Source organism: Polyodon spathula, unplaced genomic scaffold (assembly GCF_017654505.1).
Source record: "Polyodon spathula isolate WHYD16114869_AA unplaced genomic scaffold, ASM1765450v1 scaffolds_764, whole genome shotgun sequence".
NCBI lineage: Eukaryota > Metazoa > Chordata > Actinopteri > Acipenseriformes > Polyodontidae > Polyodon > Polyodon spathula.
The window spans coordinates 1,320,543-1,463,135 of record NW_024472252.1 but is presented as its reverse complement, the minus strand read 5'-3'; the positions used below and the strand labels follow the sequence as shown (position 1 = coordinate 1,463,135).

The following is a 142,593-nucleotide window of genomic DNA, read 5'->3' as shown; positions in this document are numbered from 1 at the left end:
TTTTTTTTTTTTATCGTTCTGGTTCCGTTTTGGAATCCCTGTTTCTAGCTGCAGATGAACTCTCACTCATAAAAACAAGCCGCTGCCCTCAGCCCTCCCTTTGCCCCTCTGCCCGCACCCTGGTGACTGTCTGCTTGCTCAGAGAGATCGATTTGGTGCGCTGTGTGCTCTCCAGACCCGCACCGTGTTCTTTAATTATTCCGTTAATTGTGGAGGCAATGTGCTCCCCAGCATTAGTGCTAATTGGATTGCTGTTTATTGATTCTCTTTAGTGTTTCGGTCCCTTTTTGGAAAGGATCAGTCCTTGTGTGTTTTCAGTTTCCTGCGTGGTGCCGATCCACAGGGACACGGGATCGCGATGGGAATAATCGTGCAAGGCCCGTTTGTGGACCCAATAAAAGAGAAGAATGACACTTTCACAGCGGTAAAGAAAAAAAATCGAAATAAATTCCTCTCCGCCCCCACGCAGGTCTCCCCCCGAGGGGCTGTTAAAACCAGGGCGCGTTACAGCACAGTGCAAAACGAAAAAGCTACAGGCCAATCAGTCCAGCTCAGACAAGCTCTCTCAAACACAGTCACACCGGGTGACCTACAGCACAGGTACCAGGATGTAGCCGCAGCATTGTGTTTGAAATATTTTCTGAATTTGCAAAACAAAACTAAAGACCCACAGATTCTTAGCTCTGCAGCCAGTAACAATCCTAATAAAGCGAATAAGGGGAATGGATTTCGAAGCGTTGCTTATGACAGGGGTGCTGATTTGGGCAGGGAATTGAAGGGTTAAGAAAATTGATTTTAAAGTATTGGTCGACACTCCTTTAAAGAAAGTGTTTTTTTTTTTTTTAAATGTTGACTTTCCTGGTTACTGGTGGACTAGGAGAGTGAGGATCTCTCCACCCCAGTCTAGCCTGTCCAGACCTGATTATCCATGTGCCATTGTCCTCATGCACCACTGTCCTCATTGTCCTCAGGAAATTGTTTGGAGCATTTTTAACTGGCATCTACCTTGAATGTTCTCTTAAACAATAATGCCGTCTCTCTCTCTCTCTCTCTGTCTCCCCCAGTCCCGATCGACTCCACCTCTGGTATTAAGATGCTCTACGTGTTCGTGGATATCCAGATAGACGCCTCTCACTTCATCGAGACTCTGAAATTCAACTTCGATCCCGGGGCCTCCATCGCTCTCGTTAGCACCATCCAGTTCGTGGCTGCTCTGCAGGTAACCCCTCACCTCTCCCACCTGACCTCTCGCCCCCTCATAGGAATTGGAATTCATTACAGATTGGAGTTGACCGCGGGTCTAGTGGTCTGTTTGTAACTAATTGTAGCTGAACCCTGGAACACTTGTAAATGTAATTATACTGTAATTGATAGATTTCAATTACACACCTTTCCAGGCTTACTCATTCGCAGTTACGTGATGTGTTTTACACGGAGCGGGCATTATTCTCCACTTGTCGATCACTTTTGGTGACCGCATTTTGTTTGAAAAAAAGTTCTGTAGTATTTTTGCGTAATTTTGAGCCTGTGATTATTGCTGGGCTATTTTGAATAAGTAAAGATGTTACTGCAGCATGATTGTAATTGAAATAAACAGCATTGGAACTGGAATCTCATCAAACCGTGCTGCTGTATTTGGAATTGGAACTGGAATCTCATCAAACCGTGCTGCTGTATTTGGAATGGAATCTCATCAAACCGTGCTGCTGTATTTGGAATTGGAACTGGAATCTCATCAAACCGTGCTGCTGTATTTGGAATTGGAACTGGAATCTCATCAAACCGTGCTGCTGTATTTGGAATTGGAACTGGAATCTCATCAAACCGTGCTGCTGTATTTGGAATTGGAATTGGAACTGACCCCAGGGGTGCTGTGAGAGCGCGGAGTGGAAAATGACATCGCCTCGCTAGACGCAGCCCTTCCTTTATGGGAGAGGGGCTTTTGTTATTGAGTTCCGGAAATTGAAAAGCATATTTTTAATAAAGCATTTGGCACGTTGGTCTGATAATCGGGTCAGCGTTGTGTTTCAAACAAAGCCGTGAGCTGCAGGGCTGTAGAATAATGAAGAGGGGCTGAGCGCTTTGCTGTTTGATTAGCGACGGGGGCCCCAGCTTCAAAAAGCTTTTTAAACACGCCTCCCAGCACCTTCACAACAGCGCCGATCGCACGAGGGCCATTAGTAGAAACAACAGTCCCAGCATTTTGAAAAAAACTTCTCTTTTTGATAGCTCATGAATACAGATGATTTGTCCGTCTCTCCCTCCTTCTCTCACCCACATCCTTCACTCTCTCCCTCTCTCTCTCTCTCTCCCCCCCCCTCGCAGTCGGCCTGTGCAGAGTTGCGCCCCCATTTCGATGTCCTGGTCCCACAGTGCCGCCCCCTGTCCCCTGGGGAGATCCTGGGCTGCACCTCCCCCAAACTGGAACGCCCCGTCAGCGCCATTGTGTGAGTACCAGTGCCTGGGGATCTTGGGGTTACTAACAGTGTTTTGTTTGGGCTGGGGGGGGGGGTATATTATATTTCTATATTTGTAGCTGAGATTATTGCTGGGTGATGCAGAATAAACATGTTAATGTGAACAATTCTAATTCTAATTGTACTTGAGTCCAGGTCTGGTTGAAATGGGGGGGGGGTTCAGTGCTGTGCCAGACAGGATCAGTACTGTACTGTGGGTTCAGCGCTGTGCCAGACAGGATCAGTACTGTACTGTGGGTTCAGCGCTGTGCCAGACAGGATCAGTACTGTACTGTGGGTTCAGCGCTGTGCCAGACAGGATCAGTACTGTACTGTGGGTTCAGCGCTGTGCCAGACAGGATCAGTACTGTACTGTGGGTTCAGCGCTGTGCCAGACAGGATCAGTACTGTACTGTGGGTTCAGCGCTGTGCCAGACAGGATCAGTACTGTACTGTGGGTTCAGCGCTGTGCCAAACTGCTCACATGGTTCCCATTTTAAGCAGTTGAAATGACTAACCAGCCAGCGAATTGAAACCTTGAGGAAGTATGACTGTTTTCAGTGAAAGCATGTGTTTAATGAAGTGAGAGCCTGTTCTCTCCCAGTGGTAATCCTGCTGTTTGTTTATTTAACTCTGTTTGTACACAGACTAGCAAGGCCTTTTTGTATTTTACTTATCTCTTTGTTTTTCTACCAAAACATTCCCAGCTGTTACGAACGCTTTGTAGCACTTAAGCATGTAAAAATGAAAATATTAGACCAAGATAATCCCTTCCTTAACATTCAAACGATGCATGTATGGAAATGAAATTCCCGAGAAATCAGATATAAAACAAAAATAAAGGGCCTGACTTCCAAGTGTCTAACAAGATCACAGTGCTGTTCTTCAGTCCATTGGCTTTCCTATAGGGGAGAATCAATACCCTCACGTCACGATGTGATATGTATCACGATATGATATGTATCGCGATGTGCAGGTCGCGATACATGTGGGCTACTGGTATGGTGCTTTGTAATAAGTTCAAATGGTAATTTTAATGTTGGACCATTTTGTTAAAAGACAAAAATGAAATGAGATCGGGAGAGTATATATCCGTACCAATAATAAAACCCACTGGCTCCCTGGATACTGAACCGCAGTGTGGGGAGGATGCGCTGGCTCCCTGGATACTGAACCGCAGTGTGGGGAGGACGCGCTGGCTCCCTGGATACTGAACCGCAGTGTGGGGAGGACGCGCTGGCTCCCTGGATACTGAACCGCAGTGTGGGGAGGATGCGCTGGCTCCCTGGATACTGAACCGCAGTGTGGGGAGGAAGCGCTGGCTCCCTGGATACTGAACCGCAGTGTGGGGAGGACGCGCTGGCTCCCTGGATACTGAACCGCAGTGTGGGGAGGACGCGCTGGCTCCCTGGATACTGAACCGCAGTGTGGGGAGGACGCGCTGGCTCCCTGGATACTGAACCGCAGTGTGGGGAGGGGGCGCTGGCTCCCTGGATACTGAACCGCAGTGTGGGGAGGGGGCGCTGGCTCCCTGGATACTGAACCGCAGTGTGGGGAGGACGCGCTGGCTCCCTGGATACTGAACCGCAGTGTGGGGAGGACGCGCTGGCTCCCTGGATACTGAACCGCAGTGTGGGGAGGACGCGCTGGCTCCCTGGATACTGAACCGCAGTGTGGGGAGGACGCGCTGGCTCCCTGGATACTGAACCGCAGTGTGGGGAGGGTGCGCTGGCTCCCTGGATACTGAACCGCAGTGTGGGGAGGACGCGCTGGCTCCCTGGATACTGAACCGCAGTGTGGGGAGGACGCGCTGGCTCCCTGGATACTGAACCGCAGTGTGGGGAGGACGCGCTGGCTCCCTGGATACTGAACCGCAGTGTGGGGAGGACGCGCTGGCTCCCTGGATACTGAACCGCAGTGTGGGGAGGACGCGCTGGCTCCCTGGATACTGAACCGCAGTGTGGGGAGGACGCGCTGGCTCCCTGGATACTGAACCGCAGTGTGGGGAGGACGCGCTGGCTCCCTGGATACTGAACCGCAGTGTGGGGAGGACGCGCTGGCTCCCTGGATACTGAACCGCAGTGTGGGGAGGGGGCGCTGGCTCCCTGGATACTGAACCGCAGTGTGGGGAGGACGCGCTGGCTCCCTGGATACTGAACCGCAGTGTGGGGAGGATGCGCTGGCTCCCTGCATCTCTTCTGAAGCTGAGGGAGGTTTGCTTGTGCGCTGTTTTCAGTGACTCCCCTTTCAATATGATTAGAGGCAGTCAAGGAGCGCATACAAACACATAGTAAATCGTGCAGTTACAAATCAGGATTTAATTGGTACTTAATAACTCTTAATCGCTCACAGTGAGCAGGGCAGATAGCCTGTCTCCCAGTGGGGTCATGCTGCTTTCACCCCGGGGGGTAGTTGTGTAACACGGGGACATTTGGGCTAATCCTTCCACCTTTGATGGCAGAGCTGCCCAGGAGAGATTAATCCGTCAAGGTGGCTACTTAGCAGCAACACTGGCAGCGTGGCGTTGCCCGACCCCACTCGATGGACCTGGCTAAGACTCTCTCGCGGCGTGTTCCTGTGGTTAGTGCAGGGTTGTGGGACAGGGTATCCAAGCATGGTAAAGTGTGCACTGCACAGCATGGTGAAAACCCAGACAAACCCTGGGAAAGCAGAGTGCGATGCACAGCAGAATGCTTTTTATTAAAAACCGTGCGTGTCTGGTGTCTGGGGTGGACCGTCCTCACTTTAGCGCGAGTTTACCGTGCCGCTGCTCTGGCGTACCGCAGTCGGCTGTAGGAAGGGGATTGCATGCGTGATAAAAAGGGAAATAGAAAACGGATATTTATATAATATCTTGGAAGCGTCCCTTATATGCACAGGTATGCATAAAGAATAGCGAGCTATGAGAAAGCATATTAATACGTTTTGGTAACTGCACAGTATAGCCATGCGAAACAGCAAAAATACTGTAGTAAATTGTTACAAGAAATGTGAGTGGCGTTATTGTGCATCATGTGGCAGCCTGATCAATGCAGCTGGATCTTGTTGAGAGCGACTGTCCAGGTTAATTATATACTGTCCAGGGGACCGGCCCCGTCCTTCGTGTCAGATACAGTGCTTGTGAATTGCTGTAGTCTTTCAAGGGCAGATTAAATCTATAACCCTGAGCTGCGAAAGGGCCAGATTGACATTCTGATCAAACGCACGGCGGAGATCAAAAAAGGGGACATTGACTTTCTTCACAGCAGCGAGAGCTTAAGAGGCAACTGACCAGATTCAAGTGCTGCGTCCTCCAAAGAAGCCCCTGTCTGGGTTGTGGTGCGGACCAATGAGCACGGCGCCTGCAGCCTTCGCCAAGTTCACTTTTCAATGACTCAGAGGCCCTCCGCTTGTTAAACTGAAGAATAATAAAATAAATGAAGTGCTTTGTGGGAGGAGCATCTCTCTCGCCTGAGCAAATCATGAGGTGAATGTCCAGCTGAAAGATGAAAGCAGGCTGCAGTCATTCCATTGTGATGTCATACAGCACAGCACTATGACATCACAATTGGTCTGATTTCCAGGTTCAGGCAGCTTTCAGAACTTAGAACTGGAAGCTTGAATCAAGCTTGTTCTACACAAGTGTGCTCTTGCAAAAGCATTAGCCATCAAACCAGTACACTGAGCAGGTGTGCTGGTGTGCAGTCCTTATCCGCGATGGGTCTGAGCAATGGATCACACACAGGGCGGCCAGTATAACTAGCTCTCGAGACTCGTTCATTACCAGGCACTCCCTCGTCTGTGATGGAAACCCTGTCCTGTCACTGACACCCTGTGTTTGTATCAATAAACTGCGTGTTTGCTCACCGAGCTCCTCTGGGTCTAGTGTCTGTTGCACTGCTGAGCCGTGTTCAAACAAAGGGTTAGCATGAGCGCAAGTTCCTGGGAAAAAGCTGTTTGAATGTGTGTGTGTGCTGTGCAGTGTGTGTGTGTGAGCGATGTGCGCAGGGCTAGTCAGACCCACATCAATATCCCAGCCTCTTAATAGCCTGGCAATTGCAGACCCTTTTGTCTGTGATTTGTGGCGTTAGTATAACAAAGACAATACAGACGTTCAGTGATCTATACATTTTAATTAAGAGTGTTCGAGACTGCCTGCCTGACAGCTGCAAGCTTCAATCCGTCGCGCCTTGTGATCGTTCGGTTGTCATGGATCTACGAGAGGGGGGCAGTGGGATTTGCGAACAGTGAATTGTGAAAAGAACGGACCTTGACTTGGATTATAGGCAGATTTTCCTGTGTATGTGTGAGGTGTTTGTGTGGGTTTCTGTGTGGTGAGCATTGCGTTGGCAGCAGTGAAATGCAGCCCTGGTGTTTGTGTGGGTTTCTGTGTGGTGAGCATTGCGTTGGCAGCAGTGAAATGCAGCCCTGGTGTTTGTGTGGGTTTCTGTGTGGTGAGCATTGCGTTGGCAGCAGTGAAATGCAGCCCTGGTGTTTGTGTGGGTTTCTGTGTGGTGAGCATTGCGTTGGCAGCAGTGAAATGCAGCCCTGGTGTTTGTGTGGGTTTCTGTGTGGTGAGCATTGCGTTGGCAGCAGTGAAATGCAGCCCTGGTGTTTGTGTGGGTTTCTGTGTGGTGAGCATTGCGTTGGCAGCAGTGAAATGCAGCCTGGTGTTTGTGTGGGTTTCTGGTGTTTGTGCAGCCCTGGTGTTTGTGTGGGTTTCTGTGTGGTGAGCATTGCGTTGGCAGCAGTGAAATGCAGCCCTGGTGTTTGTGTGGGTTTCTGTGTGGTGAGCATTGCGTTGGCAGCAGTGAAATGCAGCCCTGGTGTTTGTGTGGGTTTCTGTGTGGTGAGCATTGCGTTGGCAGCAGTGAAATGCAGCCCTGGTGTTTGTGTGGGTTTCTGTGTGGTGAGCATTGCGTTGGCAGCAGTGAAATGCAGCCCTGGTGTTTGTGTGGGTTTCTGTGTGGTGAGCATTGCGTTGGCAGCAGTGAAATGCAGCCCTGGTGTTTGACACCCTGTCGTGTTTCCTCAGGTACCTTGGAGACGGGCGCTTTCATCTGGAGTCGATAATGATCGCTAACCCTGACACTCCAGCTTACAGGTGAGAATAAACTTCCCCTCAGCCGCACTAATTCTAACGCTCTCCCTCCCAGTCTCTCAGCTCTGAGCACTAGAGCCACACTGCCTCCCTCTCTCCTTCCCAGTCTCTCAGCTCTGAGCACTAGAGCCACACTGCCTCCCTCTCTCCCTCCCAGTCTCTCAGCTCTGAGCACTGGAGCCACACTGCCTCCCTCTCTCCCTCCCAGTCTCTGTTTTCACATCACTAGGACACACTGCCTCTCTCCCTGTCTCGCAGCCTCTCTGTTCCTGGCAGTGGCACAGTACAGCACAATGCAATGCCCTGCATGTTCCAGTACTGTCAGTGGTAAGCCTGTAGATCACTTAGCAAGGCTATTAGTCCCTGCAGCGTGACAGTCTGTCTCAGCCGGCCTCTGCAGTCTGAGAGCAGGTGGATCTCTGTCTCAGAGTCTCTCGCTGCACACACACGCCACCTGCTGGAGACCTGAGGGAATTACAGTGCCAAGAAGCCTGCCTGACAGTTTCTGTTGCAGTACTGTTGTCCCTTGACACGTGCATGTGTTGCCCCTTGACAGTGACAGCGTCCCCCCCGTCCCCGTCCCCCCTCTCTCTCAGGTATGATCCGTACAGCAAGGTGTTCTCGCGGGAGCACTACGACCACGAGGCAATGCGGGGCACCAGGAAGCAAGCCATCGAGACGGCTCGGAGGGCACAGAGCTGGGGGCTGATACTGGGGACGCTGGGCAGGCAAGGGAGCCCCAAGATCCTGGAGGTGAGACATAGAGGGGGGGACCCCCCAACTCATACACTCGTACACCACTACAGCCCAGTGTAATCTGGAGAAGAGCTCGTCCGATTTTGACAAAGCTCGGCAAGGCTGTTCCTTCCTTCCTGGGGGCGTCATGATCAAGACGTCTTGAGAGCGGATCTCTGCGCGGTCATCTGTCTCGCAGTCGCTGACCTGGAGTGCTTTATTTTTATCTGCGACAGGCGTTGTGTTTTCAATCTGTAACTCTCCCCCTCGGTCTGACAGGCAGACTGACACCAGAGAGCGAGAGGCTCAGAGCTTAATGAGCTGCACCTGGGCTGGTGACCTACATACAGCGCGGCTTGGAACACGTGTGGGTCTTGTGCCGTCTTCAATGCTGTTTTGTTCAGCTTGTCAAGAGGGAGGCTTTCTGTTTCTGTTAATATTCTTCCTGACTGTAGAGAAAATAGATTTTCAGTCGTAAGAAACCTGTCATGCTAAACTAGCAACCTGGTTTCTGGTGTATTTTGCAACAAAATAAAATATGAAGGAGAGACTGGCATTCTATTAAAGAATGCAGAATCGCCTATCAGAGGAAATAAAAAAGCAAATGATACAATTAGATCACGTGCAATATAGAAAAATAAATACATTGACTCCATAGCACAAGGTTTAAATAAAGTAATTGTTACATTGCAGTAAATGGCATTACAAGAACATTAATAGATTTCAGTAGAACTAAGTGAGAGTCGTTAGCATGGCATCAAAAGCCTCTAAGTTCCTCCACTGTTAGTTTTCAAGCACACTTTCCTTGACAGCGCTATGTTAAGCATACCGAAACATTGGGAAGTTGTCTCTCTTGAGCAGAAACTTCATTTCTTGTGTATCATGTATCACATTGCTAGGCAGGTGTGAATGTAGTATATTGAAAGGGGCGAGAGAGAGAGACCTGCATTAATCTGTCACCGCTGGCTCTGAAGAGTTGTGTCTGCGCTAGACAGGTAACGGCTTATTCAAGGTGCCTCTGCCTTTCACGTCTATGAAATCTCTCTCTCTCTCTCTCTCTCTCTCTCTCTCTCTCTATATATATATATATATATATACACCCCCCCACGGTATATAACCATGCCTGCTGGGGTGAGCTGGTTGGCAGTAGCAGGTGAGCGCTCAGGATGTATGATATGCTTATAAATAAATGAGTAAAGTTTTGTCATTGGGGCTGTGGCTGTCCTTCTGTCCTGTATGACTCTCCTCACCTCTCAACCAGCCCGGCTACAGAGCCACGGAGGCTGACTAGGGGAAGGGGGCTGGCAGGTGGATAACGGATGAGGGCTGGCAGGCGAGAGCGTGCTCCCTGCTGCGAGGGAGCCTCTGTAATGAATGGCCCGTCGCTGTGGATCAGCCTCACGCTCGCCGGCAGCTCCCCCTGGTGCCAGGCTCCCAGCTCCTCTGCTTTGCTGTGCCATATGCTATCCTGTAGGGGTCTCTCTCTCTCTCTCTCTCTCTGCGTGCAGGGAGCGAGTGCAGACTGTATATTAGGAAGCTCATTCTGTCCTGATTTATCCCCCCCTCCCTCTCTGTGCTGCGGCCCCCTGCTGCTCTTGTCTCTGTTTTCCGTGCTTTGTGTGAAATGACTGATTCAACCTTCTCTCCCCCTTCTACTCCACTGCACTGCACTGCACTCTCAGAAAACAGATACATCTTCCTAACCCAGAGAGGCTCTGTGGTCAGTTGTCCGCAGTTTATCGTCCTGTCAGGGATTTGGGTTGGCAGGACTGGGTCGAGGTCTGCTTCCAGCTCTGAAGGGCAGAGTGTATTGACCAAAGACCTTCAAAAACTACAGCAAAGACCAAAGCATTTCCTTACTTCTGCGAGGGAAGCCTCTCATGCAAAGAGTAGAGGAGAAAGTGCGCTCAGCTGGATCAGAGGCAGAACACTTCAAACCATATTGTAAGGTGTGAAATTTAAACTGATGAAAAGCTGATATTAACGTATTTAATGTGTTTATATCGAGCCTGTGCTGGTGCAGACGTTGCGAATGCTTTGTCGTTGGCATCCTGAGAGCGAGATTTACACTCAGCATTAAATGTGTTTATTTCCTGGCCAGGTTGACTGTAAACAGTACAGGTGCTGTACATTGACACCTTGTCTCCTCTCTCTCTCTCTCTCTCTCTCTCTGCAGCACCTGGAGTCCCGTCTGCAGGCCCTCGGTCTCCCGTTCGTTCGAGTGCTGCTCTCTGAAATCTTCCCCAGCAAACTGGACCTGCTGCAAGACATCGACGCGTAAGACACCTGGAACCCTCTCCCTCCGAATCTCGGTGCCGCTGATCCGCTAGCGAGGGACTTGTCTTATCATAGCTTGGACGTCTTGTGAGATAGTGCCACGCAGGACACCTTAAATCCTGTCCCTCTGCTTCAGCCCGGCTAGTAAAGGATTTGTCTCATGACAGTCCAGATGTCTTATGAGGCATTGGCCAGCGTTTTAATGCGTCTTGCGTGTCGCTTCACGGAATTTCAGCTCGTGATTTTATTTAAAAAGCATTCTATGAATAACTTTACCCCTCTCCGAGAGCTCTGGAGTGGAATGGTTAGCCTGTTCACAGACCGGACAGAGACATTGATGCTTGGGGCGGGTCTGTGGACTCGGCTCCTAAAGACTGGCGTTTTTATCCAGACAGCCAGTAGCAGCAAAAGGCTGGAGTACAGATCGGGAGAGGCGAGGCTGCTGCTGTAGAAGTGCTGGGACCCGGGTCGCGGGACCGCCAGTTGTGCTGAGCCCGGGTTCTGATGGTGTAGTCAGTGAGCCTGCCTCCCGGCTGGGCACAGAGGGAAATGAATTCACAAACTAAGCAAGTCCTGCCCTGCTCTGTCAGGCAGGAGACATGAGAAATACTGCACTGTGCCAGCATCCTAGCTTACTCTGCTTTAACCAGACGGTCGTGCTGCTTCCCTCCCTCCCAGACCCCTCAGCTGTAACCACTGTGCCACACTGGATCACCCCCCTATCCCCTGTTCCCAGTCTTCCAGCTCTAATCACTCAGCTACACTGGATTCTCCACCCCCCTGTCCCCTCTCTCTTTCTCTCTCCCATGTCTTCCTCTCTCTTCTGCCTTCTCTCCCCTTTCCTCTCTGTCTTTCTCTCCCTGTAAACCATGTTATTGTCAAAACAAGTCACCCATGTATTGCCAACTGTCTAATTTTAAGATGCTTGCCTCCCCCGCACTCTCTCCCTCTCCCGTTCTCTCTCTGATTTCTCCCCCCTCTCATTCCTTCACTACAGTACCAGCTCTTCATCATTAAACAAGCCTTGCTGAAACTGGGACATGTAACATTAAGTTTACAAACATGCAATGAGGCTCAATTACGTATCGCTGGAGGGAGGAAGCATTAGAGATGCACGGCTAGAGCAGATCCCATTCAAACCAGCACTGGGGTGTGTGTACACAGTGTTATCTATTTATCCATTAATAAATGGATGTGTGTATGTGTGCTGGAGCTGCATATTTTGGGAAGCTTGTCTCCAGTCCTCCATTCATGCTCTCTGTTACAGTCTGTCTGTGCCTGAACTCTGCAACTGGACTTCCAAGCAGACCACACTGTGATCGCACACTCCCAGCCTCCCCGTGCGCTTTGGATTGACTGTAACCCGATAACTTCTCAGTTTTTGTACAAGTGTGCGTAACCTTTCAGGGTTCCCGAAAACACACTTCTGCATTCAGCACGTCTGCGTGTTAGAGCTGGCCAGCAGCCACTTACTGGGAAAATTACCTAGCGGCAGCATGCAATCGCTCAACAAAATGACATTGAAATTGCAGTGTGCCTTCCCTGTGCTGAGTATTGCCTCTTGATTTGTCACAATATTTCCATACAGCACAGTGTAGTTACCCAGCAGCTTGCTTGCATGCAGACTGTCTGATCTCGTGCCTGTCGGGATGGAGGGGGTGGTGGAATTCAGCAGGGCAGTAAGTGGGATTGATATTATTAACCAGCGTGTCGTCATAAAAATGGTTTGCCAGTGAGTTTGATTTCAGTTTCTTTTAGCGTTTCTAAGTATACAAAGTGCACACTGACTCTCACTGTAAACTGAAACAGATCAGTTAGACCTGTCTGGAGAGGAAAGGGTGCTCTCTTCTCACTCTCTGTCTCCCACTCTCCATTTCCCTCTCCTCCGCCCTCTCTCTCCGGTCCTCTGTCCTCCCCTTATGCCTTTGACCCCTCTTCCCTTCTCTCTCTCTCTCGCTCTCTCTCCTCTCTCCTCTCTGTCTCTCGCTCTCTCTCTCTCTCTCTCCAGTGCTTCTGTCTCTCAGCACATCTTCAGGTTGGCGTTTCAGTAAATTCCCTTATGCAATTTTACCTTTTTAAGCCTCTTAATTGTAATCTAGAATTCCTGTCTCTGAGCCATAGATAGATAGATAGATAGATGGATAGGTGGATGGATAGATGGATAGATGGATAGCCCCAACTAGGGGAAAGATTTTTTTCTTTATTTTTTCTTATTATTTCTGCTTGATTACTAAGCTGACTGGGAGCTTCCCCACTCCCTGCAGGTTTTTTTTTTTTTTTTTTTGCAGTAATTTGCCTTTTTAGTAAGTGTGACCAATTCAACGCAATCACGTACGAACTAACCCATATCCGCTGAAGCACCAATCCTGTTCTTAACCCAGTCCCTTCTTAATAATATTCAGCCCTGAATTCTTATTGAACTGGCCTCCCGCGCTCTCGCTCTGATACGCACTCGCGCCCTCGTCGCACCTCTTTCTAGATGAGCTGTGCCATGCATGTGGAGCGATGATAAAGCACCCTGCTCTGAAAGATAGAAATTGCACTGCAAGTGGACCACCGGAGATCATTTTAACTGCCAACTGAAGCCTTGTAGCCTCTTCAGCAAATTAATATTAAATAAAACTCGGCAAAGAGGTGTTCAAAAAAAAAAAGTGTTTTAATCTTTCCGATGAGTCCAGAGGCCGTTGAAGCGTGGCAATCAATCACCCCCATTGAGGAGCTCCGTCCCAGCCCCCTGTCCTCATAACCAAGTAACCCCTGACGCCCTGCCCAGCACAGACAGGCGTGCTCAGTACTGTAGTGGGGCTCTAGGGAAGAAAACACTGCTGTAGAGGTCTCTGGTAGAGAACTCAACACTGCTGTAGAGGTCTGAGAGAGAACTCAACACTGCTGTAGAGGTCTGATAGAGAACTCAACACTGCTGTAGAGGTCTCTGATAGAGAACTCAACACTGCTGTAGAGGTCTCTGATAGAGAACTCAACACTGCTGTAGAGGTCTCTGATAGAGAACTCAACACTGCTGTAGAGGTCTGATAGAGAACTCAACACTGCTGTAGAGGTCTCTGATAGAGAACTCAACACTGCTGTAGAGGTCTGATAGAGAACTCAACACTGCTGTAGAGGTCTCTGATAGAGAACTCAACACTGCTGTAGAGGTCTCTGATAGAGAACTCAACACTGCTGTAGAGGTCTCTGATAGAGAACTCAACACTGCTGTAGAGGTCTCTGATAGAGAACTCAACACTGCTGTAGAGGTCTCTGATAGAGAACTCAACACTGCTGTAGAGGTCTCTGATAGAGAACTCAACACTGCTGTAGAGGTCTCTGATAGAGAACTCAACACTGCTGTAGAGGTCTCTGATAGAGAACTCAACACTGCTGTAGAGGTCTCTGATAGAGAACTCAACACTGCTGTAGAGGTCTGATAGAGAACAAAGCAATTACCATGAGGATATTATTAGCACAGCAGGCTTTAAAGAGATTGTTATTCGTACACAGAGAGGCGTCGGGAGTATGTGAAACATTGGGAAAAGTAAATGGTTACAGCTGTAATACAAAATGAGCATTACAAAAATTAAAAAGCAAAATCTTACAACAAAAAAAAACACTACAGGTCGGTTTCACACAAGTCCTGGGGTAAAGTAATTCTGTTCTGTGAAACCAGCTCTCTGACTAACGCAGATGAGCAGAGATTAGCTTTTACTTTTTTTATTTAAAGATACACATTTTTTTTAAAAGAAAGACATGAAAAAGAAAGAAAAGGAGGAAGGGAGAAGGGAAGAACGGAAGCCAGCAGCAGGAGTGGAGGTCGCCCCGCAGTTCAGTACAAGAGAAATCCATTGGGTGTCTAGTAAAGTCAGGACAGGTCTGGCTGGATGCTGCCTGCCTGCCTCTTATCTGGCTGCCACAGAGATCTGGTTTTGCATTTGGTTTTAGTTCTTCACAGGAGAAAGGCAAAGCCGTCGGCCCGTGTGATTTAAATGCAGTTCGTGGATTCAGGGGCCTCTAAGATGTTGTATGACAGAATCACTTCAAAGAAACCACTAGACTCGCTCTTTTGATATGCCTTGCAATCCACTTCTTTCTGTTTTTCAATTGCAATTTTTTCTTTTCTTCGAATCCATTGCATTATTAGATTACTAAGGGGGGGGGGGGGGGATTGGATTTTCAGTTCATGGCTCCCCTTACAGACAGAAGCGCGGTACTGCAAGTGCATTTTTGCACAGTGAAATCTCAATGAATAATGCGCTCAAGCCCTGACAGCAATTCTCCAGGAATGTGTGTGTGTTTTTAAACAGTAATGCGCAAACCTCAGAGCATCCCATACTTATATAAAAAGAAAAGGGGGGCACAGTTCTGGAATCTTGGGATTAGCGAGCGGAAGCGTTCTAAGGTCAGCGGGATGGCGGGGGTGGACTCTGCTCTCGCTCTCTGTGCTGTTCGCACGAACCGTTGATGAAGGCGTGCTGGTTTTTATAATGACAGTCTGTAAAAGAAAAATCAGCAGGCCGTGAAGATGCTGCTGTCGAACCGCTCACTGTGTCCTCTGGCTATACCAGGGCTTTCCCAGTATTTTATATTCAAGTGTCCTTTTTATTTCAGAAAACCCAAAGTGTGTCCGACTTCTGCCGAATCAGCAGTTCAGCTTGGCGGCGGGCTGTCGTCTTGTGCATGGGTACCTCTGTGACGTTTGTTTGTTGAAATGTGTCACGACGCAGCTTGCCCTGTCGGCTCTCAGTTTTGAGTGATTGCTCGTATTGATCCTGGCTATCGCATTGCTCTTTGCACTCCGTTCACGAACAACAAGCAGCTAAATCGATAAATCCACGTGCGTGTGAATAACGGGCTGACCTCTAACTCAGCCCTGCTCTAACGCTGCTCGGCTCGCAGGGTGCTCTGCTAGTTGCTGTTTAATGTTATGGGAGATCCCTGGCGGAGGGGCTGTTTGAGCTGAATTGATGTGGCTGGTGGACAGCGTGACCCGGTGACCGTGGTAGGGCTCTGTGCCTGACCCGGCATTCGTTACAGTGTTCTGGGGGGTCATGCCTTATTCATGACGCTCCCGATTCCTGCTCCTCCAGGCTGCCACGACATGGCCTCAGTGTGCAAAGCTGCCTGCCTTCAAGCTGTCTTGTTGGTATTGTGTCCTGTGTCGTCGAGGTTTGAAGAAGCAGGTTCATTTGTGCTGTAATTCAGATAATAATATTAGAAGACAGGGCTGTTCTGTTGGTCGGTGTTCTTGTAGTGCTGCTGTCAGTCGGATGGTTTGGGTTCCGCACTGCAGCCCCTGCTTGGCAGTGCGTGTGTGGAGCCGTGGCTGCCAGCCACGCTGCCCTGGGTTTATTGTAACGGGTGTGGATTAGTATTGGAAGGCTGGCTCTGGGTCTGTGCTGCGTGCCCTGATTGCAGAGCGCTTGCTGCTAGTAGCTCCCTCATTAGAACCACACACTCAGACTGACTCCCGGAGGAAGCTGCACGTGCACAGAGACTCCCCGCCGCTCACAGCGTCAAACTCCTCGGACTGGGCTGAACCCCTCCACCGGTCCGATTACCTGTGGAGTTAACGACTGATCTGTCACTGTGCCATTTACACTGAGTGCTACAGTCCACAGTACTTGCCTTGCTGCTTTGTGTGTGCAGTCAGGCTGCCTCTAGTCTAGGTTCCTATATGTACTAGGTCCCGCCTGTGTTACAGGTTTCCATGTGTAGAAAAGCTGCCTGAATCTGATTGGCTACAGTATGTGCAATTCTATGGCTTGTTGCGACGCTGTCTTTGGGGAGTCTGGGGGAGTAATTAATTAGCGGATTCGCTTCGGGAGCTCCTGGGATTAGCTTGCGGAGCCACAGGTTGGGACCCTCGGCAGCTCAGGGATACGGAGTTCCATTTCACTGCGCTGCCGCGGCACCCAGGGGGTGTGAGCGAGCGTGGCTGGAATGAGCCCGGGCTCATTAGCAAGCTTTATTACAGCTCTCGTCAGTCTGTGAATCGCTGAAGATCCGTATCTAGGGTAGCCCCTGAGAGACGCAGCTTCTGCTTTCAAGGGGGCTGCTGGGAGGGAAAAAAAAAACGGAACTATTACACCGTGTAACAATTTTTTTTTTTTTTTTTTTGTTCCTGGGTAGTAAGTGTTATTTCCTAATTGCTTATGTCTCAGAAGTACAGAAAATGGCTATTATTCCCCACAAACTTTGCTTTTGTGACCAGGACAGTGATATTTCAAAATATCACTATTTCCAATGGGAAAACGGGCAAATGTGTGTCTTTTCGTTCACATAAAGTCAGAAAAAAACAACATATGAATCCAAATTAACATGTATTTATACTAAAGTAATACAAAAATGACTACAAAAGATTTAGAAGTGAGTAGTACTGTAAATACAGTATAATCGTAAATCTCGAAAAACTACTCACTTCTAAATCTTTTGTAGTCATTCTGTTTCCAGCTTATCAGCCGTTCGCAGTCCTTTGATGCTTCTGTTTAAATTTGTTTTTGATTAAATGCGTCTGTCCTTCTACACTGTTGCCTCCTCGTTAGAATACAGCTCCAGCTGCAGTGCCATTCCTGTGTTTGCGCGCGCAGGGAATCGTTCCTTTTGTAATTGATCGTTTAGAAAACATTTTTGGAGTCTTCTCGCATGATATCGTTTGCATGAATCCATGCCTGTAACCCTGTGCATTCGAATCCCGTTGAAAACCCGATCTGCTCCAAAATGGTTAACATGCAGTGGGTTTTGGAAATGGATTCCATTAGACTGTGAATAGGAACACGAGGCAAGTGTGCATTCTGATCGGTTTGCAGAGAGGTTAGGAAGCTTTGTAAGCCAAATTCCTAGCCATTTCCATTTTCTTTAGCCCCTGCTTTGAAAAATGTGCTGCAAATGCTATTGAAGGAGGCCATCGCTGCTGCAGATGAGATCAGAAATAATAATAATAATAATATTTATTTTTATATAGCACCTTTCATAGTGGACCACCATCACAAAGCGCTTTACAGAGGCAGGCTGTGAACTGTGTATTATATGCAGAGTCACTTCCAATAGGACATTGATTTAACATCTCATCCGCAGGACAGAGCACAGGGAGGTGAAGTGACTTGCTCAGGGTCTCACACAGCGAGTCAGTCAGTGGCAGAGCTGGGATTTGAACCCGTGACTTTCTGGTTACAAGCCCTGGACTTTAACGACTGGACCACACTGCCTCCTTAACACAGAGGCTCCAGAATGGGCAAGCTGGTGTAGTAACAGGACCCCATGCGAAACAGGGTTTGGAAGCTCTGCTACAAGATAACCCTGTGAATGAATTGCTGTTCTGTCTTGTTTTTCTAGCTGGGTTCAGATTGCATGTCCAAGACTCTCCATTGACTGGGGGACAGCCTTCTCCAAACCCCTTCTCACCCCCTACGAGGTAAGAGCTGGCCTTCCCAGACATGGCCGGGTGGGGGCGGGGAATCATGCGCTATGATTGGCTAGGGGAAGGTGGGAGGAGGGTTGGGGTTGAGGGGAATCGTGCACTCTGATTGGCTGGGGGGAGGTGGGAGGTGGGTTAGGAGTACAGGCATTTTAAGGTCTTATTTTTAAAAGTCCAGTTAAAGGTCGTGAATCAGCCGCATCAGTCATTGTGTTCAATGGCAGGCTGCTGTCTCTACGTGACGTTTGCTTATCCAGACTGCACTGTCCCATGCCTGGATAACAGGATCTGGAATCGCAAGGAGAATAGCAGAGAGATATGTGACTTTAACACCTGGGAGGATTGAGTTACACGGGGGCTCCATGAGTCTGGTCAGCCTCGCTAGGAAGCCATCGCAGCATCTCCGCTTCTCCGAGTCCTGGCAGTGCAGAGCTTCAGTGTCAGCAAGGGGGCCCGTCAGAACAAGAACCTGCGAGTCTCAGCTGCTCTGAAACCTTTCCTTCATGTCAGTACAAAGTACAACTTTATACTTGCATTTAAATCCCATCTTAGCTCTGCACATCATCTGAGATTGGAGGACAGCTTCCTCCTCTTGACAGACCTGTGCAGGGATGCCAAGATCCTTCGCAGGGAGAGGGGTGTGAGAGAGTAAAGGGTCCCTGTGCTTGTATTGAGGGGCTGCAGCTAGGAGCTGTACCGCTGTGGCCAAAAGTTTAGCATCACTTACAATTAAGATTTGAGACACAGTTACAAAAAAATAACTATATGAACATAATTTAGATCTTTTATTTAACGTCATGTCATCAAAGAAACTACAAAATGATATCGCAAAAGTACCGGAAGCCTGAACAGTAGTACAGTATTTCACGTTAAGATTTTGAAATGTCACGTTTTTCAGTATATGGAAAGCTACAAAGCCGGCAGTGTGCAATTCAATGTGTTAAGGTAACATTATTCAGCGGGCTGCATTCGTCTTTGTGAAGCGGAATGAGTTGATTTCTGTAGGGAAACGTTTGCCCGTAGCTGGGCAGTGCAGTTTGTTTCTCCCCAGCTTGCTGTATCGTTATGTAATTTGCAGAACGGAGATCATGAATAATTCAACCTCTCCCTCCAGTCAAGGTCTCAGAACAGCCGCACGTTCCTGAGGTCGGGGGCTCAAAAGAGCTCTTTCCTCTCTCTGACACCCTGCCCTGCCCTGTGCTCGCCCCCTTAACCTCTCCCTTCATTAGACACCTAATTAGCCTGTTGGAAAAACTTGCTTCCGGTGAACTCAAAAACAGAGAAACAAACTTCAATATTTCTAGCGTGATTGGCATTCACAGGGAGCTTTGTGTTTAGTAGCTGGAGCTGAGGGTCAGGGAGGTAGAGAAGAGGGGAGAGCTGAGGAGAGGGCAGTGTGGACCAGTGGTTAGAGCTGAGGGACTGGGAGGGAGGGGAGGGAGTGTGGCCTGGTGGCTGGATCACACCGTCTTGCAGTCATTTTGTTCACGTACGGCTCTCTTGTAAGGCAGAAGAAGCTCTGTCAAGCTCTGTCTGTTCAGCATTGCATTTCTAAACGGCTCTGCTTTGTTAGGGCTCCACTCATCCCGCATCTCTGTGCCGAAGGAGGTGGAGTGCGTTTTTAGCTATTTTCCGTAATGCGTAAAAAGCTTAAGGAGATATAAAAATAGATATTAAATCAGGTGTTCTTATTAAATTATAATGAGGCAACCACTTTCAGCAGCAGCTTAGAGTCCCGTACGAAGCAGCCTGTGTCTCAAAGCTGACTGGCATCCCCTGCTGGTTAGAGTACGCAGTTACAGCAACATTTAAACGGGTCTACCTACATTTAACGAGAGAGAGAGACACAGTTAGCCCCTTCCCTGTCTCATTAAAATGAATAAATGTATACACATGAATAATTAAAACCTCCAGTCATTCGTTACTTGTCATGCAGTTTCCATGGTACCAGCCACGTAGCCCTGGGACGAGTTTTGTTGAGTCGTCTTTTTCTGAATGTTTTATTAAATTCCCGGGATGAATGAAGTCTAATGAGGAATCCGGAGCAGTGAACACAGCCAGCTAAACTGGGAGAGAGAGGAGGGGGGAGCAGAGAGGGAAAGATAATTAGAGACTGGAAGGGCAGAGGAGAGTCAAGGATAGGCTAAACTGAGAGTGATGGAGGAGAAGGGAGGGAGGGGTTGAGAGCAGACCTGGGGTCAGTTATAATTACAATTACAATGCTTTTACAATGACACTAAACAGTAACACAGACAGCTCTGCACATTAACACGCCTACTCTGTTTTTTCCAAATAACCAGCAATAATAATCACAGCTACAAATACAGAGACACACACACACATCATACAAGATTAACGATTGAATAACAAATAAATGCATGGCTGAACTGTGATCGGTCAATTACAAAATACCAATATTTGCTCTCGGAACGACTCTCATTTTCCCAAGAGAGCGTTGCTCTGCGAGGACCCTGGAGGAACAGCGTGCTGTTCAGGAAACGCTCAAGGATTGCGAGAAATGACTGCACGTCCTGAGTGGGTGAGCGCTCTCGCTGAGCGCTGGTGATTTGCGGTGCAGTGTTGCAGTAAGAAAATGCACTCCGACTCTAGACCTGAACCAGCCTGCCATTAGGAACAGCGGGGGCTCCATTAGAAGCCATTACAACAGCTTCCTGGATGATAAATGATTCTGCAGTAACACCACCGCGGATGGCTCGTCCTTCCTGCGCTTCGTTCACAAGTTCCTGCGCTGAGCACGCTGCTGTAGCTCCAATTCCCCAGCCACTGTCTTCCCGAAGCTCCGCGGAGCAAAGCCGGATCTGGCAAAGTGCTCTGAACGTGTGTTCCCTGCAAAGCATTGTTAGCAGAGAAATACAGCGCTGTGAAACTAAGAGGCTAATAATAATAACACCAGCAACAGTGAGGCCAATTCTATTCAACTGGAAGAGCAGAGGTGCTTGTTTGCTTCATTTACTGAGCACAAGATGGCCTATTTGTGGATGCTGTGTTAGTCGGTGGGGTCCAGTCTGTGTGTGGATGCTGTGTTAGTGGGTGGGGTCCAGTCTGCTGTTAGTCGGTGGGGTCCAGTCTGTGTGTGGATGCTGTGTTAGTGGGTGGGGTCCAGTCTGTGTGTGGATGCTGTGTTAGTGGGTGGGGTCCAGTCTGTGTGTGGATGCTGTGTTAGTGGGTGGGGTCCAGTCTGTGTGTGGATGCTGTGTTAGTGGGTGGGGTCCAGTCTGTGTGTGGATGCTGTGTTAGTGGGTGGGGTCCAGTCTGTGTGTGGATGCTGTGTTAGTGGGTGGGGTCCAGTCTGTGTGTGGATGCTGTGTTAGTGGGTGGGGTCCAGTCTGTGTGTGGATGCTGTGTTAGTGGGTGGGGTCCAGTCTGTGTGTGGATGCTGTGTTAGTGGGTGGGGTCCAGTCTGTGTGTGGATGCTGTGTTAGTGGGTGGGGTCCAGTCTGTGTGTGGATGCTGTGTTAGTGGGTGGGGTCCAGTCTGTGTGTGGATGCTGTGTTAGTGGGTGGGGTCCAGTCTGTGTGTGGATGCTGTGTTAGTGGGTGGGGTCCAGTCTGTGTGTGGATGCTGTGTTAGTGGGTGGGGTCCAGTCTGTGTGTGGATGCTGTGTTAGTGGGTGGGGTCCAGTCTGTGTGTGGATGCTGTGTTGGTGGGTGGGGTCCAGTGTGTGGATGCTGTGTTAGTGGGTGGGGTCCCAGTGGGTGGGGTCCAGTCTGTGTGTGGATGCTGTGATCCAGTCTGTGTGTGGATGCTGTGTTAGTGGGTGGGGTCCAGTCTGTGTGTGGATGCTGTGTTAGTGGGTGGGGTCCAGTCTGTGTGTCCAGTCTGTGTGTGGATGCTGTGTTAGTGGGTGGGGTCCAGTCTGTGTGTGGATGCTGTGTTAGTGGGTGGGGTCCAGTCTGTGTGTGGATGCTGTGTTAGTGGGTGGGGTCCAGTCTGTGGATGTGTGAGTGGGTGGGGTCCAGTCTGTGTGTGGATGCTGTGTTAGTGGGTGGGGTCCAGTCTGTGTGTGGATGCTGTGTTAGTGGGTGGGGTCCAGTCTGTGTGTGGATGCTGTGTTAGTGGGTGGGGTCCAGTCTGTGTGTGGATGCTGTGTTAGTGGGTGGGGTCCAGTCTGTGTGTGGATGCTGTGTTAGTCGGTGGGGTCCAGTCTGTGTGTGGATGCTGTGTTAGTGGGTGGGGTCCAGTCTGTGTGTGGATGCTGTGTTAGTGGGTGGGGTCCAGTCTGTGTGTGGATGCTGTGTTAGTGGGTGGGGTCCAGTCTGTGTGTGGATGCTGTGTTAGTGGGTGGGGTCCAGTCTGTGTGTGGATGCTGTGTTAGTGGGTGGGGTCCAGTCTGTGTGTGGATGCTGTGTTAGTGGGTGGGGTCCAGTCTGTGTGTGGATGCTGTGTTAGTGGGTGGGGTCCAGTCTGTGTGTGGATGCTGTGTTATTCGGTGGGGTCGCAGGGTCCAGTCTGTTTAGCACAGTGACGGCTTTTCCTAGTTCTGCGACAGTCAGACATTCCCAGCCATTGTTTTCTATGGAGGTGGGCCGCTGTGTTTGTAACGGAAAAGGTGACCCACACGACACACACACACAGCCAGGCAATCAGATTGCTAAGCACACCAACACTTGGGGTTTGTTGGACAACGCTTTGCTCGAAAATCGATTAGTCCGTTCCAACACACGTGATTCTTTAGTTGAAAGGCCCCTGTGCGAAAAGTGACGTAGTGATGTGGGTCCTGTCTCACACTCTCCCTCATCAAGCACTTTGCACTTTGAAGTCCTCGAGTTAAAACTAAAGAATATTGACGAGCCCAGCTTTGATCTGCTGAGTAGAGTGCTGTTCAGAGAGCCGGGGTGTGCAGGTGTGGAGAGACAGCTGACAGAACTCTGTGTCTCACCCAATCTCTCTCCCTTCCCCTCACCCTCTCACCCTCTCCTAGGCTGCAGTTGCCCTGAAGGAGGTGGAGTGGCAGCAGACCTACCCGATGGATTTCTACTCCAATCAGAGCCTGGGACCGTGGGCTGTCAATCACCCAACCAACCAACCCGTGCGACCGAGCAGAAAATCAGCCCAGGTGTGTGCAGTGGGGAGGCGGGACACGCACACACACACACACACACAGACAGCAACGGTGGATCCATTTCAAGTGTAAGAGTTGTCCGCTTGTGAGTGTGGTCCTCAGTGTGCACCACTGGAAAACAGTGCAGATTTAATAGTTGTGTTCTGGTCTTGGTTGAAATAGAAAGCTGTACTCTGGGGTATGGGGTGAGGGCTGGAGTGAGAGTGTTAGTTTGTGCTTTTACCACCACCTTGGGGTGAAAGGGCGGTACTACAGGCTTGGTGCTGCCTTGAGGCTGTGTCCTTTCTTGCTCTGTGCTCTTGGTACTTGGTGACAGGCTGGACCCACGCTTTGAGTGCGTGTCGGGGTCTCTGTGTTAGTGGATCATCTGAACCTGCCCCATCTACCTGGAGGTTTGTTCCTCTTTCAAATCCCGAAAGTGGCACAGGTGGCATGCTGTGTGTGTCTCACTGACCTGTAATTCTCCACTTCTGTTTCCCAGCAGGGTAAGCAGGGTGCAGCCCAGTCCACAGAGTCCACAGGCAAGTCAGAGGAGTGCGCCACCTGCAGGTGCAAAGAGGAATCGACACAACCGCCAACCAGCCCCCCTGTCACAGCAAGCAGCCAATGAGAAACAAGACGCCAGACGGACAGCGTCGGCCAGCGAGACTTCAACAGCCGCCCTTTGAACCTTGATCCATTAGGACCGCTCCAGTTCTGAGCTGGTTCTTTGAGCCTTGATCCATTAGGACCATTCAAAGGAACCGCAAGTCTTGATACATTGCAGAGCTGTGAATAAGGCTCCCGTTGCATAGCAGTTTGATCCAGTGCGGGTTTTGCTCTGAGTTTAGTAAGACACATGTGAGCTTGCTACCTGTACACTGTAGCTAATCGAACCTGGGATGGATGAAAGTGCTATGCAGGAGGAGTCTTAATTTCACCCCTGCATGCTGGGTTGTTTTCTGTAGGTGTGTTATTTAAAGCTGCAGGTGCTGGTCCCACGATCATGTTTAAACCTGGCGTGCGTGCGTGCGTGTATATATATATATATATAATAATCAAGTGCTTCTGACAAATAAATAAATACATTTTCAGAAATTTTTTTCATCAGTTTTCATCTGTTTCTGCAGCGCATGATAAGAATGCTGCTCTTTCCATTTGCTGAATGTTTGGTTGTCTCTGCGGCGGGGTAGAGTCCGCAGATTGCAATCTTTAAAAACTAATAGCCTCGCAATGCTTGGCATTACAGAATAAGCTGGAGCAGCAAGTCACCGCTCTATCTCTGTTGCGACTTGCAGTTTTATTAAAGTGCATTTCCTTAGGGATCTTTATTTTAAAAAAGAAAGAGAAACCATGAACTTTTTCACTGTAATCTGCGCTATTGCGGATGAGAGAGGGATGTTTCATCTTGCTTTTGAAAGGAAATCGCAAGTGTCTGAGGGAAACAGCCTCGCAAGCGCAGACTGTCGGATGGAGAAAAAGACGGATTTGATTCATCAGAGTGTTACAGTGTTTGCAAAGGACAGGAACTCTTGCTATGCGATGACACCACGCTTTATAAGAGATGGGGCTAATCTTGTTTTCCGTGTTTTAAAATCTGAAGGAATATTAAATTATATATTAACACAGACAAAACGACACACGCTGGAATTATATATATATATATATATATATATATATATATATATATATATATATATATATATATATATATATATATGAATGAATAGAATGAATGATCCCCTCTAGTATGTAATACACACTTGTGTAAATGGCCTGCTCTTAGCGTGATTGATTGATTACCGTTATCAAAACAAAATCTCAGCCTCTTCCTGTTTTTAAGTCCGTTTCAGCTTTATATACGGAGCTCAGATAGAATTGAAAACTGTGTTTCCCCATTGACAACGTTATGGCAGGTGGTTGTTGTTGTTGTTATTATTATTATTATATTATTATTATTATTATTTTATATGATTTTTTTCTTGCAATAAAGCGGTACGCTGTCGGGTTCAATTAAAGCATTCGCATCAGTTACAAATCTGAAGGGTCACTGAATCTTGTGCTCCTGGTACAATTCAAACAATTTAGATCTGTAAAAAAAAAACGTAATGCATTTGTTTATCAATAAGCTGTGTGAACACTTCGGGGAAGTGCAGATACACTGTGCTTGTAACCCAGGCGTGCACTGCTGCTCTGATTTCTGTCTCCTACAGGGGGAACCGTTCGCGCTCAGGAGAATTGTTTCTCGTCGGCGGCCCCGTGTTGGCGGAGCTGGAAGTGCTGTATTTCAGTACATTGAAGGTTTGGTTGCGTTTAGCAGGGTTGTTAGCGGTTTAGCAGGGTTAGCAGGGTTAGCACGGTTTTTGTTTAGCAGGGTTAGCACGGTTTAGGTTTTTCAGTACACGGTTTAGCAGGTTTGGTTAGCGGTTTAGCAGGGTTTAGCAGGTTTAGCACGGTTAGCAGGTTTAGCACGGTTTAGCAGGTTTAGCAGGGTTAGCACGGTTTAGCACGGTTTAGCAGGGTTAGCAGGGTTTAGCACGGTTTAGCAGGTTTAGCGGTTTAGCAGGGTTAGCACGGTTTAGCACGGTTTAGCAGGTTTAGCAGGGTTAGCACGGTTTAGCACGGTTTAGCAGGTTTAGCAGGTTTGCATTGCCCGTAGCAATGGCCTCCTCCCCGGGCCCGCTCCGGATCCTCTGTGTCCATGGTTACCGGCAGCACGGCAGCGCGTTCCGGGAGCGGACCGGAGCGCTCAGGAAGGCTCTGAAAAAGCACGCGGAGCTGGTCTATATAACCGCCCCGCTGCGGGTGAGCGAGCCCGCACCGCAGCAAGAAGCCACGGCGGGTAAGACTGCCTGTATTGGGAGCCCGTCAATGAACACCCCTCACCTGCTGGCAGATCATTTCAGATATTTCACAGTATAATAATGCACATGCGCGCAGTTCAGGACGGGTCGCAGTTTACACACTGAAACGGGTTGTCGGTGCTGCTGTTCTTGCACGGGCAAAGTATCGCCCTTAATTCTGAGAGATTACAGAAAAACCAGCAGTTTGAAACGCGGAGACCAGCCAAGGCTGAATGGGGCCCGTTCTAACCCCCCCTCTGTTTTGTGTATTGCTAAATTAGCCTCACTAGCAAGTCGGTGGTAGATAGTTCGTACAGTACAATAAGTATCGGCACTAGTACTGCAGTATTACAACAACCACTGCGTAGAGCCAGCCTGCTGGCACAGCCCTCTGCAGTGGATTCTTGAAAGCTGCTTCTATTGAAAGCCGTTTTGGAAAAATATTTGCAAAGCACGTTTTTGCACAGACCTCATCTTTTGAAACATCAGCTTTTTCAGTACTGTATAAAACAGCATGTGTGTGAGGAAGGAACTCAAGGAAGTAATTTAAAACGTGTTAGTGTGCCTGCTGAACCTGCCTCTACTGTGTACTGTGCATCGCAATTGCTGCTGCAGAGTCCCTTCCAGTAGGACCTACGTTAGCGTATCGCTACAGACCTAATATTTATTTTGCCACCCTTTTCTCTGGTTGCATTTGCAGGCTTGCAAGCTGTGGAGCCCGACAGCCAGACGGAAGACCCAAGGGGCTGGTGGTTCTCTAACGCCCAGGAGCGGAGCTTCCACGCTGGGGAGAGCTGCCAGTCCTCCCTGGGCCTGGAGGAGAGCCTGGAGGCAGTGAGCCGAGTCGTGAGGGAGCAGGGCCCTTTCGATGGGATCCTGGGCTTCAGTCAGGGCGCTGCCCTGGTGGCGATGATCTGTGCCCTGCAGGGGCAGGCAGGGGGCGCTCAGGGCCAGTTCTCTTTCAGATTCGCTGTCCTGATCGCGGGGTTCCGGAGCGCATGCGAGGAACATGCCCGCTTTTACACCACGCCGGTCTCCATGCCAACGCTGCACGTGTTCGGAGAAACGGACCGGGTCATTCCGGACCACATGAGCAGAGAGCTAGCCGCGGGTTTTGAGAACCCCCAAGTACTGACCCACACGGGGGGGCACTTTGTACCGGCCGCAGCGCCACAGAAAAAAGTCTATTGCCAATTCCTGGACACTTTTATCAGTAAATGAACTAAATACAAAACATCTGTACAAGTTATTCCACATGGTGATTAACCCCTGATGTACAGGCAGGGGGTGCTCGGGGGCAGTTCTCTAATCATAATTATTATTTGAATATATAAAAAGGTATCTTTTTGAATGAGATCTTTTGTCCTGTATATTTATTTCTGTGTTTGTATAGTAGTGTGCAGAGTGTCACGAGACGCATTACAACACACAGTAAACTTGGAGCAGAAACAAGTGTGCTGTGCATAACTGGGGTCCTAGCAGGAATACCCTTTGCACAGACTCCTTACTCATTTATTTGCCCCTGTAACCAGCAGGCCGAGTCTGCAGTTGTTCTTGCCAGGTGGTCTCGAATTCACAAACGTATAAATTCATGAATTAAAAGGGAATTGCAATGGACCCCCAACCATGGAAGAACACAATGTATTGAAATGACAAGGTAAACAGGAAGAGGACTTTGTTTTGTTTGTTTTTTTAAGCACTACTGTGAAAGAAAATACCTTCTGCAGAGCAGGATGCTTCCACTAGGTTGTGCTCTTACTCTATTTGTGCAGCACTGTCTCCCAGGCAGGTACCTGTAACAGCATGATGATGCATTGTGAGCGCAGGAGATATCAGGGTGCTGAATACTATCTGCAGTAGGTACAGATATGGAAATAAGATTCTAGTTGCACAGCAGTTAAATCCGTTCCTCATTTTATATATATATATATGTGTGTGTGTGTGTGTGTGCGTGTGCTGGGAGAGAGGGAGGGGAGAACCCTGTGTTCTTTCTGAGTCTTTGGAAGTCTTTTTTAATCTGATGGTCATTGCTTCCAGATGTGTGCAGAATGAACAGCCTCTCTCCCTCCCTCCTGGATTGCTTTTGCCTGCCAGTGTTTGGAATCTCATTTCCGCTGGCTTTCTGCTTGCCAGGGATGGGCTGAGAGGGAGAGTATGTGGGTGCGTGCCGCCTCCATCCTGGCTTCCATTCACCCCTGACTCCCGAAGAGACACCCTGAGCTTGTGAATCATGACGCCTCACTGACTGGGTCAGAAGAGCTGGATGTGAGTGCTTGGCCAGGGACTGTCCATACCAGGTCTGCCCACAGCACTTAGTTTGACGGTTTGCGGTTTGCGGCATATGAAAAACGTCTTGCAAATTTCATAAGATCCTGAATGCAAAATATACCCTCGGGAAGTAATGATAAGGATTGGACATAGCTGGATGAGCTATTCTCAAGATACAGCTTAAATTGTCGGTCTGCCTCTCCCCCTTCTCTCATCTCTTCTCAGTCTCCTCTCTTTTCTCTCTATTCCCTTCTCTCTCCTATCTCTCCCCTTCTTGCTGTCTCTCCCTCTCCCTCCCTTTTCCAGACTCTTGTGTCAGGGCTCATTTGAATGATATTTATATATATCTCCGCCTGTGTTTAAACGGTCACACTCATACTTTCCCACTCTGATTATGCGCCTGTCTCTCTGCACACGTCACCCTGCTCAGTGCTTCCGGTAAATGTCCTCATTGCAGCCCTGCTGTCGTTCTCGTTTACTGGACCGCAGTTCCCTCTGTGCAGACCAACTGCAAAAACAAACCACAGCAGCTTACAGGGCTTGTCTGTCAAGTGGCTATGCTGGGCCATTCCCTAGCACTGTCCTCGGCGTCCGCTCCAAGCTGTAAAGCAGCATGCAGTCAGGTTACCCCTTAGCTCTGTTTCTAATTTTTTTTTCAGCGCCCTGATTTCTGTGCCACTATTTAGTTTTGGTAAACCTATTTTAGATGCTTGCTGTGGTTTCTCGTAAATGTTTTGTTTTTGATTTTTCTGTGTCGGCCCCGGGTCATCGATCTGGACCCCTTTTTAAACAAACAGGAAAGCGTTTTGCTGTAGACTTTACCCTGGGCTGATCAACAGCAGCCGATACTCACAGTGCTGTCCTGGCCAGCCTCCAGCCCTCAGTCCCCTGCTTTCTGAGGAAAGCGCCCAGCTCCCTTTGATGTGGTTCCAGGGAGAGAAATGTGTTTATTTTCCAGAGATTGAGAGGGAGAGAGAGAGAGGGGAAGTGCTGAGTCACAGAGGCTGTCTCCCCCCCCCTCCTCCCTCCCTCCCAGCACAGACAACACAGCAGCCTGAACTCTGCAATAGTTCTTGTGAGTTTCAAAGGGACACCCTCTCAGCAATGCACCTCCTCTGAGATTCTCCATGAGTTACAGGTGCGTGTGCTCTATAGGCTTCCAGTACCAGCTCTGTCCACATGCTGGTGAGATTCTCCTTTAGAATGAAGAGACGGATGCACAGTCCAGGGTCTGAGATCTCAGACAGGGACACTAAGCAGTGTGACCAGAGCTACTTTTAACCTCCTCAACAGAGACTCCTACTCCATCGCACTTTCACCCATTCCAGGTTTTACTGCCAGCTTGATGAGCCACAGTGTGCTGGTAACAAGCTCAGGAGTGTCTTATTGAGCTCTATAAAACCAGGAATGGATCACACTGCTGTGCAATGGGAGTTTTATTTCCATCCCGAGAAGTATGTGGTCAGGAAATGGGAGGCAGAATCAGGCTGAAAACCACCGGACGCCCTGTGAGTCATCGAGGAGTAGGAGAAGGGTCAGAGTGCAACCCGAACAACCCCACCCAAAATACACAGGCCCCTCCTAAAGAGACACCACAGACTCAACGCCTTCCACACTGCGGCCCAGCACTAACCACTGAGCTCCTCAAACACACTGCAGCCCAGCACTCTAACCACTGAGCTCCTCAAACACACTGCCTTCCACACTGCAGCCCAGCACTAACCACTGAGCTCCTCAAACACACTGCAGCCCAGCACTCTAACCACTGACTCAAACACACTGCCTTCCACACTGCAGCCCAGCACTCTAACCACTGAGCTCCTCAAACACACTGCAGCCCAGCACTCTAACCACTGAGCTCCTCAAACACACTGCCTTCCACACTGCAGCCCAGCACTCTAACCACTGAGCTCCTCAAACACACTGCCTTCCACACTGCAGCCCAGCACTCTAACCACTGAGCTCCTCAAACACACTGCAGCCCAGCACTCTAACCACTGAGCTCCTCAAACACACTGCCTTCCACACTGCAGCCCAGCACTAACCACTGAGCTCCTCAAACACACTGCAGCCCAGCACTCTAACCACTGAGCTCCTCAAACACACTGCAGCCCAGCACTCTAACCACTGAGCTCCTCAAACACACTGCACTGCCCAGCACTCTAACCACTGAGCTACTCAAACAACACACTGCAGCCCAGCACTCTAACCACTGAGCTCCTCAAACACACTGCCTTCCACACTCCAGCCACACTCTAACCACTGACTGCAGCCCCTCAAAACCACTGAGCTCCTCAAACACACTGCCTTCCACACTGCAGCCCAGCACTAACCACTGAGCTCCTCAAACACACTGCAGCCCAGCACTCTAACCACTGAGCTCCTCAAACACACTGCCTTCCACACTGCAGCCCAGCACTCTAACCACTGAGCTCCTCAAACACACTGCCTTCCACACTGCAGCCCAGCACTTTCTTTATCTAACCACTGAGCTCCTCAAACACACTGCCTTCCACACTGCAGCCCAGCACTAACCACTGAGCTCCTCAAACACACTGCCTTCCACACTGCAGCCCAGCACTATAACCACTGAGCTCCTCAAACACACTGCCTTCCACACTGCAGCCCAGCACTCTAACCACTGAGCTCCTCAAACACACTGCCTTCCACACTGCAGCCCAGCACTATAACCACTGAGCTCCTCAAACACACTGCCTTCCACACTGCAGCCCAGCACTATAACCACTGAGCTCCTCAAACACACTGCCTTCCACACTGCAGCCCAGCACTATAACCACTGAGCTCCTCAATCACACTGCCTTCCACACTGCAGCCCAGCACTATAACCACTGAGCTCCTCAAACCCACTGCAGCCCAGCACTCTAACCACTGAGCTCCTCAAACACACTGCAGCCCAGCACTCTAACTACTGAGCTACTCAAACACACTGCCTTCCACACTGTATTAAATCTGAGGTACCCTGTTACATCTCTGAGTTGCCCTGCTACAGCTAATTTCCAGCTTGAAGGATAATTTAGCAAGAAGAGATTCTGAATATATTTTCCTTGCTGTTTCTCTCTGTATCTCTGGCAAGGAACAGCACACATGGTTTTAATAACGACAGCGAGCTCCAGAAATTTCCTGTGCAGTTTAAAGTTGGATTCTTGACTCCCAGACAAAGGAATTTAGATGTTTGTGTGTTTTTTTTTTTAACTTTTTGTTGCACAACCTCTTTCCGTGTTGTGCAACCTGTTCTGGGCAGCGCAGTGAGGATCTTCGTTCAGCTCCTCTCCACTGCAAACCCATTGGTCTAGGAAGCTGTGTCACGGGGGGGGGGGGCTTACTGAAGATGGGAGTTACCTTACGCACTGGAGTTCTGTATATCTATAAATATACATGCAATCACTCACACTCGCGCGCACACACACACACACACACACACACACACACACAGAGCCTGCATGTGCACCATGAAGAGGAAGGAAGTCTCCTGGGGCTGGGGAGTTGAAGAATCTGCACATGAGACTTGAATGTGTTAAACTTGATCTCATATCTTTTTGTTTTTGGTTAAATTAAAACTATATTGTCCTGGATTATATTATTATCCATGCAATCAGCTGGCTGGCACAAGCGATTTAAAAACCAGTAATAATAATGATGGTGGCAATGTGATTAAGTTTGGTTAAAGTAAATCTAGATGTATTTTACAGAGAGGGAGAAGTAAGAACAGGCAGCACCATGTCAAGCTAGTTTCTCGGGATGAGTTCGGGATAATCTTTCAAACTGGCTAACTGGAGGAATGCTGTCTGGAGCGCTGGGAATGCTTTTGGAAAACCGGTTTGTTTGGGACCTGCTGGATGGAGGAGAGGTGAGGTGAGGTACACTGCAGAAGCCAGACCAACAGCATCAAGCTTTCCTGTGTATGTATGCATTAATGGTGAAGCCTATAAGTTACTTAGTAAAGCAGACAAAAATTTCAGCTGAAGTCTTCATCAGTTTATGTATATGTGGGTGGACATTTTAGACTCCCACTGCACTGCAGCTTGTGCCACGCCAGGTTTTACGCCAAGCCAAATTACACACCTGTTACCTATAAACTGTGATTAATCAGGCTTATGGTAAAATCTGGAATGGATCAAAATGCTATGCAATGGGAGTCCCATCCCTGATGCATGCATTTATGTATTTATTTGATTTATAGTTTTACTAATAATACATTTCTCTATAACTGTATATAGCTCTCACCAGTGCTTTGCTACAGCATCACACTGCCTCTCTCCCATCACTCAGCTCTAATCACTAAGCCACACTGCCTCGCCCTGTCCCTCAGCTCTAACCATTAAGCCACACTGCCTCTCCCTGTCCCTCAGCTCTAACCACTAAGCCACACTGCCTCTCCCTGTCCCTCAGCTCTAACCACTAAGCCACACTGCCTCTCCCTGTCCCTCAGCTCTAACCACTAAGCCACACTGCCTCTCCCTGTCCCTCAGCTCTAACCACTAAGCCACACTGCCTCTCCCTGTCCCTCAGCTCTAACCGCTAAGCCACACTGCCTCGCCCTGTCCCTCAGCTCTAACCACTAAGCCACACTGCCTCTCCCTGTCCCTCAGCTCTAACCACTAAGCCACACTGCCTCTCCCTGTCCCTCAGCTCTAACCCTAAGTCCCTCAGCTCTAACCACTAAGCCACACTGCCTCTCCCTGTCCCTCAGCTCTAACCACTAAGCCACACTGCCCTCCCTGTCCCTCTCCCAGTCACTGCCTCTCCCTGTCTCTCAGCTCTAACCACTAAGCCACACTGCCTCTCCCTGTCCCTCAGCTCTAACCACTAAGCCACACTGCCTCTCCCTGTCTCTCAGCTCTAACCACTAAGCCACACTGCCTCTCCCTGTCTCTCAGCTCTAACCACTAAGCCACACTGCCTCTCCCTGTCTCTCAGCTCTAACCACTAAGCCACAGTCTCTCAGCTCTAACCACTAAGCCACACTGCCTCCCTCCCTGATTGACGTCATGTATTAATGGGAAGCAGAGGGGTGTTTGTAAACAGAATTAACCGCACACTAACAGATTCCTTTGGGTTTGCAGAGAGAGGGAGGGAGGTGGAGAGGGCTAGGTGGGGTGTGGAAAGAGAGGAGGAGAAAACAGGAGGAAGAGGGGGTTGGGAAAGAGAGAGAGAGGGAGGAGGGAGGCCCTGAGGTGCCAGCGAGCCCACTGGAGTGCTAGTGCCTGCTAGTGAGGGGAGGCACAGACTGTCAGGCTCAGACGCTCTTATTAACCCACACTCTCAGAGCGCCCCAGTTCTGGACTCTGTGACACGAGTTCAGTCTCTCTGCTGTTCATTTTCACTGGGATATCAAATCCTCTGATAACACAACGCGGTACAGCTTGGACAAGGAAACGTCACCATGGGTCCCATTGACAGCCCAGCGACACCGGTCTGTTGCTCTGTATTCAGTCTGCCTCTGTCGCTCTCACTCTCTCGCTCTTTCTCTATCTCTCTTCCTCTCCCTCTAGCTCTCGCTGATCCTCAGTGTTGGTTTGGAGGTGACTCTGAGATTCCTCAATGCTGACGGCTGCCTGCCTGCGCTTCCTGTTTTTAGGACAGTGTGTTCCAGTTTCACCAGGGCTCACAGCCAGCCTGGCCCACCCTCCCTCGATATTCCACTCCCTCCGTCATTCCTCCTCCCCCTGTCTCTATCCCTCCCCTCCCTCTATCTATCCCTCTCTCTATCCCTCCCCTCCTTTTATCTATCCCTCTCTCTATCCCTGCCCTCCCTCTATCTATCCCTCTCTCTATCCCTCCCCTCCCTCTATCTATCCCTCTCTCTATCCCTTGCTTCTCTCTATTCTTTTGAAATTATGGAACAGCCACATCGAAAAGGATTTCAAGCAAACAGAAGAGTGACCCAAGCCAGTTTAACTGGGACGCCTGTTCCTCCTTTAATTCTTCATATAGTTCAGCTATAATATAAGATCTGTAACTACCCGTTCCACAGCATCCAACCGTTATTATTGTTTTCTGACTTTTTCGTTTATTTTTCATAATAATTGTATATATTGAACAATTAGCTCGGAGCAATCCAGGGATTGCAATCCAAACGGCTGTTATCTGCTGCAGTTCGTGTCAGACTCGGTTTGCGCAGTAACCATGGGGACGAGGCTGGGTGTTGCCATGGCGTCGGGCCCAGTCGGCCTGGTTCAGTGTGGTTTGGCAGGTCAGCGCCTGGCTCAATCCTGCGCCTTTATTCATCAGGGGAGATTTTAATAACATCGCTCAGCTGTGGAAACAGCTGGGTAAACCAGCCGACGGGGATTCGGTCATTGCTGGGGTCTGGCAGAGAGAACTGGCGCCATCTACTGCACAGAAACAGCCCTGAAATAAAAAGCCGACGACACCAGGGCTGGCAATAAGACTCCCATTGCACGACAGCTTGATCCATTCCTGGTTTTACTAGGAGTTTAATGAGACACATCTGCGCTTGTTACACATACTCTGTGGCTAGTCCGGCTCGTAGTAAAAACTGGAACAGGGATCTCCTCTTCGTGCGTGCAATCGTTTTCCACTCAATAAAAGTTAAATGTATTAACTTGCTTTTTTAAAACTATTAATTCTATAAATAAATCTCGCTTTTCTTTTTTTCAGACTCGCAGATTGCGCCTGGGTTGAACACGCAGCTGCATTGTCTAGAGCTGCACGGAATGAACGAAGCTGTTCCGCGGGCCGCGCTGCACCCCTCCGCACCCCCGCCCCGAACAGTAAGAGTTTATGTGCTGTGGGAACCTCTGGAACCAGCGTATTCACTCTTACAGTTCCTGGCGGCAGGGAGACAAGCCTTCACACCTGCAAAGAGGATATATCAAACACGGGCTTAGGCTGTGAACACTGCATTGCGGATCCCCTTATCGAAAGCGTGACACTGTAAAAGCACAGCAAAGTGTAATCGAGTGTTGTAAAGCTGCTTTTAAACGTAGCAAACAATTGCACATGTAGCGTGGAAACTGTGCCAAGCCTCAATTAATTGTGATGCTGGTAAAGATGACGTTTTGCACTGAATACGCCAAACAATTTTTGAATGATGAATAAATAAATGTGACTGATAGTTGAATATGATGAGCACACAGAAAAAAAAAGTCAACTGTTACTGATAATCTCCTCTTGTATGAGTACAACAGCTCGTTAGTTTAATTAAAGCTCAAAGGCTTGAAATGTCGTTAGCGGTAGTTGTTGTTTCGGCGCCCTCTGCTGGTGGAGTGTTGGTACTGCTGGTATGATCAGATTCACGGGTTGCAGTGGACTGTGTTTGTTACCCGAATCTGGATCACGGCGCCAAGGTCTTGTTTTTAAATGTATTTATTATTTATTTTTTAAATTATAAGTAGGGCTTCTGATTGTTGCTGTTTTACCCCGACTTTTCTGCTCTCAATTCATAATACTTCTTAATCCACTCGTGTATCTCAACCACACTGTCATATACGTGTCAATAGTAACATTGATTGATTTAAAGTGGCTTTTAAAACCGGACAAGCCTTTGATTTACAAGCAGAACGTGCAAAGGAGGTCGCAACGCGCTAATAAACCCATCTGTATTGAAGATGTAATGAAGTATTTTATGCTGGACACGTTATCACGACCGTTCTGCGGGACTGTATTCACAGTAATGCCGAGGAGCGTCGCTTCTGCTTGGAAATGAAAAAAAAAAAAAAGTAAATGAAATCCGTTTGAACACGTTTCTCAGTGTGATTGAGATACACGAATCGCTTGACATGTATCAAGTGAATTCTTAAAGGCGAGTGGAACGGCAGTGTTGCGATGCAGTAACTTGCAGCTTGAGGTTCGCTGATGTGTAGCAGGATCGGGCAGCAATAACTGAAGGAATCCTGAAGGGTGGCGCTAAGCTCCAGTGTAACTTGCTAAGGCTTTTTATGCAACGAGCCTCTTATTGGAACTTCATGTAACCCTTTTACCACAGTAAACACGCATGGCAATTGTGCAGTTCTGGTAATGGATTGCCATGTTTTAAAATGCTTCCCTATGCTTCACCACACATCCTTGTGCTTTACAATGCTTCGCTATGCTTCACTACACCTCTCTGTGCTTTACAATGCTTCCCTATGCTTCACCACACCTCTCTGTGCTTTACAATGCTTCCCTATGCTTCACCACACCTCTGTGCTTTACAATGCTTCCCTATGCTTCACCAGACCTCTCTGTGCTTTACAATGCTTCCCTACACACCTCTCTGTGCTTTACAACCATGCTTTACCACACCTCTCTGTGCTTTACAATGCTATGCTTTACCAGACCTCCTGTGCTTTACAATGCTTCCCTACCACACCTCTCTGCTTTACAATGCTTCCCTATGCTTCACCACACCTCTCTGTGCTTTACAATGCTTCCCTATGCTTCACCACACCTCTCTGTGCTTTACAATGCTTCCCTATGCTTCACCACACCTCTCTGTGCTTTACAATGCTTCCCTATGCTTCACCACACCTCTCTGTGCTTTACAATGCTTCCCTATGCTTCACCACACCTCTCTGTGCTTTACAATGCTTCCCTATGCTTCACCACACCTCTCTGTGCTTTACAATGCTTCCCTATGCTTTACCAGACCTCCCTGTGCTTTACAATGCTTCCCTATGCTTCACCACACCTCTCTGTGCTTTACAATGCTTTATTGCACTTTGCTATGCTTTGCTGTGGTGAGCGGTTACACAGACACGCAGATGTAAGTAACTATCAGGTCTCTCTGTGGTGCGAATTTGATGCGGGAGAGCTGTGTCTAAAATGAAACGTGGTTAGGAAGTGTGGTGTCTGTCTGTCTGTGAACTCTCACCCAGACACTTAGAGAACACGATACGTGCTCTCTCTCTCTCTCTCTCTCTCTCTCTCTCTCTCTCTCTCTCTCTCTCTCTCTCTCTCTCTCTCTCTCTCTCTCTCTCTCCTCTCTCTCTCTCTCTCTCTCTCTCTCTCTCTCTCTCATTCTTCACGGGACAAAACCAAAGAAACTACAGCAGAACAATAGTACCGCTTCATTCATTTTTGTGACTACATCTTTATTACATTAGATCATATTAAATGTACAGAAAACACAACAAGTTTTATTTTACACAAGTGTAAAGTTGCCAGAAATAATAATAATAATAATAATAATAATAAGAAGAAGAAGAAGAAGAAGAAGAAGAAGAAGAAGAAGAAGAAGAAGAAGAAGAAGTTAGGTTTTTAGAACTACCCCCATGCATGCATTGTGTGCTTCAGCTTTGATGCACAGAGCGGAGGCAGGCGTTTTGACGGCAGGTGATCTGTGTTGTTGGACACCGCTGGCTTAGCTGTGTGTGTGGAGAGAGGTTCTGCCCCAAGAGACCATGGCTGTAGACTGTTACCGCTCTCTGCGGCTGCTACAGTAACAATCTAAAGCCACGGTCACCCGGGAGACAGCAGAACTGAAGGCTGTCGCCGTGGAGACAGGGATAGCGCGATGCCATTGGTTCCTCCCACGCACCGGTGCAGAGCAGCAGAATGCGGCTGATCCAACACCCACCTCCCCAGCGCTGTGGGGGGTTTGGAGTCCTTTAACTAGTGACGGCACTTTAAATCCATATTTACCATAAATATATGTGGGAGTGCTTGTGCATTACAGGAAGGGGCATTTCCTTCTTCTCGCTCGGTTCTGGGAAGGCGGCTGTGTTGAAACTGGCTGGAAACGAAGAGGTTAAGTTGGCTCAATGTGTCACTTTAGCGTGTGAATCAGGAGAAGGTCAGGAAAGAGGGGGGTTTCAGCACCAAGGACAGCAGCCAGCGACACGAGAGAGAGAGAGAGAGAGAGAGAGAGAGAGAGAGAGAGAGAGAGAGAGAGAGAGAGAGAGAGAGAGAGAGAGAGAGAGAGAAGAGAGAGGGATAGAGAGCTCTCTCCCCTCTCTCTGTCCCTCTCTCTCGCTGGAGAGGAGAGCGAGGAGTCTCTAAGAGAGAGAGGAGAGTCTCTCTAGCAAAAATGCCTTTTTTTTTTTGTGTGTTTGTGTTTTTTCACCAAAGAGAGCGAGAGAGAGGAGGAGAGAGAGAGGAGAGAGAGAGAGAGAGAGAGAGAGAGAGAGAGAGAGAGCGAGAGAGAGAGAGAGAGAGAGCGAGAGAGAGAGAGAGAGAGAGAGAGGGAGAGAGAGAGAGAGAGAGAGAGAGAGAGAGAGAGAGAGAGAGAGAGCGAGCGAGAGAGAGAGAGGGAGGAGAGAGAGAGAGAGAGAGAGAGAGAGCGAGAGAGAGAGAGAGGCTAGGCTGGCCGGTGCTGATCGACCAGGATCATTCTCAACAGGTTTGTGTGCGTGTCGAAGATCGCCAGGCTTCAGTAGCCATGACTGTAGACTGTTACTGTACTTTCCAAAAACAATTAGCAGTAAGCAGTCTAGAGCCAAGGTGCTGATGCTCTGACTTCTTACCTGCATCCTCGCCTCCCCTCGCCTGCTGCTGCACTGCGATACAGCACCGCGATACAGCACCTAACCCGCATCAAACAACAGCAGCACGTAGCATGCTTTATACCTTCCAGTTCCATAAAGACCCATTCTTATACACACTGTTCAACAGAGTGTTCCATAGGATGGGTTCCATGCAAGACCAAATCCATTCTAAATGGAACCATGAGAGAGAGAGGGGGGGGGGCATTCGGTAGCGGAAGGGCTTTGGAATGCGCTATAGATGAATACGGCGGGGCTTTGGAATGACTATAGATGAATGCGGTGCACAGGCACAGATCCTAATACAATATGGTCCTACTGCAGAACGCACGTTATACTTTATTTCTTATTAGTAAACAAACTGGTCTAATAAAACAACGCTATTGAAACGTGTGGCTCTGGTGGTATGGGGTCTAGGGAAGCTGCGGAGCTCTGCCCTCTTGATAGTGTTCCTAACCAGCTGATTTCCTGTTATATTGTCCGCCTCTTCACTGATGACACCCACCTGAATCAGTCAATAGTCTACAGGATCCCAGGAAGCTGAATCATCGCTGTACTCGAGTTTCTCAGAAATGTCAAGACACGGAACCCGAGGGGTCGCATTGGAACGCGATCTAGCTGTTCCCGGGACGATGACACGTCACAGACCCTATTGTGGGGAGCATGTGCAGCACAAACCCAATATTTTTGTTTTGTTTTCAGAGAGGAAACCGAATAATGTAATAGTATAAAACTGGCAGGTTACTCAGAACGTTTATTATTATTATTATTATTATTATTATTATTATTATTATTATTATTATTATTATTATTATTATTATTATTAAATGTGCATTGGTCGTCAGTCAGCACAGCTCAGAGTCATGCATCTCATCTGGCCGCTGTCCTTGGTGCTGAAATGAAGATTCCGGGCCCGTTGAGTAGATGGCACTGACGTAGTTTATAGGTCACGTTGTCACGCTTGGGATTCGAGAATGGCATTTCTCCTACAATCACGCTGATATGTAGCTCGTCTTCAAGCCTTGCTTTTTTTAAATCCCCGGAGCCAGATTTCAGGATAGCGGAGTTACCCACACACACACACACACATATAAAATCGTACAGTGCAGTGTGATTCGAGACTGAGGAAAGTATACCTTTTGTACAATCTATTGGAGAAGCCAGATACGTGGTGTATATAATGTATATTTGCTATACTACGGTACACCTATCCTGCTGACCCCGTACGTGAAGAAATGCACTGATTGCTTCTCAACGCAGGATGAGTTTACTGTACAGCACACGCAGGTAGCAATAGCATACACTGCCAAGTGGTTTTGAGCCAATCACAGCCGACTGGAGATCCATTCTGCCAATCAGCAGCTAGCACTGGTTTCCACGTGGCCCAGTATCCAACAGCAGAGCGAAGTCTTCATTCATCCCCAGCCCCTGGCAGCTCCAGACAGCCGCGAGCTCTGCGTTCCTAAAAGTGCCTCTGCCGTGCAAAATAAATAAATAAAATACAATTCTACTTTTTATAAAATTGAAATTCTGTGGAATTGAAAAATTAATTGCATGCAAAAAAAAACACTCTTAAAGAATAATGCAAGTGTGTGTGCTGCAGTGGAGTGTGCGCTGCTGCTGTGTATAGGAGTCGCCCGTACCTATGAAACACTGAATCGTGCTGAATTTAGAAATGCTGAAATAACTGGCAATCCAATAACAAGCGTTTCGACTGTCGCTCGATTTCAGCTGCTTTTAGGGTTTCTAAATGCGTAGGGGTCTAACAGATCTTGCAAGTCTATGTTTTACATCAAGTAACAGATCATGGAAGATCTCTTGAGCGCTGATGCAGGTCAGTAGGTCACAGGGAAGCACAGCTGGAGTGAATGCACGAATCTGCCATCTGCCCGCTGCAGATACATTTCGTTTAATTATACCGGTTTCTTTTTAATTTGAAAACATTAATACCATTTATATATCTATCTATATCTATATCTGTCTATCTCTCTATCTCTCTCTCTCTCTCTCTCTCTCTCTCTCTCTCTCTCTCTCTATATAGACACACACACACACACACACACACACACACACACAACACACACAACACACACACACACACACACACGAGTTATTTCGGTCGAAGGGTTAACATTGTCACCGGGTACTTTTGGTGCCATGGTAACTAATTCTATTTAAATCTAGTAATGCAAACTGCTAACTGCACCTTTCACTGCATAGTACTGCTAGGTGCATGCGGTTCAATTTAGTCGCTGTGTCTCTTTAAGAGTTTACCTAGCGTAGGTGCAGCCAATGGTCTGCAAAGTGCGCTGGACTGACGCAGGACTGACGCAGGGCTGACTGCGTCACAAAATACGTCATATAAATGAAAAAACAAAGTATCACAAACCACCGGGGTATCGAGCGCATGTACTGTATAATCATTAATCATATGGAGAGCATGTGCTGTATAATCATTAATCACCGGGGTATGGAGGGCATGTACTGTATAATCATTAATCACCGGGGTATGGAGCGCATGTGCTGTATAATCATTAATCACCGGGGTATGGAGCGCATGTACTGTATAATCATTAATCACCGGGGTATGGAGCGCATGTACTGTATAATCATTAATCACCGGGGTATGGAGCGCATGTGCTGTATAATCATTAATCACTGGGGTATGGAGCGCATGTACTGTATAATCATTAATCACCGGGGTATGGAGCGCATGTACTGTATAATCATTAATCACCGGGGTATGGAGCGCATGTACTGTATAATCATTAATCACCGGGGTATGGAGCGCATGTACTGTATAATCATTAATCACCGGGGTATGGAGCGCATCACTGTATAATCATTAATCACCGGGGTATGGAGCGCATGTACTGTATAATCATTAATCACCGGGGTATGGAGCGCATGTACTGTATAATCATTAATCACCGGGGTAGGTGCATGTACTGTATAATCATTAATCACCGGGGTATGGAGCGCATGTACTGTATAATCATTAATCACCGGGGTATGGAGCGCATGTACTGTATAATCATTAATCACCGGGGTATGGAGCGCATGTACTGTATAATCATTAATCACCGGGGTATGGAGCGCATGTACTGTATAATCATTAATCACCGGGGTATGGAGCGCATGTACTGTATAATCATTAACCACCGGGGTATGGAGCGCATGTACTGTATAATCATTAATCACCGGGGTATGGAGCGCATGTACTGTATAATCATTAATCACCGGGGTATGGAGCGCATGTACTGTATAATCATTAATCACCGGGGTATGGAGCGCATGTACTGTATAATCATTAATCACCGGGGTATCGAGGGCATGTACTGTATAATCATTAATCACCGGGGTATGGAGCGCATGTACTGTATAATCATTAATCACCGGGGTATCGAGGGCATGTACTGTATAATCATTAATCACCGGGGTATGGAGCGCATGTACTGTATAATCATTAATCACCGGGGTATGGAGCGCATGTACTGTATAATCATTAATCACCGGGGTATGGAGGGCATGTACTGTATAATCATTAATCACCGGGGTATGGAGCGCATGTACTGTATAATCATTAATCACCGGGGTATGGAGCGCATGTACTGTATAATCATTAATCACCGGGGTATCGAGGGCATGTACTGTATAATCATTAATCACCGGGGTATGGAGCGCATGTACTGTATAATCATTAATCACCGGGGTATGGAGGGCATGTGCTGTATAATCATTAATCACCGGGGTATCGAGGGCATGTACTGTATAATCATTAATCACCGGGGTATGGAGCGCATGTACTGTATAATCATTAATCACCGGGGTATGGAGCGCATGTACTGTATAATCATTAATCACCGGGGTATGGAGGGCATGTACTGTATAATCATTAATCACCGGGGTATGGAGGGCATGTACTGTATAATCATTAATCACCGGGGTATGGAGGGCATGTACTGTATAATCATTAATCACCGGGGTATGGAGCGCATGTACTGTATAATCATTAATCACCGGGGTATGGAGCGCATGTACTGTATAATCATTAATCACCGGGGTATGGAGCGCATGTACTGTATAATCATTAATCACCGGGGTATGGAGCGCATGTACTGTATAATCATTAATCACCGGGGTATGGAGCGCATGTACTGTATAATCATTAATCACCGGGGTATGGAGCGCATGTACTGTATAATCATTAATCACCGGGGTATCGAGGGCATGTACTGTATAATCATTAATCACCGGGGTATGGAGCGCATGTACTGTATAATCATTAATCACCGGGGTATGGAGGGCATGTACTGTATAATCATTAATCACCGGGGTATGGAGCGCATGTGCTGTATAATCTCCAGGGAACCAAACAAAATCGCATGGAACCACAGAGCGGTTTAAAAGACGCGTTCAAACCCAAAGCTGGTGCTGGGGTGTATTACAGCGTAGTGTGACAAATAACAACACGAGTATCCCATGCTGGTCATGATAACAGCCGTGAATAAAAGAGGAATTACTGCCGACTTTCACGCGCAAAGCCCGGGTAGGAAGATAAACCGCGAGCACATCGACGAGGAACTGCTCGGAACCGCGGTAATAAAGAAAAGAAACAGATAACACGCTATTAATGGGCATTCCTTTAATAATAATAATAATAATAATAATAATAATAATAATAACAGTGCAAAACAACTTTTTGCTTGTATTGTGCTCACCAGCTGAATATGGTTCGTATGCTAATATTGTCTTGTATCGTGGAAGCGGTATCACTATTTGCACTGCACCCTATCTTGTGAAACACTATAATCGTATGTTATTACAATAGTAAAGTGGACAATGCATTGCATATTTAACAATTTCTCCCTGGCATGGTCTCTCTCTCTCTCTTTCTCTCTCGTCCCCGTTTGTATACGAAAATAATATATATGAAATCAAAAACAAAGAAGGTCCATTAAATTTCAATTCATAGATGTTTTTACTGGGATATTCAATTATTTATCGGAGATTGACATTAACATTCAGGGAGCGTGGCTCCATATCACCCAGCCAGCCTGGAAGCCTCTAGTCTGCTTCCCACGTGTGCGCAATGATTCACACTGCAGCAACTCTCTGCGCTTCCGCAACCTGCCGTAATCCCTCGAAAACTACCGCAATACAACACACACACACACACACACACACACACACACACACACACACACACACACACACACACACACACACACACACACACACACACACACACACGCACACACACACACACACACACACACACACACACACACACACACACACACACACACACACACACACACACACACACACACACACACACACACACGTTATTATATATTATATATATATAATATAATTAAATATATGTAATAGATATATATATATATATATATATTATATATATATATATATACATATTATGTATATATATATATGTATACATATATATATAATAATAATGCTATATATATATATATGATTGATCATATATATATATCAAAACAATGATCCCGTCTAGTATGTTTTAATACACTTGTTTCGAATGATCCCCTCTAGTATGTAATACACACTTGTGTAAATGGCCTGCTCTTAGCGTGATTGATTGATTACCGTTATCAAAACATTGACAACGTTATGGCAGGTGGTTATTATTATTATTATTATTTATTATTATTATTATTATTATTATTATTATTTTAATTTTATATGATTTTTTTCTTGCAATAAAGCGGTACGCTGTCTGGTTCAATTGAAGCATTCACATCAATTACAAATCTGAAGGGTCACTGAATCTTGTGCTCCTGGTACAATTCAAACAATTTAGATCTGTAAAAAAAAACGTAATGCATTTGTTTATCAATAAGCTGTGTGAACACTTCGGGAAAGTATACATATACTATATATATAAAGTTCAACAAAAAAACTAAAAGTAAACTGAACTATGACATTTCATGTAATGCGGATGAAGTTCAGAGAAACTTACCTTTGTGCTCCTCAGATACAGGGAAGCTATCTCTCTCGCTCGCTATCTCTCTATCGCTCTCTCTCTCTCCTCGTCTCTTCCTTCAAAATCTGGAAGCTCCTTTTTCGTTAAAAACAAAGTACAGCAGTTGTACAAGAGTCGTATAGAAAAGCACTGAAGATGTGCAAAGTTGTTTTTTTTCATCTGCCCAAGACATTCTATGCGTTATTACCGTGAGCACGTTGCCGAGCTCGCTCGCCTGGAATTGAAGCACGCGTTTTAAAGCAGTTGCAACACCTTGCATGCTTTTATAGAGCTGCCGTAGTACTAGCAACCAGAGGGATCTCATTCATTGAAAGGCATCACCTACACAATTACGCGGTCTCCCTACGTCATAGAGAAAATTGAGTACATGGGAAGATGTTGCTATTTATAAAGGGAGAGAGAGCCAGAGGGAGGCAGAGTGCCAGGGAGCGCTAGCTGGCTAACACACGCGAGCATTGCGCACAAGCCCTTATTTATTATTGCTGATGAAAAAAAGTAACCATTTGTTTTTCTATTTATTAAAAGGAAAAAATTATTAATTTCTTCTTTTCCTAACGTCTACCAGCTTTCTCCTACATAAAAAAAATGCATTTGTGATGTCTGTGTTTGTGTGCGTGTGTGTGTGTGTGTGTGTGTGTGTGTGTGTGTGTGTGTGTGTGTGTGTGTGTGTGTGTGTCTGTGTGTGTAATTACGTTTTTTGTCTAGAAGAAGAAGAAGAAGAAGAAGAAGAAGAAGAAGAAGATGGAAGTGATTAATTAGACAATACTCAGAAATTATATTCCGTCACGGATACAATATTTTTGACTGCTGTGAAACCAACCGGTTGACGTTTGATGTAACCAATAGTGTATTAATCTCCAAACTGGTTGTAACCAATAGTGTATTAATCTTCAAACAATGCCAGGGAGTGATGCTGGACACACTCCCACGCCCCAGTCTCCCGGCGGAGGAGCTGTCTATGCTGTGCTCTGCATTCAGCGGCAGCAATCCGGTCCTCATGTTTGAAACATGCGGCTTCACAGCGTTCGTTTGTGCAGGGTTTTAAGGCGTGTCTTTAGCGATCTCTCTCTCTAAATTGAACACAGTTTTTACATTCGAAATTCACATTTTCCTAGAAGCGAGTAATCCCTGCCTTCACAATATTATTATTACCGCAATGAAATATCAGATCAAAATTAATCATCACATCTGGGGAATACTATACAGATGCTGCTAGCTCTCTGATCCGTGTGGAAATATTATAGTCTGTCTTGTGATTCACCCGTCCTGAACAACATGCAGAAGGAGTCTATGGATTCTGTGCTCGCGCTCGCTCTCTCTCTCTCTCTCTCTCTCTCTCTCTCTCTCTCTCTCTCTCTCTCTCTCTCTCTCTCTCTCTCTCTCTCTCAGTACGGTTTGACACCGCTCACTGATTCTGAAGCAGGCTCTGATTGAGCAGAGGATCTGTATACGTGTTATTTTCATTGACAGTTTGTAAAAACACAATTCATGGATGATGATCACAACGACAGCCTGATAATATTATTGCATTACAGGGCTTTTGAAGTAGCATCAGAACTAATGTGGAAGATACCTGTGTCTCTATCAATATCCCTCTCTATAAGACTGGTTTCACTACTGATGTCTGTCTTCTGAATCTGAGTTCCAGAGAGAGCCGGAGAGAAGCTTCTTTTATAAAAGATGAAGCTGCTTTAACTAACGCTCCAGGTGAAGTGTTAAAGCGAGCTTTTCAAACGAGCGCGAGAACGTGTCCTTCTATCTGTTGTGTCACGTCCTTTGGCGACCGCTCGTACTAATTACTATTCGCCTTTAGACTCTGCCGAGGAAATGGTCCTATGAGCCTGACTACCGCCACACACACACACACACACACACACACACACACACACACACACACACACACACACACACACACACACACACACACACACACACACACACACACACACACACACACACACACACACACACACACACACACACACACACACACACACACACACACACACACACACACACACACACACACACACACACACACTGCAGTCAGTCTTAAAAAAAACAGGAATCTCTCTCTCTCTCTCAGCCCACTCTTTCCCTCCCACTCGACTCCTCTCTCCAATTCTCTTCATGTTTGTCTTTCCTTCTCACTGCCTCCCTTCCTCTCTCTTTCCTCTTTCGCTTTCAATCTCTCCCCTTAACCTTTTAATTTTTCATCCCTTTCTCTCCCCGTCTCTTTCTTCCTCTGTCACCATGTCCCTCCCACTCGTTCTCTCTCTCTGTCTCTCTCTCTCTCCCACTCGTTCTTTCTCTCTCTCTGTTTTTCTTGATTGTCTCACGCAGTTCCCTAGTAATCACAACATGAGAGCAAAACTTTAGTAGCCCCTTTCTCTTAGGGGTGAGGGAGCAGTTCAGCCTCCACGCCTCAAGCCTGCTCTGACTGTCCAGTGAGGGTTGCATCAATCTCATTTCAGATTGGAGGCAGGGCCTCTAGAGAAGGCTGGCGCAGCATTGCCCCCCCCCCCCCCCCCCCCCCCCCCCAGCTTGAATGCCGCGGGCTGTGTGATCTGGATTCTCCTGCACGGAGAGTTAGGGAAGAGAGCTCATACAGATACGGTGACTCACTTGGGATGAGAACAGATCTGGGCTCCTGTGCTTCGTCTCGTTAAAAATTCATGATCTGACAGTTATTCTGCAGCTACCGGCGTTCATCTGTATTCACCGGGCTTCCCTGCCCAAACCAATCTGAGTTCTCTTCTCTGAGCGCTGCTACATTACTATCCAGCACGTTCGGATCTGAGAGCCTTACAGCGCTGCATTCTCCACTTCAGCCATCAACAACAGGCAGAAGGATATCTACAACATCAAATGGAAAGAAATGCAAATGGATGGAGATGCAGATGGATCACGTTAGTTTACTGTAAAGCTGCGTGTTAGTTGACGCTTATCTTGGCGAGAGCCGAGTTCAAATCAGCATGAAGCTTTAACATCTACTCTCACGTAATGGAAATCCTGAATTATATAAGGGAACCTGAATCTTGACAATTGATGAACAACTTGGCGAGACTGGGATTCGTACCAGAGAGCTCCTGATTGCATGACTCAGCCTGCAGTCCGAGGGAAGACAATGGGGAGCCCGACCTCAATCTAAAATTGAACATTTCCTTAATGGAAATTCCCAGAGGTCCGCTGCAAAAGGTGTGATATTTTAACATTTCAATGGTCTCACAGTGGCACAAGTTAAAAGACATTGCTTGAGACGCAGATGCTGTCTCTATAAATTCACTTCCTCCGCCCCCCATTGTGACGCTACTGGCCCGATGTCACCTAGCAACAAAGCTGTTTATCACAATGACAAGCTGACCTGCTTCCAGCCTCAGTGTGCAATCTGAACAAAACAGACATCATAAAGACAAGCTGGGAAGGGATGTGATTGTGAATAATAATAAGAGGGGAGAGGAGAGGAGAGGAGAAGAGAGGAGAGGAGAGGAGAGGAGAGAGGAGAGGAGAAGGAGAGGAGAGGAGAGGGAGGGGAGGGGAGAGTCACTTTGTATTTCTCCCTTTATATTTACCCTCCCATGTGTTAAAACCACCACAGATTTTCCAGGTTTTAAAGATGCTAACCTTACCCGAAATAAAATAACAAAAAACCATGCGTGGGTCTCTCTGTGCTTTAAAAAAATAAAACCCGTGCTTTTTCCCACATATGGTTTACTTTTTACAAACACTAACTCACACTATTATTATGGCATAGGGTATAAACTTATATGAGGGAATAACAGTGCATTTGGTACAAATAATGGCAATCATCAATATTAGGTAAATTCGTAACAACCTGGTATCCCTCGGAAAGTCTCCTCTCCTCTCAAACTAACTTTCTCCCTTTATATTTACCATGGTTAACCACAGTTTGCCATGTTTTAAATGCACTTTACCATGCCTCTCTGTGCTTTACCGTGCTTTCACTATGGTTTACTACACTTTTATTATGGCAAACGTTTATGAGGGAATAATACAGTGCAGTTTGGTACAAATAATGCATCATCAGATATTAGGTATTCTACAATGCCTGGTATAGCGGTGCTTCAGAGGCACGCTGTCTCGTAACAAGGGGGGGGGGGGGGGGGGGCTGGGAGCATCATTCAAATGCGTCATTCTTTCATCTCGGACTACACCCCCAAGGATAAGCATGATCCACAGTCTGGAGTCAAGAGGGAAAGAGAGAGATAAAGAAGGGAGAGGAGAAAGAGTGAGAGGAAAGGGGGAGAGGGAGAGAAAGGGAAGGGAGTGAAAGATATTGAAGTAGCAGACTGAGATTGGTGACAGGTGGAGGGAGAGAGGGGAGGGGATGGGAAAGGAGGATCATGCTGGGTCCGCCCGCCCCTCACTTCCTGTTACCTCACAGGCCAGGCTGCTATTCAATATCCTGGACAGCAGGGGGCACTGTTTGGAGACAGACTTCACCACTACTGCCTGCCCGTGTCAGCCTGGATATTGCTTGTCCCAGACCACACTGGGGCAGTCCATTTAAACTGTCCTACACAAGGAGGGGAGGGGAGGTGACGACTGATCCCTAACCGACATGCATGTCATCATTACTGAACTTTGCACCAAGCAGCACTTGAAATGACACTATCCTTATTCACAAGGCGAGTCACACGATCAGGAGCGAATCCTGATCGGGCTGGGCTGCCCTGCGTTGCTCACCTGGCCGCGCCACACAGAGCCTGCCCGGGCTAGACCTTCCTCACCTGGGCTCAGCAGCTCGGGGGTTCGGCGGGTGAAAGGGAGCGAAGACCAGCCTGGAAACGGGCTGCGCGCACCGGGCCGGGGTGCCATCAGCGAACACGTCATTGTAAAAGAGCACAATGCACACGACGCGTTTTGTTCAAGTTTGATTCCAGGCGGTTTGGAGCGGAGTCAAGAAGCTTCCCCCAAGGTTAGCCACGCTGGAGTGCGTGTGTGACCGAGACCCCCTGCATTCAGACGGCGTGAGGGAGTGTCGTGCTAGTGGGAGTGAGTGGGATCGATAGCCTGACTCTTCGTTTCACCCCCCTTCTCTCCCCCCCCCTCCTCCACACGCCTGCTTCCCTGGACTATGCTCTCTCTCTCTCTCTCTCTCTGCAGCAGCCTTCACACTGAATGCGAGTAAGAGATGACTCACCCGTCCCCCCCATACACACGCACACACAATAACCTTGAGAGAGAGGAACTAGATCAACGAGCTCACAGCAAGAGCTCTCTCTCTCTCTCACACAGACACGCGAGACGGACAGACACGCACACACACGCGTGGGTGAACCTCTCCGTGTTTTCGGCTCTAAACGCTGAACGTAACCTTCATTTAACTGTGAGCAGTGAGAGGCACAGCTAAATGATAAATACTTCAGCTTTGCGCTTGGACACCTCGGAACCCTGTGTTTTACGGCACCACAAGGTGCAAAATCGAAAAGGTAATGTGGGTACACAAAACCAAAACCAAACTGTTATATCAGGATGTTTGGAAGAAGCAGCGCTGTAAACATGATGTCCTCCAATCCGCAGGACGGTGGCTTTATGTATCAATGTGTTTCACCCAAGCCTTGCATTTCAGCCACCGTTAGGAATGCGTATCTAAACACCTCGCAGCCGTGCGGGAGAATGCGTGCACCTGTCGCCCTCTGGCGGCGGTTTCTAAGTAACGCAATAATATTGAAGCGCTCAAGCCCCGCACCCTGAGAAGCTCGCAAGTCCGTCCCCTCCCCTTTGTGCTTAATTTTACGGATTGTTCTTGCTTTCGCAGTAAAGAGCTACTAAACTAAACCGTAATTGCTTTAAACTTTCCGAGGAAACAAACGGGATGATAAACAGTATCATCATTTTTTCTCTGTACGGTTTTGGTCAAACAGAATTAGTACAGGTATTGTATTTATTTACACAACAAACGATGACCGAGTCAGCTTTCTGAGTCAGAGTGAGCCCGATGGAAAGGGGCTGACGGTTAGTGAGGTGGAAAGCAACCCTTCCTCAGTCCGCGGCGCTGGAACAGTGCAGCGGGGTTTTCCAAACGCGTTTCTCGATCGGGCTGCTGCCGGAGGCGGCTCGCGTGGAGTTTTGAGCCCGCCGAGCCACCGTGTGTTTGTGTTGATGGAGGCGAAGATGGCGGAGGAGCTGGAGCGGGTCCGGATTTCAGCCGCGGAGCTGCGGGGCGCCGCTCCCGCTACCAGCCGGGACCAGAGCCTGCGAGCCGGGGAGCCGCCGGGTAAGCGGGGCGCAGAGGGGGGCAGAGCGCAGGGCAGCGGTCGGCTTTAGGGGGGTATGGTCCCGTTACCCCGTTTTCAAGACCCCCCCCCCCCTAATTACACCCTCACTTGTGATTATCCGGGCGAATTGACCCTTGACGGGGGAGGACATAAAACGGGTGTTAAAAACTGCCCCCGCTTTATTGGCACTTCACACCGCTGATGATAAACGATTCAAAACCGAAACTGACCCGCACTTCAGTCAAAAGGCGGCAAATTCAATCCAGACAACCGTTAATATCGACCCCCGCCAGCCGTGCAGAAACAAAGCGAGGCTGCCACAGAAGCACGGGCACTAACCTACCGCCTGTGTGTTTGCGATTCATGGCAGTGGGGCATTTCAGCGGCAATACTGAAGTGTCTGAAATCTGTCTGGATTGGCGCTTGTCCCCAAAATGCAAGTTTTAAAAGGCAGACAGATTGATCTCTATGATTCCAGCAACTGTTACAGAGCGGCTGAACTCAACGCTGTGCATTGCGGTTTGATTCACTGTGTAAACGCGCCAGAGCATTGATATACCGGCACAGCTCAGGAACAGGACCGGAGAGACAGTGTTCAGGTAATGATCTCGTCAAAGTGACCGGAGAGACAGTGTGCAGGTAATGATCTCGTCAAAGTGACCGGAGAGACAGTGTGCAGGTAATGATCTCGTCAAAGTGACCGGAGAGACAGTGTGCAATGATCTCGTCAAAGTGACCGGAGAGACAGTGTGCAGGTAATGATCTCGTCAAAGTGACCGGAGAGACAGTGTGCAGGTGATGATCTCGTCAAAGTGACCGGAGAGACAGTGTTCAGGTAGTGATCTCGTCAAAGTGACCGGAGAGACAGTGTGCAGGTGATGATCTCGTCAAAGTGACCGGAGAGACAGTGTGCAGGTGATGATCTCGTCAAAGTGACCGGAGAGACAGTGTGCAGGTGATGATCTCGTCAAAGTGACCGGAGAGACAGTGTGCAGGTGATGATCTCGTCAAAGTGACCGGAGAGACAGTGTGCAGGTGATGATCTCGTCAAAGTGACCGGAGAGACAGTGTGCAGGTGATGATCTCGTCAAAGTGACCGGAGAGACAGTGTTCAGGTGATGATCTCGTCAAAGTGACCGGAGAGACAGTGTGCAGGTAATGATCTCGTCAAAGTGACCGGAGAGACAGTGTTCAGGTAATGATCTCGTCAAAGTGACCGGAGAGACAGTGTGCAGGTAATGATCTCGTCAAAGTGACCGGAGAGACAGTGTGCAGGTAATGATCTCGTCAAAGTGACCGGAGAGACAGTGTTCAGGTAATGATCTCGTCAAAGTGACCGGAGAGACAGTGTGCAGGTGATGATCTCGTCAAAGTGACCGGAGAGACAGTGTGCAGGTGATGATCTCGTCAAAGTGACCGGAGAGACAAACCAGGAATGATCTCGTCAAAGTGACCAAAGACCGCGTGCATGAGCTGAAATCGCATGAAAAAGTCAAAGTGACCGGATGAGAAGTAGCTTTATGTATCAAATAAAAACAAATCATATTCGACCAGGTGCAAAGTACACCTTCGTGTTTACATCAGATTCTTTCCAGTAGTTATGCAGTAATGTAATTTATACCAGAACAGGGATGTGAACAAGACTCCCATTGCATAGCAGTTTGATTAATTCCTAGTTTTATTGACTGGCTGGTGAAGTGACTGTATTGTTTGTTTTGTATACTGTATTTTAATTAGCATACATGGATGATGATGATGATGCTTATTATTATTATTATTAACATCTTATAACTTTACATGAAAGTCAATGTCAAATTTGAAATGCATACAACAATGATTGTATAAAGTTAGATCTACCATGTAAGCAGCAAACTGCGCATGTGTAAGAGATGAGTCTGTCCAGTCAAGGAAGCCTCTCGTTTCAATATGTGTGCTGAATCTAAACACACACACACACACACACACATTATTATTAATTAAATCTTATAACTTTACATGAAAGTCAATGTCAAATTTGAAATGCATACACCAAGTATTATTATTATTATTATTATTATTTGATTCAGTTTTATTTTTTTATGGCATTTTATACACTTTAGTCCCTGTACGTGGGTAAAAATAGTAGGTGTGAAATACATTGAAAACATGTTTCAGGGATTGAAATAGACATTTCTCTGAATTGCGGTTCTGCTAATTTATTTTCAAGTCTATCAGCTAAACTAGTAAAACAAACCAAAAGACAAACCTGTTATGTAAATGATCAGCAAATCGAAGTGGTGCGTGTCATCCGAGCCAGACAGACAGAAAGAGCAGTCTGATTCACTGTGAAGTGCAAACACACGCTGGAACCTGAGACTGTGCCACGAGTCATAGACGCTGTAAGGTTCATCTATAACAGCTCATCAATAAGAGGCTGATGACTTTGTTTTTGAGAGTGGAGGCGTCGGAAGGGGTAGGTAGCTAGATAGGTTGGTGGGTGGGTGTGTTTGCTAATGTCTGGACGTCATTCTGCTGCTATGATGTGCTTACTGAGTCTGGACGCATGTCCCCGGCCTAGCTGCCTGTGCTGTGAGTCAGGGATTGTGCGAGGGCAGGAAAGATAAAGACAGGGACACTGACAAGAGAAATCTCAATGATCTCGCCCACAAAGCTTAACACAGTTGACCTCGGTGGCATTATTATTGCCTTGCCCTTTAGTTTGCAGATGAGCGTGATAAGAAAGTTTGCTAATAAGACAACAGGTATGCGTAATACTGCCTGGTAGGGTTTATTTTCGTGTTGTAATAAATAACTTGTACTGTACTGAAGACTTGCTAATCCAAACCCGGTTGGCTGGTAATACCTCAAACCACTCTGCTGTATGGAGTTCTGATAGCAGCTGAATATCCACTCTGCTGTATGGAGTTCTGATAGCAGCTGAATTTCCACTCTGCTGTATGGAGTTCTGATAGCAGCTGAATTTCCACTCTGCTGTATGGAGTTCTGATAGCAGCTGAATTTCCACTCTGCTGTATGGAGTTCTGATAGCAGCTGAATGAATCCACTCTGCTGTATGGAGTTCTGATAGCAGCTGAATTTCCACTCTGCTGTATGGAGTTCTGATAGCAGCTGAATATCCACTCTGGTGTATGGAGTTCTGATAGCAGCTGAATTTCCACTCTGCTGTATGGAGTTCTGATAGCAGCTGAATATCCACTCTGCTGTATGGAGTTCTGATAGCAGCTGAATTTGCTGGAGAATTAAATGTATAGATAGTGTGGTTTTTTTTCCAGTAATTTTAAATATTTAATGCATGAAAGGTTTAAAAAAAAAAAAAAAGTGAAATATCTTAATTGGGATTGAAAACATAAAAAAGAATTACAAGAAATTTGATCGGTATCTAACAAATACAAAGATTTATAAGGCTGGTTCAGTCTTGCGACCACCGGGTGACAATTCAACACTTTCCTTTAAGATCACCAGACAGTTGCACACCTAGCTAGACAAGAAATCAAATAAAACCTCCCTCAGGTATTGCAACTGAAGCATGAACCAGCCGTAACGCCTGTCCCTCCCTCTCTCTCCCTGTCTTTGCTCCCTGCCAGACAGCGGAAAGGACCAGCGTGACGCTCAGCAGCGCCGGGATGGGAAGCGGCCGGACCTGCAGCTCTACCAGCCCGGCATGTCGCGGCTCCGACCCCGCAGAGAGACCTCGGGGAGCAGCGAGGGGGACGGGCAGCCGGAGCACTGCCCACGAGAGGAAGAGGAGGAGGAGGAGGAGCAGCAGGGGACAGGACCAGAGGCAGCCCACGCTGCTGAAACCACGGGGACAGCAAGAACCCCTGAAATACCAGCCCGGGACAGCCCAGCCTCCGTCGCTGCTGCTGCTGCTGCGGGGTCCCCAAAACAGGCACGCAAAATCCGCAAACCAGACCGGCAAATCTACCAGCCCGGGGGCCGTCGTCTGCAGCAGCCAGCTGAGACAGGGGTTAGCAAAGAGCAGCCCCTTAACAGGGAGACTAGCAAAGAGCTGGCCCTTAACAGGGAGACTAGCAAAGAGCTGGCCCTTGACAGGGAGACTAGCAAAGAGCTGCCCCTTAACAGGGAGACTAGCAAAGAGCTGGCCCTTAACAGAGAGACTAGCAAAGAGATGGGGATTAGCAAAGACCCGACTGTGAGCAGGAAGGCTAGGGTTAGCAAAGAACCCGCAGCCAACAAGGAAACTACTGACAGCAAAAATCCAAAGGTTAGCAAGGCAGGAGCGGTTGCCAAGGACTCTGCAGAGACCTTAATCAGGAAAACAGAGGGGATGAACATATCTGAGGGTGTCAGTCGTCCAGCCTGCGGGGAGGGAGGGAGGAAGAAGGGGGGGAGCGAGGGCAGGAGAAACAAAGCAGGGGGAGAGGGAGCTCAAGGGAGGAAAGAAAAGGGGGCAAGGAGGACCAGAGGAGGAGGTGGCGGAGAGAGGGAGAGGGCTAGGGAAAGGGAAGGAGACGAGTCAAGAAAGAAGAGCGGTCTTGAGAGGGAGAGGGGTAAGGTGGTAGAGAGGGAGGGGGAAGCATGCGAGGGAGGGAGCAAGGCTCAGCAGGGCGGTGGCGCCTCATCGAAGCGCTACTCCAAATCAGACAAGCGCCGCAATCGGACCTACAGTACCAGCTCGGCCAGCAGCGGTACCAGTTTCGATGGGCCTGGGAACGGAGGGGGGTCTGCGAAAGTCGGGGAGAGCAGGAGAAAGCAGCAACACCAGCAGGGAGCCAGGGACAGAGAAGGGAGGGTTAGTGGAACAGCCCGTTCAGCTGTTACAGCTGGGGGAGGCGACAGGAGAGAGAGGGCCCTGGAGGCCAAAAAACAGGCCAGCATTTCATCCACAGACTCTTACGATGACTTCGAACAAGAGGACAGAGAGGGTGAAGGGTGGAGCCCAGATAGGTCTAGTGATAACAGGAGGAGAGGGGGAGGAAGCAGCAGTGATAGAAGGGCAGGTGGCATCTTAAGGGTGAGCTTTGATAGGGAAAGAAGTTCTCCGTTCACCACCGCGAACAGCGCGGAGCAGAAGAGGAGAGACGAGCCCAGAGGGAGAGGGAGGGGCATCCTCGTACTCCCGGCCCACACAGACCTGACTGCACCCCCTGAGTCAGGGTCACGCCTCCTGCTTGGAAGCCGGGGAGCCAGGGGGCGGGGCAGGGGCGGGGCTACTAGAAGGCTGTGGGATCCCAACAATCCAGAGCAGAAGCCAGCTTTATTAAAGGGCCAGCAGCAGCAGCACTTGCAGCAAGCAGTGTACTCCCAGCCTCAGCTTCACTTCTTAGACACGGATGATGAAACCACAGGCAGCCCCCCTGCCCACCAGGACGAGCCCTTTCCAGGCTACCGCGCTGCCGCTCAACAGGCACTTACTTCTTGTTACTACAAGTTTCAGAACTCGGACAACCCTTACTATTACCAGCCCACCACTGCCCCCCGGTACCCCTACCCTTACCAGCTGCCCTATCAGATCCAAGGCACTAATGGGGTGTACCCCCCTGCTGCTCCTGGTTGCTACGCAGGGTACGCTGGTGTCGGAGTGGCCCCCACCTCTCTGCAGCAGCACGGCTACATCTCCAGCCCCCTCACCCCGGAGGAGGCTGAGCTCCAGGCCAGGGGGATGCAGCAGCAGGAGCTGAGCAAGCTGCTCCGGATAGCTGACAAGCAGGAGCTGCAGCTCAGCAACCTGCTGTCCCGGGACCAGCTCAGCCCAGAGGGGCTCGACAGGATGGCACAGCTCAGGTCTGTGTTTGGTGAGATCCAGTCATCGGCAAGGTTTTGTTTATGATGCTGGAAACCAGGGTTGGAGACAATTCTTGTTTTTTTTTTTTTTTTTTTAATCAATTCCAGTTCCTTTTTTAAAAGCAATTCCAATTCCTTCAAAGGAATGCCTTGATTAAAAAGGAGTGGAGGTTGGGTTAGGAATTGGAATTGACACCAAACCTTCTTGAAACCCCATTGGAATTCGCATTTAAATATAATTTTTTCAAAACAGTTCAGATCGCAATCTTGCAACATGAAATTATCTTTCCAGTCTGACTGATAAGGCGATAAAACTAAAAGAAACTGTTTAGACAAGACAGGCCGTGCACGCGCTGAGGAAGGAACACGCCGAAACGTTTGCTTGACTTCGTTTCTTATGTCTCCTTAGAAGTCAGACTCGAGAGCTCGTTTTGTGTTGTGTGACTGGGCCTGACAAGGTCGCTGTAAAAAAAAACAATCTATGAAGTGTAAATGCGAATTGGTCCTTTTTAAAGTTGTGAGAATTAAAACTAAACAAAACAGGGTGGATCAAGCGCACCAACGCAGGAAGAGATCTCAGCTGTTGAGATGAACCCCAACCCCACCTGCAGCTGTACCCAGGATAGACGGGGGTTCACCTGTGAGGAAGGGGAGTGCATTGGCTTGTCGGCTGACCCTGCTATCTGCCTCTTTCTCCTTGCCAGGGCTGAGCTTCTCTCTGTGTACGAGCGTGTGATCCTGAGTGATCTCGAGTATTCGGACACTCATAATCTGGACCAGGCTCTGTGGAAGAACGCTTTCTACCAGGTGATAGAGAAGTTCAGGCAGATGCTAAAAGACCCGGCCTCGGAGACCGGCCATCAGATCAGAGCCATGCTGCTCGCACTGCTGGACGAGGTATTGCCTGGGTGTGCGTGTGCCATGTGACTGCGTGTGTTTCTAAACTGCCTTTCAGTTTCTTAAAAGGTGTGTGTGTGAGGGTCTGCATCATATTCATTTGTGTGCATCTGTAGGTTTGTGCAAGTTCTTTTAAAGCAAGCCTTTCAACAAAAGATTTTACTAAGTTTCATATCTTCTTGTAATCTGTGTAGGTAACAGTTCTGTGGCCAGTTGCATACAACACCTTATTGCATTCCTATTTAGCTTTCCCCTCAAGCGTTCTTTGAGTTTAAGTAAGGATGTTGCAGAAAGGGAAAATGTATCAAGTGTTAAACTTTTAATACTTCAGGTGTTTTACGCAGCCAGCCCCGTGACACTTTCATTACATAACAAAATGTGATTGTGCTATGAATTGTTTAATTCTCCACCAGGTGGCAGCAGATCTGTATTAACCCAGTCCACCTCCCTCCCTCCCTCCCTCCCTCCCTACCCCTCTCCGGTGTGTGTTTTCCAGGGAGCTGCGTTCTTCGACTCCCTCCTGAAGAAGCTGCAGGCCGTGTTCCAGTTCAAGCTGGAGGATTACATGGATGGGATGGCGATTCGCAGCCGGCCCCTGCGCAAGACGGTGAGAACTCTGCCTGAACACAGGCCTCGCTCCACAGCACTGAGCCGGGGGCAACATTGTGACACGCCTCACTCCACAGCACTGAGCCGGGGGCAACATTGTGACACGCCTCACTCCACAGCACTGAGCCGGGGGCAACAGTGTGACACGCCTCACTCCACAGCACTGAGCCGGGGGCAACATTGTGACACGCCTCACTCCACAGCACTGAGCCGGGGGCAACATTGTGACACGCCTCACTCCACAGCACTGAGCCGGGGGCAACATTGTGACACGCCTCACTCCACAGCACTGAGCCGGGGGCAACATTGTGACACGCCTCACTCCACAGCACTGAGCCGGGGGGCAACAGTGTGACATGCGAGGAAGGGACAGCGCTTTTGTCTGGGCAAGACTCTGAGCTACCTTGAATCATGTTGAAATGTAATGCTGTAAACTGTAACTATAGAAAGAAATATCCATGGGTGCCTGTTTACTAGTACGTTATTCTATAGTTTACATGCTTTTATAGTTTAAACTTCTGTGCACTGTACTTATGATCAGAAACCTCAAGTGCCTGCGAATCTGATACTTTCACCAAGTTCACCAGTAACATTTTTGAAATGCATAATGACGAGTCAGTAAATGTCAGTGCTCTGAACACAATTTAAAAAACAAAAACTGTTACAGCAGAGTCCTGAACACACTCTGTTTTTTCTCCCAGTGAATTTGCTTGTTCCCTGCAGGTGAAGTACGCGCTGATCAGTGCCCAGAGGTGCATGATCTGCCAGGGAGACATTGCCAGGTACCGAGAGCAGGCCAACGACACGGCCAACTATGGGAAAGCACGCAGGTAACTACCGCCCCCTACAGGGAACTTCAGCTCTGCTTCCAGCGCCCCAAACCCCCCACTGGAAACCAGGACTGTCTGTGCTGTTCCAGTGATCGCTTCATTCAGATATCAGGATCGAGAACAGCAGTCCAGTGAAGGGTTCTCAATGAGCATGGTCTGATGTGCTGTTCCAGGGATTGTCCTCCCCTCCCTCTGCTAGGTTCATTCGGGTCTCGGTTTGGAGAGAAATCTCGGAGCAGGTCAAACGAGAGCACAGCTTTGAAGAGCAGCCTTGCCTTGTTTCATAGTTCTCTTGTTTTTTTCTCTCCAGCTGGTACTTGAAGGCACAGCAGATCGCTCCCAAAAACGGACGCCCGTACAACCAGCTTGCACTGCTGGCTATCTACACGGTGAGAGAGCGCCCCCGTGTGGAGGCTGCTGCAACTTCCTTCTGCTCTGCGCCTCACTTAACAAAGATGCATTTGTATAGTCGAGACTCTTCTCCTGAGCATCTCAGATGGGCAACAGGACCACAAAGCACCAGCTGTAAAAATAATGCTGTGCTTTTAAAAGCATGAATGTAATGCGGTTCTCGGCCCGATGAAGGAACATTTTTTCTTAAGTCAGTATTTTGTTGCACTTCCCCTCGAGTGCAACAGAAGTAGTAAAGAAGAACAAGAAGAACAGTAATGAACCAAATAACATAAAAGAAAATATGTAGCAGCTTTATTTAACAAGTGATTCCCTCTTACTGTTATGAGTGCTCCCCCCAGTGACCCGTCCCTGCCCCTCTCTGTCTCTCTGTCTCTCACAGAAGCGGAAGCTGGATGCAGTGTATTACTACATGCGCAGCCTGGCTGCTAGTAACCCCATCCTGACTGCCAAAGAGAGCCTGATGAGTCTGTTCGAGGAGACCAAGCGCAAGGTGAGCCTGGCTAGGGGGACAGCGCGCTCTGCTGGTGGGGGCGGAGTACCGGGGCGCTCTGATTGGCTGGCTTTCTTAGATTTGAAATCATGACGTAACGCCTGTCTCTCCCCGTACATAAAAAAAAAAAAAAAAAAAAAAGATACTATTGTAATATCCAAAGAAAACACAGGTGTTACAGACCCTGATTAGCGCTAATCCTGGACCGTTCAGTAAGCCGCTCCTTTGTTTCGGCCACGTTGACCGTGCATTCCTGTATAAGGGTCCTTTACTAATTTGCAGTTTGAATTTTTTTTTGAGGTGCAAGTCAGATAGAGGTAGCACTGTAGGCTGTACTGCAGCATACTGCAGTGAGTTTCTGGACAGTGTTAAGGTATTTTCTGTATTGGTTGTGATAGAAGACACCGTTTTGCTCTCTGTCTCTGCAGGCGGACCAGATGGAACAGCGCAGGCAGCAGCAGCAGCGAGAGCGGGAGGATGTCTCCGAGTGCAGTGCAGGGCCCAGGGGCCGGGGGAGAGCAGGAGGGGGAGGCAGGTCCACGCTCGGGGACGACGCGGCTCGAGTGGAGATCTGGGTCCGACCGGCCAGGAAAGGCCAGTCCAGAGCGGGCAGCGAGTCCGGCAAGGAGTCTGAGCAAGACAGTGAGCTGAGCAACCTCATCCCCAGTGACGTGAGTATATGAATATACACACACTGACACAGTAAAACAAACACACTGACTGACAATCACACTGACTGAATATACACACACTGACACAGTAAAACAAACACACTGACACACACACACACAGCCATACCCTCATCCCCAGTGACGTGAGTATATGAATATACACACACTGACACAGTAAAACAAACACACTGACTGATACACACACAATCACACTGACACACACACACACAGCCATACCCTCATCCCCAGTGACGTGAGTATATGAATATACACACACTGACACAGTAAAACAAACACACACACACAATCACACTGACACACACACACACAGCCATACCCTCATCCCCAGTGACGTGAGTATATGAATATACACACACTGACACAGTAAAACAAACACACTGACTGACACACATCACACTGACACACACACACACAGCCATACCCTCATCCCCAGTCACGTGTATATGAATATACACACACTGACACAGTAAAACAAACACACTGACTGACACACACACACAATCACACTGACACACACACACACAGCCATACCCTCATCCCCAGTGACGTGAGTATATGAATATACACACACTGACACAGTAAAACAAACACACTGACTGACACAATCACACTGACACACACACACACACAATCACACTGTCACTTGGCCCCATTTCCCCTTTTGTCCTTCTCTGTTAAAATGTTACACAGTGATGATGGGTGATCATGTGAAGCGCTATCCTTTCAAGCAGCACATCATTAAACTGGCACAAGGGGGCCCTGTTCTCACTTTGGAAACTCTCTTTAAATGGGATGTTTCATTGTGAATGCAGCCCTGCAACAATGCACAGACTCCAACCATCATGTTAACCACCCCTCTTTGTCATAAATACCTTCTTTTTATATGCTTTTTATTTTTTTGTGTTTGTTTTTGCTGTGTTAGGGTATAGCATGTGGTGCCCCTGAATTTGGTCTGTACCCAAACCAGTGGATCAAGTTGGAAGCTGTTCTACTGGGATAATGTTTAGGCAGCTAGGATTAAGTTAGCATGGCCAGTAATAGCAATTCATGAAAAATAAAACAAAAAACAAATTGCTACCGTCTTTTAAAATGAAGAAAAAGGGGGAAAAACAAATCCCACCAATGCAGCATAAATACAGGCTGATTTTATCCTCTCTCAAAAAAAATAAAGATTCCAGATTTGGTCAATCTGCTGGGCAGATGTGTTAATAGTTAGTTTGAGTAGTTTAGTGGTAGGAGAATGTGACAAAGCTCTTGGCTGCAGTGTGGAAAGCAGTGGGTTTGAGTAGCTCAGTGGTTAGTGTGCCAGGCTGCTGTTTGGCTGCCGGTGGGTTTGAGTAGCTCAGTGGTTAGGGTCTAGGCTGCAATGTGCAAGGACAAACATGAAAGAAAATGAACTGGAAATCCCACCCGCAAGTCCTAGTCGAGTGAAGATCCTGTACCGAGATCAAAAGCAACAACCAAAAAAAACCTGCATGCTAAAAAATAAATTCCAAAAAATAAAGCACTTTTGACCCACCGTGCTCTCTCTCAGGGGCGGGGGGTGGGGGCTCGCCTCTTTCTGTTTCGCTCTTGTTGTCGGTGTTTGCTGAGCAGTGGCGGTTGACTCGCTGTGTCTGTGTGTGTGCTGGCTGCTGCTGCATGGCTCCAGTCACGTCGCAGGCAGCCCGACGGTGGGAATGTGGTTTATATGGTTTAACCAACTCATGAACTGCGCCCTGGCACTCTCGGCTTCCTCCCCAGACAGAGTACGCAAAACCAGCCTCACATCTTGAAATGAGTGCCGGGGGTTATAAATAAACCGCCGCGGTGGTTAGTTGACCTCGGGGTCAAGGAATGTAACTGTGAGCTCGACTTGTGGTGTTGAAATGGTGTGTTTCAGTTCAGCAAACCACCCCCCTCCTCTACCCCCTCTCCTCCTCTTTAATCTGCCAGTGTTTCCATGCATGGGGACGGAAGGGGGCTGTTTAAACACCCCAGACACTTCAAAGGGGGCTCTTGCATTGTTATGTGTTGTAATTGGTTGAAGTGACTGCTGATTCTGCACTGTTGTGTATTCTCGAAGGCTGCAGCTCTTGTGCTTGTCGTGTTTGTATGCTGGGATGGAAGTAAGGCTCCTGTTAAATCGAATGCATTCGGTGTGATTTCTCTCTGCAGTGCAGGGGAATTCCTTGACGTGTGCAGAGGATGAAGTAAAAACCACACTTTTAAAAAGTATGCATCAATCTGCTTCCCTAACACCCTTCACATTTTTTCACATGACAGTTTTTTTTTTTTTTTTTTTTTTGCCAGATCATCAGATTTTCTGTCTGAATCTTTTTTTTTCATTGTTTTATCACAAGGCTTAGAAAAACAATTCTAAAGATACAGTTCTAGCATACTTAGGTTCAAGATTCTTGTAACTCGGTCTATAAAGCTAATACCGGTGCGATAATTGTTGATTTATCTTGTATGTGAAGTTTTACACTTTTTGTTGTAATTCTCAAAAAACGCATGACAGCACAGTAAGCAGAAGCAAACAACATTCACTAAAATAAAACCACAACAAATATCAGTAGTTTTGTACGTTATAAAACCTAAAAAAAATCTTAAGACATTGTTTATTCTTGAACATTAAAAGTTTAAACTTTTGCATTTGAAATAGCAGTACAGCTATGGCCAAAAGTTTGGCCTCACCCTATAGAATGAACTAATTTCGCTTTGTAAAGTCGAATGAAACCTGCTGAATAATGTTACGTTAACAAATTGAATTACGTACTGCTTTGTGGTTTTTAAAAAAAAAAAAAAAAATGACAAAAATTGAAAAATGTGGCATTTCAAAATCTAACATGAAATACTGTCCTACGATCACGGCTTCCTGTAGACTTTGCAATATAATTTGGTTGTTTCTTTGATTACGTGATGTTAAATAAAAGATCTAAATGATGTGATATATCAGATTATTTATTAATTTATTATTTGAATTGTCTCAAAGCTCAAATTGGAAGTGATGCCCGTGGCTGCAGCAGTAGTCCTGGTACCCTGACAGTAGGCCCCAGTTGATAGCGAGGGCTGTGGGAAGATGATGAAGTTATTAAACAGCTACTCCTGCAGAACCCTTTCTTGCACGTCCGCAACCCTAACCCCGACGCCCCTCGGCACCAGAGGTACCTGCACCGCAGACCTGATGAAAAACATCTCGGTTCAGTCTGCAGCACGCCCAGCCCGTGCACAGCTTGACGTCTTTATTGGTTTACTGCAGGACAGTTTTTTTGTTTTTTTTCAGCTTTCATGCAGTATGATTTAAAACTGTTTCTTGCTAGTTTTCTTTTTTCTACGATGAGCAACAACAACAAAAAAAAAAGAAAACGAGAAACGAAAAAACCTCAGAAGAAGCCCTCCCTGTTCTTTGTTTAGTCCAGAAACGGGTGTTCTCTTTCTCAGAAAGGTGTTTTTTTTTTTGTGGTCAAAGTCTACCTAGAATTTTTAAACATTTCCCTCATTACCCAGAACGATGCATTACAATAATAAAAGAGTTTTCCTAATTGGTCTCTTTTAGACATTCAGCATAGTTTAGGCACAGCCTATGAAATAAAACTGTACAAACTGTATTGAAGTTATATAGATGAAGTACATTTCCCTTAGTATGAGGCAGCAGATGCTTGTGCCTCTCACATATGGCTTCCTTCCCCATTCTCATGAAAATAAGTAACGTTACAGAAAGGCTACTGCTTGAATCAAGTAGTTTGTGTCTTCTACTAAAAAATAACAAGAATGGACAGAGATGAACGTAAGACGCCCACTGCATAGCAGTTTGATCTTTTCATGGTTTCAGTATGAGTTTAATAAGACACACACGAGCTTGTCACCTCTGCACTGTGGCTAGTCACGCTACTAAAACCTGGAATGGGTGAAAGTGCTATGGAGTAGGAGTCCTCTTTTCATTCCTGGATATGCGTTTTAGAATAGAATTACTGCTCTGCTGTTTTGAGTTCTCTTTCCCAGGCTTGTATGTGTGCAGGTCTGCGGTGCGGACAGAGTTAGCAACCCTATTCACTGTACCTTTATGCCTGCAGAAACGTCCCGCCCGCTGGACTGTGTGCAGTCAGCAGGGTTTTGAATAGGACTGGGGAGTGAGTGACAGAGTCTCACCCGGGTGATGAAAATAAAGCGGCGATGTCGCAGCGTGGCGGTCGTGTGCAGATCAGAGCCCGCAGAAAAGCATTGCCATTGCACTAAGCCCTAAACAGACAACCGTTTCCTGAGGGGTAGAGCAAGACGGCCGTCCGCTTCGTACATATATATATATATATATATATATATATATATATATATATATATATATATATATATATATATATAGATGTGAGAGAGAGTGTTCTTTTTTAGGGGTTAAGTTTGATCCCTTTTGCTTCATTTAGATTAGCGTGTGTTTGAAGAAATGGCAGAAGCAACTTATGGTTCTCAAACTGGGGTCAGGGCCACGGCAGTTCGAATCCCGGTCACCGGCTTAGCTTTGAAAAGTGCTCGGTCAACAAATAATTTGAGGACTTCTGTCCTAAGCGAAGGATCACATGTGTTTTCCGAGGGCTCAGCCCAGTGGTTCCTGTTGTTCCCAAAACCTGCCTGTGAGGATTCCCTCAACAGGAACCTGCTGAGACCTCTGCAACTCGTCGCAGGAGATTCTGTCGCACCTTATTGATGTGTTTTGAAGAATCTTGGAGTAGAAGGAGTTGCCTGTCATCCTGTATTCAAGTATGCCGCATGTCACCCTGATGTTTTTAAATCTATCTAGTGAACCGGTTATTTCAGTGTGACTGGTGGAAGTAGGATATGTTCATTCATTGCAGGAGTCTGATTGGCTTCTGTTGACATCAAGTAAATGGCCCCGAAGGCTATGAATACTTGTGGTTGCTAAAGACAAGTGGCTGGTGGGAATGGTTCAGATTGCATGCCTAAGAGATGCTGTTTGCTCTGGCGCAAACTCCACAGTCCTCCGGGGCTACAACTCTGTGCCTGAAGTGCGACGCTTTAGTTTCATGTGTGAAGCTGTTTGTTGTGTTTTCTGTTGTAGCCTTGCCAGTTGTTTTAGCGACTATTTTCAGCTACTTTGAGACAAAAAAATAAACCTGGAACCTATTTTGACAGAATATGCCTTGCCTCAGCCTGCTACTGCATTTATATCAGCGCCACTTTGCGGGGCTACTCTTGCTTTTAGCGTCTGGCAAACAAAAGCACAAGAGCAGGAAGACCAGAAGAAATCTTGAGAACAAGAACAATCTGACTGCCATTGCATAGCAGCTTGATCCAGTCCTGGTTTCACTGTGACTTTAGTAAGACTCACCTGAGCTTGCTACCGCTACGCTGTGGCTGATCAAACACATATTAAAACCTGGAATGGGTGAAACTGCTATGCAGTAGGAGTCTTATTTCCATCCCTGAAGAAAAGGAAGCCCGCTCTATCTAGCCTTGTCCCTTGTTGCCAACATACAGTATTTACTATGAAAAGCTTCTGCAACGTGTGAGCAAGCAAGAGGGGTTTTTTTGTATTGAGAGTTCAAAAGCCCTGCACTTTCGTAACTGCAGAGATATATCACTGTACGTCAGGAGATAAAAACAAAAAAGCATAATAACCTTCAAGTGACCCGGAGAACGCTTCTAGATGACTGTGCATCACAATTGCGTATTTCTTCTTTTTAACCCACTTGCACTGAGGCTGCTGTGCAGCAGCGAGGCCACAGCGTGTTGCTCCACTACCAGAGAGGCATTTCCCAGGACCGGACCCGTTCACAGTCCAAGCTGAAACTGCACGCTCGCTTACCATTCGGTCGTCGTAACAGCCTTCTGGGACACGCGAATCTGCGCGTGTTTCTTTTTAATGAGCAGTTTGAGGTGTTGGCTGAGTTTACTCTACCTTTGTAATCTGATCCCCAGATAAGCCGCCTCCAATTGTTATCTTTTCAGGTTTTTTAACTTATGTTTTTTTATTTTAACTGCTTTGAGGCAGCTCTCAGCTAGGGGTCTGAGCGGGCTGAATCCAGTTATTTGTGTCTCTGCCCTTCACGTGTTGCCGTAGTGCTGCGTGTTCCTGCGGTTGTTTTTGTGATCACTCAAACAAAAGCAGTGTTATTGAAAAGTTTTAGACCTTTTGATATTCAGATTTCTTAATTGGCTAGATCTGAAATTATCTTCAAGCATCATCGCATGTAGTGTATTGAATTTCAAGGCTTTCATAGCCCACCCTCCCAGTAAAGTAGTGAATTCACTATACTTTCTATAATTTGCTCAGGCACTTCCCTATACTAGACTTGAAGTAGTTGACTCTGAGACCCTCCCCAGTACTGAGTTCTCTGTACTAATACTATACTGAATTTGCTGGCCCCTGTGTAACTAAGTTCAGTGTATGGAATCGGCTGGCTCTGTACGTTATTGAGTAGCTGGGTGATTCGCAGTGTTAATAACTGAGGTGTTTCTTTCATAGTTATCCTGTCAACCCTCAGAAGGGCCACCTCTTCTCTTCTCGCTCGAGCAGTCGTTTGTTAGCAGTTCTCATTTCTTTAGCTGAAGAGTGAGCGTAACGTTGGGTCCTTACAGAGGTGAGCTCGAAAGCAGCAGTGGTTCAAGGGTGCTACGTGACAGTGTGCCAGTGGCAGGTCTGTTGCTCGCTCTCGTCTGGAAACGGTGTGACGTGTTTTTTGGTTTTTTTTTCCGCTGTGGTTCACCACCGCTGTGCCTCAGAGCAGAAGGCCTGTGCCTTGCTGGGGTCTCCAGGTGGATCTGTGGACATGAGACTGTAAACAGGTGCGGTGACGTTGACAGCAGGGAGCAGTCACACATGGCAGCCAGGGTTTCAATCCTCCTGAAGGGGAGAGTCCTGAATGATTCCCAGCCTCTTACTTTCTTTAGGGAAGCTCAGAGTGGTCATTTGCAGTAAGTACTTTTCTGCAGATTAGCAGAGCACATGGATGTTGTTCTGAAAGTCCTGCAGCATGAAATGTTCTGCATTGCATATAGAGCACCTGGCAACTAAATCCGTGCTATCTTATTTATTTTTGAATGTATCTATCCTGTGTTCAGGCAAACTTGGTGTAGGAGTTGCTGCTGTATTCCAGTTGCCCAGACTAAATTGTCTAAAGAGGTAAGAGCCGTTGCAGTCATTGGCAGGATTGCCTGCAATGCAAAAAGAAACTGAATCCTTAGTAGCTGTTCACTAGATAGTGCCTCGCATGTCCTTTTTGTTTACAAAGCATCAGTCTGGTTTCTATTACAGTACGCAGCGTCTATAAAGAAACTCAGGGCTCTATTTCTGTACGAAGTCCTGGATGGTGACGTGCTGTTCTCAGCGTGTGATTACGGCGATTCACACACACGTACGTTTACCCAGTGAGTTTGCAGCACTGCTTCATAAGGTACTGTTGACCACACTGGGCCTGTGTGGTCAGTGAATAAGTGGCCATTAACAAAACGGCTACAACCGCACACTACAGCTGTTATTTTTAATATGAATTTTAAATTACCTGCGTATATGGCTAGCTGTAGTTAAGAAAATTAATTTCCGTGTTTGCACAAAGTACTAGAGGTATTGCGTTACCTGTCGCAGAACTATCAAAAGCCGTTTCAGCTGCATTTGATGTTTTACGGTTTTTCCGAGTACGTTTTCTGCTTATTTAGCTGTTATAGCAAGGTGTCTTTGAGTGGTGCAGAGATGAGATGACTTCAGAGTGGTGTAGAAAGTGGCAGAGCTCAGTTAATTGGAGTTGAATAAACACTGTGAGATGATTGAAGTTCCGGTTTGCAGCAGCACACTTTTGTTCTGGTGCCTGGGCGTGCTGCTCTTCATGAACTGTTCATGTTACACGAGTAGGTTATAAACCGCCAAGCGCCCTTTCTTTGATTAACGCGCCGAGATGTTTATTTGTACTGAAGTTTTGAAATGTTTTTCTTTCCCTTGCAAGAACATTTTGCTCTGTGAAGTGGATCACAGATGCCTCTATTTATCAAAGCTCTATACTCAAGTGGGCAGTTTGCACAATAAAACTGGCAATGCTACAAAGATGGGCCAGTGTTGCTTTTATTGATTTCATTTCTTTAATTGTTTTAAGGACAAGCCTCTTGCAAGTATGCCCAGGCCAAGGCACCTATCCAGAATGGAACTGCTGTACTAGCTTGTAATGCCTCTTACAGACTAGGAGGTTATAATGGTGTAGTCTTTAAACCTGCCCTTAACTGCTCTCCTTGTTAAATGTGTTTTTCAGGTGTGTTTATGGTAGGGTCTGTTTTATTATTTATAACAGCGGTTTCTACATTATCAGAAAGTACTTTTTCAGGAAATGGTTGCTGTATAGTCGGTTCAGAATGAAAGCATTGAAGGTCTTCCTGGTGTTCCACGTGTAGTCGTGATCTCGCACCAGCAGAGGGCAGAATGCGCCTTTCCAACTAAAAATTCCCATTTTTGGTTCCCACACCTCTCTCTCCCTGTGGAGTTCTGCAGAGGGCTCTTGAAGAGTGAGCTTTTATTGAATCTGAATATTTAACGCCAGATCCAGTGAGATTCAGCACCTCTGTTACAGGACTGTCCTGGTGCTCACATTTGTTTTTAAATGATGGATTTTCGAAGAGTAATTTATTAAATAACCCGGAATTTCGTTTATCTCAACCAGAATGTATTACATGCATTGATGTTATTAATAAGACTCCCATTGCATAGCAGTTTAATCCTGGCTTTTCTGTGAGTTTAATAAGACAGACCTAAGCTTGTACTGTAGCTAATCAAGCTCGTAGTAAAACCCGGAATGAGTTGCTATGCATTAGGAGTCTTATTTCCATCCCAGTAACCAGGACGTTGAGGTTAATAGCCTGCTGTTCCTTGATGGCTAAGCTCACTCCGCTACAGCAGCCCCTACTGGCCAGGCACCTGCTGAGCTCAAGCGGACACCTGCAGGGCTGGATCTGTCCTCCAGGGGGTGGTAGCTCACATTCACTGTGGTATACTGGGTGGAAAGAGGTGATTGGGATGGGAGGGACGCCCACTGACCTTTCAGTTCTACGGTGGGGATGCTAATTGGACCTCCTAAATTGGGGAGACAAAACAGAGCAAAATAATAAAAGAATAAAAAACGAATAATCTTGTGATCTGTGGCAGTCTGGCACACAAAGGGTGCAATATAATGTCCTCCCCTGTCGCTGGTTCACGCTGTCTCTCTGTCTCTCTCTCTGTCTGCAGCTCAATAAGCGTTTCATCCTGAGTTTCCTCCACGCTCACGGGAAGCTCTTCACAAAGATCGGGTAAGTGCTCCTCCGTCGACTCTGCTCTCGCTCCTGGTGACTGACGAGCGGACTCCTTCGTTTTGGATGGCAGGAATTGCATTTTTAAATATTCTCGTATGTAAGGGTTTGCACTGGAAGAACTGTGTGCTTACGTGTGGGCTTTATTTTATATACGTTGTTTGTAAGGAATCCCTGTGTGGTCTGCTAACCAAACGTACAATTGCTAAAAAACTAAACCAAGTTATAGCAATCACTTTAAACATAATAATAATAATAATAATAATAATAATAAATTAAAAAAAAAACAATGCTGGGTTGAGCACCAGAATTGCCTTTTTCTTTCTGTTTCGTAATCTTTTCTTATTTTCCGTCGGGCAGGATGGAGACGTTCCCAGTGGTGGCGGCTCGGGTCCTTCAGGAGTTCCGCGCCCTCCTGCAGCACAGCCCCTCCCTCATCGGGAACACGCGCATGCTGCAGCTCATCACCATCAACATGTTCGCAGTGCACAGCGCGCACAGCAGGGGTGAGTGAACACACAGGGGCGCCCCAGTGCGGGGCTCGGCTGCCGTGCCATTCCAGCTCAAGTGGGTGCGCTTGCGTCAGCGTTTTATTTTATTTTCCGAAAGCCTTTGCAGGTTGAAAATGATACTGATGTTTCTGTGTCTAGATCCCCCCCCCCACCCCCACACCACACACAGTCAGACAGGCACGTATGGTGAAAAGGAGGTAAAGGGTTATCGAAATCATCATTCTTGCCACTTTCAGACACTTTCACACATGGCGACACACATGTAACCCTAATGGGATCTCTGTACTTTTTATTTTGAGCTAATTTCACTTGGTACATTTGAAGTTGCTGGCTTGGCTGTTGAATGTTCTATGCTGTACGACGGGACCGATAGGGGTTACAGTACCAGCGCTGGCCCTGCATGTGCTGGACTGCGTGTCGTTTCTATAACAGGATCCCACAGCACGTCAGGTTTTTTGTAAGGCGTGAAGGGGCAGCTGAAGAGAGTTTTGTTTCATTGAAAAGGCACCAGTCTTCCTGTTCAGTGGGTCTGTCCGTGGTGACGGTTTGTGTGTTCTGTTGAGGTCACTGAACTTGCTCCCCTTTCAAACAAACGCTAGTTCAAGCTCAGGCTCTGTCTCATACCAGCCAGTCTCTGCTGCCCTGACCTGCATTTGACTCTTGTGGGGTTTTTTTTTTGGTTTTTATTTTTTTCAGTTTCTGAAAGTTTCTCCTTTTTTTTTTTTTAAGAAGTGAAACCTAGCTGTGGCCCAGCATGGCACCAGCACTTGATGATCTGTGGTGTCACACAAATACCAACCCCCCCCTGCCTTTCACTCTCAGGAAGTGACAGAATAAAGCCATGGAACACTCACACACACAGAGCCAGGGCAGAGGTACTTTACTAAGAGTTTACAAAGTAAAGACCCTGCAAACGTTTCACTTTTCAAATCCAGCAGGAGTTAGAATACCCAATACAGCCGTCCGAAATCCCACGTCTCAAAGCATCTGTCAAGTAAGGAAGATATTGTAAATGACTTCTCGTGACTCTAATAAGCTTTCCAGTGCTTTCAGTTGGTGTAGTTTTATTTTATTGTTTTAAGTGCAGATAAAATTGATAGCAGATCGATTTCTGCGTCTGTTCACAGCTATCTTTTGTGTTTTTGTTCCTTAACTAACTTTATCAGTATTGAAAAAAAAAAAAAAAAATCAGAAATCCAAAAGTTGTGTGGGTGTGTGCTTTGCTGTGTCTGTTTAGTGTGCGTGCGTGCTTTGCCTGATGACTGGAAGGCAGCCTGGCAGTGGTGTGATCTCACTGCCTTCCTAGGCCCTGACTAATCCCCTCCCGACGCTCGCTGGGCTGTGGGAATGTCTTGACACCGTGTCATTGTGGTCTCGGGTCTGAGTGCTGGCAGGGGGCAGCGAGGGGGTGGTCAGACTGCCAGCTGGGCAGGAGAGGAGGCATGGGGACTGCTTACTGTAATGAAAACAGAGATCAGCCTCTGCTACTCAATCAGCTACTCTGCCTCCCTCCCAGTCTCTCCAGCTGCAACCACTAGAGCCACCCTCCCTCCCATTCCCTCATCTCTAAACAATAGGGCCGCACAAAACACCCAGTCACAAATTGAGATGGATTTAATGAAACCGAGTCAAAGAGACACATGTTTTGCTTGTCTACTTTATAGTTTCACTGCCAGCCTCCCTCTTAAGTCCCAGAACTGTGTTGTTTTTTAAAAAAAAAAAAAAGAAAGAAAAGAAGATATTGCTTGGGGATGTGAACATAACTTGGAAACCGCAGTTCTTAGTCGCTTCTTGGTTTGACGAGTATGGTAACAGTTGATTGTTCGAGCAGTTTTGCCAGGTCATTTTGAGAGCCCTGTTCCTGGTCTCTCTCTCAATACTGCACTTCCTCTTCATAAGTTGTTGTGCCACAGCATCTCGTTCCCAGGCTTCTCGTCTGTTTGTCCTTTTCAAGATTTATTTCTCTCTCCTAGTTCTTTCATTCTCTGGTTTCTTTTTTTCTTTCTTTAGTTTTTCTATTTTTTTCCATATTTTTTCTTTCTATCCTTTCTTCAGTTTTTTTTTTCTTTTCTTCTGTGTGTCTTGTTATTGGGATCCTTTCTCTTAACGTGGTAGCTGTGAGTTAGAGAGTTGACCCTGTCAGCATAGTGTGTGTGTCTGGACTGGGCACTGTGTGATGCTTATAGCTTTTCCAGCACAGTCACTGATTTTATGATTGAGGATGGATTAATCTTGCAACGAGGCAGCTGTCCTTGTGTGAGCTGTTGAAATTGGCTGGAAGCTGCAGCATGTGTGCCAGACTGTACGGTACAGAGGGAAGGTGGGGTAGGGTCTTGCTCAGAGCAGCCGCAGGAGACTGAGGCAGAGCGAGACCTGCAACTGGCAGTAGACATTGTGGATGAAATAAAACTTATTTTTTGTTGTTTGGGAGAAAAGAAATGAGCTGTTTTGACCAGCAGCCAGCTGGGTTTAGACTAAGCTTGGGTGGTGACTGGCCTTGGGGAGAGACAGCGACAGGCAATCCAACTCATCTGGTGAACTTTTAAAAAGAAGGCTTGTTGTTTTTTAAAAAAAAAAAAAAACAAGAAACAAACAGACTAGGGGGCAGTGGCTGGAGCCGCTCGCTTCTGAGAAAATGACACCTCTTAAGGAAAATATTATTTAATTAAAAAAAAAAAAAAAGTTTCCTGCCCCATAACATTTTATGGAATTTGCCATCGTTCGGAGTCGTTCCCATCTCAATTCATCGAATATTGCGTTCTGGTGCTTTAACTAGCATGAGCTGCTCTTCAGCTCTAGTTGTCTGCCAGTGTGCTGGATTAGCCATTCTCAACGGCATCCTGCAGATTTGGTAATAAGACTCCTATTGCAGAGCAGTTTCACCCGTTCCAGGTTTTACTACGAGCTCGATTAGCCCCGGTGTGTAGACAGCAAGCTCAGTTATGTCTCGTAGTGAAGCCAGGCGTGGATCAAACCGCTGTGCACTAGCTCAGGTGTGTCTTGTTAAACTAGTAGTAAAACGAGGAATGGATCAAACTGCTATGCAATGGGAGTCTTATTTCTATTAAGTAAGCAAGGAAATCTAATCTGCAGCTTTTAAAAAAACAAAAAACAAACTCAAAGTTAAAAATAAATAAATACATTTTGAAACATTTTATCGCCTCAAAAGCGTCGCTAGATACCAGACACTAAAAACCAATCCCAGTACATCTGGAGTTGCTGCGAGTGAGCTGTACTGAGCAGTCAGTCTCGCATGATCAGATGCCCTGGGAACTTCTTCTTTCCCTTGCAGTGGAGCTTCCTCCTTGATGCCCCCCTCGCTACCCCCATTTCCTCCCAGTGTGGCCGTGCTTTACAGCCCATCTGTGCCCAATTTAGGAAAGCGTGGCCGCCTTGTTTTTTTCAATAATTTCTTTGATTCCTGGGATGAGAACCATCACAGGCGCGCACGCATTTTTATCGTATTATTCTATAAAGCTTCCTATAAATCATGGGTTATTAATCGCCCCCAGACGGGGGAACGCCAGCCCCTGCAAAACGCGGACCAGATGCAGAGGAAGTCAGATGGCAGCAGAGGGCACCCTAGAGACCCTCTCTCTCTCTCTCTCTCTCTCTCTCTCTCTCTCTCTCTCTCTCTCTCTCTCTCCCCTTCTCCCTTCTATCAAAAACACACAGAGAAAAACAAACCTCTCGCAAAAGTAGTTCTGTGTGGGATTGAGGTTAAACCTTCACGCTTAAAGAACTGGAGTCTTAAATTCCTCGTTTTACAATCAGGCCTAGCTGGCACATCTGGTAGGTCTTTTACAAAACGCAGCTTTACAATCTCCTATTGGTTGATCAAATACCAGACTCTCTGGTTACCAAAGATCTCCTGCACACTTGTCTCAAAACTGACCATTTTGAGAGATGTTGCAAACTGGCTTTGGTGGGTGACGGGGAAGCTGATTACAGCGGAGGACTGGGAGAGAGGGAAGCAGTGTGGCACTTGGATCGTTGACTGACAAGGTTTGTTGAGCCCGTCCCATCCCACCTGTACAGACGTAGAGTCCTTGTATGTTCTGTAGAGACACAAACACAGGTCGCCTATATGGCTGCTCCATTCCTGAAGGCACTAAAATTCATTCTGAGAAAAGGAGAGCTTTGGCAGCTGGTTTTAGAGAGTGCAGTGGTTTTTCATGTTGGGGTGGACAGGCTTTGCCAAGATAAACCCAAGCTGTACTTGCAGTGCTGCTGAGCAACACAGACACGGGTCTCTGCAGCACGCTCTCGTTAACTCCTTCCACCAACAGGCCACTGGTGAGAGAGGTCACTGCTTGAGAGAGGTTCAGAACTGGATACCAGGCAGACAGGCAGGCAGGGGTGTTGAGGTCAGGATTGAGGTGCGCAATCTCTTGCAGATCTGTGAAAGGGAGCTCCCTGGGTCCTGCCAGCCAGCAGCCACTGTACCTGACTGGAAATGGTGCCATAGTCCATCTCGCCTTTTCATGTGCATTTAAAAAGAACCTCTCTGTTGCAGCCTGTTAGCGTTGGGAAGACATCTAATTTCACTAAGAACGGCTTCTCCTGCAGCCTGATCAGAGGAAGACAGCGTAGGGGGAGGTGTCCTTCCAAAGACGTCACAAGTGACTGAATGGTTACCGTCAAAAGGAAGAGAGCACAGTGAGAACCAACGCTAGACAAATAAATACTTTCCCTTTTTTGGGGGGGGGGCGGGGGACTGGGGGAACGGACTTTGTCTCGACCGACAGCGTCCAGGCCTCATACTGAGTTCATTCATTTTGTTGTTAAGGGATTCAAGGGGCCATTGTAGATTGAATCCGTTCTGATTTCAGCGAAGAACAGGATTGGGATTGAGGAGCTGCGAGCTGCGGGGTGTTGCAGGAGTTTGGCACAGCACGCAGTGCGTTGCGTATTTTTTTTTTTCTTTTAAGAGTGAAGAATGTTGTTTTTCTGCTGACACCTTTATGGATGAACCCAGTCATACAGACACATGCTCTTGAAAGGACACCTGCACAGAGCAGCCCTGGCAAACTCTAATGAATGGTTGTACTTCTCCAAAGTATGTAAATATCTGTACCGTGAAAGAGAATGTTTTTTGGTTCTGAACTCTGAGCAGAGAGAGGGAAGGAGGGGGAGCGAGAGAGAGACTGAAGCTCCTTGCCATATATGGACCTAATTATGGGCTCGAACCCATTACAGAGTTCGACACTGCAGCCCAGCACTGTCTCTAACCACTGAGCTACTCAAACCCACTACCCTCCACACAGCAGCCCAGCACTGTCTCTAACCACTGAGCTACTCAAACCCACTACCCTCCACACAGCAGCCCAGCACTGTCTCTAACCACTGAGCTACTCAAACCCACTACCCTCCACACAGCAGCCCAGCACTGTCTCTAACCACTGAGCTACTCAAACCCACTACCCTCCACACAGCAGCCCAGCACTTTCTCTAACCACTGAGCTCCTCGCACCCACTGAAAGTGTAACATCGCTGGCTGCTTGTTCAGTTCATGAGCTTTGCTCCAGTGCCACTCTCTGTGCCCTCGCGGTGCCCCTCTAGAGTAGGAAATATGAGGGTGGTGGGTGGTTTTACTGCAAGGTTTCGTAAAGGAAGTGAACTCTTGACAGTTTCAGTTTGACGAAAGGAAACTCCTGGTGTCAGCTGGAATGAGGCTGACTGGCAATGCAGGACGGGGCCTTTTTCCAGGACGAGCTGAGCCCTGCTCGCCTTGTGTCTGAGACTGTGTGTGCAACGAAACAGCGTGTGCAGATAGACATCTTTATGCTTGAGTCTGTATGTGCGCGCGTCTCTTACGTTTGTGCAAACACAACAGGGATGGAAATAAGACTCCCATTGCATAGCAGTTTGAACCATTCCTGGTTTCACTATGAGTTTAACAAGACACACCTGAGCTTGTTACCTAATGAAGCGATATATAAACCTGGAATGGGTGAAACTGCTAGTCTTAATTCCATCCCTGCTGTCATCTGGAGAATCTTGAGGTGACAGTAGTCAAACAGTTGTTTATAAATAATGATGGACAGACAGACCAAGTGACCGACAGAATCATAGGCAGATAAACAGTGCTGCTACAGACTAAAGATGATCTGATTACAGCGTGCAATTTACAGCTGTCTGAGTGTGTGTTGTGTATAGATTTAGAGTTGTGTTTAGTAGGTTGCAGTGTCAGACAGATACAGCAGACCGATAGCCAGTGTCTATAAGTGTGATAAGTGAGTTAGTTGCTGGGTGAGACATCTGTATTCCAGCTCAGTGGGTGGGGGGGGGGGGAGGAGGGGAGAGGGAAGGGGGGGGGGGGGGGGGGGGGGGGGGGGGGGGGTTAAGGAGTCACAGAGAGTTTAACTCAGAGAGGGGGAGCAGGGAAGATAGTGGAGGTACTCCTCTGAGGCCGTCTGCTCCAGGGGGTTCGGCTGCCAGCCGCTGGTTAGCCAGCCAGCCCCCGCCCCCCCCTCTGGACCCTAGATGAGTGAGGAGCAGGGGGATTAATCTGCCTTCAAACTCTGGGCACAGCTCATTTCTCCTGGCTTCTGCAGCCGGCAGGATGTGGAATAGATGGCTTGGTTGGTATTTTTTATTTTTTTGTCTTGGCTGACTTTTTTACCTCTCGAAGAATTTGGAAAGGCCGTGAGATTTTTTTTTTTTTTTCTGATAGAAAAAAAACATACTCTTTTTTTTTTTTTTTTTTTTTGTGCTATACGGTTTTCAGCACACTGAGTACAGAGCTCTCTCTCTCGCTCTCTGTGCCTGCTGTGGCTTTGCAGTAATAGATTTCATATGTTGCAGCCGTTGACATCAGTATTAAACTATTTTACATGTGATCTGCTATATTTCCTGAGGAAATCTGTCAGATATTTATTGAGGGCTAATAAAATAAACCTCTGCTCGCTGCTCTGCACTCCTGAAGCACTTTAGGTAGTTTTCAATTTTTCATGTCCTTCCTTAGTTTCCTTCCATTCCACAATACTGTAACAGGGTCAGTTTCTAACAGTTTATATATTAAAATAAGTTCAAAGCTGCACCCCACCCTCAGTCCGTACCCATCTGTACCTTAACAAGAGTCCCTGCCTCTCCCTCAATCTGTACCCCGTTAACTCTTACCATATTTGCATTTCGACAAAACCCATCCACTGTAGATTGTGCCACACTGCTGTACTACACAGTAAAATACGTTTGGTTGTAAAGGTGAGGAAAGGACAGCTGTTGCGCTTTCGAAATAAACACATTAATGAATTGATTTCTTTAATACCTGCCAATTTTTATTTAATGAATTCTTCTTCAAGGTAATTACGAGTACAGTTATGAGCACGATTGGCTGCACAGGTGCACCACATGTACCTAGAGGGTAGATATGATTCGGATAGCTGTTGAAAGATACTTTAATTAAATAGGTCTGATATTTTGTACTTGTTAAGTTAGCAATTTAACTACAGGAAAAATGAGCTGCTGTATCGCACACTGAAGCAAGATACTGCAGATCCCTTCTTTGGTTTCCAAGATGTGATCCCTTTGTACTGTCTGTCAAAGGATTACCAGGAAGCAGAGAAGAAGGGTCTTTATTAATTGGTAACGTTTCAGGACAGTTGGGTGCTGAAGGGATAACGATGGTCAGCAATAGGGTGATGCTGTCGCCTCAATGCAGCGTCCAAACACGAATTCAAATCACAGGCGTTTATGACGCAACGTGGGTATGACACTTTGAACTTGTTAACCTTTTCGATTCGCCAGCCGACAGCAAGACAGAGAGAGACAGTATAGATGCGGCGTGTTTGCATGCGGGTGAAAGCAATGTGAATGTAAATGAACTGCGCTGAAAAGATTTTCTGAACATTAAGCAAGCAGCAGCAAAGTGTCTTTGGTTAAAACAGCTGATGTAAAATTGTACTGTGCCATGTAATTACTGGTGTTTTTTTTTTCCCCAGATGGGATGTAAACACACTTTAAACTTTGAGAAATGACAGCCGTGTAAAAGCATAGAGAGAGACACAGATGTTTTTTCAGTGGAGATGAGGTGGACCCTGTGTATTAATTTATTTACTGTGGTTCTAGTTGGGCTCCATCAGGAGATCGCAACTTTCTTCTTGCAGAGGTCTGTGCTCTTACTGTTTTAATGTAGGAAGGTAGAAACATTATTCTATGTAATTAGCGTGGTTCATATTTATTACAAATGTGGACACATCATATTTTGTGAATGTTGTTTTTCTTTTTCTCAAGTGAGCAGGGTCTGTTTGGAGTAGGGTGGTAAGGAAACAATTACAAGTTGGCGGTTTACTTTTATGATTCTTTTTGTTATGTTTGAAATAAATACTTCACAACCCCTAAGACTAGCCCAGTACACCAGATAGACAAACAAACACAATCTAAAACAGCAGCCCCAATAACAGAAGCTATCTGCGTTCACAACAGGGACCATAAGTAATAGAATATGCAGGGATTGAAGTAAGACTCCTATTGCATAGCAGGTACACCCATTCCGGGTTTTACTACAAGCTTGATTAGATAGCAAGCTCAGGTTTGTCTTATTAAACTCACAGTAAAACCAGGAATGGATCAGACTGCTGTGCAATGGGGATCTTATTTCCATCCCTGATTACAGGTAATGCTACTTCTGCACCCGAGTTCTGGGCTGTTTAAGAAATTCCGGAACCGCTTGGCTGAATTTGATTTGGCTTTGAGAAAGCAGTATGAGGGTTAAATTACTGAACTGACAGACGCGCTCCCGAGCGGTGCATCCGGTGAAGGCGCTCCGCGTGGGGTGCAGGATGCGCCCTATAGCCTGCACGTCGCCGGTTCGAGTCCAGGCTGTTCCATTGCCGAACCGTGTAAAGAAGCGGTCGGCTGACAGCACACGCCTCGGAGGACAGCGTGCGTTCGCCTTCGCCGCTCCCGAGTCCGCGCAGGGGTGGTAGCGGTGAGCCGAGCTTAAATAATAACTGGATATTCTAAATTGGAAGAAAATAATAAAAAAAAAAAAAATCTATTAAAAAAATTGGCGACTACTAAATAAAAAAAAATGACTGAACTGATTAGTCATGAAAGCAATGGGAGGAAGTCTGAGAGAGAGAGTTATAGAGTGCCTGGCTGGCACGTCTCTCCTCTCCAATATCAAAGACACTCATTCTCCCCAGTCCGAGTATCTGCAGGCTAACAGCCTGGTTCGTTTTTGTCAGCAGGTCCCTAATAAACAGCCTCACACGCGTGCTCCCATCTCGCTCAGGCGAGGGGCATGTTGTGAGCTGCCCCTCTGCGCTGGCTGCCAGTGACTGGGCCCACGAAGGGATTACAGCACCGAAAGAGCATTTAATCCTGGCGAATAACACAAGCAATTGAGGATGTGCTGCTTCTGCTCCTAAAGCTGCTCCTTCTGCTGCTGGCTGCAGCTTTTGTAAGGGAGCCAAGAAATCAAAAAATCAAATCAATTCAGAGTAACGCACACACTCTCAGACTCCTCGTCTCACTCAGATTTTCCTGCCTCTAGGTACCCAAGGGATCTGCACTGAGAGTTTCAAACTATTTATTAAAACTATTTGTGTAGTTACAATGAGCTGCTTCTCTCTCTCTCTCTCTCTCTCAGCAGAGCAGCTGTGGGAGGTGAGCGGCTATACTCGTTCAGTTATATATAGGTGTTTCTAAATGGGGGACATAGTATATGTAGTGGGAGAGAGAGACCTGGTGGAGTTGGTAACTGGCTGTCTTGCTCCCCGTGCTCCGTGTATGGGGTACAGCAGCTGAAGTGAGGCAGGCAAAGTGACTCTTTTACCGTTTGCGTGCCTTTTGTGCTGGGGGGCAATCTGAGTGCAAAGCTGAGCAGCACTAGGGCACAGTCACTGCTGTCTGCCCATTCTCCGCATTTCCTGCTCACGGCACACTTACATACAGTCTGATCAGGGGGTGAGTCGCTGTGTCAGGGGGGTTCGGAGGTGGCGCAGCGGGTTAAGCGTGTTGATGTAGCGCACCAGCTTTTCGCCTCTGGAGGCCTGGGATCAATCAAGCCAAATGAGGTATGTGGTCTGGGCTTGGCACTCGGTGGACAGTCGTGTAATCCACACCATAAAACACATGCCACGACAGTCAGAATAATTTACACAGTGATCTGACATTTTCTAAGAAGAAGAAAAACAAAGAAATAAGTTAATTGTTGTTACCAGAGCCCTAGATACTCTCACTGTATACTAGAGGTGACCAGTCACGGTCATGGAGGGCTGTGCCACTCCAGGTTTAACAGGTAAAATGAGATCAGGAACTGGGTGGAGTTCAAGTAAACAATTTAGAACAGGGTTGGAACAAAGACCAGGAGTGGAACAGCCAACGTTGGACACCCCTGCTCTGTACCAGTGGCTCCCAGCTCCGCAATTCCAGGTCTGTTCCAGTCCAGGGATTTGTTCTAACCCTTATGTAATTTGAAACCTGGTTCAATGAACTAATCAGGAACCTGGTTGGAAAGAAAACGATCCGGAGTGGCAGAGTTTCAGAGGGCCGTTGTGTGAGTGGGCTGCAGTAGGCAAGCAGTGAAACTTGTCACTTGTGAAACCTCCAGGGTGTTTATTGTTGTTGCTGTAGCTGTGTGCCGGCCAGTCGCGGTGCTGTTGTGTGCCTGCGCAGCAGTAGTTAACAATAGGCCAGTGGTTGTTGCAGAGTTCTATAGTGAAAGGGCTCCTCTGCTGACAGATGGATTGTGCTAATTAGACATCCATAACATCCTGCCACATGGCGGCCTTATCCCCAGCGTGCTTCCTGATCCCGCTCGCTGACGACAGTTGGTTTACTTTTTCCCTCACTTCAGTGTGGGTGCTGGGAGCCAGCCAAGATAAACAGTGTGCCTCACTGGGCACTCACTCACTCACTGAGCTCTCCCTCTCACACACACTCACTCACTCTCCCCTTTCACTTCAGTGTGGGTGCTGGGAGCCAGCCAAGATAAACAGTGTGCCTCACTGGGCACTCACTCACTCACTGAGCTCTCCCTCTCACACACACTCACTCACTCTCCCCTTTCACTTCAGTGTGGGTGCTGGGAGCCAGCCAAGATAAACAGTGTGCCTCACTGGGCACTCACTCACTCACTGAGCTCTCCCTCTCACACACACTCACTCACTCTCCCCTTTCACTTCAGTGTGGGTGCTGGGAGCCAGCCAAGATAAACAGTGTGCCTCACTGGGCACTCACTCACTCACTGAGCTCTCCCTCTCACACACACTCACTCACTCTCCCCTTTCACTTCAGTGTGGGTGCTGGGAGCCAGCCAAGATAAACAGTGTGCCTCACTGGGCACTCACTCACTCAGCTCTCCCTCTCACACACACTCACTCACTCTCCAGGAAAGTGAAGTGTCACACCACTCCCCTCGTCGGGTCTATTGGTCGCACACGGCGGGTCCCGTGAGTTGAGTGAGTGACTCTCCCTCTCACACTCTCACACACACTCACTCACTCTCCCCTTTCACTTCAGTGTGGGTGCAGGGAGCCAGCCAAGATAAACAGTGTGCCTCACTGGGCACTCACTCACTCACTGAGCTCTCCCTCTCACACACACTCACTCACTCTCCCCTTTCACTTCAGTGAGGGTGCTGGGAGCCAGCCAAGATAAACAGTGTGCCTCACTGGGCACTCACTCACTCACTGAGCTCTCCCTCTCACACACACTCACTCACTCTCCCCTTTCACTTCAGTGTGGGTGCAGGGAGCCAGCCAAGATAAACAGTGTGCCTCACTGGGCACTCACTCACTCACTGAGCTCTCCCTCTCACACACACTCACTCACTCTCCCCTTTCACTTCAGTGTGGGTGCTGGGAGCCAGCCAAGATAAACAGTGTGCCTCACTGGGCACTCACTCACTCACTGAGCTCTCCCTCTCACACACACTCACTCACTCTCCCCTTTCACTTCAGTGTGGGTGCAGATAAACAGTGGTGCTGGGAGCCAGCCAAGATAAACAGTGTGCCTCACTGGGCACTCACTCACTCACTGAGCTCTCCCTCTCACACACACTCACTCACTCTCCCCTTTCACTTCAGTGTGGGTGCTGGGAGCCAGCCAAGATAAACAGTGTGCCTCACTGGGCACTCACTCACTCACTGAGCTCTCCCTCTCACACACACTCACTCACTCTCCCCTTTCACTTCAGTGTGGGTGCAGGGAGCCAGCCAAGATAAACAGTGTGCCTCACTGGGCACTCACTCACTCACTGAGCTCTCCCTCTCACACACACTCACTCACTCTCCCCTTTCACTTCAGTGTGGGTGCAGGGAGCCAGCCAAGATAAACAGTGTGCCTCACTGGGCACTCACTCACTCACTGAGCTCTCCCTCTCACACACACTCACTCACTCTCCCCTTTCACTTCAGTGTGGGTGCTGGGAGCCAGCCAAGATAAACAGTGTGCCTCACTGGGCACTCACTCACTCACTGAGCTCTCCCTCTCACACACACTCACTCACTCTCCCCTTTCACTTCAGTGTGGGTGCTGGGAGCCAGCCAAGATAAACAGTGTGCCTCACTGGGCACTCACTCACTCACTGAGCTCTCCCTCTCACACACACTCACTCACTCTCCCCTTTCAGGTGCAGGGAGCCAGCCAAGACAAGCAGTGTGCCTCTTACTCTCTCTCTCTCTCTCTCTCTCTCCCTCTCGCTCTCTCTTTTTGTCTGTACCCCTCTTTCTCTACCTCACTTCTTTCCTCTCTCTTCTTGCATCACCGTGTTATCGTTGCAGTTCAAACCTTTTCTTGTTTGTGGTGTTCAACATTCAAAAAGTTGTTTTCAGCAAAAGGTGGTTCTTTTTTGTTTTTGTTTTTAATTGTGCAGTGCGGACTGGGAGGCTGGTACTCAAAAGAGTTTGAAGCCTTCCTCCCCACCCTGGCACTAACCTCGTTGTGGGGGTATGGTTTTCCTGCGCGAGTTACTCCACCCCTGCGCAGCTATCCATCAGAGGGTAGCACCTTGCACCACACACCCAGCCCCTTTGATGTACTCTCGGGGTGTGCCCTGCCCTGCGCCACACAGCGCTTTGTTCTGTGCCAACACAGCTGTGAGCAAACACTGTGCCTTTTTTTTAATAAAAAATGAAAAAGAACATTCACAGCAAACTCGTTTCTTACTGTACGCTTGTTTCCTTGTGTGGTCTTCTTCGTCTTTTGCAGTTTTTCTTTTAAAATGAAACCACGTGATTAAGATTTGGTCGCTATTGAGACGATACAGTTCTGTTGCAGTTAGATAGGGCAGTTTTGAGTTTGATCGGGGGAATAGAGTTGTAATTGGTTGTTTTATTTTTAAGTCATTTTTTTTTTTTTTTTTTTTTTTTTAATTCTACACCACTGCATAGGGCCTGTTGTTCAAATTAACCCTTTAAATGTGTTCTCTGTTCAATAATAATTATAATAAACCGAATTTTGAAAAGTTTATGCTATAAACATCTAATCACTTAATGTCTTAACCTATAAAAATGAAGTTTACTTTTCCCTTCTGCTCTCAGTGTGTGTGCTGTGACAGCACCTGGCTTGTTCTCAGATTGGTGGAAGCCTGTTTCATTGAGCCTCTCTCCTCCTCCTCCTCCCTACGTCTGCTTTAACAAGAGTATGAGTTGTAAACGCAGTGAGCGCGTGGCTGGCACCGGGTCTGTCTCTGTGCTGTAGCAGCGCTCATCTGAGATGTAAATCCAACATGATTAGTCGGGCGCTGAGACTACTAGACATGCAGATTAAGGGGCATTTTGTCAGACGCGAAGCCAGCTTCACTTTCACAGCATCGGTGAAAGCACCGGTTTTCAACTGCAAAGCAGAGAGTGAGTTCAGTAAAAAGCAGCTGTTTGATTAACAAGCAGAACAGTAATACAGACTGTTAATCATGAGGGGATTTTCAAATAGTAATAATAACAATGAGACTCCTGTTGCAGAGCAGCTTGATCCCTTCTAGGATTTCCAGGGTTTACTGTGAGATGAATTGGCCACAACGTATAGGCAGCAGGGTGAGCGTTTCATTCTGGAACGATGCAAGCTGCTGTGTCCTTCCATCCCTGGTCGGTGTCGAGGCTCAGTGTCTAGTGTAAGTGTTGAGATATTTTGAGATCTCAGTAAAAGCTCTTCGTCACTGTTACAGGCTGTAAATCAGACTAAACGTTTCAACCTTATGCATATTTTCAATAAAGTACATTTCAGCATTTACGTAGCCATGGTCACGTCAGCGGTTCAATTTAGCGCTTGTAGTGCTATATAGTAAATAACAAGGGGTGCAGATAAGATTGTTAAAATGGACCCCCACGGGTATCGCACAGCAGTGCAGCTCTAAGGAAGCTCTAAGGAGTGTTAATCGCCTTCCATCAGCAAATATATATATATATATATATATATATATATATATATATATTATTATATATATATATATATATATATATATTTCTTTAAATGTTGAAAAGGAAATAAGAAATAAGCAGGTAGAAGTAGATAAGTTCTGTTACCCCAAGACAATGGGGGGGGGACCCCCCCAAAAAATCTTTGGTTCATCTACTAACCACAGGGATGTGTGTGGCGCTTTGCATTTCCGAGAACCATGAATAATGAAACGAGAAGCGTCTGCCCATCATCCGATCCCTGCAGCGGAGGCGAGAGTCTAACCCTTGGAAGCCACAGCAAGCAGGCTGATGAAGTCAGGGGTCACTGGCAAGCCATCTCTCATTAGATCACTCGTTTGTAAATGTTATACGTGTGGATCAGAATCGTTTTAATCTGCTGAAGAAAAATCCACCTTCTATCAGTTTTCTCCCAGAAGCCTGACTTCTCTGTCAGTAGGTGGAACGAATATCTTCTTTTAAAATCAAATAACATCCAACTCGGCGACCTGCAGCGTTTCAGGTTTCTATACTCTTTCTCTCCCACGTTAAAACACAACCCTGGCAAATCCTTCTCCAAACTGTTTGAATTGCTATTATTCCTAGTGACCCCCTTCTTTAAACCCCTGTTCTTTTTGAAGTTTTAATTGGCTGAGTACACTGCTGGTTACCCGCGCATGCATTTCGATTCAGATATATGGCTTTCTGCAACTGCAAGCATGGCAAAAGAAAACCTGTTTTAAAAGTGAATTTGAATTGAGGGAGGAAGGGAGAGAGAGAAGGAAGGAGGAGAGGAATGGATAGGGGAGAGGTTAGGGGTAAGAGATGGAACAGGGTGTAACCCCAGGTGCAGTAGCATTGTGTATCTGAGATCGACCTGCTTTGATCAGCACACAGATTGCTGAGCACAAACTGCCTTAACAGAACTGAGTCAGTGCTGCTGAAACCTGTAGTCTGGTTCATTGGGGTGTCAAGCCTTTCTAAACATTCACTTTCTAAACATCTTCCATTTCTCTCTCTCTACTTGTAAATGAACTTGATCCGGGTTTAGGGTTAAGAGGAGTTTATGGTAATAGGGCTTCTGTTTTAAATGAACGCTCATGGGAGTTAGGATTGAGTGGCACTTTTGTAATAGAGGTTCTGCTGTAAATTGGATCACTTTGAGATAACTGGGAGTTTATATTCACTAGCAGATGATGGGGTGCACCTCTCCACTTCAGATTATCAGGGGGTAATCTGCTGTGAATAATCTTGTTGTTGTTGTTCTCCCTCTGTCTTTCTGCAGACGGGGGCAGTGAGGCTCGCTCAGTGATCCAGGATCAGGCTACCTCTCTGGGGCTGTCAATGTTCGCCCTGTTGGTGGAGCGCTGCACGGAGCTGCTCAAGGAGACTCCGAGAGGTAAGCCGGACCAGGAATGGAAATCCTGGACTCGCCCGTTGCAGGCTTTACTGGAGCACTCGCTCTTAAGAGATAAAGGGACAGATTTATAAAGAGCAGCTGCTTCCAATTTTTTTAAAATTTTTATTATTCTAAAGCCCTATGGGTGCACTGCACCTTTAACTAGGATCTCTTGGTTAATGGCAGAACTTAAGTGTGACCTATTTTAGATATGTATTCATCTCAAAGATCAAGACACACTTTTAATCTGAGTTCTGCGGCTCGGGCAGGGGCAGGAAGTCATGCTTTTTCTTACACAACGATGCATTTTTGGTGCTGTTTGCACACCTCCAGAGAGCACAGAAGAGGAACAGATACATGTCCAGGGTGAAATACTGGGCAGGCTAGAAGCATGTTTACCACAGGGCAGTTTAGGGAAGCTTTGTTGATTTTAAAACAGAGGGATCGTCTTTCCTTCCTTCTTTCTCTCTTCTCAATCCCCACTGCCACTTTTTACAATACTGTTTGAATTTAGAGCAGTGTTTGGTTTGGATAAAGGAAAAAAAAAAAGTTAAATGAAAACCAGGCAGAAAAAGTGTTAAAAAAACTATTGCATGTGAAAAGTATTGTATTAAAAGTTCCTGATAAAGAGCGAATGCTTTGTCTCCGCAGCGCCCCCCAGTGCCAGAGAGGATGATGACGGGGATGAAGAGGAAGATGTCAAGGTGTCTTCCTTCCTCGCAGACCTCAGGGAGCTGCTGCCCAGCGTCAAGGTCTGGTCGGATTGGATGCTAGGCCAACCGGACCAGTGGAACCCGCCTCCCTGCAGCCTGCTCCTGCCAAACGGGTAAGCCACTCTCTCCCATTTCAGTTCAGTTCAGACCATCTAAATGACTCGTTTTAAAAGAGCACCGGGTGCATCTGAAGTGTTGCTCTATCTCCTCCCCTCCCCTTTCATCCCCAGCCGCTGTCTCACCCATTACCCTCTGTCTCTCTCATTTCCTGTATCCTCTGCCATTGCAGCTGTGAGCTGTGACAGGGATGAGCAGGTCATAACTTTCACAGGAGGACCAAGGGGGCGACACATTCTCTCTCTGTCTGTCTGTCTGTCTCTCGTCCCCTCTCCCTGTGTTTATAAACTGTGGAAATTTTCCATTGTCCCCGAGCAGAAGGCATGTGGTGGGAGTGAAGCCTCGGCCTCCCGGCCAGACAATGAGAACAGAGAGAGCGGGAGAGAGAGAGAGACTCGGATCAGGCTGTTCTTGGGTCTGGACCCGACCCGGCCATCGGTCCTGTAAACCCTGAGTCTCAACATCCTGCCCTCCCTGTGTACCACACTGCTGTCTCTTTTTCTCTCTCTCTCTCTCTCTCTCTCTCTCTCTCTCAGGCAAAGGCCTTCAGTCTCCAGCGCTCTCAGGACCCATCAGGCCTACTGAAAATATCCCTTTGTTTTTTACAAAGGTGTTCTAAAAGCGCCGTCCGTCTGTCCCGACAGTCAGACAGAGAGACAGAACCGCCAGTTGGCTTCAGTCCCCATTGCTGTCAGCGCCTCACCTTTCACCAGCGCTGAATTCACTGAGACAGACTGGTGCAGGAGATTGAAGCCTCCTGTCAGTCTCTCTATAATTAAGCTCTTCTCTCAGACAGACCGACAGGACAGACTGCATTCTCAGTGCTGTCACTCCCTGACCCCCTCTCAAACCCTTGTTTCATGCCTAAACTATGCTGTTTGCCGTCCTGTGAGCCGAGTGCAGCTGTGGCACTCCCAGTCCTTGATTGCTTTCAGCTGGTACTTGAACCCAGGGCCTGGGGTTTGGAGCGCTGCCCAGCCCTGAATCCCCCAGCGCCTAGTGCAGCTGTATGACCTCGCGCTGACCCCAGGCGAGGATAGGAAAATACAGGACGTGCCAAGCCAGCGAGTCTCTTTTATTTTCCATCTGGCGCCCTGCCCATGACCAGGCTTACATAATGGGAAACATAGCAGGGCCCGGGAGAGCCAGTCCCTTACCAATCTCCTCTCGCTTCCCGCATGCATGCTATATATCTTACAGACCTTCGCTCAGGCACATTTATTACACTGCCGCTCGACAGGAATCTGGAAAGCAGAGTTAACTCTGTCCTGGGCTCCACGCACGCACGCACACACACACACGCGCGCGCACATGCACGCACACACACACATGCAGACACACTGGCTGAAGGCATGCTAGAGCTGCGCCCTCGTGTACAATTACTGACACTGGGGTGTTTTTTTGTTTTTAAGTCTAAAGCTTCCTTTCTTTCTTTTTAAACTTTTTTTTTTTCTCTTTGGGTGGCCAAAGTTTATACCATAAGGTCAAACATACTAATTAATTTATATTAATCAAACGACAGTTTCTTATACCAAGAAGGGATGGGTCAGAAGAGCGTACATTTTGGATAACTGCTAGGACTCCCTCCTTCCCTTCTGAGCAGCTCGGTATGAGGCCAGTTCACTGTTGAGGCCCCACTCTCTGTCTCTATAGGTTTCTGTGTAGCGGCTCAGTTGGGGCTCTAACACAGACAGGAAGCAAACTGCTAGCATTGTGGCCACATGAATGGGTTTCTCTTGAGTCACAGTGAAAATACAGGAGAGTCTCAAACAGCAAGATCAGTAGCCCTTCTTGAAGGGGCCTATGGGTATAACGTTCCAGCCAATGTGATGACACTGTAATGTGGTGATGCGATTGGAGAGGCTGTGGGTGCACGTCCCTGGCGACGTGGTTACAGTGAGATGCACTTGAATCTCTGTGCCTGTTTGTCACACTGTAGAGAAACCTGCTGAGGCCCTTGGGATTTCACAGGTTGTCCATAAGATCGTGATTTGGGGGTAAATGGAGTTTCTCTGTCTGCACTTCTGTTCTTTCTCTCTCTGAGTCTCATATTTTTATATGTCCATATGGTAGATGTCGGACATTTTTACTTATTATGATCCCGACGGCTCTAATTTAGTATTTTCAGCATGGTGTTTGGATGTCTGCCACTGGCACACCTGTTTGTACATGATTTAAAATGCATGGGGCCGGAATCTCGAAAGCTTTTTGCTACAAATGTTTTTTCGGAAAGTAAAAACCCATCCAATAAAGTTAACAAAACTGAAATAAACAACATTTATTAATAAACGGACATTTAACACTGGGACTTCTGAGCAGCCTAAATTTTCTTCGTATTAATTTTAGAAGCGAAAAAGATGTGGACTAGACCGCTGTTGAGAGTGTAGCCAGTAGTTTTTCTCCAAGTTGTTTGCGTGTGTGTGTGCAGGAGCAGTCTGGATGTGTGGGAGACCCTGGCGCAGTTCTGTAACACGCTGGCGAGGGTGAACCAGGGAGCGGTGCCACTCTACAAGGACCCAGATGAGGACCTGTGTCTGCTGGTGCTGGAGGAGGACCGGCTGCTCTCAGGCTTCATCCCCCTGCTGGGGGCGCCGCAGGAGCCCTGCTATGTGGAGACAGCGTCTGACAAGGTGAGTGACACCGCGGCCCGTCCTCTCCTCCTTCCCTTCCTCTCCTTCCCTCGGTCTGTCTCTCCCTCTGTCTTTCTCTCTGTGTCCCCCGCCCTTTCTCTTGCTTCTTCCTCTTCACTCTTCCTTCTGTCTAGCTCTTCCTGTCTTTCTCCCTCCTCACTCCTTCCCTCCATCTCAGTCTCACATCCTCTCCTTCCACCCCCTTCCATCTTTCTCCCTCTCTCTGTCTTTTATTCCTGGGAAGGTTCTGCTCAGAACAGAACACGATTAAGTCATCGAAGAGTGTTGAGGGGAAAAAGCTGACCTCTTACACTGCCCCCTTAACATTTAGTCCTGTGACTTGAAAAGAAGAAAACCCTACAGCAGCCCCAACTCTTGTCTGAGTGTATGTGCGCCTCTGGGTTTCTGTGTGTCTCTATGTGCGCTTATTTGATTGTGTTTTTCTGTATTCCAGTGCAGTGTGTGTGAGCGAGGGCTCGCTGGCATGTTGTGTATACGGTCACTTCCTCGCTTGTTTAAACAGTGCAGGCTGTGCTGGCAGCCTCTGCTCTCTGCTCCAAATGGTTTGCATCATGTTTTAAACACACACACCCCCCTTTTCCTCTTCGGCACAGCCAGCCTACACAGGCGGAAATGACCTGAGTGTGTTCTGTAGGGAAAGTGATTAATAATAATAATAACAGCAGCAGTCTGGGGAGCTCAGGCGGGGGTGGGGGGGCACAGTGCCCTGCTGCTACATGCAGGGGGGGATGCGGCCCCTCAGTCTGTATCTGAGGAGTGCAAACAGATACCTGCTTGCCAAAGGAAACAAACTGCCATGTTATATTATTATTATTATTATTATTATTATTATTATTATTATTATTATTATTTGTCCTGAAGCTTTAGTCTACTTGTCGTGTCTTGTTTTCCTAAAATAGAGGTTGGGCTGGTTTGTTCACTGTGGCATATTGGCTATGTTAGCATTAACAGCTCCAGCGCCACACGAAGACAGAGAAGCCTTTAGGTTGGTTGTTAATTTGCAGATCTACAGTTCCTCCCTGTGGTTTTAAGTTTCCTTTGGGTGCATCCTCTTTCAACTTGTGTTAAAGTCAGGATTGTGACGTCTTTGAAATCTCAGGGTTGTCTTGCATTGCTTGCATTGACCAGTGTCATTCCTTTAATAGATTATTATTATTATTATTATTATTATTATTATTATTAGTTATTTATCTGCTTAACTAAGATGTTGTCCGTACACTTTAGTGGAATGATCTGTTTATAAACAGCACCTGGGATCCAGCGATGATGTCAGTTATGCTGAATTGCTAATGTTGCTTCCCGAGCAGAATGCGTCACTGAGCCTTGCACTGTAAATGCACCCTATTCAATTGACTTTCCCGCAAGCGATACCAGGGTAATCAAGAGCATGAACCAATGGGATGAGGCATGTTAGAGCCCCTCCCTGCACCCAGCTCCCAGTTTAGTTTGCCAGCGATTCATCCCAGAGAAACCTGCAGGTCTTGGGCCAGTTAGGTTAGTGATACCAAACACATGTATTTCTACACACGATGGAGAGCAGGAATGGGTTTCTGTTATTGATTGCATTGCCCTTTTTCTTTTCTTAAGAATTGTAGCTGTTTACTAGAACCTACACGTTTAGTTTTATTGTGTTTTATGTCTGTGTAAAACCTCAAGTAGTGATTTCTACTCTATTAACATTAAGTTAAAATATTGAAAATCACACCAAAGGTTTTTTTTTTTTTTTTTTTTTTTTTTTTTTTTTTTTAATAACAACCCCACATGCAGTTCAGATAATACTTCCCTTTCCAGTCGTGTGTGTGTTTGCGTGTACGTGTGTGTGTGGGGTGGTGGGGACGGGACGATGGGCAGGACCTCCCTCTGCCACACAGCAGGATCCCTCCCTGTGCCGCCCGGAGGCTGCTCTGGCTTCGGATCTCGAGTTCAGTGTTCTGTTTTGCGAACAAGGCTGGTCCCCTCGGGCCCCCGGGACTTACTAAAACAACAGCAGTGTTTAAAACAGCCCGCACCTTTCATGTGGGTCCTGCTGGATTCAGCACAATAATCTGCCACTGCTGCCAGGCAAGCTGGCAGTGCTGAGTGGAGCACCTGTGCACGTGTGATGTCACCACTGACGCACACACCTTCACACTGACACGCTGTCATTCCATCAGCCTAATTGCATGTAGATCTACAGTTACTAACTCTGCATAGTTACGGATTTAAAAAAAAACAAAACACCATTTAATTTGAATGATGGGGAAGAATTAACTGTTGTGCATAATTCGTTTCCTTGAGCAGACCAAGAAGATTCCACATGCACACACTGACACGCAAACTGGCACACGCACACAGGGAGTGGTGTTTATTTCACCCCCGGTTTGGCACAATTAAGACAGCTGGTGTTCTGTGTGTGGTCTTCACAGTGCAATACAATAGACCCAGATACCCTGGCATTAGAGCTGGCCAGGTTTCAGTTCATGTGTTTATAATGGCAATGACAAAAGGAGCTGAAAGACGATTCAGAAAACACACATAAATGAACCAGCATGTGGAAATGCCAGTGTTTAGCTCAGAGGAGACCTACAGGACACTTCAATAATGTATTTGAGGGAAATGAGGCTCCAGGGAGACCTGGATCGCTTAAGTGAATAGTCCTGCATTGAAAGTTTCTTTTTCAAACATTTTTTTTTTTTTTTTTTTAATTTTTGTAATATTACAGTGACCTGGTTTATTTATTTTTTGTCACCATGTACAGTAAGGGTGGCACAAAGTGGCTGTTCCAGTCCTGGTCTTTGTTCCCACCCTGTTCTAAATTTCTTAAACTGAACCAGTTAAACCTCTATCCAGACCTTGAAGTAGTTCCTTGCCTCATTTTACCTGTTAAACATGGAGTGGAATGGCCCTCCAGGACCGGGATTGGACACCTCCGATGCACGTCAAGATAGCATCATCACCTTCAACACTGGGGGGGGTGGGGGGGATATATAAAGCAAAAATAATTTCTTCTTGCCCTGGTTGTGTACAACTGAGCGGATGAGACGCGACTCTTGAGGCTGGCACAGTGCCCAGCTGTCACGACCACAGGCTTTACCACGCCACGCCACGCATCTCACACGCTTGGAGAACTGCAGGTGATGGCAGAGTTTCAAGGCAGTCAGCCAAGACGAGAAACTTGCAGCCTTTCCTTCATCTTGCAGTGCAGGGGGATAGTAAAGAAAGGAAATTGGCGAAAGCACTGCTGTGATGGAAGAAACGCATTTTAACAATGTCTAAAGATTTAACATTTCAATCGGCTGTCCTCAAGACTGAATCTCACTTGATGGTTGCTGTTTTGCAGTCATGGTCTCTCTAGAAATAAACTGTGCTGCAGGCATGGTTCATGAAGGGCTCGAGTGGTGCGGCGTGGGGCTCCTTTTAAGAAGAGTGTCAGCTGCTTAGTCAGGATAGATCACGTGTGTGTTTTCACAGAGGCTCATATAAGCTGATATGGAGCCACTGGGGAGCTGGCAAAACCAAGGCGTCCAGGTGGCATAGCGGTCTAACTCTGCAGCCTGTCCTGTCTTGCACCTCCTCCTCAGCCCAAGGGTTTGTTCCGGTCAGGATTGAGGTTGTTGCACATTGGCATTGTCCCTTGCAGTTCTTGTGCATTCAATTCTACTGTAAAATACATGCCAGTCTTGCAAAACGTTTTCTAAGTAACATGTAGTGATGCTTACATGGTGAAGTCATTCCGTGAAGTTAATTGCAGGCCACCCTCAGTATAGATTACAGTAGGGTGCAGTAGATCTGTACCTTTTTGTACGGGCTAGGTGTGTGTCTGGGTGTGTGTGTGTGTGTGTGTGTTCATATAAGTTACATTTCTCCCTTGGTGACTGGCAGCCTAAAGGCATCCTGACAGCAGCCGCTTTGATGTAATTGATGGTTTTGGATTCAGATCAAGGTGTGTATTTGTGCGTTTTATCAAAGGGGCGGTTGGTGGCGGGGGGTATTCCCACGTCGGTGTGTTTAACAGCCAGACACACGCAGCTCATGGGTTCTCATCCGGTGATATCTCCGAAGGCTTCTTTTTTTTACGATCTGCTCTCGGATCTCAGAAAGATAACGTTTTGATGTGTTCAAATCTCAAGAAAGCTACTGCAGCAAACTATGCTCAGACCTTGTTCAGATATATATTTTTTTTTTTTTCCTGGATTGGAAACAAACTGCAGTAACTGCATCACTTTGTCCATCCACTGGCTATAGGTTAGATGCCCCTCCCCCCATTTGAAACCAATTCAAAGCTTTGGTGTCTCGGGAGCTCGTAACCCAGCAGTGATGGCATGGAAATCTTTTGTATCATTTCCATGTGTACCGATTGGAAGCTTTCTCTTTGCACTTGGCCGGGGCTGCACTCCTGCTATTGCTGTTGTGTCCCCCTGTGAATAGAAATCCTGGAGCCCCCGACCACATAGCATTAATCTACATGTCATTTTACAATAGCTGCAATTAGCAGCCAACATCTGGGGGCTGTGCATCAAACCGAGGAGATAGATAACGTAGCGCCTGAAGACGCTGCTGGTGTGTGTGCATGCTTGCGTGTATTAATAATTCAAAATCTGCTCAGAAAGATGCTTCATATCCTTTAAAAAAAATTTAAAAATTTGCTGAGGGCATCACAGTACTAAGGATCTTCCAAAATGTGCTGCTGTAGAAGGACACGCAGACTGGACCGCTCCGTAAATCACTGTGTTCGACACACCCCCTTCTTCTAGAATCATAATTGGTCGGATCTGTTTACTGTTACAGCCTAATAGCGCGGTTGAAAGCGTTTTATGACCCGTTACAGCTCTGCAGAAATTAAGAGTCGGCTATAAATAGAGAACGTGTGTAGGTACAGCATTTAACGAATTCCGATTTTTTTAATGAGGTTTGAGTGTTTTCTCGGGTAACCCTTAATAACAGCAGCTTCTGATCCTGGCTTCTCTCCAGCCTCACTCCTGTACTTGAGCAGGATAATTAATAGGTGGGCTCGGCTCTGCCAAGCACTCCTGTACCGACTTGCTGGGGAGCTTGGCACAGCTGACAGGTTATTAATCAGCTGTCAGAATAAAGCTCAAATTTGTAGCGCTGTTCGCTTTATTCCTCTCTGATTAAAGTTAAAGGGCTGCGGTTGAGGAGTTTGTTAACTTCCTAAAGAGGAATTCGGTCTTGCGGGCAAAACGAGAACAAACCAGCGTTATCCTGCTTTTAATCATTTCTGTAAAAGATACAGATTCTCTCTCTCTCTCCCTCCCCTCTCTCTCTCTCTCCTATTCTCACCTGCCAGGGAAAACAGTTCACACCTTAGTGCTGTAAATTTACTCATTAAGTTTCTGTGGTTCTTCCCAGTTAAACTGTTGCCACGCAAGCATTTCCCCTAGTACTCTGCGTCAGGGGTATGCCAAGCAAACATGAAGCACGCTTTATAAAGTTCCATTCCGTTCCATGTGCACGGAGATAGATCCCAAGTCTTGAAACCTCAAAATGGTTCATGCAGTTTTCCTGCTGCGAGTGGCAGCATCTGCCGTGCACTCCTGTCCTTTTCCAGACTTTCTTTCTCAGGTAAGACGGGCAGATAGGCACAGGTGAGGTGATGGCTAGATTAGAAAGTGCTCAAACACACACACAGTGGAGGAGTGTCAGATGCAGGTTTTGAGTTCAATAAAAGAGTTTGTGTACGTGTTTGTAAGACCCTTATCTGTGGAAGTGAACTTCTCTCAGGGATTTATTACGAGGGACTTTCTAATTAAAGTATGCTCTCAACATGTCGAGCGCGGGAAACATACTCGCAGGTGCAAAGGACAAGCTTGCCAGTGAAGCAGTACTGCGCAGTCGTGCAAACAGGCACGTGCACTTTTGGATGGGAGGTTGAAGGGAAAGTAAAAAAAGTGAAAATCAAAATCCTAAAGCTTTTAATCTTTTATCAGTTTTACAATCGCAACCAAACGTGTTGCAAAATGATGCCACTTTATAAACACACCTTGCATATCTTCAGCCACGGGGGCACTTCTAATTTGACACAGGCACATGAAACCAAAAGGCGGCAGAAAACCATGTACTGTATACCCATGTGTGAGCCTGAGCATCCGTCTGTATGAAGGACAGGTCCCTTCTTTCTTGCAGCGGCTGTGATTGTTTCTCACTGTTTAACTGCAGGTGTTTTTTTGTTTTGCAATCAGTTCCCTTTCTTCGGTAGTTCCACTTCATAAGATGCAGCAGCCAGCACTATACATTGAGTTCTCCTCAATACACACTCGCCCCAACCACCAGCTTAAAAGCAGTCAAGGTTCAGGTTTTGGTTTAGGGTGAGGAATTTGTGACTGCAGTTTCGAAATTATTGGATGAAGTGAGGTGTTTTAACACCTTTTATATATATATGTGTGTGTGTGTGTGTGTGTGTGTGTGTGTGTGTGTGTGTGTGTGTGTGTGTGTGTGTAACTCAGTGGTCTGCTACTTTACAAAGCAGAATAAGGTGCTATGGTCATGGCCCTTATTGAATTGATTAACTCACTTACTTATATTCTGATGAGATGTAATCAAAGCTGGTTGATTCTACACTGTTTTGGTTTAATTTAAATTTAAACGTTTTCAGTTAACTTGAACACTGCAGCTCTTTTGAGGCGCTCTCATGTTGCTGTTAGCACAGCTAAAATTACAAATCATCCCAGAACAGTTTTTTTTGCCCCAAGCCTGTGGGCCCCCCCACCCCTGGACAAGCTCCATAGTCCATTCCTCCAGCCCGCCTTCACATGCTGCTGAACAGGCTGTGTTTGTAATGACAGCGCTCTGCCACTTTCACTGCAAACCAGGGGTCATAGACAGGCTCAAGTATCCGTCTAGACAGTCACTAGTCTGAAACAACAGGTGCTTTAAATTTGCCTTAATGCAATTACCTTTCATTTAATTGTGTAGGAGAGAAGCTGAGGGAGCCAATCAAAACTAGATATCACAGACCCAAAGTGACGGAGCACTTAATAATCACCCTCAAGCTTTAATGAATCGATAGTTCAGTCGCTCGCAGTCGTAATTAGAAACAGCTAGACAGTGATCCCAGCCCCTCTCCTCCCAGCTCCCTTGTTCAGATTGCACAATTGATCTCTCATAGTTAAGAGTCCATTTCTATTGAGAAGCCTGTCCAATGGGATGGATAAGATTCCACACTAAGATCCTCCACCTTCCAGTGCCTCAGCTCGTACCACTGTGCCGTAATGCCTCTCCTCTCCCAGTCCCATGTGAAGTTGAATCCCAGCGTTTATCCCCTTGCATTACTGGGACCCTACAGTACAGAACCAAGAACCAAATTTACTAGTACTATACCAGCTACAGAGAGGTGAAGGGGTTAAATGCCTTGGTTCAGAGGGGAGAGAGAGAGGAGTGGGGCACACCAAGGCATCTCTGTTAGTTTTGGCTGAGTTCCTAGCCCAACCGTTTCCCAGAGGGTGCGGAAATGCAGCTCAAACAGATGCCCAGCATCCTTGCGTTTGATCTGTGGGCTGCTATGGCAACTTGCTGGAGTTTATACAGCACTGACCAGCATGAGCCATTAACAGGCAGCAGGGTCGAGTGGTTAGAGCTGAGGGACTGGGAGGGAGGGAAGCAGTGTGGCCGAGTGCTTTGAACTGAGAGACTGGGAGGGAGGGAAGCAGTGTGGCTGAGTGCTTCGAGCTGAGGGACTGGGAGGGAGGGAAGCAGTGTGGCCGAGTGCTTTGAGCTGAGGGACGGGGAGAAAGACAGCTTCCGGAAATAGTGAAGTACAGTTTCTGGAGTTTCTGTGCTTGTTCGTGAAAAGAAGCAACTTCCAGGAGATATTGCTGATGGAGTTTCTGTTAAGAAAGAAAGCTTTAGCCTAAGGTCAAGCTCTTGGGGCACTGGTTTGTGGATAGGGGTCAAATTGAGGTTGGCAGGCTGTCGGACCCTGTTATAACGAGCCGGTTAAAATTAGACCAGAGGGGAGGAAGCTGACGTGATTTGTATAAAGCACTTCAACTTCCTGCTGAAACAAAAGAGCTGAGGGAGAGAGAGAGAGAGAGGGAATTGAGTGTATGTTTTTGAAATAAGAGAAAAAAAGTTACCAAGCTCTCTGCTTCCTGTATGAATTTCCTACCTAGCAGTGGGGCTGTTCATGTTTTCAAACCCGGGTTAGAATAAGTGCCCTGACAAGCCCCTTGACAACCCTGCACAGCACCTGACAGACACTGCAGGAGAATGCATTGGACTGCTCTGCAGTGCAGGGCTACCAGAACTCAATTGCTTTAGGTTCATGATACCAGAAATGCACAAGGACCTGCCTGACAATAGGAACGGCGCTTTACAGGAAAATGAAACATGAACCATGAAAAGGGGAATGGGTTATGATATTGCTGCAAAGGGTCATGGCAGGGTTGTAAAAGGTTACGGTCGACACTGATACTGGAAGCGTTACTTCCCCATTGCTGTTCATTGCGAAGGAGACTTAACCCAGCGACCTCCCAGTGACACCCGAGAAAAAAATACTGTGGCTGGGTTTGATGTGCCAATCCGCACTTTTCAGAGGCACATGGGGAAACCAGACTGTTACAGACGAGTCAGCCTTGGCCACAGACAGAAGCGGTTGTGACATGTTTTCGTTTGTTTTTTAGTTTCGAGAACCCCCCCAGCAGCCACCAGATTAAAGATTGGCTGGGTTTGAACTGGCGACCCACAGGTTAAGTGTCACGCCAAATCACATGCTTCTGATTTGAACTGCTTTCGATCATACTGTGTAACTGGGGGGTCGAAGAGAAGATACAGACCCTGCAGGCAGGCTTCCTAATAGCTGCTATTTTCAGTTGGCAGCGACGCATGATTCTGCAGAAAGTGGCTGCCTGCATTGCGGGCTGTGAGTTAGCTGTGCTGAGATGGAGAGCTGCTGGCACATTGGAGCAGGCCAGCAGCAGCAGCAATTGGTGAAATTAACTGCAAAGTCAGCTACTTGTGGTTTTGCCTTCCTCTGACTTTCAAGAGTTGCGTTTGAGTGAGCGTTGTGTTTTGGCGCTGGAGTTGACCTCAGAGGTGTGAAGGAGCTGTTTGGAGGCAAGGTGAAGTGTCTGGAGGGGGGCGGGGCTTTCACTTGTGAGAGAATTCTACAGAATTGCTAAGAAACAAACTTCCTGTCTACTACTTGAAAGTCCATGGCAGTAACACCACTCCTGTCTTGCCAATTGATGTTTTAAAGCAAGCTTGCTATCTGCTTGTTGGTCTGTTCATCTTGCTGTCTGTCTTTTAGACACAGGACTCCAATCTAACCAATCGAAAAGGTCTTAAAAGTCTCTGCTTTTAATTCCATATTAACAACCTGCCCCCCAGATGTGATTCCCTGACCTTCATCCTTACTAACATCATCTAACAGAATAATAATAATAATAATAATAATATAATAATACAGTGCAACCAGGCTTACAACTATAGAGCAGCAATGTTAACGTGTAAGATCTGCCAGGACTATTAGGGAGATGAATTTAGAAATATTTGCTTATCTAACCCCACCCCACCCCATTCTGAACTCTCACTATTTCTCTCTCTTTCTAATGCCCCTTCTCTCTCTCCTTTTCTCGGTCTCTCACTCTCTCTCTGTCTCTCTAGGCCATCGCTGCGGACTGTAAGCGGGTCACGGTGCTCAAGTATTTCCTGGAAGCGCTCTGTGGACAAGAAGAGCCTTTGCTGGCATTCAAGGGTGGAAAATATGTGTCGATGGCAACCGTCCCAGACACCATGGGAAAGGAAACGGGAAGCCAGGAGGGAAAACAAGCTGACAATCAGGTGGGGGTTGATGGGTGAGCGTGCCGGGGAGAGGTGATGGGTGAGCATGCAGGGGAGGGGGGGTGATGGGTGAGTGCGTGAGAGGGTCTTCCAGGTCATGCCAAGTCATTCCTTACATGTATGGGTTTTGTATACATTGTTATACCAAGTGTACAACAACAGCTGATCATAAACAGTGTTTGGTTTGCGAGTGGGGCTGCTGGTAATGGATTGTGAGTGAGGCTGCAGGACTGGGAAGGCTGGGGAGTGAGAGCTGGGAGTTCAGCAGGACTGGGAAGGCTGAGGAGTGAGAGCTGGGAGTTCAGTGAGACTGGGAAGGCTGGGGAGTGAGAGCTGGGAGTTCAGCAGGACTGGGAAGGCTGAGGAGTGAGAGCTGGGAGTTCAGTGAGACTGGGAAGGCTGGGGAGTGAGAGCTGGGAGTTCAGTGAGACTGGGAAGGCTGAGGAGTGAGAGCTGGGAGTTCAGCAGGACTGGGAAGGCTGGGGAGTGAGAGCTGGGAGTTCAGCGGCAGGATAAAGTTGATGCCCGAGACTGCAGTGTTTTTGTTTCCGAGAGAGGGGCCTTGCTGCTGCACGTACAGGAAAGGGTCGCGACCCCTAGAGGACTGTGTGGAAAACAGAGCTCCCCTCCCCCCCCTCTCCTTCTCACATCCTCATGTCATCGAGTTGCTGGCAGCGGCAGTGCTTCACACAAAACTGTGCCCTTCGCATGCTCTCTCTCTAGCTTTCTCACTCTCACCCCCCTCCTTAACGAGCTTTATCGGTAAAAAAAAAAAAAAGTATGTTTCTGTTATATTTAAACAGTGCTCTCTTTCCTTTGCATGTCCCCCCCCCCTCTTTCCCTCTTCCCTTCCCTTATCTGAATTTGACGATAGCGTGGCCGGGAAGCTGCAGTGCAGGGGTGGTTGGGAAGCTTTCTACCGCTTCGCCCTGCTACGCGGAACAGCCTGCGCTTCAGCCCTGTCACATCGCTCTGGTCCCTTGCGCTCCCTGCTTGTTTGTGGAAGGCAGAGGGGTTGACGAGTTCATTAAGGGAAAGTTAATCTCACTTCCAGTTAAGCTGTGACATTGTTGAGAGTTGGGAGGGGGGGGGATGCTGGGCTATGACATCAACGGTAGGCCGACTCGTGCCCATTGTAGACACGGACCGGACATGCTGGCTGCGTCCCATAACTGGAGGCCTGAATGCAGGACCTTTGCAGCCCGGGGTCTCCTTTCACCCAGCTCCTGATTAACCCCTTCACCTCTGGAGCAATCGGAGGCCTCCACTGTGCTGTGGGCTTGTAAAGAGAGTGGATGTTAAAGTGCTCGGGGCTCCCCAATTCCCTTCTCAAGGCTGCTGAATTCTGTCTGTGCTGCAGACCCCCAAGTCAGCCCCCCATCTCCCTACAGCCCTGGTGGCTTATAAAGGAAAAGGAAAGAGCATTGCTAGTAGCTTGAGTGGTGCAGCTGGCTGGTGAGGTGTGTGCGTTAATGCAGCCTGGAGAACCCGTCAGCATTAATCACAAACTTCCTGTTACCTTGCCGTGACCTCGCTCCACTCCCCCCAAAGCACTTTCTCTCACTCTTACACACTGACACTCCCTCACTCACTCCTGGTGGAGGAGTTGCAGGATGTGCTCTGAATGGTTGGAGGGTTGTGAGCGGTGCTCTGATTGGTTGGAGGGTTGTGAGCGGTGCTCTGATTGGTTATGTGTTTGTACCCCTCTCAGGACGAGGACGTGCTAGTTGAAGCGATGGAGGAGGATTCTGAGCCGGACGCCAGCGACAGCGAGGACGATTTCCGAGAGCTGAGAGCGCGCAAACATGCCCTGACTATGAAGGTGGCGGAGCAGCAGAGGAGACGAGACAAGATCCAGGTAGGGCCATACTGCACTGTAATAACCTTCCCTATGTCCCGTAACTTTATAATGACCTGCGCTGGGCACTATATCTTTATAATGACCTTCGCTGGGCACTATAGCTCCAGAATGTTGCATCTCAGTAGATCCTGAGAGAAACACATTTACCAATAAAGATCAATAAAGAAGTGGAATTGGTGAGTGTTTGATAGATAGATAGATAGACAGATAGATAGATAGAGCTAATAGATATAGGTGAGTGTTTGATAGATAGATTCATCTAATAGATGGATAGTGAGATTGGAGAGAGGATAAATCCCCTCGCCCACAGGCCCCCTCTCCTCTCCCCTCCCCTCCCCTCCCCTCCCCTCTCCTGGTTAACAGGGCTCAGGGCGCCACACCGGATAGCTCTCCTCCATTTCGCAGCCTTGAACCCCTGCCAGGCACAGCTGTCTGGCCAGATGTGCGCGCCTCTCCTGCGGGGACCGGCCTGGCAATAAAAGAGGAGGGAGAAAGAGAAAGAATGAGAGAAAGACTCCGCACATGTGTGACAGTGTGTGCGTAAGAATAAGTGTGTGTGCCCTCCAGATATTGGCTAGCTGCCCGCAGTAAAACGGGGCCTCACTCTATTAGAGGTGAGGGATAGAGAGAGATAAAAGCAGATTGATAGATAGACATGAATAGAGAGGTGGATAGGTGTGTGCCCTCCAGCTATTAGTTAATTGCCAAGCCTGTAAATTCAAGTTGAATATTTAGGTTCTGATTACCAGCAGATTCAGTACAGTATTGTTTGTAAATCAGTACTGTATAGGGGATCAGCTAATTCAATCTGTCTAGTCTGTAGAACTCAGTACTGTACCGAGGATCTGAGAACCAGCTAACTCAATACAGTCTACTACAGAGAACTCAGTGCTGTACTCGGGATCTGAGAACCAGCTAACTCAATACAGTCTAGAATAGAGAGCTCAGTTCTGTATTTTCCTTGGGGCTGTCCACACGCAGACCTGAAGGACCCCTCCCCTCTCTCACGCACACACAGGCTGGCGGTGCCTGTAACAGTATCAGAGAGCAGGCACCTGGTCCTCTCTGCCTCAGCTGTGGGGTCTGGGGTCAGCCTCACTCTGCCTTCTGCTAAATCACTGCTTTTTTTTTTAACCTTAATTGCGCTGGCCGGGCCCCTTGGCTGCCAACACTGACTCACTTAACAGGTTGGAAACTGCTTTGCTGATTACAATTTATAACTATCATTAATATCCCGGGGTTTCTCTTTTTTTCTTTTAATGCAAATCGTATACCAGGGTTTTAGATCCAGCTTTGGGCTGGAGCCCATTTTATATGGTCCTTAGAGACAGACAGGACTAGCAGGCAAATGCAGGGGCCAGCCTCCCCAGCAAGCACTGGGCTCAACTGGGTCCTCATCTTGACGGGTCAGACCTGAGGGAGAGAAAAAATACAGACCTTTCGACTTGGATCATTTACAGAGCATTTAACTAAAGGATGCATACAGGAAAAAAAAAACAGCCTGCATGATAACATTTTAATAATGGTGTTAGTTTCATTGTGAAATGCTGTACAACAACAACAAAAAAGCACAGTTCAAAGTGACAGAAAATGACCAACTACTAAAGCAATATAAAAGTGTATGGATTACACAAGCATTGTAGCAGTGTTGGAATAATACACACTTTGGTAAATAGCACAGTAGCATGGTGTCTGTGATGGAGAAAGGGGTTTCAGGTGCTGCTGTGCCTGCAGACTGTACTGTGCATACACAGCTTGCTTAATTAGTTATTTTAAACATCCTGACGTCAGAGCGAAACTCTCAAAGGTGTCCTAACACAAGGTACGAGCGGCGTGTCGGGGGAGCAGGAACAGCCAGCGACCGCATGTGGAGCCATCGCTGGAATGCTCTAATAATAGAAAAAACACATGCTTGTGTACAATGGAGGAAAAAAAAATACAAAAATGAGGGAACGAGTTCACCTTGTCTTGACTGTACTGTGCTGCTCGTACTGCTGCCAAAGGACGCACGTCATCCTCATCCGCTCGGATTGAGAAGCGTTCTCGGAGTTTGAGAAGAACGGCAACAGTGTTGCACTGAGTGTTAAGTAAAACGTTGCCAGCTAGCGTAGAGCTTTAGAACGGGGGTCTCTGTCTTGGCACAGTGCCATAGTGAGTGCCACCGGAGTGTCTGCTTCCCTCGTTAGTGCTGATTACCGAATGGGCAGGGGGTTGGGTGTGGGGGGGGGGGGGGGGGGGGAGTCTGGAGGTGCCTGCCCCCCTCGCTCCCTCGCCCACGGTGTCTGGGAGGAAGTGCTGGTCAGCTGCGTACGTGTCTCAGCGGCAGGACTCATAGGAGAGGTCAGGGCTGGGCAAGGCTCAGGAAACCAGCAAGACATTCACTGCAAGAGGAAAGCAGGGGAGACGGACTTAACCCCTTCAGCGCCAAGCTTCAGCACACTGGACAAGATGCAACTTTACCTTCGCTGCACCGTGGCATTGAAATATATGTATGTACTGTATATTAAAAATACACAATCAGAGGGTTGGAGCTGGCAGACTTAACCCCTTCAGCGCCAGGCATTGACACACAACACAAGACCGTGCCTAAAATCACTCTTCACTGTCTTCTCTGAAAGCACTGACTTCCTCACACGCATTGGGACGTGCAGAAACATTTTGAACGCTCTCACACACCTCTCTCTACTCTGCTGATCTCATCTCCTGCGCCCCACGTTCCAGCCTGCCCGCGCCCCCTCCCCCTAAATCTAGTTCTTAAAATACTCCTCACTTTTGTTCAGTTATATTGTCTCCTGGTTTCCACGACACATATTCCACCCCCCCCACCCCCCCCCAGTTCCTGAGCAGCCCGGCACACAGTGAAACCTGTAACCGTCTAAATATAGCAGCTGCTGCCTAGCCCTGACACCCCATTCACGCTCCCCTCTCTCTCGCTCTCTCTCTCTCACTCTCTCTCTCTGCCCTGACTCCAGAATGGGGACAGTGGGAGCCCACACCTGCCTGTGTCTGTGTGTGCTGGGGCGCTGCCAGCCTGCGATGTGCTCTCTGGGGACTGTCGAACCCCCAGTTCCACCTCCGAGGCACACACAGCTCCCTCAGCTCTAACCACTAGACCCAGTCTCCCTCCCAGTCCCTCAGCTCTAACCACTAGAACCAGTCTCCCTGCCAGTTCCTCAGCTCTAACCACTAGGCCGCACTGCCTCCTCCTCTTTGATACAGTGTCCTCAGTGTTGATGCTCTGCAGCTGTTCAGACCAGCGTTCCTCTCTCTCTCTATCTCTCTCTCACAGCGGATGCAAACAGTCTCTCTCTCAGTCTCTGAGTTATCAGTCAGCCAGCCTCGGCCTGCTGGCTTGGGACACCAGAAACCTTTCAGAACTCCCCAGAAAAGCGAGTGCAGCTCTGTGTGCCTGCCTGGGTGAAATAGCACCATGTGTGTCCTCTCAAACCCCAATTACACGTTTGTTTGAAAGACCGTACAAACAGTCCTTTAGTCTTCCCAATAAATCCCCACCCCCACAGCTAGCTATTTTTGGGAAGTGAAGAATTCCACTCTTTACTTCTTATCCTGTACCAGCCTTCAAGAAAAAAAAGGAAAACACAAACAAAATCCAGGAGGATTCTTCAGAAAAGATAAAAAAAAAAAAAGTATGTGATACTAAAACTTTGACTGTTGTGATACGTTGGGCTGAAATAAACTTGCCTGATTTAATGAATACCCAAATTAACTGGACTTGGGTTAGAGCAGTCATGATACACTGTAGAAATGACAAGAGGGACAGTAGATCATGTCTATAATAGTGCTTTTGTAAAGCTGTGAATTTCCCTAGTTTTTTGCAAACCTGAGGTAATACCACCTTTGAACAAAAATCACTTTTTTTTTTTTTTTTTTTTTTTTTTAAGAAAACCAAATCCCCAATAAGAAAAACTGAATATCAAGTATGATCAGCTGGCAGGTTGCCAAGCTTGTCCTGGAAGCAGACGCCCCTTTCTGAAGCCAGGGGTTCTGCAGCTTTCTCTTCACACAAACACAAATAAATCTGGAGAGCCGGCCGCAGTGTTTGAAAAGAAGCGCAGTTCACTTCCCCTTTAGGGGGGTGTTTGGCACAGTCTCCAGCGACCTTGCTCTCGCTAGCTAGCCTGCTCACTCTCCTCTCATCCTCCTCCCTCCCTTCATTTCGATCTCCTCGCCTCCTCGTATCCCCATTTCCCTCTCCCCGCTTACCCCCCTTTTTTTCTTACCATGTTGTGTCTGCCCCACTCTCATTCCTCACCCCCCTCTCTCTCATCCTCTTGTTCTCCATTCTCTCTCCCCTCTGATCCTATCCCCTTCTCACTCCTCTCATCCTGTTCGCCCTCTCTCCGGGATCTCAGGGAGACGTGACATCCAGCACAGGCTTCTTGTCCACTGCCAGCAGATCTGCTGGGTAGAAGCTGGGAAAAAAAACTCCAAAGGACAAAAAAAATAAAACCCTTCCACCCACACACACACACACACACTGACACAGACAAACCCCCCTTCCACACACACACACACACACACACACACACACTGACATAGACAAACCCCCCTTCCACACACGCACACTGACACAGACAAACCCCCTTCCACACACACACACACTGACACAGACAAACCCCCCTTCCACACACACACACACACTGACACAGACAAACCCCCCTTCCACACACACACACACACACACACACTGACACAGACAAACCCCCTTCCACACACACACACACACACACACACACACACACACACACACACACACTGACGCAGACAAACCCCCCTTCCACACACACACAGTGACACAGACAAACCCCCCTTCCACACACACACACACACACACACTGACACAGACAAACCCCCTTCCACACACACACACACACACACACTGACACAGACAAACCCCCCTTCCACACACACACACACACACACACACTGACACAGACAAACCCCCCTTCCACACACACACACACACACACAGTGACGCAGACAGATGCGGGGACGCACATGCGCAATCAGAGGCATACAGTTCTGCACAAAGTACACCTTGGTTAGTGCTTGGGTTAGGTTTCTACTGGTTGAGCTGTGGTCTAGGGAGAGTGCCCCCTATTTGCCATTAACACCACTGCAGTAACGGTACCAGGCCTGACCCTGCTGCCGCGTAACCGTGTGAGATCCCAGAAGAAGCATGGCTCTCTGTTGAGACGAGAGTATGAACTCTGCTTGTTCTTCAGAGTTTCAGCAGAATGTTTTAAAAGTTGGATTTACCTTGTGGGGACAGATTTTTCCTTTGTGGAAATGTAAGTCATTAATTGGTCTACAGGCGAGAGGTCTGTCAAGTAACTACACTACAGTGATTCTGCACAAGTAGACATTTCCACTTTCAAAAAGATAGGAGTTTAAGAGTCTTGCTGGATCTCAGATCCTCTCGCCCCCCAGTCCTCTAGACACAACATGATTATTGAATTTGCTGGCTCTCTGACCTCTCTACAGTACTGCATTCTCTATGCTGTGTTTGTGTTACAACAGCATGGGGTAAGTAAGCCACAAAACAGTGTTATTGTTTTATTTGGTTTTACTGCAGTGTTGTATTGCTGCCATTGTTATCAGACAGACTGACAGCTAGGTTGTGTTGAGGCCGACACATTGAGATTACCCACCTCCTCTCTAACGCCCACCTGTGTGTACTCTGTTGTATTGCAGGCAGTGCTGCAGCCCTGCAGGCAGCTGGAGATTGAGATCACTCCCGTGTTCCTGGTCCCCGACACCAACGGCTTCATTGACCACCTGAGTGGCTTGGCCAAGCTCCTGAGCTGCAGGAGTTTCATACTGGTGGTGCCCCTCATCGGTGAGTGCAGCTCAGCCTGGGACAAGCAGCAGCGCTGCCCTGTGTTGGTAAACTGCGTATCTTACAGGACTGGCTGGGGCTGTGGGAGGGTCTGGCTGTAAGCTGAAAAGGAAGGAGGGAGGGGGGACAAGATTCACAGCCACCCAAAGAGAAGGGAGAAAGGGAGCTGTGCATTCCCTGCAGAGAGATTCGGTTCGCTGTCCCAGAGACTGTAGGTACCCCAACCAGGACAAGGGGGAGGTTACAGGGTCAGGTTCAAGGCTGATCAATAACAGTGGTAGGGTTACTGGAGGAAAGCAACAATACTGTCCAAAGTCGCAGTGTTTGCCTCCTAGGTGCAGTACACAGTGAAATGCAGTGTAGTTTTAAACATGCCACACAAGCTCCCTGTCACTTTTAAACCAGGCAGCTCCAGCTGTGCCAGACTGCTTCAGTAGCACCGGGAGAAGAGAGGGTGAGGGAGCTTTCAAAACGTTCAAACAGAAAACATTACACTTAATTTGTTTATAGTAAAACAAAACAGAGGAAGGACTGGGAGTTTAATAGGGAAGCACTAGTCCTACCACAGTGATCAATTAACACCAGCAGGGGGGCAGCCTGCTCGCCTCTCAGCTCCCTATTTAAAGAGGCAGAGAGAGAGAGAGAGAGAGAGAGAGAGACGGGTCGTACCGACGCCTGCAGTGCTGCCCGACTACCTGCAGTCCATAACCTGGGCATCAGTTTGAGTCAAGTCAAACCTTTGCTGTGGCCCCAGAAAGGCTAGTGAGCTTGGGGGGGCTGGAGACAGGGTATTGCTGTATAGAGAGGCTCACAGTGACTGAAAGTTGGTTTCTTAGTGTTGGTGGTTTCCTCACTGCCTGTGCCGTTCGATGATCAAGGAGTTGGGTGAGCTGGGGCAGAGGGAAGGAGAGCATTGCTGTATTTAGGGGAGGTGGGCTGGGACACGAGCGCTAGTTTCTCGGTCTTGATCCCCTCCCCTGTTTGTGCCCGCAGTGATCACGGAGCTGGACGGGCTGGCGCGGGGGCAGGAGACGGAGTACCGCACTGGCAGCCATGCCCGGCAGGTTCAGGAGCACGCCCGCAGTGCCATCAGCTTCCTGGAGCGTGGGTTCGAGAGCAGAGAGCCCTGCCTGAGAGCGCTGACCAGCCGGGGGAATGAGCTAGAGTCCATCGCCTTCCGCAGTGAGGACCCTACAGGACAGCAGGTACAGCGAGGGCCTGTATAGGACTAGGGGGGCTACAGGGGGAAGTGTGGTGTATGGGAGGAGCTTCTTTGCATGACGAGAGTTCTATAGGGGACTTTAGTATAGTGTATGGGAAGGGGTTCTATAGGTGATGCAACATGATTGGGATTCAGTAGGGGAATGTCTAGTGTATAGTAAGAGGTTCTATAGGGGACTGGGAGTATAGGGCTAGGATTCTTTAGGGGACTTTGTGCACCACAGAACTTGCCCCCTCATACACTATACAGAGTATTAGACTAAGGATTCTTCTGGGGACTAGGAGTGTAGGATTAGGGATTCTGTAAGGGAAGCTGCAGCATTTTACAATGAAGGAGGCTGTCCTGTCTGTTTCTGAATCGTGCCTGTCTGTGCTGTCCCAGGGAAACAACGATGACCTCATCCTGTCCTGCTGCCTGCACTACTGCAAGGACAAAGCCAAGGACTTCATGCCCACTCAAAAAGGTAACGCTCCAGGGACCACCCACAGGGAGAGGCAGCAGCACAACTGCACTCAGCCGGGGCTGAGAGCAGCTCTCCGGGAGCATCCAGCCGTGATACACAGGGTGGGGTCTTAGCCAGGCTTGACAGAGAGCAGCCATCCAGGCACTCTGCTTTGTTGCGGTTGTGTGTGAACTGGTTATGGTTTTGGTTGTGTATAAAGTGGTTTCTGTTGGGTTTCTTTGTGTGCTTGATACAGTGTATTGGTTACAGTGTTATTGTCAATCCGGCGCTACTCTCAAGCTCCTAAATCTGTCAAAACATTTAATGGGGGAATATATGTATGTGTCTATATATATATATATATAATAATATGCAGTATTAGTTGACGCGCACGCACACAAACACACACGCGCACACAGACGCACACAGATGGCAGCTGGCTGCGGTGTGACTGTTTTGTGAGCAGCGTTTTCCTTCCCACTGTGGGAAACCCCTTTCCCGTGCCTGCCCGCAGTGCAGATTAACCTGTCACTCAGTGTGTGCGACTCTGTCAACCCTGCTTGCCCTGCACACAGTGATACAGGCTGGCTCTGCGGCACCACGCCTGGACTGTAACACAGTGCTGTCTAAACACTGGGGGAGGCGGGGGGGCTCTGACTGCTGTGACATTGCAGCGTGGGGGAAACAGTGCACAGAGGCTGCTAAAGACTGGGTCTGTTTGAGGGAGAGCTACCAGAGGTTCTATTGCAGCCACGTTTCTGTGACCACACAGAGCGGGTATGTGCAGTTTCACCCATTCCAGCTTGTACTACGAGCTTCATGAGCCACAGTCTACAGGTAACAAGCTCAGGCGTTTCTAAGTAAACTTCTAGTAAAACCAGGAATGGAGCAAACTGCTGTGCAATGGGAGGCTTTGTTTTGATCCCTGGTGGACCCATGATGAAAACTAAAATTTTGCTCTTGTGCTGACTGTTTTAAGCCACTTTCTTAAAAAATGATCCCAAGACAATGTGATCCTGCACTGGATGAGTTTGCTTGTGGTAGCTTGTGACGCTGTCTTTCTTCTCTCTCTCTCTCTCTCTCTCTCTCTGATTCCAGATGAGCCCATTCGTCTGCGCAGGGAGGTGGTTCTGCTGACGGACGACCGGAACCTGCGAGTGAAAGCGCTGACCCGAAACGTGCCGGTCCGGGACATCCCGGCTTTCCTCAAGTGGGCCAAAGTGGGATGAAACCAGAGCGGACGGGCCAACAGCGCACGGGAGAAGATATGACACAAATGAATTCCTCTGAGCGAAAAAAACAAATGACAAACAAGAGAAAGAGGGAGAGAAAGAAGAGAGAGGTAGAGAGAGAGGAAGGGAGGGAGGGAGAGGAGGAGGAGGAGGAGGAGGAGGAGGAGGGAGTTTAGATTGAAGGGATCTGTTGAGAGGCTTTACTGCGAGTTCCTCGCTAATAGAAATGACCTCTCTCTCTCAACCTAACGACCTTTTAGAGTGCAGAGAAAATCAAGATGATGACGGTGATAACGAAGATTTGTGGCTGAGCAAACACAGTTAAGCTGCAGTGTGAGTGAGAGAGGACGCAGCCGCAGGACGCTAACCCACTGACGCCACAGATAAGGGAGGGAGGGGGCCAAGTCGCCTGGCCCGGACTGGAGTGGAATTGAGAGAACGAGGGAACGCTTGCTTGGTTTTGGTTTGGTGAATGCGAGTGGGGGCTGTCTTGTCCACATGCTCTCTGGTGACCCCAACGTTTGTTGTTTTTTTTATTTATTTTTTTATTCCTTACCTCTTGTTAGTTTCTTGCTTGTTTATGTTTCAGGTGCAGTGCGATTCGTCACATGTGTCTCGCCTGCCTTTATCTCCCTGAATTCAGTGGTATGGTGGCACACGGTTCTCCTAGTCTCTGGCATTAAGATCTGGGATGTGGAGCTGTCTTTGACCCTAATCTAACTAATGAATTCCTACTTCTGACTCATGCCCCCTAAAGGCTATTAGAGGATTTAATATGCCTAGAAAACTACAGTTCCCATAGTTCCTTTCAGCACTGAAGACCAGGGGTGCTGGGGTATTTAAACTGAGGGGGGTGGGTACCGTTTCATGGTTCATGCTCAAAGCATTCTGTTTTAGAATTGGGGGTGGCGGGGGTCTGAAATGGGTAGCTCTTTCCCATATAGGCAGCGCTAACTGTACTGTATACAGCTTTTACTGTAGATCTGTATGTCTGGCGCATCTGTGAGCTGGCTGTTTTTGGTTTTTTGTTTTGGTTTCGTCAGCAGATTTTGATAAGCGTGACAGTGGAAGCCTAACAAGGCAAAACGAGCTCCATGTTATACAAAGTTTTTGCTAAAAAAAAAAAAAAAAAAAACATTGCTATTATTATTTAGCAATTTTATAGTTTGCTGTTTTTTTATGCTGTAATATATGGATTTTTTATTAATAATTATTTTTGTCTGGGTGTTTTTGTTGGAGGGAAGGTGCTTTGGCCTCCATTCTTGCAGGGATGCTGGGTAAGAAGTCATTGCACTGGCCTGGCTCCACCTGGGTAAACCACAGCTCCACGGGAGTGACATTACTTCAAGGGTCCTTGCAAAAATGGAGGACAGATGCATGAATAAAAACTAAGAACTTGATAACCAATTGGAACAACAGACTGCCCAACCCATAGTCTCAACTCTGCAGGTGTAACTAACTGACTAACAAGCCCTGGAGGGCAGGGGTGATGAGGATCCGCAGCCAGTGTAGCTGATGAAGAAAGTTTATTTCGAAGGAGCAGACACTGCGTGTGCTGAATCCTGAAGGCATGCTTGCTCTGTCTGCAGCCCTCTCTGAGACCTATAAAGAAGACCGCTCTGACACTCTCAATGGCTTTTTCTCCGGCACTTGCTATTTTCATGTCTGCAGAATCTCAGGTAGCGCAGTCAGCCACCAGCTCAGCCCAGGCTCAGGGGGCTGTTTGCAGCCTGAAGCGGCAAGATCCATAGCTCTCCTTCCACAAACTCTCACTATGTGGGTGTGTCGTTTACCATGCAGGACCTTTTCTGGAGTTGCAATTATTTTCTGTGTGTGTCATCGGACTAAAACACAATTTCAATAAATTCCTGCTTTTCATTATTGTTTTTATAAAAACCTGGGCTCTTTCCGAGCGGGCTGATCTCAAATGAGACCCATTCTGCACTACTGAACACCCCAGCACACGTTGGAGCTGCCCAGGTACGTTACAGAGCAGCCGATCGCACTGATGGAGCAGCTCTGTGCACTCCTTCCACAGGTCAGGGTCCCCTGAACCCCTGGACACTGAATACCAGGACCTTTGGCATTTGCTGGTTTACGACGCTGAGTCTGTGGAGTGTGCCAGCAGGGACGGGTTCCAAGGAGGGGGTCTGGTTTCAGGCCTGATAGACGATCACGTCGGGCACAGACCCGCCCTGCCTGTCACGGAGGTTCCCGTTCCTGAGTCTAACTCTGTTAGGACATGTGTTTGAATCGAAGGCCTCCGCGACACATGCCTATTTCAGGAAACTTTTATCGGTAGTGTTGTTGAAACTAGTTTCTTGGCTTTGTTATTGTTTTTGTACCATTTTCCTAACATGTAAAGTTTAAGCAATACAATCAGACTGAGGAATATTGGGGGGTTGTTGTGGTGGGGCACTTTACATTTGTGACCTACAGCAGGAGTACTTCGACAGGAGCCAATAAAGCAAATCACCAAAGATTTAGATAATAAAACTCATTTTAATTAGCATAGTCCATACTTTAAATAAAGCAGGAGTAGATATCAGTGTCAGTGAATTGCTGTTAAGTAGTCTGCCAATGTAAAAAGGGTATTGAGTAAAGAAATGCAGTTTGAAAGTAAACGCGGGGTTTCAGATGCTATCTGTGAACGAGTGCCTGTATAGTTTATCTTGAAATGCAGTCCTGTAGCGTCGATGAGAACTGGCCTTTAATATATCCATCAGTTAAACGCTCTTTAAATACAGACGTGACGTTTTAAGACATTTTAAACTTCTCATGTTTCCTTTAGATAGAGAACATTTATAAGCATTATATAAGTTCGAGGGCCTAGCGACCTTTCTGTTCACAGAGGATGGTGCGTGCTGTACGTTTTCTAATTAAATACGTTTTTAGTTCTGTTTCCTGTGTGTTTATGAATTGTGTGTGTGTGTTTTTTTTTCTATTTTAAATGCTGCAAAGAGCAGTTCTGTTGCATGTGTTATAAGGTGGTTCAGAGAGCTGGAGGAAGTATGTTCTTTTTCCTGCCTGTAAAAGATGAGGAAAGCAGATTGAAGCACAGATGCTTTGTAGCGATAGCAGCTGGGACTGGCTATTGTCAATGTCTTACCTCATACTGGGGGCGCTTCAAACTAATTCCAAGATACTGTTTGGGGCTCTGATTTTTAAATTAAGTTTGGTGGGTTTTCGACTGCGTTCTCCAGAACTGTCATTGCCTTGACTCTTAATAATCAACACAACCTGCAATTTTTAGCTGCCCAGCATTGTAACCGGGGGCTGCAATGGGCTCTGTTACAATTTTAAAATAATCAAGAAACACCTGCAGGATGAGCTCAAGTTCAAGCCCACCATTTCAAGCTCAGGCTCAGTAAGTGATTTTGTAAGTCCGAGTCAGTGTCATGGAAATACAGCCAGCCTTGGCTCCGATGCCAAATGCCTCACTTTTGAGCATCCGTTCCAGAAGCTGTTGGTTTAGCTCTGCTTTCCTCATCTGGGCTAATATTTTATACCTGTGTCGTCCCTGGTCCTCTTACCAGTATGTCTTGATGTCATCCCAGAGTGTGCTCTTGACCGCACACCTGCATAGTTACAGAGATGCGGATGAGAGATGAGGAACCTGCCTCCCTGTGCTCACCGTTCTGACTTTATAGCCAGCTCCTTGCTGGCTATAAAGAGGTAGCTTCCTAATAAACTTCTGTCCCTGCTGAGCCAGTGTGCTGCCCCTGGCTCTTTTCCTGGACCACCTTAAATGAAATGCAATGAAAAATAGTAAAAAGTTGACCCTTGTAAGCCGCTGTCCCCTTTGTGCAGAAGCAGAGTGTTGCTGGGTGTTCCTGCTCTTGCATGTGGTGTGTGGCGGGCTGGGCGAGGTGTGGGCTGTAATGTGGAGCAGATTTAGGTTGGGTTGGTATTGACGGAATGCCGTTTCGGTGACTGAGTGTTGGGTTACACTCAGCTGCTCAGTGCAGTCGACACTGACTGCACTCTGACTGCTTTGCCTTGTCAATTATTTGTTTGCCTTTTATTTGTTTCTCTTATTAATAATAAAAAGTTTGGCTTTTAAAAATGTTTTGTGTTTTTTTTTTTTTTTTTTTTTTTTTTTTTTATAGTGTTCATTTGATCGGGTTAGCGTCTGCTCTTCTGATAATCTTTAACCAGGGCCACTGTTCTTCAGTACACACTTGTTGCGTGGATGGGTAGCGAATGTGAATTTGCTGTATCGTATGTCGCGGTGGGGTACGCAGGCACCCCAATTCCGGGTACCAGGTAAAGCCTGTGTAATAGGAGCTCTTGCTGTGGACACACATGAAACAGAGAGAGGAGCTGCAGCTTTATGGCTGAGGTCTAGAAAGAACATGTGGAGAGGTCTGTAGGCTAGATGTGAATCTGCAAGGTGTCCTAAGCCCGGTTTCATTGGCAATATCGTGCATTACTCTGATGGTCGCTGTTAAATCTCCGCTCACTATCTGCGTCACTCATCAGAACGATCTAAATTCGTTCCTCTGTGCTGAACCCTTTCACGCACCCTGAAAAAGTCTCCATTCCCATTTCTTTACATTGCTTTTATGTGGGGGGTGTGGCCTCCTCACATGAGGTCATCATGCATTTGCATCTCCCATATCTCCCCCTGTAAAGACCAGAAGGTTTTTTTTTTTCTGTCCCAGTGCATGAAAGGGTTAAAGACGTTTCGCACCTGAAAGAAACAGAAAGACCAAAATGAACAATTCTGCCCCTGATCCCTGGACTAATGGGGACCCCCTGTGTAACACAGTCAATAGGATTCCAGTGACAGGCCAGCAAGCCATGTGCAGTCTTGGGTACTGTAATGATAGGCTGTTATCGTGCTTCTGTGAAAGTGACTACAACACCTGGTGTGCTTGTTTCCTTCCTCCACTGCAGACACACAGGAGTTCTGGTGCCATTCCCTTAAGGAAAGTCTTAAGAAAACCTCTCGGAATCGGATTCTGGTGCCATTCCCTTAAGAAAGTCTTAAGAAAACCTCTCGGAATTGGAAATAGTTGCACAGTATTGTCAGTAATCGAAGAAATGTCCAGCTTTTGTGATTTAAAAAAAAAAAAAAAAAAAAAACGTTTTATTGCTCATTTTTGGTGTTAAGTACAAAAATTACATTTTCATTCTGGCCTTTTTAAAATAAAATTTAAAAAAAAAAAACCAGCCCACGTTTTATCAAAACATAGAAAATAGAAGAAAAAAAGTCCCACAGTTTGACTTTTATACAAACAAAACACTGAAATATAAAACACTTAACATGCAATAAATACATTCATTATTTTATTAATGCAAATAAAAACAAATTTAACATTGAATTTTCTTTTTTAGAAAAATACTGTTTTTGGTGTTGTGTATTGCAATTTACATAAAAACTTTACAAGTTTATTAAAATAACAAAAACAAAACAACCACCTTACGGATGTGTTGGGTTATGAAAAAAATATTTAATGTGTAATTCTGTAAAAAAACACTAGCCGTCCGCTTAAATTCCAGTGCTTTTATTTCTGTTACTGTGCTGAAGCCAGCGTGAGGGGAGGAGAGAGGAGCCGAGAGTTTGAGGTCCCTCTATCGAGTTAGCACCTCTCAGAGTTTGGTTAATTATTTTTTATAATACAAAAAAAGGAAACGGCGTACTTCGTTTACGTGACTTTACAACACCCACAGTCACATTTAGCTTGTGAAGTGAAGCTATCAAGAAGAAGCTGCATCCAGCAGACAAAGATGTCAGCTTGTGCTGCGACCGTATCTGCATGTGTTTTGCATTGAGAGAGTCAGGCCTGCGCATGCCGTAGTCTCTTCTCTGTGTAGTCAAATAATAATTGTTACTCGAGCAACAGCCATCCCAGGAAATGTTCTTTTAAATATCTGTCTTTTATATCCTTAGAAATGCTCTAATTCGCTCCCCCAAGCTCCATGCTGTAGCTGCCAGTTACCCATGCCAAGCTACAGTACACACTGTCCGTATACTGGCAACCCAGCTCCATGCCCACTCCATAGGAGCAACAGAGAGAGCTTGTGAAAACACTGCTGTCACTCTCTGCCTGCCCGACCCCATGTCCTTGCAGAGACGGCCCTGCCAGTTTGCCATGCTGTGACTGCCAGGGGAAGGTGGCCCTGCCTAAGGGTGGAGATGTTGGCATGCAGGTCACTCAGTGCTGCTCTGGTAGGCCTGCACATACACCGCCTCGATTTCAAATCGGAAATCTTTTTAAAGGCAGTTTTAAGCATGAAAAACTTGGCTGAAATTGTTTCCACAGGTTCCTCTAGTCTAGCATGGGTAGCCATTAAAAAAGGGCCAGCTGCCCATAATAAAATAATAGCATTACTCCTTAATCTGCATTTGTAGTTTAACAATCTGGTAAAGACTGTTGCACTGTTTCATCCAAGCAAACACCCCCAATTAGCGTCTCTTCACGTTATTGAATGTGTTTTCTTTGGCTCTGGCAGCACCAGGGCAGTAACCCCTCCCCTGTGCCCGACACAGCTGCTGCTGCCGCAGACCGGAGCCTGGAGACTGGGGGCTGCATCTCAGTGCACAGCCGTGCTCTCTGTCCTGCATTCCTGCGCGCAACACAGGAAACAACCTCAGCCAAGATGGAACAAGACAGGAAGTCTTGGCTCTGCTTTGGAGGTCGCATAGAAGGCAGGCTGGCCTAGAGCTCTCAAGAGAAGGGAGGCAGCATGGGTAGGGATGAGCAACTGGGAGAGGGGGTGCAGTGTGCCCTAGTGGTTAGAACAGAGGGGCTGGATAAGTGGCCTAGTGGTTAAAACTAGGAGGGAGAAAAGCCGTCTGGCCTAGTGGTTAGAGCTGGGGATGGGCTAGGAGAGAAACTAAGGCCTAGTGGTTATAACTGAGGGACTGGGAAGATATGTGGCCTAGTGGTTGCAGCTGGTGGTACTGGAAACTAGTGGTTTGTCCTAACAGACTAGGAAGGGAGGGAGGGAGGGAGGGAGGGAGCTGAAGCAATTTAAAGCAGAGGGACTGGGAGGCCGGAAATTCTTCAATACTGAAACACAGAACTGCATTTTTTTGAGTAAATATTTCACAGCTGGATATAATAAAGATCCTTAAGCAGCAGTGATCCTGCTCGCACCCTCTTGCCCCACAGTAACAGAAACAGGAACAGCTGGACGGGGTATCTTGCACTGTAGTAGCTGACTGCTGCTTTGGTCCACAGCGCAGACTGGTGCACAGTCCTACCCCAATCACAGATTGGACCTTTTTAGCAGATTGATTTTTTTTTTTTTTTAATAATAATACAAATCCCTGCAAAAGGAAAACGTGATTAAAACATTCATTTGTTTTCTTTTCTTTTCTTTAGTGGCAAGTTGCATTTCATGCTAGAATACTGCCTTATTTAACAATTGTTTGTTTGTTTGTTTTTTCATTTTGTACAAAACTGGATTTGGTTTCTGCTATTAAGGAGACGTTTATTAAGGCAAAGTCAACTCAGCACAGATTTCATACTGTTGCATTTGAATGTATTTTTCTTACGAAAGTTCTTGCTGTCTTTCACCAACGTGGCATCTGTCTTCCAAGTGTTCCCTTCCCAGCACTGCCGGACCACGAAACGGCACTGTATTCCCAGGCTTTGTGAATCGCAGTGAAAATGAATAGCTGCAATAGAGGCATTTCATTTAGCAGTGGGCCGTCCTGTCATAGCATCTGATATTTTGCTAAACAGCTTCTTTGTAAATATTTTGTTCTTTTTTTTTTTAATCTAACACACCTTGTTTATTTATTTTTGACTACAACCATCTATAACTGTCTCTCCAGACCTACAGCGCATCCTAAAGCTTGCTGCCCCAATCCCAGCCCCCTGAACCTGCTGTAGAGTGAGAGCAGTGCCTGAAGCAAGCAGGGGCACAATGACTGGAAATCAATCCGAAATGAATCCCACAGGCAAAGGTGGCTAGGAACTCGGCAAGGCTATTTACAAAACTTGACACAATTTTTTTGATTTTTTTCAAATAGAAAAAAAAAAAAAAAAAAAAAACTCCAAAAGCAAACATTGTTGCGATTTAGTGAATGGAGCGGGGTCTCACTCCCATTGTCAGACAATGAGAGCAGCGCCCCTGCTGTGCACCCTGTTTATTCAATTGAGAAGAGAAACCCTGAGCACTTCCTGCCTGCCCCACACATGAGAGAGAGAGAGAGAGATGCAGTGGGAAATCGGTCCGTTTCAACATGCAACCTTTCACACGCAGTGCTGCAGCTCTGCTTCTTGGGCTGATTTGCACATGCCGCTGGAGGCTTTGTAAAATATCAAATATCGAGGGCAGTGAAGTTGAGAAGAGTCCTTGCACACTAAAGTATAAAAAACTAAAAATTAATCAAAACTTCCCAATCGTGAATTAACCACTAAGTGGTTCCCACAGTTTAAAATGGTTGCGGTTAATATCTTGAAGCAAGTTCTGAGATCTAATTTAATACATTTCTCTTCCAACTCGACATTAAGTCCCCCATCTGACTCGCACTTCTCTGAAATCCTATCCTGGGGCACTTTCACTCCTTTGCAACAATCAGATTCTATACCGACAGTCTGGCGGAAGCTGAAAAGTCAGATCTTTTATAAAAATAAAAATAAACTTTTTAAAGGGAAAAAGCAGCGCAAACATTTCTGCCTGCTTTCCAGTAAGCGGGTGTAAAACTAGCAGAAACAGTTTTGGAAGACACTTTTAGAAGTGCTTAACAACTTAGGAAATGCAGTAATTCGCAGAACCACCCAAATTAATGTTTTCGGTAACTGTACTGTGAACCTGAATGCTCTCCTTGAATTGTCACAATCTGACACCGTGCCCAAGGGTACAAAACAGGTGCCCAAGCCTGATCCACTTGGTGGAGAATTCCAGTCCAGGTTTCTGCTCCAACTAGACCTTTAAACTATACTATTCAGCGCAGAGAATCTTTAGGTGGGGTTTGGGCATGCAGCCCTCATTAAGAATTTGGAAAAGAGCATGGCTAGAATCCCTTTGCTAACCATGCCCTTGGCTGTTTTCAATCCATTCCAGATAAAGTCTCTCCTGCACAGCCTACACATCGGCTGTAGATTGTCAGGGTGGATTGTCTTGCTGTTTACAGCATGCACGATAAAGCAGAACCTCTGAACAATTAGAACCTCCGAACTCTCCAAAGTCAGGCACAATATTCTCTTGCATTACCACAGTGTAAAGATGCAGTCGCTCGTCAAGCACAATGGAAAGCAATGCAGATTGAAAATGCATTCTGTATTCAGGGGGGCTGTTTGGAGCACACCCCTGAGGAGCAGTTCTGTCCTAGACTGACTACACAGCAGCTCTGAGCATCTTCACCAGGCTCTATCCATCTAAATGCCTTTATACCACATGTATCTACCTCTGTCTCTACCCGTGTGTTCTCGTCCATCTCTCACCCCTTCCCCCTCAGCCATGGAAACCGCTGTCCGCGCATATCGAACCCTGAGCTGTCCTGGCATTGGCTATTAGTGTCATACACAACGTCCCTGCTAGATAAAGAACCGTTTTCAGTTTTGGTCGTTCACGTTTTTTAAAAGTTAAAAGCATGTGAGAAAACGTGACTTGTTAAAAATGTTAACATTTAAACAGCTGAAAGCTGCTATCTAAATACAATACTGCACACTTTCTGTGAACACTTATTGTAGGCACAAACTCACCAATGAACATTTAATCTCGATGAAGCTGACTTTGCCTTAATAGAATAAAACCAACAACAAACAAAACAATCTGTAGCTTCAAAGCACATTTCAAGAAAAGTCATGAAAGGAGGGGTTTCTCTAGTTTTTAAAGCATCTGTGAGCTGAACACAGGTTATCAGGACAGCTGCTCCACACGAGAATGGGGTACAGGAGACCTCAAAATGGGGGGGGGGGGGTGAAGCCCACATCGTCCTCCCTCCGCTCCACTCGGTCCTGCCCTTAAGACTTTGGCTTGATTCCCTTATTTTTAATTATTATTATTATTAGCTTTGGATCCCATTTTAGAAAGAAAAAAATAAAAAATGAAGTCTTCAGTCCTGAGGTATTAATCAGTTTCACTTTTTTGTTTTTCTTTTGCAATTTTGCAAACTATATATGTTTCATTATTATCATTAAATTAAAAAGCAAACATCGATATGCTACTGAGGTTGCTGGATTCCCTTTAGCACAGACACCACCTCCCAGTCCCTGCTCTGTACATGTGAATCAAGGGTATCTAACTTATTAAATAACACAATAACTTTTTTTCTTGGGTGCCGGGACCCAGAAAGGCTGCATAACCCCTTCCACCCAGGCTAATGCAGAATCGAGGACCGTGAACAGGCGCTCCTGATTGAAGACGCGTTGTATGGCCAGCTGGAGAGCTGGAGCTCAGCCTTGTCAAACACGTGGAACGAGTGAAGAGAGTGATCCCCTCCCCCAGCCCTTGGGATTCAGAGAGAAAGGTCCAATGAGTTCTTTAAATCCTCGACACGGGGCCCGCATGTGCAGAATACTGCACGGCTCTCACAGTAACACAGCGCTTAACAACTGGAGCCAGACATGTGCCAGCAGAAGCAAACACAAACAACACACATAAACAGGGTGGCCAGAAAGTAAGTTTAACAATCAATGACGTGGTGCTTTGATGCGGTAAACTTACTTTCCAATCACCCTGGTTATAATTGTTCTAGTTTGTTTTGCATTTGGTTTGTTTTGATATGGAACTAAAATAACTCAAAACAAGTATCCTTGTAGGGGCAGGAAAAAAAAGGAGATTTCGTTTTGAAGGAGCTCTTCCTGCTCCAAAGGGTTTATTTCTAGACAGTGCTGTGTACTCTACGCTAGATTTGATCAGTTATTTTACTTTTCGTTACTGCGAAAAGTTTAGAATCGTCTGTCTGAAGCCTCTGCTTCGTTAAACTTTGGAACAACTTTGGGGGAGATCGGGTCTGGTCAGTGATTCTCTGCAGCTCAGGGGAGTAAGGAATCCAGGACCTCATTAAAATGTAGTTAACACTGTTTAAAATGTCATTACTGACACTGCAATTACACATTACTAACTGCACTCAAAATGCATCGGAAGCAGGTGAAAGTAATGCGCACCACTGTTTGTGACAGTTAACCCCAAACCAGCATCAAGTTTGCATGAATGCACGAGTGACGTGAGCAAGTGAGGCGTGTCAGCTGATTACTGCACAGGGGTTCAAGGGTTTGGTAGGTATCTGGGTGTTGGTTCACATGTAATTGCATTGTCATTAATGAGATTAAAAAAAATAAAATAAATGAACAATCCCAGCTTCTTTCACTGACTCTATAATCCTGAAGGCTTTTCATCAGCATCACTGACCTTTTCTTCCAAATAAGCAGAGAGTGCAAGTTCTCGAGAGCCTTGAGGAGAGGCGATGTGCTTTTCGGTTTTGTCTTTGATATATGTATATATATACAGTATATAGTTAAGATATTGAATACACAGGTTTAAGGAGACTGCAATGTCTTTTTGTTTTGGCTTCAGTTTTTTTTTTTTTGGCTCGTTAGCTCGTGAACAGTCGAGATACAAAATACTGCTCTGTGGGTTCGTCATCCTTCTAAAACATAAATAGCACAGTGAGCCGCGAAGGCACTAGGGAAGGTAAAAGTTGTTTTAAATCTTATTAAGATTCAGCTTTGGCTTCGGGTTATAAAGCGCTCACCAGCTGTCTTTGATTGCGGAGCTGCTGGTTTTGGTTTTTTAACTCGGTGTGAACCTGTCGATCGCCCGCAGCTCCCCTCCGGAGAGATGGGAGGTCTGGCTCAGGACCTCCGAGGGCTTTTCGTGGCCGAGGCCCAGGTGGGAGACTGCGAACTTGCTGAGCGGGTAGAGACTCTCCATGGCTTTAGAGTCGTTGAGCAGGTGCTGGGAGGCGTGGACCAGGATTTCCGAGGCCCTCTCCTGCTTCAGCCCCAGGGGGTCAACGTACTTGCTGAGCGGGTAGATGCCTTCCATGAACTCCGTCTTGGTCTTGCCATCGAGCCCCACGCCTCCTCCCCCAGCGCTGTGCATCTTCATGTGGCTGATGAGGTTCCTCTGCTGGGCGAATTTGCCTCCGCAGACCTGGCACTCGTAGGGCTTCTCTCCGGAGTGGATGCGCATGTGCTCCGTGAGGCGGTACTGCCGCGTGAAGCGCATGCCGCAGGAGTCGCAGGCAAAGGGCTTGAGGCCCAGGTGGCTGCGCATGTGGCGCGTCATGGTGCCTCGTTGCGTAAACTTCTTGCCGCAGATGCTGCACGGGTAGGGCCGGGTGAGCCAGTGCGTCTTCTCGTGCTGCCGCAGCGTGGCCGGGTCCTTGTAGGACTTCTCGCAGCTGGCGCAGCGGTACGGGCGGATCATCTCCCCCGGCAGGCCCGGGCTGGGTTTGTCCAGGTAGCCGCCTGCCAGGCTGTTGCTGGCGCCAACACCCCCCAGCTCCCCGCCCGAGTCCTTGCTGTACAGCTCCTCCTCAGTGTGGGCCTCCACGTGGGCGTTGAGCTGCTCCGAGCTGGGGAAGCCCTTACCGCAGGGGATGCACACGTACAGGTTGTCCCCGAAGGATTCCGGCTCATAGGCCAGGTGGAAGCGGTCCGCATTCCCCGGGGGGGAGGGTCCGTCGCTGCTGCCTGTCTCCTCACTCGTCCCGCTCTTGTCGTCCTCTGCGTCGCACCCCAGGGAGGCCGGGTAGCGGCCCCCTACCGGGGCATGCTGGGAAGGGAGTGAGCCCTCGGATTTCTTGTCCTCAGATCCCCCTATTGCGTTTTGGGGGTCCTTCTCTCGCTCACAGTCCTCCTCATCCTCGGGGTACCCCGAAAGCTGCTCATGCTTCATCCAGCGGTAAACCCCACCCCCTCTCTCAGGAGCTTCCTGCCCTGGCTCAGGCAGTCCGTGAGGGTCAGATCCAGGACTGGGGGTGCTCCCTAAGGGTTCCTGATTGTGGGGGTGCGGCTGGGGGGTCAGGGAGGAGGAGGGGTGGGGGTGGCCTAGCTGAGACAAAGGGTTGTCGTCTGTCTCCATGCCGTTGTGGAAGTGCTGGCTCTGCTCTTTGCTGGTATAGTGGCCGCCGTTGGTGTCAAGCAGAGTTGGGAGAGGGCTCTCGCGGCCGGAGCCTAACTGCTGGGGGTCGACCCTGTTCTCGTGGCCACCGTCTTGGTGGTTGTGATGGTGGTGGTGATGGTGGTGGGGGAGGTGGTGATGGGAAGAGGGCTGGGACTGAGAGCTTGGGCTCTTTTTGGTCAAGTCCAGGCCGTATATCGGCGAGCAGTCCCTCTCGGAGAGCCGGATCCCTTGCTGGTGCTGGTAGACGTGATTGCCCTGAGGGGAGGGGGCGTAAAGCTCCCCTGTGTGAGTGGTCAAGGGGTGAGGGAGCATGGCTTCGACAGGAGGCATTTTAAGGGGGTTCCTTGGTGGGTCCCCTGCCCCGGAGAAGCAGGACTGGATGACGGGGGTGGAGGTCCGAACCCCGCCGCCCCCCCGTGTCATTTTCCCGTACAGGGAGAAGGTGCGGAGGTGTCCATACTTTCCATTGCGCTTCTGCTTCTTCTTGCACAGAGCCACCAGGTCCAGGAGCTGCAGGTAGCTGGCCGCTGCCAGCACCGCCCCCAGGTTCTGCTCGGTGGCCTGGTCCCCCTCGTTCAGCCGGCCGGTGTAGATGTAATCCAGGATGATGCGGAATATCCCGGGGCTCACCATCTCATGGTCCAGGTTGATGAGGTTGTCGTGGACCACCAGGGACTTCAGGTAGATGCTGCTGGCGGCCAGGATATTCTTGTGAGCCCGGAAGAGGGCGTTCTGCACCACGATGATGACATCGCACAGGAAGCCTTTAGTCCGCTGGTTGTTGAGTTGTAGGAGCAGGTGTCTAGCATGACTCGGGACCTCCATAGCATCCAGCATTGTCTTCAGCCCTCCACCTGTCCGCAACAAGACAAAAACAACAACACAAGCAATTCAAACATTCATTTTCAACCTGATTAAGACATTTCCTGCAGACAGACATTTAGGACTTCTGCCTACTTCAGTGTAGTATGCTCCCCCTTGAAAGTGTGAACACCCTTGAAAAGTTGATGTCTACCTCAAGGGTTCAGTCCTGGTTAAATAAATACATCTCAATTTGAAATTTGCTAGGCGGAAAGCACTTGGGCTCCTAGAGCCACACTAATATGGGTTACAAAATTACAGTTTACAGAAATTAGCCCGTTTTCTCACACTTTTGCAGTTAGATTAGCAGAGAAACCAGCTAGTGTTTTGCAACACAATTAAACCAAGCAGAAAAAGGCAAACAATGGAAATACAGAAGTGCACAGCACAAGACCAAAATGTCAAATTCTCAACGGATTGGCGCTATTGCAGACAATCAAAGAGGCCAAGGACTGGATAGGCAAGGAGAGACCCTGTCACCCCAAGAAATGTGCTCCCTCCTGTCCAGGCAGGCAGTCTGGAGGAAGACTAAGACTGTGCTTTCTCAGTCTCCAGTGCTGTCAATCTAGTAACTTTAAAACAATGACAAACCCAGCTAGCTAGGCCAGATCCTCTCTGCAGAGAAAGTTCTTTTGATTTTTCAAATGCAGTTCTTAATAACAGAACCTGGACTAAATATAGCAGCGTTTTACATGCAACTGTATCGCCCAACTCAAAGTGTAGTGATGAACAGGTGACAATTTCATATGAGAAAAAAGGGCAGTACAGGGAAATCCCGGTTTATCTAACTCCCGCAGTTCTTTGCATTTTGTGACGGCACTTTTGCATTTATACAATTATGGTCCAATGGAAAAAAAAAATTAAAAATAAGCCATTGTGGCGCCATTTGCTTTGTAATTCTTGGCGGACATTTTTTATGCACGCTTTCTTATTGAATGTGGCATAACATATTTATTTATTTATTTATGCTTTAAATAAATAAATAAATTCATAAATTCTTTAAAAAAAAGCCTGTTCCTTGCTCGGATTTCGTATGTAGTTTACAGGCTGCCCCACGGGACGGTCTAGATTGACACCGCGTTGTAAACGGAAGGCTCGGTACAAAATTCTATCTTGCAGTTATTGGAACATCTAACATGCAACAGAAGAGCGGGGCAGCGGCACTGTGGAGTGAGCGCTATATTACAGCACAGGGCTGTAAAAACACACATCTCTACAGTACCCCTAAAGCATTTATTTTGCATTTAATCCTGCAGCATGTTTATATTCCCGGTTCTGTTCATGCTTCCCCCCCTCCCGACTATTACTGACTTCGAATAACAAGCTGGTTGTGCTAAATGCTGTCCTTGTTGCAGCTGCAGTGCACCCACAGATAGCTTTACAAACAATGGTATTCTAGCCTCATTCAGCGAGCAAATGTTTCTGAAAAAGTTATAGAATTTTGTTGGTATCTTCGAGTTTTCAGTCAATACCGTAAACATTATGAAAGTTTAGAAATAATTTTTAAAAAATCAAATGTTTTAGAATAAAACTTAAACTGTAGTCCAGTGTACAAACATTTTAAACATTTTAGTTTTACTGTTGGTATTTTTTTGCAAAACATTCACGAGACAGATTGTGGACTGTGGTTGAATTACCATCAATCTGACATCAAAAGCTCCAGTCAACTAGAGATCAAGCAAATACAACTTTTTTGGTCATATTTCACGATTATTAAAAGCTAAGGAAGGTTTCAGATAGCATGCTTACTTCAAAACAGGACTAAGAAAAACAAAAGTGTAAATAATTTAAACAAATATTCTTTCACTTTGAATCAGTAAAGAAATCTCTCAGGAGCCCATCAAAGTGCCATCAGAGCAGAGCAGAGTAACAGGACTGCACGGTACAATGCGTACCGGTTTATTTAAGATCTCCTTTACGCAGGTGTTGCTGATGCGCCCGGTATCTCTTTGATGCTGTTGTAAATGTTATCAGCGCGAATGCTAATCATGGTCTCGTTTGCATCCTGAATGCATTTCAAGCAGTGTCGGTTCCAAATTGTGAACGCCTGTTTGATCCCAGCACAACTGAAAACAAAGCTTTGTGAATTAAGCCCGCAGTCCACTGAGAGAGAAGCTGGGAGCACACATTCACCTAGTGAGTGCCCGGATCAGACTCCACTGTCAGTGTCCATACACAAGGAAAAGGCGCTCCCACGGTGCAGCCTGAGTGCTCTAGACACAAATAAATTAAAAGCTGCTCACCTACGCATTCACACAACCAGGGCAGTTTCCTTCCCAGCATTTTAACCACCTTTTACATGACTTGAGACATGCACAAACGAAACTGCTGACGCGCCGACTCCTCTCTGCTTTACCGGTTTAGAGCCACGTATAAAACAATTTCAAGGTTTAAAACACGGTAGAAACGATTGTTTCATTGCTTTACACCTAGTCAATCCATAATGCAGCCCGAAAGTATCATTTAAAATAAATAAATAAATAAAATACAGTCTTCTTAAATACAGAATATGTCTGTTTAATATTTTGGACACCTAACTAATCACACTACCCACTGTGTTGCTGCTTTACTGTAAAAAAATAAATACAAAATAAAGTGACACTGACATAAAACTAGAATTAGGAAATATTTTAAATTAAAGAAGTAATTAAAACACTGCTTGAGCTATTCCACCAGCCAGACAAAATTCGAGAAATGCCTTATAATATAACATTTAAGATGGTTCTAATAGGTGCACGCATGTATGCACACTAGGAAAGCATGCATCTCAACTGAAGCACAAAAAAAAAAAAAAAAAAAAAAGGTTTGAAAAATCTGCAGATTTGCAAAAGTTGATCCTGACCTGCACCTGCAGAGCACGCGAGGAGCCCACGTGGACAAGCACACACCTGGACCAGCTCGAGCTCCCCTACTCAACGGTCACTCGTCTAACAGCATCGCAACGGGCGCGAAATTAACGGTAAGTTTACTGCGCTGATAATTAAAGTAATTAACAAGCGTAATTAAACAACAAAGGTACCGTAATAACAGTTAATTATTAACGACACCAACCAACCGCCAGGTCGTCTGTCTTGAGATAGTTTACACAAGACTCAACGTGTTATTCATTTGTAAAGATGAATTCGTGGTAGCTGTAAACTTCATTTACAGAGCAGATTAATGGACCATAAAAAAGGGAAAATAAGTTATCGGGTTGAGCTACTGGTAACAGCATTCACTTAAAAAAAAAGTCATGTTCTTTAAAAAAAAAAAAAAAAAAAAACATTTAAAAATATTTAATTACTATTAATTAAAAAAAAAAAAAAAAAACGCCTACATATATCACCTGTGTATTTTATACTAACTAGTATTAACACAAAAGCTTGTCTTATGAATTGAGAAATCCAGTAATAGATTTTACACACACACACTCACATACAGGCATGCACGCAGTGAATCTGTAATGAAACTCGGCGTTTCTATTAACCTGTGCGAGTGTGCGATCCCTGAGCAGCTCGTTTGCAGAGGCAGCTGCGGCTCTTGGAGACTGCCCCTCAGCACACTGGGGTCCCCCTCACTGACGCGCCCTGCTGCCGGGGTGCAGCGCTCTGCCTCTCCCGCTGCTGTTTAGTCTCAGACCCTATGACCAGATTTGATGTCAATGCCAGCACTTATATTTCATCTTCTATTTGTGACTGGGGGGGGGGGGGGGGGGGGGTTCTGCGAGGCCCTCTGGGCACTTAATAATAATAATAATAATAATAAAAAAAACATGACATCACTTTTTTTGGCTTCTACCTAGTACCTTTTATCAGATAAAGATTTATCAGATAAAAAACACGCACCTGGGCTACTGAATACAGAACTCCGGATCTCCAGCAGGCAACTACACTTTACTACTTTACTTACTATATATATATATATACTGTATTTAATTAACAGCTTTTAAAATATCAATATTATTAATTTTTTTCAATTTTTACAAATTCTTTTCTTCAATGTTTTGTGTGTGTGTGTGTGTGTGTGTGTGTGTGTGTGTGCGTGTACACAGACCTCGCTGCTCGCTTGCACACAGTATTAAATCACTTGACAGCCTCAATCCTCAGCTCACGTTGCTAATCTGAGACGCTGAAAGTTGTGAATCGCGTTGCCTTCGTGAGATTCGTGAGCTCGACGAGCTGAGATTCTCCAGCACTCTGTTTTTGTGCAGAGCCGCTCCTGCAATTTCGGTTTTGAAAGCAGCTATGTGATGTGCTTGAAATGCACACACACACACACACACACACACACACACACACACACACACACACACACACACACACACACACGTTTCAAAAGCCATCCAGAAATGACCCATTTTCTGTATTCGCGTGTGTGATATTGATTAAATGCACACTGACAAAACAGTGTATTTCATGTACCCTCTGTGTACAGTCAAATACTTTTTGTGGGGGAACCAATTAGGCAAACTGACATCTTGCCACAGTGATTCTTTCAATTATTATCGAAACATTCTTCTTTAATTTAATTAATTGGGCAGTAAAATAACAGAATAATTTACAATTTAATTAATGCTTGGATTGTTGTTTTTTTGTTTTTTGTACCAGTAAGTGAAAGTTAAAATCGCCCAATATATATATATATATATATATATATATATATATATATATATATATATATATATATAAAATCTCAAATCCTTCTTGCAGAGCGACATGTTAACCCCGTTACTAAAGTTGTTTAAATGGCGCTTGCAGTACGATATTGTCAGTCATTTGAAAGATTCATATCATTATTATCGATACCGGGCTTTGGAGTGAAGGAGGAGGAAGTGGCAGACACGGCTTCAATGTCGTGCTGTTTATTCTCTCTGCATGCACCTCTCTTCAGAGGCGTCCAGCGAGATCAAGCTCTAGTCCCGTTACTTCACCAGTATGTATGTGTGAGGGGGGGCTGGGGGGTGTGGTTGTTTAGCCTCAGTGATTAATACACCTCACTCAAGCAGAGCACTGTAGGATTGCAGCATAGTGAGAGCAGCTTCCATTTGCTACAGATAAGAGTATGACTGTGAATCACTCCTAGACCCCGCTAAACTATCGCATCACCAACATCTGATAATGCCGTGTTTGCATAAAAGAGTTATCTTTTAAGAAAAACAAATATTCATTTTTTTAATCATTCCGATTGATTTATTTATATTTATTTATTTATTTATTTTCCCTCCCCTTGGTCTTGGTTTTATATCAACTATACATTCAATCCGCATGTGTCAGAAACTTAAACAAGGTATATATATATATATATATATATATATATATATATATATATATATATATACGGGGGGGGGGGGGGGGGCGACTATTTCAGTGAAGAATTTAAAAAGAATATTCTGCACAGCCTGCTGCGCGTGCCCCCGCTATTTAGAAGCAAGTGCGGATTTACATTCTCAATAAAAGCAGCTGTAAACAGGAAGCGCCAATTACAGGAGTGTTAGAGCAGAGAGAGTAGCTATCGCTGGTACTATTACACTGGGTGCATTCCTCTGCTGTGCTCTCGCTGAAGAGCAGGCCCTGTGTCTCTGTGAGCCTTGTATTTCACACGCCACACGCTGAGGAGGAGGGGGGGGGGGGTGCAGCTTCAAACTAATTTCTCAGTAAATATAGGGGGGGAGTCTTCATTTAATAAATAATAGTGTTTATAATGATACTACACCACGAGGCCCACTCGGGGCAGCTGCAGAAGCAACAGTGCTGCAATTCTGAGCTCTGCGATTTGCCAGCCACAAAATATATTAAACACATGTGTGTGTATTTCACTTTGGAGAGGGAGATTAGGGGTGAAATCTTGGATCTGTAAATCAGCTACAAAGAAAAAAGACGTGCCAGCTGACCTATTGTGTTTTGTTTTTGTCTCCCAGCTCCAGTGTGAAAGTAAGTTGTGTGTTTTAAACGCACAGTGCTGTTTGAATCACAAAGATTGTAACTACGCTGTATGCAATATTACCGAGTCACGTGGGTAATTTTGCGTGTTTTTAGACCACATCTAAAACACGTTTTCCTGTTAAATCTAAAGCAAGGCTTGTTTTATAAGGTGTTATGCTTTGTGCGCTTCTGTTTAGGCGCGTCTGTTCACACTATGCCCACCATACCCAACACTTAAGGGGTTTTTTTTTGAGCTTGCATGTAGCTTTGCAAAAGAAAATTTAAAAAAAAAACTTGTGTATTAAAAGAACATGTTTTCCCACAAACCGGGCACAATTATGAATTAATGGGAAATTATCACCCGGAAAACTGAGCGACTCTAGCCGCTCATCTACAGCATGTTATACAGAACATCTTGATATTTTGTGAATGGGATATATAAAAAGGCATTTGAGCATGAAACCCTGTTTAATGAAAACCACTCGGGCTTCTGACAATAAGGGACGGGTGTGTGTGTGTGTGTGTGTGATGATGTACATTTTAATATGCTTGGAATCATATTTCTTTAAGTTGTATATGTTTGTTTTAGACGTGACTGGAACTAAAACGGTTTATGCCTTTTTTTTTTTTCCAAGCAAGGTTTTTAAAAAAAAATCGCATAGTCCCGTTAAGCTTTTTTTTTCTTCAGAAAAAACCCGTTCAGTTATGCTTGCGTGCACCGTTTCTGTCTACACGCACATCCAAGACATTCTTTTACTCTTCTTTCAGTGCAAAAAGCAAGCAGCTGATGGCTGTGTCCGCACCACACACACGCTCGCACACACGTTATGTTGTTTTGAGGCGCTGAAGGGTGAACGGCTCTGGCACTGGTTTGCTTTGCACGAACTGAGCTGTAAGAAGTTACCGAGAGAGCTTCCAGCACAGACTCTACGCCGTGCGCTTCTCCTACCTCCAGACCCCTGGATTTCCATTCATGAATCGAGCTGGTGGAATGTGCGCGGAGCCAGCAGCTTTACTTTACTTTCTTGACTGCACATGATGCCTACATTCAGTCAGAACGACTGCAGAAAATAAGTGCACCTCTGCAGCCTAAGAAACATGAATCTGAAAGCTGATTTTTTTTTTTTTTTTGCTTGCTTTAGACTTGAGAGAGAGACTTTGCTGAACTACTAATAATATAAAACTGCTCTGAGCAGTGATAAATTGCCATGTATCTTTTTTTTTATAACAGCTCATTAAAAATGTTACTGCTCCCACATTAATCTTTTTAACATCATATTTACATCAAGTGTGCGTTTTTATATTATTTTAAAAACACAATTAACTTAATATAATTATTTAAAACTGAATGTAATATAATTTGACAGTTGCCTTCTGTCAAACCATCAAGTCGTGATAGGAATTTCCAAAACTCAGTGCATTTGTAGTTTGCAAAAAATAAAAATAAAAAAAAAACATTCTACTTCATTCTAGTAAAATAAATACAACATTACATTCGGGGGGGCATTACAATCTTATACTTAAGAATATATATATATATATATATATATATATATATATATATATATATATATATATATATATATATATATATATTTTTTTTTTTTTTTTTTTTTTTTTTTAATAATTTGGTCCCTATTTCATCGAGTTTATGGTTTTCCGTCGGTTTTGCAGTTGTCGTTTGTTAAGATAACACAGCCGCATAATTCTGACTGGAGTATGAAACACGACTACCTTCCTCATGCAAGTATATTTGTAAAGAAACTGAATTTAGTTTAGTGTAACATTTTTTTTTACAGTCAGATCGAAGTGGTTGTGTTCACTGTCGTCGCTTCGCAAAGCCAGTTTCCTCCTATATTGGTTCCCCGCACTGAGAAACGTGACAGCTGCCAGTAACAAGACACAAAGTAGACAATTCTGTGAGTCGATACGCAACAATAAATGCAAGTTGAGCTATACGGTTAGATCACTTTTTGTTTGCATGTCCCTCGTTGCATACTTGTCTTTTCTTGTCCCCTCGGCTGTGCACGTTTGGTTTCGCAACAGAAACTCACACCCTGAGGCTTTTGAGTAAAAAAAAAAAAATAAAAATAAGAACGTCAGCAACTATAAAACCCAAACTAAACAACTGAACCCCCGACACTGCCCCGTCCAGATGTGACAATCCCAACAAGCAACTGCCCCACGCAAGACACGGCTCAGAAACGACCCCCAAGCATTTAAAACCATGCCATATCGACTAACACTGTGACCCATGATAGCTAAACTGCCACCAAATACACTACTCCATTGAGATTGAAAAAACAACAAAAACGAAATAAAATCAAGCAAGGCCACGCAGACTTCAAATGTGTCATCACATAGTGTACAGCACTGCATCCTTCTGTTTACTGCTTCAACACACTGACTATCTCCTCTGCAACAATATCTATATATTACATGCGATAAAGCGATGACACACACACACACACACACACACACACACACACACACACAAAACGAAAAATTAAATGAATATTGTGTAGCATTGCATGACACTTAGAAGTGTCTCATTGCACAGGGCAATTTCAGAGCTACACGGCGGAGTGTAGATCTGCTGCGTTTAATATAGAAAAAGGCAAAACGGCAGATTACCCAACCTCACCAGCTTATTAACGAAAGAAAAAAAAAAGTGCAATACAAAAACTGTACAACTTAACGCAATAAACAGAAATAAAGACTTTCTTTGAAAAAAAAAAAAGGTTTTAAGATGATATAATACATACCCTCAATAAATAAAAAAAGTTGCTGAACGCTCCGTGCATTATTATTTATTTTTCATTTGGTATGTATTGTTGGTGTTATTGTTGTTGCGAGTGCTGCTGGTGTTAATAATGTACAGAACTCTATATAGAGTCATATTATATATATTAACCTTACCTGGATGCCCAGCGTCTTCTGCCATCCGCTTTAGGTCTGGCTGAATGATCATCTCAGAAGTGTTCTGGAGTCATTTCTGACGTATCAACTTCGAACTGCCAGCCTCCCAACAATCCATGCCAGCGTTTCTCAGTCTCTCGCCAACTCGTTTTATTATTAATTGCTATGGGTTTCTTTTACTCTCTCTCTCCCTTCCCTCTCCCCTCTCTCTCTCTCTCGCTCTCTCTCTTTCTCGCCCCCTCCTGAAAAATACGTGCTGAGTCTAGCATCAGTTCCCTTTATTATTATTTTTTTATTTTAGTAATTTCCTCGGCTATTTTTGTATCGCAGCAATAACGCGCACGGAGATAAAGCGCTCTCTATGCGGTGTTTTTAGCGCCCCATGTGATGTCAGTCTATATTAAAACTAAAAGGTAAAACCGAGGGCAGGAACTTCGAGTGACCCCAACTTGAACCTTGCACACATCACAGCCTCATCTTAAAGAGACAGAGGCCATGTTTTATATATTACACGTCACTGCGCAGTTTGCATGCCTCTCCAATTTGTGTAGGGAAACTGTTCTGCTCAAGCAGGGCGCAGAGTCCTCCGCGGCCCTGCAAGCTTGTAAAGCACCCGCTGGCCTCCGGGAGATTTTTCTTCTGTAGCTTGTATCGAAATTCACATTTTGAGCGTCAGCACATTAGAAATGTCGTTTTTCTGCTATTTTTTCAATCAGTGTTTATTTTATCTAGTAACTACACTAGACACTGTTCATAAGTTTGCGTGTGTATATATATATATATATATATTATATATATATATATATAATATAGATATAAATATCTATATTTGCATCTATATATATTGCCTACAAACGCTACTATATATAAAGATCTTGCTTCATAGCTGGATGTTTGCGTGATTTTTACACGTGTTTCACCTCTGGTATATACGGGATTTGCTTCAATGAGACGCCATTATTTTAATCTCTCGCCATTGTTTGATGGCATATCAGGAAAGTGTGTAACAAATCATCTATTGCTTCCCGGACGAGAGGACTGCCTGTCTGTCCACTGTTCCTAAATCATCTCGATTATTACAGCGGAGAAGCAGACAAACAGCGCCCGCTAATGCTGCAATAAAACCTCTGATTTACGAGTGAGGGCTTATTAATTCTGACAGCGAGGTGACACCCATCTCAACAGCACGATGTGTGTTCTAGATTCATTCCGAGAGAACAATACAGGTTCCATCGAACTTTCTATCTACATATAAACCTACTATTAATTTGAATGTCTTAGTTAGTCTATTTGTCAGCCCTTCTAAAGACTAAGAAGGAACTCCATAATTCACTTTGTGTTTGTAATCAATAATTATGAAAGCGCCTTTCAAAGCAATATGTGCCTATAATAATGCTCCTGTTTTGTCCACAGGGAAACTGTCAGGGAGAAATGTATAAAGGGATGTTAAAAGCAACGCACACACAGATTGTCTACCGTCCTTGCTGGAACACAACTTGTGTTAATTTGGCATTTTAGACTAGTAAATACAGAGCGCCATCCTAATATTCTCTATTGGAGTCACAACCAACCTTTCCCCCAAACCTGACCTGCAAGAATAAACACAGCCTGCAAGTACTGTAATTGAAAGCTGTCGATTGTCTTAGTTTCAAGACCCGTATAAAAGTAGGTTACTATGAGTATACACGTTCGCCAACGGAAACCGCTCTTCGGTTCACCTTGCAGCGGCAGACACAGCGAGCAGAAAGCAAAACGAGGCGAGAGGGGAACATGAACCGACTGGAATCGCGTTTACAATCATCTAGATAAAACCTGGTTGCTTTCTGCGCTGCACACGTGCCTCTTTAACTGCTCCCAGTGCGTGTGTTAAGATCTTCACCCAGATTTGTGTTCACACCTTTTTCTTTCACACGCTGACAGCCTTCTTGCTACAGTCCTGTTGAATAGTTACACTAATGTATGGTATGGGCCTGTCTTATAGGAATGGGCTCCCCGCTGCATTCGCCTTTATTTCAATTACTATTGCTAGACCCGAAGAAGAGGGAAGCCCACACGCTGTGGACCTCTTCAGGTACTGGGGGTAGACTCTTATCTGTTTGCACTGCCAGGTTATAGATCCATCTATTTACCTTGTAAAATATATATATATATCCTTAAATTACAAAACAAAACAAACACACAAATAAATACATAATTAAATAAATAGCCTATATTATTTCTTGTATAATATATCGCGTTATTAGAAGTTATATTAATCGTATTTACTAAAATGTAAAGCGGGGCGTGATTTGATTGTAACTTAGGGAGTGGAGTACACAGGAGAGAAAAAATAACTCGCCTCAAAACACGCTTTTTTAAAAGAGGTAGAACGACGAGCCTAAACACGCCTGGTCTACGATGACGTTATTTCAGTGTGCAGGTGCCGCTGGTCTCTCGCTGTTTTGCTGGCTTTTCTCCGTTTATTTTACTCTTTGTTTCCCCTCTATCTTCGTTCTGTTTGTGTCGCCTGCGCTGCAGCGACACGGTGACACAAAGGTGCGACTAACCAGTGCAAAACCAGAGTCCCGGTGTCACTCAAAAAGCGTTCACTCCGCCAAACCCGACCTCGGCTCCCCTCCTGTCTGAGAATGCCGCGGTGTAGGCAGAGAGGACTGTACAATCACATAAACAGAACAGGCGTTTCCAGGAATAGATTTGCATTTCTACTACGAACTGCAGAAACGCGTCACACGGGCATTCCGAGATTTTACATCACCGTGCAGCGCGCCTCGCTTCTCCAAATGCTGTAACCTTTATTTGTTTTTCGTTTTTTTTTGGTAGATACCGAAACGTGATGAGATATACATCCTGCATACTCACAAAGTTATCAGATAATACACCGTGGGATATATTACTGGCAAAATAGTTTATTTTTGTTTAAAATAATATTTTTAAACCTGTTTTCACGTCGCCTTTTCTCTTTCTAGTTTACAGACTTATGATTTTTGATATCGTTACTCTTAATTATTGGAATTGAATAAAAACAACCTCGCAGTATCTGTTTTCATCTTAATTGGATACAGAATAAATGCTGTTGTTTATTTTTTCCCACGTCACTCGCTCGAAGTTCCAGCTCAATTCGATGTGTCTGTTTTCTTAAGATCAATTCGATGTGTCTGTTTTCTTAAGATCAATTCGATGTGTCTGTTTTCTTAAGCTCACCAGTGGAGTCTGAGTGATACGTTGATAGCAGACAGACGCGCTTTCCAGGTGCAATGTGAGAACTCGAGGCAGCTTCGTTTCCCTTGACGCGAACGTCGTCCAAACGCGCTCTTGACGCTGCCAGAATTGGACCGCACATACTTTACAGAAGTAGTTCTGTAGCCTGTAGGTACCAGTTCTCCAGAATCACCAAGCGACAGTTCTTCCAAACCCACCTGGGAGTCATGTCTGAGTCCCTGCTCCGGTTGTAGGTGCTCTTCCCTCGGCTTTACCGTCCAGATTTCACCGGTCCTTTGCTTTCCTTGGTTGCTCCTGGATCTCAGCCTTCCTTTCTCTTTTCCCCAGCACTCATTCCTGATGTGCAGACCTTGCAAACCTCACTTGACTCATGTATTCCTGTATGGCACAAACCGGGGGGCATGGCGCACATTGCGCAGCGACACCGCCACCTAGCGGATCCCAGCTTGTCTGCCACGAAACTACAAGTAGACAAGGTCGAACCGTCCCAGAACGGTTCAAGTGTTCTGCACAATTCTAGAACGGGTTGCGTATGCATCCTGAACAATTCTAGAACGTGTTAAATTCCAGAACGTGTTAGAATGTGCGCACAGCACGATACATTCTACATTTTCTTTTTTTATGTATAAATGTATCTGTCTAAACGTAGAACACTACGACTACAACTACTACTACAAACAATAATAAAATGGTCGAGAGTAAACCTGTAGTTTAAACCTATATGTTTTCAAAAGGGAAGGTGGCTTCTCTGTTTCCAATCTACTGATCTGTACCACGAGCACTAATGATGGGAGAGATAGGCGCCCAGCTCAATTAAGAGCAATAAAACGTGCCATTAAGCAAACGCGAACAGTAATAGAATGCAACACAGTCTTTATTGTTCTTACTCAGATATCGGACACAAAACGGTATTAATAGACAGTAGATCCAAATTATTATTATTATTATTATTATTATTATTATTATTATTATTATTATTATTATTATTTAGTAAATATTATAAATATTAGCACGTTCAAACGAACCTGACTGTATTTTAATTCAGTGTTTAAACTGTACACTATACGGGACCCTTCCCTAGGTAATAGCCGGGTTTAGCCATGGGGTAACAAACGACCTATTTTCTAAATGTCGCGTCCTAACTGCACACATTGTGATGCACCTTTATCAAATCTGTAACCTTGGATCAAGCGCCTGAAATTCAGGCAATCAAACAAATTCGTTTGAGTGAATGGAGCAAGCTGTTAATGTTGTGTTTGATATAGTTTTCTAGGGCTGCTTAGATTATAAGTGGAATCCAAACGAGGTCAGTATTGTTTCTTTATTACACTTTACACACACAGCAATTAACAGCAATATCGGTGTTCTGTGTTTCAATCGCATTAAATCATCACATACTGCACAATGCCAGCCTAATAATAATAATAATAATAATAATAATAATAATAATAATAATAATAATAAATAATAATAATAATAACGTTGCAAGTTGCATTGTAGTGTTACAACACCACACATCCGTTGCTTTCATTTCTTGACGCAGTTGGTAGCTGTAAAGCAAACTGTTTAAGAGTTAAATATCTTGCATCTTGTATGCAGCACGTTATAATCACGCTGTAGTATTTATGTGCTTTACACTATGCGTCTAAGCATAGTCTAAAACGATACAAAATAAACACTAAAATGTGTTTACATGCGTTCCATAAGATGCTGAATTCTTAACAAGTGTGCGTTATGTTTCCAGTACCAGCAGTGTAGCAGCACTGTGCCGCATACAGGCACGCCGAGACTAATATGTTCATCAGTTTGTAGGAATTAATACCCTTGTGCGTGCATCTTACACGGTGTGTTTATTTCCCGTTTGGAAACAGTCAAGTTCGTTTGATTATTATTCTGTTTAAATGTATTGGATTTTGTCTGCTTTTTAAATTGAATGTATTTTTTTAAAAATATATATTTCTACGTTATGCAATAAACTGCTCTACAGGAATGCAGTTTATAATATTAAAGTTTTTTAAACGATTTGATTGATCTCCTATACGAATTATATTTAATTATTCATATTCTGAATGCCATACTTTTTGCAAATGAGTTAAACGAAAAAAAAAAAAAAAATTCTGTATGAAGAAAAATAATAAGAATAATATTTGAGTAAAACACCCTGCATTCAGGTTGACCGGCGCTGGCCTCCCCACGGAGAGTGTGGGAGTCCGGCACGGCGCTGTGTCAGTCAGTCGCTAAGGAACAAACTGGGGATTGCTCACCTAGAAACATCCACTCCATTAACTCGGCGGTCTTTTCGACTCAGCTTGACCTCGGTCCAGCACCACGTCTCAAAAACAAACGTTCCCGAGGTCTTGTTCTGTAAAACATTGAAATATAATGTCTTTCATCACTCATAAATATTTCCAGCTGGCTTTCACTTCCCCGTTTCTCACAGTTTTAATGTGTTATTTTAACCCCCGACCACCAGAGTGGTAAAGGCAGAACTCGTGTACCAGAAGTAGCATAGGGAACGAGGTAAACGGTGCGCTGTGTAACGGGTCAAGAAGCCTCAGTTCTACTTACTTCAAGTTCCTGCTTTACAGGTCTCGATGTCTCGCCTAGCCTCTCTGCGTATCGGTGCAGTGTAGGCTACATCACATTCAAACTCTGTCTTGTACCAATCTAGTCTGAACGGACGCTTATGGTAACAAATTGATTTCCAAAACACGTTTTACATCACTCCTGATTATTTAAATGTCCACCCGCTACAGTCCTAATAACTCGCGCAATTACAGAATTTACTCGAGAGCGTTTTTCCTCGCATGGTTGGAATGAGCTGGGCCCTTGCACCTGTCTGCAATCAGTGACCACTCTCTGCTGTTCGCCATTACAATCAAATTTTGCCTGCCCTGCTCCCTGGATTGAAAATGTGCAGTTCTAAATATTGCATGTTTATGAGCGCAAGCTTTCACAGTGTGCTGCTTGCAGAGTTTGTATAGACGCACAGGTAACCCTAACCCTTTGTTTTTTTAATCATTGCTGGTGGTGATCCATAAATTCAGCCGCTTGGAAAAACTTGGGAACCATTGGCCTCAAGTCCTGTCTTATATCTGCTACCTCCAGAAGATGGGGGGCAGCTAATTACAAAGATAAATGTGCCAAGGGCAAGCGTGCCTGCGCTACCTTAAGGAATCCTGTAGCTTTCGCGTTGACAACATACCATGTTTTATGGCTCTTCTGACAATTCTGTGCTCTGAGAAAAGACATAAATCTCAATCTTGATGTAATGCAGGGCTGGTACACACTTGCCCCACTGGCATTGCTCCTACGAGAAGGGTGCGATTCTCACAAGCACAAGTGGACATGTCAGTTACATGCCCTTTCAACAATACTCCTTTAAAAGCTGTTTTTCTGCTTTCTGGTGTATACTATGACCATTATAATCCTTTCTACATTACAAATGAAAGAACACATGAGGTGGATGATCAGGGAGGGCTCATCTTGCCTCATATCGAAGGCTTAAAAGTGGACCTCATGGAAGTGGGCAGTAGTTTTTTCAATCCTCATGGAAACTCTGCATTGCAAATGCTTAGTTGCGCTCGTCAGGGGTTAAGGCTTGGGTCCCAGGTGGGAGCTGGTGTTAAGGCTGCCAGGTGGGCTGGCTGACCGAGCCTAGCCCCAGTCTGGGACACACATGGCAAGCCAATCCTTTCCCATTAGCTGCAGGAGCGAGTGCTATTCCCCAGGCTCCCTGCATTCCACCCCCATACAGAGGTACACATGGCAGAGATGGAAAGAGCTGCCTTTTCTCCCTCTCAGTCACTTCTCCGGCTTGACTTTTTCTGAAAACCATATGCTGTGACATCACATGGACAGGAAGCAGGGCGAGAGAGGCTGCCATGTTCTTATAGTGATGGCAGCAAACAGATGCGTGCTTGGCCAACTACCCCAAGCGGGAGGGGAGGGGGGGAGGGGGGGGGGGGGGGATTGGGAGGGATCGGGCCCCCCTGGGTGGGGGGGGTGAAGGGGGGGGGGGGGGATCAGGGGGGGGGGGGGGGGGGGGGAGGGGGGGCAGGGGGGGAGGGTCACTCCCACCTGGATAGCAGCGAGTGCAGAGGTGGGCAGCTCGTACAACAGCAATATATTGATTATAACTCTATCAGCTTTAGCCATTAGGGCCAGACCTGGCCATACAATTCCCTCATCAGTACCCACAAGACCAGAGTCAGTTTTAACCACTAGGGCAACACTACTTCCCAGTCCCTCATGCCTAACCACTGAACCACACAGCCTCCCACCTCTTTCCTCAGCTCAGAATGAAAATATCTATCTATCAATCAATCAATCATATTTATTTAATAACTGATTTATGGTAAAACAGAAAAAAAAACATCAGGCCAGGCCTCCCATCTAGGAAACACCCTGACCTCTCTCATTCTTGGGGATTAGTTATAATCTGTAAACCAGCCCCTCAGTTTGCCTGCCTGCATGCCCCCCTGTCCTCCTCCACTCTCACTTGCTGAACTCATCAGCTCTATTGGGCGGTCTCACCGCCCCCTTCTCTCCCTCTCTTTGAATCTGCTTTAATTTTCCCTCCTGACCGAGAAAGCTTCCTGATTAATCGCAGAGGAGCAGCGTGCCAGCCCAGCTAGCAGTGGATTCCAGGGAAAGGCAGCTGTGGTTTGGAATGGTTCGGGCCCTTGCCACTCGCTCCCTGTCTCCTTCCGAGGACCTCCAGCTTGGCAGAGCCCCAGGAAAGATTTGAGAGGGGAGGGGAGGCGGGGGGCACTGGGGAACAGGCCCGGGTTCAATCAGAGGTGCTGCCAGAGGTCCTGTTGAGCAGACTGCAGGGACTTCAAAAGAAGCAGGAAAGGGGCGCCCAGACTTTCCTCCCAAATAAAAAGTGTAGAGCTATCAGCCAAAACTTACCCAGCAACTTCATTTTAAATTAAATTCACAATTCATATGCAGAGCACCAAGTGTTGATCCTCCCTGTGAAAGTTAGTGTGAAGTCATAAAAAATAGTTTTAAATATCTGGTTTGAACTGTACTTTTTAGCACAGGCCCAGTTGAGCGTTTCTGTTATATGAAGTGGAAGTAACCCTGAATCTGCATGTTGCGCCCCCGTGTCACACACTGATACACATGCATGCATTTGGCAGTCTGCCTCTGATTTTACAATGTAAGAATTACTCTTCAAAATGTTTCAATATGAAATGTTGTACTCAATATTATTTGACATGCTTGTATTGTGCCCTTTGGGAACATTCATTTGGTATGAGTGGATTCTCCCAGAACAGTCAAAACGCAGTGCTTGAAACAACCAAGCATTAAGAATAAGTGTGGGGTTCCAAGCCATTTAATAACCTGACAAACAAGCCCCAAGGGACGCACAGAAGAAATGTGTCATCAGATCCTTTGTTTTTTCTTTCTTTTCTGCATGCTCCCAAACTCTACAACAACACTCCGTTCACGAGCTGGCAAGATTTTAATCCATGGGTCCCAACCTAGTGCAAGAAGAGGGCCACGCTGGAGTTAGGGGCTTTTAAAATTATGCAGAGTACAAAAACTTTAGTTTTTTAAGAACTACTTCTACATTATGTAACACTGTAGCCTGCAGAAAGGACGGTCTCAGACCGCTAGGAGCTTGTCTGAATGTTGTGTAATCTATATTAGGGGGGGGGGGGGGGGGGGGGGGGGGGGGGGGGGGGGGACCTCCATTATAAGACTCACAAAGTTACATTTGAAAGAAACAATTTATTTCGATGGTATTGATACCCTAAATGAAGCTTTCCTTGCGGCTCTTGAACGGACCACCTCAGAAGCAGCTTTAAAAATGAAGGAGAGTTAAGCAGCAGCAGATCCGTGTGCATTCATTCTGCTGAGCCAGTCGTTTCTCTTTCTGATCCGAGAACCCCTGCTCCGTTCCATCAGCGCAGCTTTATTACTCATCGCTGGGCCTGTGAACTTTTGACCCTGGTGCCACCCAGACTGGCTCAGGGATCTGGAGATGCGGGCCGTGCCAAACCCGGAGTGCCACATCTGCTATCCATAAAAGCAGGCAGAACTCTCACCCACCACATCAGCACTCTACCCAACGGAAAAAAAATATTTTACCCATTAGAACTCCAAACCCTGCTTAATGTGGCAAACGGGAACCTCAGGCATTCCAAGTCCCAGGCTGTGTTAACCCCTTCCCTGCTGGAGACTGCTGGCTGTGCGGCCGCAATGCAGCCCACTGGCCCCTCAGCATTGGCACAAGGTTAGAAACTAATTTAAACTGACTTAACTGCGCATGGAATTACTTTGAAATGTACTTGAATTGATTGCCTTTGTTACTTGTATCAAAGTAATTACAGATGTTACTCTGGAATATTTTTGTACTTGTTAGTTCAGAACACTTTGCTTACGAATCGTTGACTGAATCCATTCTTGAGTTCCCTTTTGCGTTCAGGTCTCTCGGGTCACCTCTGTGCTGGTAAAGCCACTTTATAACCTCAGCACATTTAAAACTGAGGGCAACAGTGGACAGTTTCAGACCAGCGGCAGATTACTCACCTCTGTGTACAAGTTCAGCTGCGGGTTGACAACGTAATTAGAATTTTCATGAACTTTGTTTTATTTTCTTAAACTAAACCTGGGTTAAAAGGGCACCCACACCCCACCCGGGTTACATTCAATCTTCAAAAGAGACTCTGACGTGAGCTCGAGTCGTTCAAAGCATTCATCGTAACGCAATCAGAGGGAAATTTAATCTGCAT

The 142,593-nt window shown here is 46.7% G+C and overlaps 4 protein-coding genes and 2 long non-coding RNA genes across 13 annotated transcripts in view; 4 read left to right on the top strand and 2 right to left on the bottom strand.

Annotated features, from left to right (window-relative positions):
• Window positions 1-24,683, top strand: part of dph1 (diphthamide biosynthesis 1) — a 28,527-nt gene extending 3,844 nt beyond the window's left edge. Inside the window, exons 2-9 of one of the 3 annotated variants that reach the window (XM_041241183.1) lie at window positions 1,065-1,219; window positions 2,326-2,447; window positions 7,471-7,539; window positions 8,133-8,289; window positions 10,448-10,548; window positions 17,875-17,953; window positions 22,899-23,033; window positions 23,524-24,683. In XM_041241183.1, coding sequence (XP_041097117.1) covers window positions 1,065-1,219; window positions 2,326-2,447; window positions 7,471-7,539; window positions 8,133-8,289; window positions 10,448-10,548; window positions 17,875-17,953; window positions 22,899-23,033; window positions 23,524-23,649 — 944 coding nt within the window. In that variant the 3' untranslated portion in view covers window positions 23,650-24,683. Of the gene's footprint in view, window positions 1-1,064; window positions 1,220-2,325; window positions 2,448-7,470; window positions 7,540-8,132; window positions 8,290-10,447; window positions 10,549-17,874; window positions 17,954-22,898; window positions 23,108-23,520 lie in introns of all 3 variants that reach the window. The other 2 variants (XM_041241182.1, XM_041241181.1) reach the window with 2 other exon arrangements.
• A 908-nt stretch (window positions 24,684-25,591) lies between these two features.
• ovca2 (OVCA2 serine hydrolase domain containing) lies at window positions 25,592-27,215 on the top strand. Its single transcript, XM_041241180.1, has 2 exons — window positions 25,592-25,860; window positions 26,562-27,215. The coding sequence occupies exons 1-2, from the start codon at window positions 25,680-25,682 to the stop codon at window positions 27,080-27,082; spliced, it is 702 nt and encodes a 233-aa protein (XP_041097114.1). The 5' UTR covers window positions 25,592-25,679; the 3' UTR covers window positions 27,083-27,215.
• A 4,345-nt stretch (window positions 27,216-31,560) lies between these two features.
• Window positions 31,561-36,118, top strand: LOC121308705. Its single transcript, XR_005948541.1, has 2 exons — window positions 31,561-32,049; window positions 34,772-36,118. It is a non-coding gene; the product is annotated as an uncharacterized LOC121308705 (long non-coding RNA).
• Window positions 36,119-38,352: 2,234 nt separating this feature from the next.
• On the bottom strand, window positions 38,353-53,689 carry LOC121308662. Its single transcript, XR_005948535.1, has 3 exons — window positions 53,090-53,689; window positions 44,579-44,677; window positions 38,353-40,048 (listed from the first exon to the last, which is right to left on the bottom strand). It is a non-coding gene; the product is annotated as an uncharacterized LOC121308662 (long non-coding RNA).
• Window positions 50,122-113,979, top strand: smg6 (SMG6 nonsense mediated mRNA decay factor). Of its 3 annotated transcripts, none has more exons than XM_041241193.1 (19): window positions 50,122-50,843; window positions 54,429-56,589; window positions 57,294-57,486; window positions 57,983-58,093; window positions 58,819-58,925; window positions 59,236-59,314; window positions 59,719-59,829; window positions 60,258-60,500; window positions 69,724-69,785; window positions 70,146-70,291; window positions 85,925-86,038; window positions 86,690-86,864; window positions 89,297-89,498; window positions 99,120-99,296; window positions 101,008-101,154; window positions 106,873-107,017; window positions 108,011-108,222; window positions 108,621-108,702; window positions 109,780-113,979. In XM_041241193.1, the coding sequence occupies exons 1-19, from the start codon at window positions 50,729-50,731 to the stop codon at window positions 109,908-109,910; spliced, it is 4,713 nt and encodes a 1,570-aa protein (XP_041097127.1). In that variant the 5' UTR covers window positions 50,122-50,728; the 3' UTR covers window positions 109,911-113,979. The 3 variants fall into 3 exon arrangements, with proteins under 3 accessions (XP_041097127.1, XP_041097128.1, XP_041097129.1); XM_041241194.1 differs by lacking the exon at window positions 50,122-50,843 and adding an exon at window positions 51,568-52,239; XM_041241195.1 differs by lacking the exons at window positions 50,122-50,843; window positions 54,429-56,589; window positions 57,294-57,486; window positions 57,983-58,093 and adding an exon at window positions 58,112-58,516.
• A 1,339-nt stretch (window positions 113,980-115,318) lies between these two features.
• Window positions 115,319-136,183, bottom strand: hic1 (hypermethylated in cancer 1). 4 transcript variants are annotated; one of them, XM_041241273.1, is made up of 2 exons: window positions 136,045-136,183; window positions 115,319-123,802 (listed from the first exon to the last, which is right to left on the bottom strand). In XM_041241273.1, exon 2 carries the CDS (start codon window positions 123,783-123,785, stop codon window positions 121,611-121,613), a length of 2,175 nt encoding a protein of 724 aa, XP_041097207.1. In that variant the 5' UTR covers window positions 123,786-123,802; window positions 136,045-136,183; the 3' UTR covers window positions 115,319-121,610. The 4 variants fall into 4 exon arrangements, with proteins under 4 accessions (XP_041097207.1, XP_041097205.1, XP_041097206.1 ...); XM_041241271.1 differs by lacking the exon at window positions 136,045-136,183 and adding an exon at window positions 135,830-136,024; XM_041241272.1 differs by lacking the exon at window positions 136,045-136,183 and adding an exon at window positions 132,629-133,361.
• Between the last annotated feature and the right edge of the window lie 6,410 nt (window positions 136,184-142,593).

What these genes read in the sequence shown, in the direction of transcription:
- ovca2 (XM_041241180.1), top strand. Translation starts at nt 25,680, where the DNA reads ATGGCCTCCTCCCCGGGCCCGCTCCGGATCCTCTGTGTCCATGGTTAC. An exon ending in GCAGCAAGAAGCCACGGCGG is followed by an intron (nt 25,861 to 26,561) that starts GTAAGACTGCCT and finishes TTGCATTTGCAG; the next exon opens with GCTTGCAAGCTGTGGAGCCC.
- smg6 (XM_041241193.1), top strand. Translation starts at nt 50,729, where the DNA reads ATGGAGGCGAAGATGGCGGAGGAGCTGGAGCGGGTCCGGATTTCAGCC. An exon ending in GCTCAAGGAGACTCCGAGAG is followed by an intron (nt 86,039 to 86,689) that starts GTAAGCCGGACC and finishes TTGTCTCCGCAG; the next exon opens with CGCCCCCCAGTGCCAGAGAG. An exon ending in AGCCTGCTCCTGCCAAACGG is followed by an intron (nt 86,865 to 89,296) that starts GTAAGCCACTCT and finishes GTGTGTGTGCAG; the next exon opens with GAGCAGTCTGGATGTGTGGG.
- hic1 (XM_041241271.1), bottom strand. Translation starts at nt 135,968, where the DNA reads ATGTGCGGTCCAATTCTGGCAGCGTCAAGAGCGCGTTTGGACGACGTT. An exon ending in GTATCACTCAGACTCCACTG is followed by an intron (nt 123,803 to 135,829) that starts GTGAGCTTAAGA and finishes TGTTGCGGACAG; the next exon opens with GTGGAGGGCTGAAGACAATG.